At 42.9% G+C, this 120019-nt stretch overlaps 9 protein-coding genes across 9 annotated transcripts; 5 read left to right on the top strand and 4 right to left on the bottom strand.

Moving 5' to 3' along the window:
- Positions 1 to 12003: 12003 nt before the first annotated feature.
- foxd2 (forkhead box D2) lies at positions 12004 to 13226 on the bottom strand. Its single transcript, XM_069680450.1, has one exon. It carries the CDS (start codon positions 13099 to 13101, stop codon positions 12004 to 12006), a length of 1098 nt encoding a protein of 365 aa, XP_069536551.1. The 5' UTR covers positions 13102 to 13226.
- A 6957-nt stretch (positions 13227 to 20183) lies between these two features.
- On the bottom strand, positions 20184 to 21431 carry foxe3 (forkhead box E3). Its single transcript, XM_069680460.1, has one exon. It carries the CDS (start codon positions 21429 to 21431, stop codon positions 20184 to 20186), a length of 1248 nt encoding a protein of 415 aa, XP_069536561.1.
- Positions 21432 to 29873: 8442 nt separating this feature from the next.
- Positions 29874 to 34133, top strand: haus8 (HAUS augmin like complex subunit 8). Its single transcript, XM_069680536.1, has 10 exons — positions 29874 to 29953; positions 30351 to 30415; positions 31352 to 31413; positions 31559 to 31685; positions 32034 to 32144; positions 32240 to 32340; positions 32555 to 32713; positions 32893 to 33034; positions 33405 to 33546; positions 33850 to 34133. The coding sequence occupies exons 1-10, from the start codon at positions 29889 to 29891 to the stop codon at positions 33974 to 33976; spliced, it is 1101 nt and encodes a 366-aa protein (XP_069536637.1). The 5' UTR covers positions 29874 to 29888; the 3' UTR covers positions 33977 to 34133.
- Positions 34134 to 34499: 366 nt separating this feature from the next.
- On the top strand, positions 34500 to 37230 carry sac3d1 (SAC3 domain containing 1). Its single transcript, XM_069680401.1, has 4 exons — positions 34500 to 34585; positions 35318 to 35738; positions 36165 to 36447; positions 36728 to 37230. The coding sequence occupies exons 1-4, from the start codon at positions 34557 to 34559 to the stop codon at positions 37192 to 37194; spliced, it is 1200 nt and encodes a 399-aa protein (XP_069536502.1). The 5' UTR covers positions 34500 to 34556; the 3' UTR covers positions 37195 to 37230.
- Positions 37231 to 39900: 2670 nt separating this feature from the next.
- cpamd8 (C3 and PZP like alpha-2-macroglobulin domain containing 8) lies at positions 39901 to 81760 on the top strand. Its single transcript, XM_069680640.1, has 45 exons — positions 39901 to 39929; positions 40451 to 40522; positions 40959 to 41110; positions 41587 to 41609; positions 42236 to 42401; positions 42755 to 42807; positions 43220 to 43237; positions 43772 to 43826; positions 44090 to 44203; positions 44473 to 44557; positions 44740 to 44848; positions 45110 to 45337; positions 45484 to 45654; positions 45735 to 45863; positions 46012 to 46210; positions 46470 to 46645; positions 47770 to 47919; positions 48143 to 48304; positions 48414 to 48556; positions 49212 to 49274; positions 50285 to 50516; positions 52603 to 52756; positions 54201 to 54331; positions 54518 to 54569; positions 54723 to 55021; positions 55857 to 55925; positions 56013 to 56169; positions 56310 to 56486; positions 58239 to 58320; positions 62880 to 63036; positions 63447 to 63521; positions 66242 to 66407; positions 66975 to 67061; positions 67232 to 67368; positions 67520 to 67675; positions 68442 to 68504; positions 70687 to 70952; positions 71046 to 71133; positions 74532 to 74606; positions 74800 to 74905; positions 75108 to 75218; positions 75299 to 75511; positions 77485 to 77559; positions 80240 to 80441; positions 80709 to 81760. Coding segments are annotated over exons 1-45 (5628 nt in total). The 3' UTR covers positions 80710 to 81760.
- Positions 81761 to 83372: 1612 nt separating this feature from the next.
- cimap1d (CIMAP1 family member D) lies at positions 83373 to 85189 on the top strand. Its single transcript, XM_069680459.1, has 4 exons — positions 83373 to 83412; positions 83931 to 84041; positions 84324 to 84437; positions 84702 to 85189. Exons 1-4 carry the CDS (start codon positions 83373 to 83375, stop codon positions 85187 to 85189), a joined length of 753 nt encoding a protein of 250 aa, XP_069536560.1.
- Positions 85190 to 85402: 213 nt separating this feature from the next.
- On the bottom strand, positions 85403 to 87165 carry cks2 (CDC28 protein kinase regulatory subunit 2). The gene is made up of 3 exons (XM_069680354.1): positions 87025 to 87165; positions 86464 to 86591; positions 85403 to 85803 (listed from the first exon to the last, which is right to left on the bottom strand). The coding sequence occupies exons 1-3, from the start codon at positions 87081 to 87083 to the stop codon at positions 85760 to 85762; spliced, it is 231 nt and encodes a 76-aa protein (XP_069536455.1). The 5' UTR covers positions 87084 to 87165; the 3' UTR covers positions 85403 to 85759.
- Positions 87166 to 90290: 3125 nt separating this feature from the next.
- Positions 90291 to 103848, top strand: shc2 (SHC (Src homology 2 domain containing) transforming protein 2). The gene is made up of 13 exons (XM_069679886.1): positions 90291 to 91108; positions 95495 to 95565; positions 97715 to 97775; positions 97991 to 98110; positions 98393 to 98446; positions 98643 to 98694; positions 98876 to 99002; positions 99640 to 99823; positions 100398 to 100491; positions 101306 to 101485; positions 101578 to 101879; positions 101992 to 102142; positions 102362 to 103848. Exons 1-12 carry the CDS (start codon positions 90341 to 90343, stop codon positions 102118 to 102120), a joined length of 2142 nt encoding a protein of 713 aa, XP_069535987.1. The 5' UTR covers positions 90291 to 90340; the 3' UTR covers positions 102121 to 102142; positions 102362 to 103848.
- A 360-nt stretch (positions 103849 to 104208) lies between these two features.
- Positions 104209 to 114974, bottom strand: ankrd24 (ankyrin repeat domain 24). Its single transcript, XM_069680387.1, has 21 exons — positions 114903 to 114974; positions 114493 to 114623; positions 114183 to 114271; positions 114013 to 114077; positions 113873 to 113930; positions 113596 to 113666; positions 113376 to 113482; positions 112639 to 112811; positions 112026 to 112048; positions 111165 to 111287; positions 110938 to 111057; positions 110663 to 110792; positions 110332 to 110510; positions 109353 to 109516; positions 108160 to 108947; positions 107746 to 108062; positions 107209 to 107442; positions 106167 to 106343; positions 105919 to 106086; positions 105770 to 105835; positions 104209 to 104581 (listed from the first exon to the last, which is right to left on the bottom strand). The coding sequence occupies exons 1-21, from the start codon at positions 114972 to 114974 to the stop codon at positions 104519 to 104521; spliced, it is 3318 nt and encodes a 1105-aa protein (XP_069536488.1). The 3' UTR covers positions 104209 to 104518.
- Positions 114975 to 120019: the final 5045 nt, after the last annotated feature.

Consider the following 120019-nt stretch of genomic DNA (forward strand, 5'->3'; position numbering starts at 1 on the left):
TTGTTGTGTTTCTGGAGAACTTCAGCCAATCATTTATTTCACTTGAAGAGGAAAGAAGGAAAAAGGAGAAGAAAGAGAAGGAGGGGTGTCTAAAAGGCGAACATGATAGAGAAAGAGATATGGAGGAAAGTGAGGGAGTTAAACGGTGAATAAGGAAGGATTGATATAGGGGAGAAGTGATATCCCTCACCCAGGCGTGACCCCTCTCAGCCCCAGCGAGCGGCTCCCTCCGAGGGAGGCAGACGGCCCGGAGAGGGAGAGCGAGACGAGGTCCATCCAGAGGTTGCAAATCAGACGCAGCACTAAAAACACAGCAAACTGGGAGCACGAGAGACAGAAGAGAAGAGGGGGGGAAAGACTAAAGAAGAAGAGACGAAAAAAGTGAAGACGGATTTAATGGAGGGAGGAAGGAGGTCAGAGAATCAAAAGAAAGGCAGAGGGCAAAATTGTTGAATGAAGACAGGAGCCAGTCAGGCCAAGAAAAGCATGTAGAATTGAATTAGGGGAGGGAGAGCCACCGAGCAAACCAACGGGAGAGGAAAAGCAGGGGTGCAAGGAGGAAGAGGAGGACCATTACCCTTCGTACATCAGCCGTTACATCCCTTGGCGGCTGGAGAGGAGGGAAAAAAGGGAACATTGGAGAGTGGATGGAGGGATTAGGATAATTGGAGAGGAGTAGACGAAGGAGAGCAGATTCAGCGGAAAGAGAGGTTAAGACCAGACTTTATTTGTTTGTTTTAAGCTTTTTGGAGTAGCAGGTGGGCGGAGTCAGGAGTGCTGCTGGGGGAAGGGGGGAGGGAGTGATTTAAGGGGACTAGGAAATAGATACTATAGGTAGTACGTGTGATGGAGCTGCTGTTCAGCTCTTGTCAGGGTGCCCACATTCTGTAATGGTGGCCCTGGGTGGGGTTTGTCATGTAATCCGTGCAGAAAGGATTCACCATAGGAATCCCTTTCTCTGCACATGACATCATCACAGCTGCAATTCTGTGGTATAGATATTTTTAAGACAGTATTAATTATCTGCTCTTTCTCAAACTGTATACGTGCTAGCTTTTTATAATGATCGAGCCCACGTCTCATTCTAATCTATTGTTTTCATTGGATGTACTTAAAATTGTGCCTCTCATCTCTACCTGCAATTTGATTTTGCTTCCTCCTCTGCCTCCCGTCTCCTCTTCCTGTTCCTGTTTCCCAGCAGCCCTTTAGTCATCCTGTTGCTGCACCTCATCAATCCCGCACTGCCACAATGGTCTGTGACAGCAGCCATGACAGGCCCACGACAGGCCTGCCACCCGGACAGCCTGTCCCTGCCAACCAGCCCACAATTCACAAGAAGACAAACAGACACGAGCGACTCACTTCCCTCCTCCCCAAAGTTTGTTGGCGCCTGGCTGTGTGGCCCCGCCCTCTCCACCCATAGAGACCATTTCTCCCAGGAACAGCTACTACGGACACATATAAGCCCTTTTTACACTGCCAGTTCAAGGCGGGACAATTACGCCTCTGTTACGTCCCGTCTTTTATGTAGAACACACGGAGGCGGAATGGTGGGGCGAAGTCGTTCCGCCTCTGAGCCGGCATCGGAGGTTGTAACAGAGGTGAAACTGCGTCTGTGTAAACTGCAGAGCCGACAGGGGGGAACAGCGCTGTGTGTGTGTATTTGAAGCACGCACTGTTTGTTTACACCTTGTGCACGTTTTTCTTGGTCCAATGTAGAATGGCAAATGTGGTATGAGGACGGAGCTTCGTTACGCGCTGAGGTTTTAGTCATTGTCCCCACAGGATAAAGCCTGCTGCCTTCACATTTCCTCTTTTGCCACAGTGAGGTTTATACTTGTTGTTTTGAGTTTAAAAATGTTAACGCCTTATTGGCACCAAGTTTCTTACAGGCTTTAATGTCACCCTCAGAATAAATTTTAATATCTTTTATCTTCTTACTTTCCCAGAAACATCATTATCAGTTCCAAACTTTATTTTATGACCAAAAATGTTTTCAATCGCATTCCCATCATCCTCAGCTCGACTCTCGTATACAGCAAATGTTAGCATGCAAACATGCTAAACTAACTTTTAAAAATATCCCCTCCTATACATCAGGATTTTAGCTTTTAGTTTGATTATGTTTACTATCGCCTTTAGCATTTAGCTAAATCTGCTAAAGGCTGGCCCACACTAAAAGATTTAAAAAATCTTAACAGATGTTGAAACTTTGAGAGAGCCCACACATGACAACAAATGATGATAGATTTAACAGTTTTGTTCCCATAGTGTGTGGAGAGAAACGATATGAACAAAACAGCACACCACACACGCGGTAAAGCGCGACTTAGTTACCAAACATGACAGACGACGGCAGGAAGAAGTGGCGGTGATAGTTTTGGGACTTACTTACTTACTTTTCTTACTTAAAATTCACAAAGAAAAAAGAAAAACTATGGATGAAGTCGTGGAGACAACGTGAACATGGGCTGTGAATGTTATTTTATGCTTTGCGTTTGCTTTTGCAGCCATGGCTGCATAGTCCCCATCGTTTCGCTCCACATGACAATCCACAGACTGCGTGCCCGGCTGTCCTCAGGGTTCCCCCCACACAACAGGATATCGGATTGTAAATATTGAACATGTTTAATAGTAATAAGTGGGGCCACAAAGTTCTTCCGAGCTGATCGTGGGCAGTAAAATCCCTCTCAAACATACCTCACACCACGGGAACATCTGGCCAGATAATCTTTAGAACCTTACTTTTGTCAGAAGGCGGGAATCAGGCCCAAATCGGCCTGATTATCTCCCAGTGTGAACCCGCCTTAGTCAGCACAAGAGAGCTAATAGCTGAGCTGTCAACTCTTCATGCAGGTATCGTGTCATTGTAATAAGTGGTCTCATGAAATTGCTTTGGTTTTGATCAGGTTCGCATGTGGATGTTAACTTGTATAATATTGCATTTTTGTAATAAGCTATATTTGCCTTCATCTCTAATAGCTTTGGCTCACAGTTCATACCCATAGCCTTTCTACTGTTAGAAGAAGAAGAAGACAAACTTTATTAATCCCCAAGGCAAACATGCTACACACACAAAGGCCCGAAATACAGACATGCACAAACAGGACCCTATGGACATGCTAATGTGGAGATGTCAGAGTGAGGGGGCTGCATATGGACATACGCCCATGCCTCAGTGATGCCCAAGAGAGGAACAGGCACCTCTCCAGCTACCAGCCCCAATTCCATGCATGCGACTTGAACCAGCTACCCTTCGGTTCTCAAGCCAAGTCCCTACAGACTGAGCTACTGTCTCCCACCAAGTTAGTTAACCTTTAATTTTTAGTGAAGGGTTTGAAATGTCACGCCAAACCGTAAAGCAACTATAAAGTTGTCATTGTAAACATTACTTTAACCTTTAATCTGACTTTTTGGTTCCTACTGGACATAAAATTAAAGCTCTAGAAAACAATACACAGATATTGCGAAACAGTATGATTGGTAAAAAAAACATTTGGCAGAATTGTGTCCTCGTACTTTAACATGTACGGGCTCAGAACTTTTGAATTTATTAAGATCTGTCCTGAATACTGTATTTACACTACACGTCATGGTGGCACTCTGAAATATAACAAGTCTGTAACTGCTTTTCCTTCCTCTCTCTCTCTCTACACACACATACACACACTCCGACTCTTGATCTGCTTAGATCTGCAACATCTAACTGCCACTTAACCTCACTTTCTCTACTTACCCATCTGCTCGCCCCTTCAGCTTCCAATCCATCATGCAGCCGCGCCTCTGGCCCTTTGAAATGACTCTACTAGTCATGAACAACATTAACCTCCCCCCATCCAAATACACACACGCACACACGTACACACATACATGTGATCAGATGCCCCTTTACCTCTACTCAGAGTGCAATCTCAGGCTACTTCACCCCGGCATCAGCCTCTCAGTGTGCAGGCTGTTGTTTCTCTGCTGTGCTTCCTTTCTGTGTGACATCGCTCTTCCACAAGGAGCCTCAGAGTGCTCCTATCATCTTTGGCCTTTTTATTCAGGTCGCCTTTGAACCCGGGCGTCCTGTCAACTCTCTTACTCTCGTAAACAGTCTCACACAAATGTAGAAAGACACTCCAATTATGATATATCAGTATTAATTGGATATTAAACCCTAAGATGGCACATTATTTCACATGAATAGACCTGGATTAATATGAAATAAATCCAGTTTCTAACAGGGGTTGGTGTATGTGAGTCTGGGTCAGCATGTGTGTGGTATTTGCAGAGCAGTTCTTTGTGGAGGAAACGTGCAGCGGCTGCTTTTCATAAGACTTTTATTATGTTTTGTCTACCTGCATTTATGCACGGTTACACTTTAACGCACAAAAGCTGAGCAATTCCAACATGAACTGATATGAAAGAGAATGAATTAAAACCTGCTGACGCACACATCAGCGGCTTTATATGGGTGGAATAGCATTGTGTGTTTGCATATACACTGTGCTCAAACAATCTGTACGGGACCTCCCTGCAATGATCACCTTCGCAGTGTCCTTGCAGATGCAGGGGAAAAAAAGGTCTCAGGAAATAATTATTTTCTTTACAACATAATCTACAGTATAATAATAATAAGAAGAAGAATATAGTCCTATAGCAATAACAAAGCGGGTTTTACCTGCATCCCTCCCTCCCTGTTTCCTCCCCCCCGACTCTTCCTGTACACTCTGCCTCTCCAGTGAAGTGGCTGCTCGCAGGCTGTGATGCTGCTGACTCCATAACTGCTGTTGTGGCTCCTCAGGGCTCTTATGTGCTGAAGAATCATATGGGGCTATATTGTGTGCAATTGTACAGGCACTTTCGGTCAATAACTCGCATAGAGGAAGGCGTCAATCTTCTGGAGACCGAAGATTTTCAGGTCGGTGCTGTGACCAAGTTTGATCAAAAGAACCGTTATTATTAGATCACAAGTCAAATAAGTGTTTTTACACAGCTTGTGTAGTTTTTTGTAAATGTTAAAAACAGGAGGAAAATGTGCAGGATGAAATGACGTCAAAGCCAATGTTTATCTTTAAAAATGGCGTCATTTTTAACCCTAGCACACTGAATTAGGACCACACAAAATTATGTATAACCGTGACTGAATGTTAAATTGATTTTTTTTTAGTATTGTCTCGCACATTATCTCATTCTATATTAAAAATTAAATTGTCTACAGGCGACAAAATCAGGCTAATGCTCCCTAATCCTTCAGAAAATGTCCGTGAAGAAGTTTCACACTGTGATTAACGCTGTCACTTGACAGCAGGTCCGGGGCCTCCACGCTCTCCTGTGTGTACGCATGTGCTTTCCTCTGGGTAAACTGTGTGCACAGTGCGCATGCTCACTGCCTGTGTTGCAGTCTTGTCCAGTCTCAGATCGACGTTGGTGGCGGGGCGTGAGCTGCCCAGAGGAGGAGAAAGTGAGGTGTTGGAGGAGGAGGTGGGGGGGTTAGAGAGGAGAGATGGTAAAGATAGAAATGGACGGCGCGCGGACACAATGTCTAATGGCAGATCCAGCTGAGAAAACAAAAATACCCGAGGAACACTAAAACCTGAGGGGTGAAAAATATGCGGCTCTGGCGGGAGGTCAGATTCCCCACCGTATCTAATTCAATTTTACAAACTGTAGGAAAACACGCTGCTGCTCGGCGAGCACTGGGAAAACGCGCTGCAAATGTGTCCGTTTTTACACTTAGCGATGAAACCTTTTTTCTTCGGGAGGCTTAATGCTTATTTTTCTCGATTATTTGGAAAGTTTGATAAGAAATATTTTTTATTGTGTCAGGATTGCAAAAATCAGATTGAGAGATCAATGCATTATTTTTTGTTTTTAATGACTATAAATCGCAGCTCTGTATCAGAAAACCTATGAAAGCTTAATATCAGATACGAAAGTCATCCGGTTGCAAAAATAGGAAAGGATTCTGGGTATTTTTTGCTTTTCTTTTTTTTCATTATACATTTTTGTATGTTTTAAAATGTATTTGAATGTTGAGTTATTGGGACACTACGGTATCTTGCAGTGAATGTAGCCTAGCTTAAACAGGCTGCAGGGATGTGCATGTAATCGTGCTGGTGGTCTGCTCAGGCCTGCTAAAGACATTAGTGATGCATTCTGGGAGAACGGGGAGTCCCATAGACAGCGCTCACTTCTCTAAATAAACATTAGTCTTAAAAAGTTTGGCCCCACGACCTCAGCGTGATCGCATTTCACTCTGGATAGTAAACTTCAATTTTATCGCGAGGTTTCTCCTACTTTTGGAAAACACACTTTCACGCTGGAAAAGATTAGATCAACAAAGTTTCATTTCCACCTTTTCTGAAGCACAAGAGGCTGCAGTGTCCTCTTTTTTCTTATATCACACCCAGAGCTGACTTTAGTTTAACTTCAATGATTTAACCCCACGTGACGTTTGAAGTATAATCATTACACTGTCGATAGCCTACCAATGCCCAAGATAGTTTAAAATTATATTATATTGTTAAATTGATTGCACTATATGACACAGCGTTCGTGTTGATGTTTTCCTTTTTAAACTATTTATTTAAAGAATTTATGTCAGAGTAAAATTAAAGGTTTATTGTGAAACCGCCTGATATCACCTTCTTTTGTCATGCAGAGCCTTACTTTAATCTATACTGGCGTGTTAATACAAAACACTGGAGAAAATCGTCTAAATCAGCAATAATTATGGAGTATCATAGATTTGTTTCACTGCTGCCGTTGGTCGCAGTGGATGCTGGCTGTGAGGCATCAAAGGTTAAATGGAAGAAGACAGAGAGAGCCCACATGTAGAGAGTGTGTGAGGGCGACCAAACAGCAGCTGCGTCTCCCTGCCAAAGAGAGAAGTGCTGCACACTCGCCTTTACTTATGTGCGTCCTGGTAAGGCCAGGACTCATGTTACCAAACATGAAGTCCGTGGACCACCAGGGGGACGTTGAAAGGCGGTCAGTAGGTCCTCATTGAGGAAAATAAAATGTTTTTTGAAATTTAGTTTTTGGATTAAATGGATCAATAGTCGCTGCTGATTTTACCTCACATCAAAGACCACCTGAGATCCAATCCATTCAATATGTGCGGGGTTATTTTATTTTTTTTAATGTATGTGTTTGATGAGAAAATTCTAATGACAAATGTAATCAAAGTACAAAGTTGGAAGTTTCCACAAAAATACACTTTATGTATGGCATCTGTTATTGTAGAGGCATTTAAACTGTGCTCAGTGGTTACTTTAAGTCTCTATTGTTTCTTTTGAATCTCATAGTGTACATGTGCGCGCGCACCTGACTTTAAATCATCTGCTTGCATTTGCATATCATATCACTTAATTGATCAAGACATGCATTGTATGTTTTGTGCGGCTTCAGATCAGGTGGCTGATCATCTCGTGCAACTTGTGTGACGCAGACGCACGAAGAAGATGAAAGCGTACGTGAATGTTTTCATTGGCATGTATTATGTTCACGCACGGTAAATGACTGTTGCGTGTCTTAAGGGAGGGTGCCTTTTTCTTGCATCAATTATACATCCTGTTTACCAGATTTGCGCGTGCACCATCACTCCTCTGTTAACCACAGCAGCCTCCGTCTTAATGTGAACACTGCCCCCAACCAAAATAATCATTTTAAACGTTATAGATATAAATATTTTAGGTACAACATTCTGATCAAAACGTCTAAATGAAACACTGGTTGTGGTCAGGGAGCCTGATTGAATTCTTATAACACCTACCAGACTTTACAGTCAACACTCTTTCTAAAACAGGCCTGAATGACGGGTATCACCTGCTATCATATTCTGGTGATCTGTGCAGGCTAATATCTGCAGTCATTAATACCCCTGCACCGAAACACTGTGTGTGTGTGTGTGGCTGTGCGTCTGTGTGTGAGTGCACGCGCGCCCTCTCCGTCTTCCCCTGCAGCAGGTGTTCGTTTAGTGTGTCAGAGTCGGCGGGGCGAAGATCTTCCAAAGTTAATATTGTGTTTCCAGAGATGATGGGGAGTTCACTGTCCTCGCTTTATTTACACATTCTAAATTAATTAAGCGCAGGATTCCTCTGTCTGTTGTGAAAACACGGAGGCTGGAGGGAGACCGGGAGCAGCGAAGGGGAGGCTGTGATTTATAGCGGCTGTGCTGCCACAGAGGGCCGCGGCTCGACGCTCCTCCAGGCCGGCCGGGGAGCCGCGGACCCGGCCAACATTCCTCCTCTGTGGGGGCGAGCAGGCTCGTCTGCCTGACGCGCCACACACATACAGGGAGGAAGCGAGAGGAGGGGGGTGTATGGGGATGAGATGTTTCATAAAGGACAAGTGTATCTGATATGAGGATGACCCAAAAATAAAATCTGACTGCTTTCTCAGAATAAGCTGCAGCAAACAAAACCACAACTGGACTCAAATGAGAGGCATGTATCTCTATTCAGAGACAGTTCTTCCTGTGGAACAAAGTTTAGGCGACTTCCGGCTCGGATGAGATTTCGAAATTTGAAAACTGATTTGTGTCCCCTGAAGAGATAAACAGAAAATATAACTCCAAGTTGTACATCAGCTGTGTGTGTGTTTAGTTAAAGATGGCATTGCACCTGCCCCCTCCGTGCGTCTTCATTGTTCTACCCAGCAACAGCTTATATTTGGATAAATATCAGACTGTTCAGCAAGTCTCCGTTATGTGTCCATGTTTATTATATTATATTATATTATATTATATTATATTATATTATAATTAACACACACACACACACGGTTTCCTCGTGGTGTCAGCACTGCCTCTGTCCTCGTGCCCTTCAAGACGCAGCCGTTCAAGAAGCATCGATCAGTGAGCGTAACGTTATTGGCAGGGCAGACAAAGATTTAACAAAACGATTTCATGTAATCCCCGGCTGTCACGCTGACAAGATGACAACTTGACACCCTGTTGAAATTCTGATATGAAATATAAATATAATAATACAAATTTAAAGTATCTTAATAATACCAACAACACTTTCACTCTTTATTCCCTCCCTGTAATTTCTAAGACTTTCCCCGAGAAAAAAAGGAGAAAACATTATAGAGAAAATAAGAGATCAATCTAAATATATGTTGACATCTAAGTCTATAAATACATTATGACTGCGCAGAACTCGGGTTTACTTTGTGCTTACGCCCAAACGGAGCATATGGGAGCGCTTAGAAAGAGATGGGAATTGCCTTTAAATTTATGAATGTGTTTTTGGGACGGCTGAGTCATTCGGCTGTCACTCCACACATCACTCACTACTTATTTCGTTGAGAAAACGTCGCAGAAAATGACGAATGTCGTCGTGGTGCCTAAATAAAGACACCCTCTCTGCTGCTGGGAGTGTGGGTGGTCTGAAAGTGACAACCAGCGCGGAAGCGAGGATCTGACTACAGTTTGAACGTGTCGAAATAAAAAGCGATTATGATGTCCCTTTAGGAGTAAAAAAAATAATAATAAAGGGCGTTTGAGAGATGCGCATTAGATGTCTGATGCGTTCAGTGTTTGTTGTGGTTTTAGGAAGAGCTAGTTGCAGGTCTATTCTAGTCACGAGCCTGTAATCTGCAGCAGAGCTGGATGCTGTTTGTGCGCATTTGAGCTGAAAAATCCATAAAAATGGGTTCAGTTTCAAATCGTCCATTTTCAAACCCGGTGCCTTTTGGCTGAACCTCCCCTGATCCTGTGTGTGTGTGTGTGTGTGTGTGTGTGTGTGTGTGTGTGTGTGTGTGCGTGTGTGTGTGTGTGTGTGTGTGTGTGTGTGTGTGTGTACGTGTGTGTCTGCTGATTTTTATTGGCTTAGTTTTCGTTCCTGCCGTTATTTCAATGGCTTTTTTAACCACCTCTGCAAACGCTTCATGTGGATTTTAATGGACTGATGCGGTGCGTAATGACTCCCTGTCAGGCCGAGTGCGCACAGAAAACTTTCAGAGTCTGCTAATGTTTTTTTCCACCTCATTTACTCTGCAAATTACATAAGCAGGATATCAATTAACATCATGGATACAGCGAGGGGAGGAGGGGAGGGGGGAGCTCTAATCAAAACGATTCCCCAGATCATTACGCGAAATTTATCAATTGTCCAATTTGCGCTCGCAGGGAGAAAGAGAGAAAGAAAGGCTGGCTGTGGATAAAGAGAGTAGTCATGTGTTGGTTTTCGTTTCAAAGACTTTCAGTGAGCTGTGCTGAGGGAAAACAGAGGAGTCAGCCCTCCCACCCTTCATCCTTAATAATCATCTGTCAAAACAGCCACAAACTAATTGAAGCGTTTGCACACAGATCGGGTAAATAAAGGAGGCTTCACACCCCCTTCTGTCTGGAAACATGTGCTCCAACAACTCTGAAAAAGACCAATGGGCCTGTTTTCTGTAGCAGGACGGGTCCCACTGCTTCTTTTTATACGTTTCCCGAGACAACACAGGCGACATGAAAGCGGAGCAAAGCGAGGTTCCTTTAGAGAAGATTGCTTTTCAGGCTCCAAATGTGTGTGGCGGGTCTCACAGGGGACCGCTCGCTGCGCGCACATTCACTCCCCTGGGCCAGGGGTCCACACTGACAACATCAACAAACGGCCAGAAAGCCGCATTATGGTGGATTAGGAGCCTGATGAAAAATGCTGCTACAAATTAGCAACGAAAACCCCAAAAGAGCGCGGGTATATCCTTGTTCACTTTCAATTACAGCGCGCCGAGGCCTGCTCACGTCCCCATTCATTTAGGGCCTTTAGAAACTGGTCCTTTTACAAGCGAGCAGGAGCCACACAAGAGGAACACTTGCGCACTGTTGCGTGATTTCATGACTGTTATACACAGCAAGTCGTGTTTAAATTATTTCAACGCAACTCTGCGCGTTTTTCACAGCTTAAAAGAGGCTTAATTAACTGCTTTAACAAGGGACTATTTTTCTGCTCCGCCTGTTTTTATTGGTCAGTTATTAATTATATTTACAAGCTGCGTGATTAGAACAAAAATGAATTTAAAGGTTTGACCTTCATGTGCAAACAAAAGTATAAAAGTCGTATTTTAGGGGAGCGAAAAGTTTCAAAATAAAAGAAATCCTGCAACATGCATGAAAGGGGATGTGAGCCCTTTCAAAATAATCTGCAGTTTAAAAAAACCCGCATTTATAAAGTCTGATTTGATCGTGTACTGCTGTTTAGTCTACTTTTTTTGTCAATCAAAAAATGCCACAAAAATAATTAACGATGTTTTTTTTTGTTTTGTTTTTTTCAAATTCACAAACATTTATTATTCTTGTCATTACAACAAAAAAGAATGACCTATGAACATTTAGGTGTCTCTCTCTATTGGCAACACATGACAGACTGTATGTTTCACAGGTTCAGTCGTGAAATCCATCAGAACGAACAACAATTAAAAAGGTTGAGAGAGGTAATGCGCTCTTTTATACCAAAAAAAACCCACAAAGCCTACGTGTCCACGGACGACATGAAATGATATTGTCACAAATTCACCATGTAGAGGAGCTTCAGGGGGGTGTGGGTGAGAGTGGGAGATCTCTGTGTCAGACACCCCCCCCCTTTTGTCTCCATGTGCTTTCTAAGTAAAACCTGAGTTTGCCGTCTCTGTCAGCCTATGTCAACAACAACAGTGCCAGTTTCTCACGACGCACAGATTAAAAACAATATAAATCATAATAAAAATTCTCAATTATATATATATATTTTAAAATCGAGGGACACTTTTCAGGATCTTTTTTTTTCTGTTTTCTCCCACTGACAAGTGAAGGCCACATCGTGCCAGACAGCAGGCCAAAAAGATCCCACTCAGAGTTTAGTCTCTCAATATTATTCACATATTTACAAAGCATAAATAAACATCTTCCTCCTCTTACATTGTTAGGAAATTTGGAGAGCCAAAACACTCTTATTCCACCGAGAATGTACAGCCTACCTTCACATGGGACGACGCCACAATTGGCTTTTTAATAAAACATTTTCAGCGCCATTTTTTTTTTGTTATCTAGAAAGGACAAGTGTTCAGGTTGGGGGTTTTGCTGGTAAAAGTCTGACTCTGCGGTGCTAATATACTGTCCTGTGAAAGGTTCAAATGGGTGGAAGCGGAGGCCAGAGCCGGGGTCAACATGGCCAGGATCTGCGCCTGGCTGCTCGGCTGCGCGCTGTAGGAGGAGGCGCTGGAGTTCGACGCTCCGATGATATTGTCAATGGAGAAAGAAGGCCGGCTCGGGGTGCTGGAGTCCGCTTTGAGAGGGGGTAAAGACGGGCTAAGTGTAGGGTAAAAAGGCTTTCTTAAATCGGCCCCTAAAAGAGCAGGTAGGGGATGTGGCGCAGGGAATATGGAGGCCGATGCGGGCAAGGTGCAGGGGGCGTTTGGAAACGGGAATGAGCCACCTGCGTGATGCGGGTGATACGGGTTGTGGGCTGCGTGGAAGTTCTGCAGCTGAAGTCCATAGTTGTATCCGTATGGTCCGTATCCAAACCCGGGCAGAAAGCCACCGGAGTCCCTGAGGATTTCATTCGCCTGGTGCCTCTTGAAGCGCTTCCTCCTGCGCAAGAAGCTCCCGTTGTCGAACATGTCAGCGGAATCCGGGTCAAGGGTCCAGTAGTTGCCCTTTCCTGGGTTGCCAGGCTCTCGTGGGATCTTCACGAAGCAGTCGTTCAGGGAAAGATTGTGGCGAATGGAGTTCTGCCACGCGGGGAATTTCTCCCGGTAGTAAGGGAATCTGTTGCTGATGAACTCGCAGATCTCGCTCAGAGTGAGACGCTTCTTGGGGCTCTGCAGGATGGCCATGGTGATCAGAGCGATGTAAGAGTACGGAGGCTTCACAAGTGCACTTTTTCTGGCTTTCTCCCCCATCCCGGAGCCCACCTCTGCGCTGGAGCCCATCTGGTCTGACGGGCAGTCGGAGCTGCTGAGCCCGGGGGAGGAACCCCTCTCGGCCGCGTTCTGGGAGTAATTATCGTCCGAGTCATTGTCCAAGTTGAACTCGTGGTGAATGTATTTCCCGTCCTTTCCGACGGATATGTCCCCCCCAACCACGTCGATGTCCACATCTTCGGACAATGCAGAGCTGTCGGACATATCCGTCCCTAAAGTCATCCTTGGAGACGCCGCTTCTCTTCCTCCTCTCCCCAGATTTCCTCCTCCTCTTCTGGTCCGGTGAGGCTACAGAGCGAGAGCGCGCGCACACTCTCCCGCACCCCCTCAAAGCCACACCAGACTTCTGCTGCAGTTTTAACTCCAATCACTGAATGCACACATGGCTAGAATCTATTGAAAAGGTAAATAACTCTTTGACCTGAGGATTGGGAGGCTCCTGGTCATCCGACGCTGGTCGGGCAGGTCCGTGCAAGGTTTCTCAGCGAGCAGCAAACTTCTAGTTTCAGGCGTAAAAAAGAGCAGCCGAAGATCATCGATCTTTAACCAACCTGGACTTTTGTTTTCTTCAGATGTCACTGTTTCCGGCTGCGATCAGTTAATGCTGAAGGTCATTGAAAAGGCTACGGTTGGGTATCCGAGTGTCCAAAATATCTTTTACGCACGGGGTTGGGGAGGTATCCAGCCAGACTATCACACTATCCTGCTTAGCTCTCAAAAGGTATTTATAGGAGCACGCTGATCACGTGGTCTTTGAGTCACTGTTACCAGGAACTGGGAGAAATTACTCTGCAAAAAGTCAGACACGGATCTGCTTCTGAATCTTAAAATCATACTTTGTTAAAAAAAAAAAAAACATAAAAAGGGAACCGTGTAAAACATCAGTTGTTGCTATGCAAATCAGTTTCACTCTTTATGTTTAGCCATCTAGTTTGAGTTCTCCCTGTTTCCTATTTCAATTTTTTTAAATCAGAAAAATACAAATAAAAAGAAAAATATTTTTCAATTTTAAAAAAAGTGTAATTATCAACCCAACGATTAAAATTCAGATTGAATCTTTTTAAAAATACGATTTTATTTATTTTTTTAACCTGAAGTGTCATGACTCAGTTTAATGGCCCTTTTTCTTTCTTTTGCAGTGTAGGTGAGAGAACTGTAAGGTGTACTCTGACGTAAGTGACAGGGATCTTTATGTAGCCTAGCAGCCTACACACACACAAGAAAAACATATCTGTTTATTTTTTATTTATCGAATCAAATCAAATGATCAAATCTTTATTTTTAATGTGGTTGAAAATTAGATGAAATATCTGGTAAATATCTGCACTAAAAGCTTAGAATTGGCATCGAAGAAAAAGATAATAAGAGCTCAGAAAGCTAATTATTATTATCATCATTATTATTATTATTGTTGTTGTTTATTTAAAATTTTTTTTATATCCGTTCCTTTTAAAACGCAATGTGAGTTTCTCGACTTCAGAACTCAAACACAACATTTGCGCTTATTAACCTTAAAATGAAAATTAACCTTATAAAAAAAAAAAGTCTATTACCACTCATTTCCATTGACCATTATACTAATCAATGACAGTTATCTACCCACTATTCACGGTGTTAAATGAATCGACAAACGCAGCTTTTCTCTTCTCTAATAAATTGGCGGATCAGTCGGGTTGGATTCCCCCCCTTTAAACGTTTTTGGCCTGCAGCCTAATGTCCCCGATCGCGTCTCACGTTTGTGTTTTCTTTGCCAAGAAGTCACAACAGTATCCATCTGCATTTTTGTGCATAATTCACAAGGGACCAGACAATAAGACCTGCTCCAATCCGTCTGCGTCAGGAGTGAAAGGCAGCAGATGATGTGTGTGTGATGTTCATCTCACTGCAGAAACATTACTTATTGAGTTTTTGTGATGCGTTTACGTCAGCACCCCATTTTTCTTATTCTGGGTCTAACAACATCCGGGTTGTCATATTTTTGTGTTCAATTTATTTGTTTATTTTAATCAAGAAGTTAAGATGGTTTAATGTTATCTCGACTGTTTTTCGTCTTGATTTATGACGTCAGTATTGGTGTGATTTTTCCTTATTGAAGGAGACGGCTGTTCCTCTGAGCGATCAAGTGCAGGTCAAGCATGCGCCTTGTTAAATCCCCCGCAGAAGCTCTGACCGATCCGTGCGTCCTCCTCTCCGACCTGTCACTCACGAGCCTTTAAAATGCGAAACAGACGCACACAGACCTGTCTGACGCACGTGCCGCATTACTCTCTCCAGGTCTCACCAGCAGGCTTTGTCATAAAATATTTAACATTTTAATCACGTCAGTTTTATATTTTTTTGGTAGGCACGTTTTTACACATTTTATTTAGTGATGAATTAATTTACGGCCAACGTATTTATTTGACCTGTCGCACTGACGCAGACTTTTTTTGAATTACTTCGTTGAAGTAAAATTAAACATCAAACAGTCTGTTACAATTAATAAATAAAATAATATGACTAAAAAAACACTAAAAATATATTTTGTAATGCTTCTAAATGATTGGCCTCTTTTCATGTACAACTTTTCTCACCATCAAGCCTCCAGCGTTTCTGCACGTATTAAATTATCAGGACATCATTTTATCGATTTTTAAATTTAATTTATTTTCTTCGAATAAGTAAAATTCAACGACCTACAATAAGGTCACTGTAGAGTATTTTAGGTTCATCAAATTTCCAAATGTACAAATGGGGTTTTGGTTCTTCTGGTCCCTGCATGGAGACGGTCTCTATCGTTGCCGTTTGTGGTGTTGAAGCGCCCTCTGCTGTTGGTAAAGTGAACATAATCCTAGCAGTAAAAGTTGCCAAGTGCCAAGTAGTTACGCTTAATTAAATATCATAGAAATGTTAGGTAATAATTACATAATAAGAAATAGATTGAGGAGCTTGAAATATGTCAAATTGTTAATAATAATTTCCTGTTGATCGAGGACTATATGAGGATTTAACACAGACTAACAAACTAAGATCCTGTGTAATCCGGTCATTAGGGGATGTTTAGCTCATGATTATCTGTAAGTCATTCATACTCTCTTTCTTCATGTTCCTGATTAACTCTAAACCAGGCGCTGTATGACACAAAACTAGTAACTACTCATTACTGCTTACACAAGGGTTCTTGTGAACCTCCAGTAATTAAAAGCTGCATACTGAGTTGTTACGTAAGTTTGTTAGTTCATCATTATTGTACTTTTTGTGTCCCTTAAATCAAATGGTGCATCATACTGCGTAGAATTATCTGTCCGTTATTATAAGGCCTACTCAGCACCCATTTATTAAACATAAAAACCCTTTCTGCCATTTCTGTCCATCTACATGTGAATAATATTTAGATCTCATTATTTGAACCCTGTGATGTTTGTAAGTATCCCGCGATGCACACTGCGCACGCAAGATGATATCTTATGAGACCTCTAATAAGACTTCTGACCTCTGACCTCTCCCGCTCAGGAAAGGATCATCTTAAGTACTTATCCACCCTTTTTTCTAAATATGGTCACTTCTTGTTCCTGAACAACACAATATGGTGGCCAACATGCCAAAGTGAAGCTTTCAGTGGGTGACGTCAACGTGGCTACGTCTATTACTTAGAGTGTAGGAAGTGACCTCAACATCAAGCACTGGTTTGTAGACTCAGCATTCTTGGTCATCACCATGTTGATGTTTTGGAGGATGAGGTGACCGTACTTGGCTGAAAAGGGAGCGGTTGGCAAACTTATCAAAGCTATACAGTCAATACTCACGGCTAATTCATTAACTTGTAAATTGAGCTAGCTTACCAACGTGTTCCCCACAGACTGATCAGCAAACTCCACACATGAAACGTCAGCGTTTTATGGCTGCTTGCTTACCCACATGTCCAGTGACATGAATTTGGTGATGCATTAGAACCGGTCTCCTCATTACTTCGACCCCTGCGGAAAATAGAACAGCAATCCAGACTCACATGCACAAAATTACAGAAATAAATCAATGTAAGACAAAGTGTTGATATAGGCATTTAGCCTAGCTTCCGTGCTGGCCCTCCGGCCGGTTTCTAAACACAGGGGCCGTGCTGACCTGCATCCACTGTATGTAGTAGACTTACTATTGATAAGTATCTCATACAACCCCACTTCCAACAAACTAAACAAACAAACTATCCATTTAATATTGGTTCTAATGAGGATTGACTCACATTTGGAGCCAGCCTCAAGTGGCCACTCGAGGAACTGCAGTTTCTTGGCACATCCTCATCTGCTTCATTTATCAGGCTCTGAGGTTGCTGCTTTCGGGGCGTGCAATGTAAAATTCTGCTTATATAATGACACAACAGGTGCCCATTCATTCCAGAGTTGTAGCTAACTTTCACAGTATTACATTTCAATCAAGAAACAGCAGGTTAATGTTAGCTTGTAGGCTAATGACTTTTTGAAATACAGATGTGGGCACATGCAGAGAATGTTTGGTTTTCATCATGATTCAATAACTTTTAACTTATCCACCATTCATGTTTTTTTGTGTGTTTGTTTTGCCTATCATTGCTGTTCAGATAATAAGATAAGACAACAGTACTTTATTAATCCTGAAGGAAATTGCCGTGCCAGATAGCTCCAAAAATGAGAGAAATACAAAACAGGCTGAATATAAAACCAGACCGGATCATCTCCAACACAACCAGTTGTGTTGCATAAACAATCTCAGCTGTTAACAATTTTGACAGTGACTTTGCATTTCCCAATAAACTCACCCATTCTTGGGAAATGAAAAAAATAGGAATTCAGAGAAGGGCGGAAATCACAACATGAATTATGAGCAGATGATGCAAAACACCAAAAATGTATCTCAGTACAAAATACTTCAAATTAATCTGATCGTGCTCCATCTGACTTCCAGCCAACCTGCTTGTTGATGCATGATAACATTTCTAATAACTAAAACATCTTCTGCTTATTTAACATTGGCCTCAGTGCTGACTGTTGACCAGAGCTACTGTAATGAATCATAATCACAACAAACCCTCCGCCTGCAAAGAAACCCACAGGCTGAATGTCGAGCTTTTGCTGCCACCTAGTGGTAGAAACTTTTAAACTCCGTAGCCCCCACAATCAGACGCTGCCCAACCCGGGCCTTCTGAAAAGCAGCTGTTGTATTAATCAGGACGAGTCATGAGGAGTGAGGCTGCTTTCACTTTCAATGACTGAAATGACTGATTTCAAATATCTGTAAAGCTGCAGGTCATGAAATATGTGGATGAAAGGTTTGTGTTGTCCAGATGCTATCCCAGTTATCACTGTCTTCCAATCAAACCTGTCCTGTAACTTTTTTTTCTCTTTATGTTCTAATATAAGTCAGACCAACCAGCAGCCCTGAGGCAAACACATACTGCGTTTCTCACTGCACAAGGCTGAAGGAGCAGTAGCTCGGACTCAGAGTTAGAGTACTCTACATACACTAGGACTGATTATTTTCAGGCCTCACCAGAAATGGAAAAATGTGCATAAGTATAGCTGTAGATGCACATGCCGAAAAATAAGTAACAGGCGGCTGTAAGGTTAATATAAGATACCCCTACTGTAATCTGTGACCTGTTACAGGCCTACATGGAGAGCCGTATTGATAGCTGTTATTTCATATTGTTCTATTTGGATGTTAATATTTATGTCTTTGTCTCTTCTTTGAATCCCTTTTGTAAGTTGTGTTTTTGGAAATAATTTAATAAGAATCATCAACAGAAACCAAATGATCTCTCATCGACAAAAGAACAAAGTATAAATAGCTTTTTATTGTTTCCAGTGTCAGAAAACAACCTCTAATAAACCTTTTCCGTCTACATTGACATTTCAACATGAATTGGATAGTTACTACTTTGTTTGTTGATCATGAGTTTTGACCAATTATTAACATTATTATTACACTTTCTTAACTAGTAATTCATGTCTAGTTTAGATTTTCATTTTCAACAGAAGCCTAACGAGGAAAATCAAACTTAAATAAAAAATGTGCAGATATAGTTTGTTAAAACACAATGTTTTAGGTGCTCAGAATAATAGAAAACAAGTTAAATCAAAGTAGTTTGAAAAAGTTATATAAATGAAAACATTGTGGAATTTATTATCATGTTACTGATGTTAAAATGTAACACACTCGTACCAAATCCCTGCCGTCTCTGTTTGACAAGAAGATCTGTGGTGCAAATTTTAAATCAAGCTGCAGCAGAATCTGTGAACATGTTTCATCGTCTTAGACTGGTTGTGATTGGCTCAGTGTTTGATTTATATGTGTATCCATGATTTCCTGTCATTTTGATTTAAGTTGCTTTCTGTTCTCATAATACATGTGTGTTTTTATTTTTAGGTAGCCTACTTGTGATTAATGTATCAGTGTATATTGTTTCTACTTATACGTTTGTTATTAAGAGACATTTAAAAATCACTTTATGCTTTTATGTAATGAAATTGATGCTGCTTATTATTTATTCACTTAAGAATTGTTGGTTAACTTTATGAAGTATGATTAAACTATAAATCACTCAAAGTCCAAACAAAAATTGATAGCAAAATTAAAATTGCTATCAAACTTATTAAGCATCTTCTTTCCTACAAGTTAAAAGTGGAAATTGATGACCTGAACATCTTCAAATAATAATAATACAACATGCTCTAAATGAAGACACACTGAAATGTGTTAATGGATGAATACAAGTACCGGTATTGTTTCTAAACATAAGCCATCGTTTTTCACTGATAAGTTCTCGTCACAAATAAAGACCACGTTTATTTTACTGTAAAAATGCATTTATTTCAGGCGACCTTTCGTCAGCAATGATAACACTCTTAAAGATTTTACACATCAACAAACTATTTACATGGAAGTCGGCAGACTTGTATGACAAAAAACAACAACATGTAAACTTATAAACACTAAAACACAGGAAAATATGAACGAAATTTAACGCAATAAAACACAAAAGAAACTCTGAGAAACAGTCATGGAATGTGTCAAACGGATTAAAATGGCTTTAAACCTTGAAATAGGAATGTTTTATTATAGGGCTCGGTATTTAGAGTCATGTTTTTTTGTAATTTCAAATTTTCTAATAAGGGCTTCTATTTTGTAATGAGTCGGTGTTGACTTAATAAAAGGTCATTTGCGGCATTTTGGTACACAGGCCTTTTAGAATAACCCATTAATATGCTGATAGGGACTTCATCAGGGATCAATAGGGGAATATTCCTTTATTGTGGGGCTACTTAATAATTAGGATTTAGGCGAATAATGTCTCACATGTAGCGCTCTAACCCTGACGCAAAGTTGGCCTGCCTCATGTAGCTGTTGTTGTACGAGTTCATGGGCCCGGAGAGGCCCAGCAGCTGCTCCGTGTGATCGGCGCACGAGCCCGGGCGAAGCGCCGGCAGGGGCAGCCTGTTCCCGGAGCAGTACACCTGAGAGCTCTGGGGGGAGAACCCGGACTGTGTCATGGCGGGTAAGGTTGGAGGAGATGCCGAAGAGGAGTATGGGTACCCAGCTCCCAGGTTGGATGAAAGGTTCCCGGTGTTTCTGCTCAGCATATTCGCTGAGGGGTTGACTGTCTGGGTTTGGAAGCACGCGGAGGGGTCGGTGCCTGTGACGGAGCAGCTGGAGGTCATGGTGCCGAGGTCACCTCCGCCGTGCAGCCCCAGTGCTTGTGAGTTTAGATCTCCACCCTGCACCACCGTCTGCTGGCTGATGATGTTGTCGATGCTGAACATGCGCGGCTGAGCTTGTCCGGAGGTCTGGTAGTGATGCAGCATGGCCGGATGCGGGGATGTAGCAGTCAGCTGGGAGCCGTACCCTGACCCTATCCCTGCGTACAGGGTGTTGGGGTATGTCGGCCTGCCCATTGGTGTCGGCGTGAACGCGCTGGAACTCTGCATGTACCCCGGGTAGGTGCTCACATCTGTGCGCTTGAACCTCTTCCTCCTCCTCAGAAAGCTCCCGTTATCAAACATGTCCTCCGCTGCTGGGTCTAACGTCCAGTAGTTCCCTTTCCCTGGTCTCCCTGGCTCGCGCGGGATCTTCACGAAGCAGTCATTGAGGGTGAGGTTGTGGCGGATGGAGTTCTGCCACTTCTTGGAGTTCTCCCTGTAGAAAGGAAACCGCTCCATAATGAACTTATAAATACCCCCCAGGGTGAGCTTCCTCTCGGGGGAGTTGGCGATGGCCATGGCGATGAGGGCGATGTAGCTGTAGGGAGGTTTCCCCCTCTGCACGGGCCTCTTCCTGCGACGGCTCCCTCCGGTGGGCAGGTGCTCCTCGGTCTGCCCCAGAGCGGCTCCATCCTCCGTGTTGGGGCTGCTCCCCCGAGGCTCAGACTTGATCAAGATGTTGTCCTTTGAGCGGGCCTGCAGCATGAGAGGCGGCGGAGGCAGCGGGGAGTCCAGGCTCACGTTAGGAGACATGACGACAGGACTGGCCTCAGCGGGCGAGTGCTGCGTCTCAGCGGTCATGTTGCACATGCCAGAGAAGTAAGAATAACTTGCCAGATTCATAAAAGAATCAATCAGTTTATCTCCTTTTGCAAAAAAAAAAAAAAAAGTTCGGCTGGGTAAGAATGTCCTTTAGAGATAAAAGTTCACCAGTGACGGGTCCCTGCTCTGGACAAAAATAGCCCCTGCGTGTCCTGCACTGGTGTTTGGGTGCTGTGTGTCAGTCCAGGTGAGAGGGAGGCGTTGACAGTTTTATAAAGCAGGGCAGGAATGACGTCACTGGCGAGAGGCTGGAGGACAAAACCCAAAAGAACATTTTAATAGCCCCCTGACCCACGATACCATATATGAAAACAAAATCACGCGATCTTTGTGGAGTTTGGGGAATTTTTCTACCTCAGTGAAATGTAAGTTTTGAAATGTAATGTGATTATGAAAAGGCTTGTATGGGGTTTTGATACAGCCTATACACAGCAAAGTTATTACCCATAATTCCTGACTTAGTGATGTGTTCACTGCCAAACTTGAACATTAGTAAAAAGACACTCACAAAGATTCAACGATGACCCCTTCATCCCTCTCTCCGTATCTCTCTCCCTCTGTTCTCTCTCTGCTTTCACTGACAGCTCTGTGTATATCCAGGGCAGAAACAACACTCGCAGAGCTGCTCTGCGCTACTCCAAACCCAACAGCCAATCCACCAATTGAAAAATAATAACAAGCCACTGAAAACAAGCAATTGAGCTATCAAAGCTTTTGGTGGAAGAAAAGTAAATATCCCTTCATTTCATTTTCATTTTTGGAAAGTGATAATCAAACAGCCTGCTGGCCTGAGAGGAGACGTGTTATCTTATGGATTTTTAAGTACAAACACACTTCTGCACACAATTGCTAGGAGGACAAAACCCTTTAAACACAAGGATGTGATAGTGCTTTTAATTGATTATTTAGGCAGATAGAGGGTTAGAGGTAATTACAGAAGGTACACACGGAGGTGATGACTTTAAACAACAAGGGGAGAGGTGTTGGGAGCTGATGTGAATGTCTGGCAAGGCAGACTGATAATATTTCAACTTGTTGCATGCACCAATAACCTGAGGGCGCACAGATGGGTGACGCCTTTAAGGGAAAACCTGAATAAAGGCATGGTAGCGTTATGTTTAATAAGTATAAGAATGAACATCCTCATAATGTAGATTTAGATCTCATATTTAGGATGATTTTCGATTCACTTTTTTCACCAAATAAGGGGATATATGTTGGAAAAATTGGTGCAGGCAGTTTCTGGAATGCACCTTAGCCTTTCTGCTCAATAAATATAAAACGTTCCTTTTATTTATCACCCATATTCATTTATTTAGAGGGACGAAGACGGGACCGAGAGAGAATTGAAGACGACAATATTTAGTCCAGCATGGCTAAATGTCTCTCTCACAGGCCCAGAATAAAAAAAATATGATGGCCATAATCAAACCAAAGTCATTAATCATAACCGCCCACTATTTCCCCGACGCCCTCACTCCGCCAACACAAAGTAGCTGCCTACCCCCCCACAGATGGTTGGACCCCTCCCGACCCAGCCGCAGCCCAGACACCACTAAGCCCAGCTAGCTACTCACAGCCAGTGGCTAACAGCTTCAGACAGGCGTGGGAGCGGGGCTGTATCCAAGCAGGATCTGCCCCCAGAGCTGCCAGGTCAGGCAGGACAAACAGGGGCTCAGGCCAGGAAACAGGCCCTCTGCCTCAGGGCCTGCGGCCTCTTGCTAATCCCCTTTCCTCCTAAACCAGCCCAGCAGAGCCTCCCTGTACCTCTCTGCACCTCTGCGCTCCCTGCACACTTGTCCTGGTCTGTGGTCAGTTTATGTATTAATGATTTTAGACACTGCACATCCATGTACCAACATGCAAAGCATGCATTTATTGTGTAGAAGACCTTGCTTCAGTTCTACCCTGTGCAACAGTGATTAGAAAATGGCAGGTTTGCTCCCACCACCCAAAGCAAGGATGATGCGGCTGACCTGCAGCACTGAAAACCCCATTAGCATCTATAAAATGATCAATGCCATGTTTCTGCTATTCCACTGTAAAATCTGGGCCGGATCAGCATCATATCAAGCAACAGCTAAGAGAAAGCTTGATACCAAAAAATCACTGTTCGAGAAATGCAACTGATCTTCTTAACTATAATTAGAAGAATTACAGTAAAAAATCTTGCAATATTATTTTATGAGGAACACATACATACAAAAACATTAACAAACATATAACAAACAATCAACAAAGGGAAAGTCATGTATTGTAAAGCGTTATTTTAATGATGGATGGTTATTAATATGGTGACACAGAGTCAGAAGGGAGATGAATCCCTCAAGTTTAGGCAGGGGCTGAAGTTCCATAGCGTCCGTGTCATATTGAGAAGAAATGCCTGAAACACACTTTAAAGATATAATCTATAAGTTCTCAGTTTCGTTCTATTTGGTGGCACCTAATGGGGAAAAACGGCAATTATGGGTGCATGAGTCCAAGATAACCAGACATCCACGGTTGGCTCCGGGTTGTAACTCTTGATTTTCCTCGCTTCGGTCGCTTTCCTTTTTAGACTGTTTGCCTTCATCTGAGCGTTGAATTTATTTCTTTTTCTTTGGATTTTCACTTATTTTTAAAATTGTATCTGTAGTCATCGATCTTTTCTTTGTCTGTTCAGCTGTAACGTTTACTCGCACCACTTGCAGAGACCAGAAAAGCAGCCGCTAAGCTCCGCCTACCCTCTCTGGCTAGAACATATAGAATATAAAACATTTGATAATACCTTCACTTTTCCTACCTTCACTAATTAGCTTGAATATTAGTTATAAGTATTAGTAAGTTATACATTTGTGTTACAGAGCAAGGGCAAGTTTCTTCTCTTTTAAATCACATCTAACAAAAAATAATATGGGATATTTAAAAAGACAATGGTTGGATGTATGTGTGTCAAAATGTCAAACAACTGCTGTGTTTGTGAGACGCTCACCATAAGATGTGTGGGTGTGTTTTCAAACATGCAGAGCGAGTAGAATACATATGTACAACTGCAGGTATGAGGATTGCATCCTCTTAAATATTGTCTAAAAGTCTGTCACCTTCCTCTTTTTGATGAAATCCTGAGAAATATACGGGAACAGAGTTGCTGAGTAAACACTTGGAATCCATTCAGTCGCAAAGTGGCTCCAGGGAACAGCGAGGGGGGTGTGCATGAGAAAAAGAGGGGGAATAAAAGAGTGAGAGACAGAGACAGAAAGAGAGGGAGACAGAGAGAGAGGGAGACACACACACATACACACACGAGAGAGCGCAACCTTTTTCTTGCTCAAGCTCATCAAGTACGGGCCAGGGCTCCTGAAAACGCAGGGATTACCAGGGTGCTGGGGCTGTCCTGGCCTGGGCTGCCTCTGCTCACTCCTGCACTGCACGCTACACTGCCCTGCTAAAGCATCGCACATGGTTCTCACACACACACACACACACACACACACACACACACACACACACACACACACACACACACACACACACACACACACACACACACACACACACACACGCACACAAACGCACACACACACAACCAGTCATGCTCGCTGTACACTGCTCATCTCTCTTTTGTAAAAAGGTTCACATGGATGCTTAACACATACAGTAGATACATAAACACACATGTACACACACATAGTCTTTTCCAACTATGTGTGACCACTACATTCTGTAATGTTGTATACATAACGTTAAGCACCACATACAGGTATCTAACATTTAATTTTTTTGCCTCATTTTTATGATGACTTCTAAAATCAACCATGGAAAAACTGACTCATCTTGGTATTAAATATACACGTATTCCTGCAATTCTGTACATTTGTTTTGGCTATTGAACATTTGACCTGTAAACATGTAATTGAGGATCAACTGTTCTTAAAGTTTCTGCCTGAATCAACACCCCAATACCCCCAAGACACCTATAGGAAATCCCCCAGCCTCCAGCACTGCAGCCAGGGATGCTGCAAGGCTCATCCACACCAGCGAACTCCAAGCTGAGGTCACATCCTGTGAGGATAAGCACTGTAATTTAACAATTAGGGGGTGAGCGACACATGAAGGATGTGGCTTCAGGTCATTTGATGGAGTCTGTGGATGCTTTGATACCATGCTGTTCATCATTCTCCAAGTTTCTATGGAGGACTGCTATCTCAGCTTTAGTCCACCCTAACATCTGAAATAAAGGTGAACCGAATGGCAATAACTGGCAACAACATCAAATGAATAGTAAGAAATATTGGTAAATACACTTAAAACACTTGAGTTAAATGAGAAGATTGATCAAGCTACAGTCGAGAGATGGTTAGCTTAGACTGAGCAGAAGGAAACAAATAGCCTTGCTCTGCCCAAAGGATTAAGCATCTCTACATGTCTCTACTGTAACACATAATATCTACCTTTGTAAAGAGCGTTGCTAGCTAGAGCAGTGAGACAGTATGCTAAGCATAATGACTTGCAACAGGGTATAAATAGCTAGCCTGGCTCTGCCTAAAGGATTACGCACCTCTATATCTCACTAATGTAATATGGAAAATATCTATATACAGACAAAGCCAGGCTAGCTATTCCCCCTTGATGCTAGTCATTATGCTAAGCTAGGCTAACTTTCTCATTGCTACATCTAGCCTGTTTCCTTAAGCTACATATAATGTGTTAAATTCGTGAGATTTAGAAGACTTTATTATGTGTATTTTTCAAAATAACCAGGCTTGATGTTTGATGTTGTTGCTTATCATTGCCATTCTCTTGGCCTTTTGTAAGGATGTCACAAAGTCTGTTAAAAAAGTTGTATTCCATAATAACCACCTCACTTATGTAATATCATATGGAACATCTATCTTAGGACAAAGTCAAGCTAGCTGTTGCCCTCTGATGCAAGTCATTATGCTAGGCTAAGCTAACTGTCTCTAACTCCAGCTTCATGCCTTAAAGAAAGATACAAATAAAAAATGCCCAGTCTTGTCCTTTTGTTCTCAGATACAAAGCAAATAAGCGTACTTCCAAAAATGTCATTCTCCTACCAAATATCTTCTTACACAGCTAATTTTCCAGTGTTGCTAACAGTTGTTGGTGCATCAATATTGTGACTTTATTTGGCTCAAAATGACCAATAGAGCCGCCCAGGTAATATGAAGGTAAGAAGTTAACACTCCCCCCATACTCAACTGCTTACCATGGTCAGCCAACAGAGAGAGGATTATCTACTTTATGCTGGGATCTACTGCCTAACTGGTTAGCTCCTTTCTGTAACAAGGGCCACAAAGACAAGAGCAAACAGTAGAAATCAAACACCTGTCTGCTCTGGAGAGGTGAGGTAGCCACTAATAAGGTCTGTCTGTCTCAGGATGGGAAGAAAATGGCCTTAATCAGAAAAAATATGAGCTGAATATGATCACTAATATAACACAACTCTGTGAAATCAGTTCTTGGAGTGCTATTATCATTTTTAAAGCAGTGTGATTTAGTCCAGATATCCATCTAAAAGCTGAAAATAGTGCCTGTTGGCTTTACTGTATAAGGCACTGTGTATTTGAGGCATTCCTGTAAGGCTATGTGGACCAGACCGGCAGACTGGGCTGTGATGAGTAACAGCTTACCGCAAAGGGAAGAAGGGCTGGTGAGTGGGCTGCACGGATTCGTTGTCTCTGTGTGTGTAATCACGTGTACACGCATGTGTTAGAAGAGCTGACAACAATTTGCCTTTCACTTCAGTCAGAACATGAATTAAAGCTGTTTCATCCTGCATTTTTATGGTCCCAAAATGTCGTCAAGTGGCCCAGCAGAGTATCAGTGAGGTCACAGTGACATAGGCAGAGTCCTTCGTTAGACGTCAGAGTTTCGGAGCAGAGAGAAACGCAAGAGAGGTGGGCTCCGAAAAGAGACAAGGACTTTCATTCAGCGACTCCATGTGTCCTTATGTTGCTGTCTTTCAACATGCACTTCTTAAAATTTCACTTCTGCTCCTCGGCTTTTGACTGATCTCTTCCTTTACTCCAGAGAAAAACAAAAAGAAAGCACCTTACCCGTGATGCATTTGTTTTATTTTATCAAAAGTGTTAATGATTGAATCCAAAGAGTCAATACCGCACACATCACCATCATCAACTTCACTTCTTGTCCACCTCAAAGCAGCTCTTGGCGCTGGCATTGCTTGGTGCTGAGAGATGGACAGCCAGTATGCGGACACACAGCAGCCGGCCTCAAGGCTTTATTACACTGAGAGGGAGAGAGGAGAGCAATGATAAGACCCGGCCTTTACAAGGACTGATAGTAGGACACACACACGTTCAAAAACAGACATGTGTTTGTGAGAGATTTGTTTTAGTGCCAAGCCCAAATGTTCAACCTTTATCATGAAAATTCATTAAAGCAGAAAGGTCGGAATAAAACTGCCTTGATGTTACCCAGCATACACTCTGTTAACGTTGAACAATTATATATTACATAGCATTATGAGAAACCAGGATAAGGAGTCAAATTTACATTAAAGCCATATTAAACTCAGCGCTGAATTGCTTTTATTTAGAAGTTTTGGATGCCGACCCACAAGCCAAAAGTAATCTGTCTGTCCCTACACCCGGTGGTTTATCCATCCATGTCTGTAGAAGTGACTTAGAACCCAAGTTGCTGACCAGTGTTTACCTCCCGGTCCCACACCCGCTCTGTCTCCATTGTCCCTCCCGTCAGCCAAGTCCAGCTCAGACAGGTGGGATCAGCACCCATTATGTTCTTTAAGACTCGTGTACACAAACAGCGTCTAAACTGCAGGTAAAAGAACTTCCTAAGCAGAAACCTTTGCATAAGAGATGCACACACGCATTACGGAGAATTCCCAAATGGCTTACAACAGCAAATATATAGATTTAAGTTGACATGTTCTCCTATGTGTCTCTGTGAGTGTTTTGAGTAAATGTGTTTTACAGATATGCAACTTTGGTGGACTGGGTGTTATCCCTACATGTGTAGTCTATTTACCTGCTCCGTGTTTACACAGCCTACAAGCCAAGTATTGTTGGCTGGGATTGGCCCCCAACCAACACTTATAAGAGCATAAATGGTAAACAGTTTAAATAGATACATACATTGATATTGATTTTATATTCAATTGACACATGATGGGAAATGTTTGTCTAATGTGTGATTATACTGGTAATGAATGCAGACCCTTACACCCATCTAGTGGTTACTTGAAAAACTAAAGCTCTTGGCATCCCCTGAATTGCATGTAAAGCACATATTGCATTTTCTAACGCATTTTCTTACGCTTATGAAGTTTCCAACCGGACAAATATCTTAGCCCCCCGACCACATGTAGCTACGAGCTTCTGTACAAATGAAACAATTGATGGATTTAATGGAGATATGTAGGTATATTACACCTTTATAATATAATGCAACATTCATTTATACATTACTCAACTAATTTTGGGCTGAGATTTAAGATCGCATGGGCTTCTATAGTTACAATTTCCATCCATCATCTATACCGCGTATCCTGTTCAGGGTCACGGGGGGCTGGAGCCAATCCCAGCTGTCATTAGGTACTGTCCAGCTGTCCAGGTACACCCTGGACTGGTCACCAGTCAGTCACAGGGCTGACACACAGAGACAGACAACTCAAACCCACACCTACGGGCAATTTTAGAATCACCAATTAACCTAACAAGCATGTCTTTGGACTGTGGGAGGGCGCCGGAGACCCAGGAGAGAACCCACGCATGCACAGGGAGAACATGCAAACTCCGCTCAGAAAGGCCAACTTTGCTCAAACTGGGGTTTGAACCAATGACCTTCTAGCTGTGTGAGCACTAGCCCCTGCACCACCGTGCAGCCCTAATTACACTTTATGAGAAAGAAAACTGCAGAAAGCAAGTGAGGTAATCTGATGAACAAAGGTAAAGGATATACAGTAGTATATTAGGAGTCAGAAACAGCATGTAGAAGAGTGTAGGATTTAAAGAGATCATTGTCACAAAGAGAGGTGGAAAATCCACCATCAATCAAAAATTTTGCTTATCAAATCAATTTGTATGGTTAAGTATTGTATCTTCAAATTGAAACATTAACTGAAAATAAGCACATAAACCTTTAAAATGTTGCTAAGTCGTGGAAAATGAATTTTTTCAGTTTTAATACATTTCTATCTCTAATAAATCCTGTTTTTCTTAATACACCTTCCTGTGTGGTTAATCTCATCTTTCCACTGACACATGAACCAGACTGGGTAAAAAGGTGGTGGCAGCATAACACCTTTAAAATCTAATCAAATGTGGTACCATAACAGTAACCCTAAACCTTCCACTACAGTAGATGTCAGCAAAGGCTTGCCTTGCTTTGCAGTCCGCAAAAAAAAACATACACGAAGAAGAACTGCGGAACCAAGTATCACTTAATGTTTCTGCCGGGTTACAAAACTGGCGTACAGGCGGTTTACTTCAAAACATTATGGCGTCGAGAAGAACAACAGTCGGGCCAAGTACTTTAAAACATGTCTCCAGCGACGCCAAAAGGTATCTTTCTTGTTGTGATAAGCGAGTTTAATGTATTCTGCAGATTTGTAGACAGTCTGATATAAGGCAAATGTGATATAACGTTTAGAAAGACCTAGCTAGGTACTTCCGTTTTAGTTACCATGATATAACGTTATATTCTTGAGATGGCAGTAACCAGCTTCTTCACACTGCGTGTCAAAACATGCGGCTTATAATTACTGTATAAAAGTAAGTTTATCAGTACTTATACATGTACTTTTAAATTGTAAGAATAAGGTACCACCACGGTGGCTAAGCTAGCATTATACCTTAGCTTTTGAGTTAAGCCTTTTTCTAAACAGAAACAAGCTTTTTTGTTTAATTTGTGCTTTCATTTCTATGTTGTCAAATTTGACAATAACTTTGTTATTTTCAGCTCGAAAACTGGTAGCACTGCTGCTAAAGCCAACAATAGTGGAACTGGGAAGAAAAGTGTTAAATGTAAGTATCACAAACCACAAACCTGAGTCTGCGGACGTATAGTTATTAGTTTCAGTAGTCAGTTATTATTCAGTTATTACTTTCAGTTATTGCATTATGCCTACATGACTTTTACTCCTGTTCGTTTTTAAAATAATCTATCAAAAGTTCTCCTACAATGATTGTTTGTTTGACAGTGACACAGTGATTCATTTGATAATAATATATTCCATTGGTAAGAAGTTGTCACACCAACACTTAAAATTTTAATTTAAACAGAGAGTTTAAACTAGTCAGATCCAGAATCGGGGTTTATTGCCAAGTAGGTTTTCACATACTAGGAATTTATTTTGGTGTTTTGGTGCAGAACAATTAGAACAGAACTAGAATAAAGATAAGTGAAATACTTAAATAGAACAAAATAAAAAATAATAGGCAATAAGAATACAAATATAAAAAACAATACATATAATACAAAATATGTACAAGAGGTGTAATTAAAAACTGTACATATGTGCAAGATATTGGTGACTGCAAAAAACTTACAGTATCAAATTAAAAATAGTGCAATGTACAGACAAAATAAAAGTCCAGTGTGAGTGCGAGTCTGATTTAGAATCTTAACATTCATGAACTTGATGACAGTCCGTGTCAAGTGGGCTAGTGGGGTGGAGCACTGTTGATGAGGCTGGCAGCAGAGGGGGAGACACTGTTCTTGTGGCAGGAGGTTTTGGTCCTGAGGGCCTAGTCTTGTAACTTAATGTACTTCATATTACAAAACTGATATTAACTACTTTGTGCTGTCATACTAAAAGCTTTTTTTGGCTTTAAGCTATATAAGCTTAATATTTTATATGACAAATGCCTTTGCAAGATACTTGTATGTGGTTCAACTGGCAAGAGTCAAGCTTTATTTTCCTCTTTCTTTGATACACTTTTTTTTTTATCAATCTTTAGCGAGTGGGACTATTGTCAAGTCTCGATATATGCAGGCTGCTGAGAAGACATCTCTTTCAAAGGTATGGTTTTTCTTTTTTCCCCCATGTATCATATGTGTTTTACTCGTTTTAATGCAGCCAGATTCAGTATTGTTACTTAATGCATGTAAAAGCATATACGATGAAAAATAATCAAATCTCTATGTACAACTGTAACTGTTAACAGAGTAACTCGCTGACAAACGAGTCAATTGCTGTGCCACCGAGGCCTTCCTCACCTAAACCCAGTGGTGTCAAACCAAGGGTGGGCACTCCACCAAGACACTCAATGGCTCCCCAGGCTCTAGCAACAAGTAAGTACTTCCTATGGTGATTCATGTTAAAGTCTCTTCACACAGTTGTTTAGATAGCTGAGTAGATTTCTAATTTTGATAACGTGAAAACATGAAGAGTATTCAAACTGTAGTGTGTCCTAGCAACCCTTACCCTAACCCAGCAATGATTTTAACTACCAAGTACTCTGACTTTTTCAAAGAGGGTCTTTGGTTTGAAGTGTAAATGTTTAGTTGTGGTTTCCTGAATTGTGTGATGATACATTTAACCAGCAGTCAAACAATTCATTATTTCCGCTGAGTTCTTGTTAAGACCAGAGCATTTTCAAAATGAGAACATTGCATATCTTTCTGTTATCTTACTTACAGCAATGATGTCACGTGAATCTGAGCCATCACTCCTGGGGAGAAGTATTCTGCAGTCCACTTTTGCAGATGGACACTGCTTTCGACCAGATTTTGATATGTCAGTCATTAAAGGTAAATTGATTTAAACCCCTAACCTGCTTTAAGTTATTTACAAATGGAAGTGTTCTGTTACACTCTAACACACACACACAATCTTTCTCTGTCAGAGAAAACAGTTATTGAAGGTGCGGAGCCTGAGAGAAATCCAGAAAATGAGAAGAGGCTCGTTGAATTGCAGACATTCCTACTGGCCTACCTCACTGCTAAGGCAAGTCAGACTCAGATTTGAGTCAATCTGCTCGGCTGGAAACTCCTATCATTGTGTATAATTTGATAAATCAATGTGCAATTACGTTTAAGATAAAACACTGTCAATCTCGTTGTTATTGGTGTCTTCTCCACTGTTTTCATGGGGAATAAATATCTGCTAAAGCCTCATATTGTTAACAATCTGACATAATCTCTGTGATGTCCGACTTAAGATGGAGACTAATACAGCAAAGTTCAAGGCAGAAGCAGAAGCAAGGATCCTGCAGGAGATGGAGGAAGTAGAGGCGCTGCATAAGGAGGTCCATGAGAAGAAGCGCCAGTACCTACTGATGGAGAAGGAAAGGCTTGTAAATGAGCTGCTGGATTTGCAGGTCAGGATACTAATTCCTTTGTGCTGACCTTAAGTGGTCTGTTTTATTAAATTGTTATTGAATGTTGAGATAGCTAAGAAAAGGAAGTTTTTAGAATAGTATTCTCAAATTGTGTGTTTATGTAAGGGTCAGTATGAGTACACTGTTCTCATCTTCCTAACATAATCATTTGTCATCAGATTGCTGCATTGACTCCTGTGGCAGAAGCTGCCAAGCAGTTCACAAAGGACTACAACACTTTTGCCAAAGCTGTTGACACCACCCGACATGAGCTGCCTGTCAAGAATTTCTACATCGATGGCGACAGAAAGGAATTCCTAGGTTGTTTTTGTTTTTCAAACTTCTTTTTAAAAAGGTTTAATTTACACAGAGTAACAATATAAATTAATTAATTACTGAAAGAAAACTCAAAAATATCTGTGTGTGGAAAGGTATCTTTCACATGGTCCCTGGCAGCATAAGACTGTGACTTAAAAACTGAAATCTTGATCAATTTCAAATTGTAGCATGGTAATATCTAATGCTACCTTACTCGAACATGGTTGTAGTAAAAAGTTAATTTAGTCACTTTTAGAATTATTCTATGCATTGTAACCATTATGTGACCTTGTAAATACCCATTATCATATGTTTTTAGTATTTAAGGATGAATGGTATGATAATGTTATCCATGTGTATCCACTAATTTCAGTGAAAGCAGAGGCCTGCCTGAAGGAGAGTGAGAAGTTGCTTGTGGAGTGCACAGATGGAGATCACAAAGACAACAGCACTTCTTTAGAGTGCCTCAGGGACATGAAAATGACATCGAAGGACATCAGTCAGCAGCTAAGAGGGTACACACATACTATATATAGAGAAGTTCTCTCTTGGAACCTGATAATGCTGTGAATACATGGTCTGCTTTGTGTCTTTTTTTATTCCTCTTTTGTTCCTTCCTTTAGTGTTTCACTATACTATACAATTGCCTCAAAGTTTTCTATGAAGAGCTATACATTTTGTATATGTTTGGCTTAAATATGATTTACTATATTCTTTAAGAATTGAAACCTGGTAAGTACCTAAGAGCACCAGAAATGTATCTGTTTTTTTACCAGGTAGAACATGTATTCAAACATTGGTGTCGTCTTTTTTTCTAGAGCATTCTCAGAGTTGCTGGAGCTGTCATCATTGGTCTCCCGCCATACAATCCATGTCCAGCAGGCCACAGAGGAAGAGCAGCTTGGTGCTGCAAGAACCAAGGAGCTCTACTGCCCTAAACAGTGAACTACATCACAGCATGGGAAACACAGTACATGCACTTTGGATAACTCTTTCCACCTGATTTTCCCTGGCTATATGTTTATATATTTGTACCGTTTGTGTCTTTTTCATGTAGAGTCTGATTTCCTTGTAGAACGTAAAACGTAAAAATCTAATAAAAGTATAAATGAACATGGGCATTTCAGGAAGCAAACATATGCAAGTTGCAAAAGTTTGAAGGCATGGGCAAGTTTAAAGTGATGTCACTTTAATGCATGCCTGATAACGGTAAACATTCAAAAGAAATTTTTAATGATCTAACTTAGAAATAGTGTAAAGTCCAGTTATGACCATTTTGTCATGTCCTCAGGTTTCCCTCTTGTGTGAGACTTCTTTTACACACCATAAGATTTTTTTTTAAAACAATGCCAGGCTTCATGAAATCAAATGATACTGCCTTGAACTGTAAATATTCTAAAACAACAAAAAAAGTAAAGTAGCGCGTCCAATTCCGGATGTGACGTCAAATCAAAACAACAGTTGCTCATTTCTATTGGATGACGCTGGAAAGTGACGACCGGTGATTGCTGTGAGACTGAGTCAAATGAACCGTAGGAGAGCGCCTCGACGCATGTGAGTAAAATAGTTTTATTTTGAACGTATTTTGCACTTCGTAGAAACTGGCATCTAAAGCCAAGTCTTCAATGGTTTATTTACCGTGTACTTAGCTTATGTTACGTATTGTTTGTACGTAGAAACGCTATTCGCGCGTTGTCTTTTGGTAGCTAGCCAACTGAGCTAGCTGGCTAACTCGATGAGTAACGTTAGACATTAGCTTCGTAGTAGTCACTTTAACTGGTAGCTGCGTATAGTACAATTCAATAGTCGTTACTATCACCTAGCAACTGTAAAATGTTGTTAGTGTGTCATTTGTTGCAAATCTTAAGTGCAAAGAACTCAGTTTAAGAGTTTGGATACTGTTGATGTGTTCACTGTTTCAGATGTAGGTTATCAAAGCATGTGAAACATAGACTGTAGTCATTGGTATGACCTAACTTAAAGTTAACGTCAAGTTTGGGAAAAAATAAATGCAATTACATGCATGAAAAAGTTGTCTTGTGTCAATGAATTCAAAATACTGACTGATAAGGAGGTTAAGGAAAAGTAAGTTGACATTTTAATCAAATAGGAGGCCACACCAAGTCAGAATAATAAAGCAAAAATGAGTATTTCACAGCTGGTATGTTTATTTTGGTACAGGTTGACAAGTGTGAAGTTGGCCATCACACGTGAGAATTTATTTTGTATGTATGATTCTTATCAGACTACATTTCAGCTAATAACCAACCTGATTCCCTCAACCAGCTCTCACTCTCAGAGGAGGGATGCACCAGCAGGAAGAGAATGGAGACAGAGTAAAGACGACCAATGGAGAGGAAGAGGCAAAGCCAAGGTGAGAGAGGTGGTGGTGGAGGATGAGAGACATGAGCAGCAGGTAAAAGAAACGGTGCCCAGGGGAACATGCCAGACCATGTGCCCTTCTCGTGAGATGTGGAACCGCGAGGCGCAGAACCGCCTCCATCGTTTTGAGATGTTAGCTGGCTCAGAAAGAGATCAACGACCAAAGGGAGACCCTTCGCGTGCTGTTAAAGAGTATTCCAGACCGGCGGCTGGGAAAGATTCAACGAACCCCACTGACCTGCGTCCACCTGCTGTGTTGCTGAAAACTGTTTGTTACCTTATTGATGAGATTGCGGCCTCCTCAGATCTGCATCCTTGGACTGACGTTAGTAGTATTTATTTTCTCCACTTTTTGCCAATGTTTATTAGTTTGATCAAGAAAACCTTTAACTTGCATATTAAGGGAGTTCAGTAAGAGTTTAAACCTTTGGCATTATTGACACGCTGTAAATGATAGTTGACAACCACAGTTGTTTTCTCAAATCGTCAGCAGTAACCTATTTTCAGCGTGCCAAAATGACCCAATGGCAATGAGTAAATTTTAGGCTTTTTGCTACAAAGCTGGACAATGTCACTGTGCATCCAGAGTTATTGTGGCTAAAAAACTGACAAAGCTTTTGAATTATTTTAGTACAATTGTCAGTGATAGTTTATTACTAGCCCAGTTAGGACACTGTTATAATGAAGTTGCATTCATGAGTGCATAAAATACCTTTTAAACTCTGTAAATAAATTCTTCCTTGATTTGTAGGCGTACAGCTTTGTCTTTGATCGTCTACGAAGTGTGAAGCAGGACATGATTATTCAGAGGGTGTCTGGGATTGACTGCGTGGCCATTTTAGAGCGGACCGTGCGTTTCCTCATCTACGCCTCTTATCAGCTTTGTGGTGAGCCCCTGCGGCTTTACGACCCTCGCATTAACGACACGCACCTGCAGGAAAATCTGAGCTGGCTCTTGGATTGCTACAAAACTGGAACAGGGCCGCATCCCAACCAGGAGGAGTTCCAGGCTCTTGGTCTGCTGTACAACTTGGGTGGGTTACCATTTTTAATGGCTTAACACATGTTTTATTCCCTATGTGTTTGCATGCATGTCTTGATGTCATATAATTAATAGAAACATATTAGTCCCTAAATAAGCAACAAAGCATATATTTTGTTAACATCTTACTCAGTGACCGAATTACTAACGTCAGAGGTTTATTGCTCTTCCTGCTCTGAACATAAATATAATCCTGTTTTAAAATATATTTGACGGGTTTGTTATCAGTTTAATTTCTTCATGCATGCTTTCTTTTTCTTAATCTCCCCCAGGTTCAGCTCGTGTCGCGCAGCACATCATGGAGCTCCCTGAGCGGCTGCGCAGCTCTCCGACCATCGCGCTTGCTCTTTCCATCAACCGAGCTTTCCTGGAGCGAAACCCTGTACGCTTGCTCCGATTGGCTCAGAGGTTGAACTTTCTGCAGAGCTGTGCTCTGCACCGTCACCTGGTGTTGTGTCGCAGAGATTTACTTCTCATATACAGTCATGGACACAGCAGCCGCAACTGCTGCTTTCCTCTCAACAGAGCGGCTCAGCTCTTGTCTTTGGATTTGTCACTCACATCTCAACTCTGTCAAACGTACAGAGTCAAGGTTAACCAGGACAGCCAAGTGGTTTTCTCCAAGGCTGCTTTCACTGAGCCGGAACAAGGAACACTACACTGCAAACTGTATCACAACATAGTGGCTGAGAAACAGAGAGACCTCACCATTGGGAGGATCATTCACGGTTGCTCCTGAGACAAAATCAGTAACACAACCAACGTATACTTTTATATGTATTCATAGAGAAATTGTCTGTTTGCTTTCGTCCCTCCGCAGTGAGATCTTGCTTCAGGACACGTCAGCAGTGCAGCTTTGTGTTTTAATTTTATTGGATTGGAGCCTTGGGGCTTCCTTGAAGGATGCCCAATGCTAGTATGTTTTATGAATAAAATGCGTTGGATTATAAATGTTCAACATAAGCATCCGGCTTGATGTTGATCAAAGTATCTGTCTTACTGTAACTGAGAGAGGTTTTGGTCCTTTTTCATCCTCATCATACTGTTGGTGCCTGAATTACTTCAAGATGTGAATAACTTATTTTGTTACAGATTTTTTTGTGTTTAAATGTTTATTCCATATTGTGTGTTTGTGAAACATTTCAGAAAGCCTGCTAGAAGGTCTGTTCAACAAGCTTCATATTTGCTCATCAATGCAGTATCTTAAAAGTATTTGAATAAATTGTGTTAAAATAAAAGAATAGCCTTGATCCTTTATTTGAACTGAGACTGAGCTGCGTTTAAGCTCGTAAACCACATGAGGGCAGCAGATATCTGTGCACGGCATCAACGCACTCCAACCAGGACCAAACTGAGAGACTAGAATTGAGATAATCCTGCTTAAAATGTTTGTTTTCTGTTCTTTCATGTTGTGTTTTCCATCTTGGCGATCTTGTGATGGTTTCCAGCGCAAAAAAAATGAAATAGTTGTAACTGGTGTAACTGTAGAGATGTCAACTGAAGCCAAAGTATTTGAACTGTGCAGGTAATTTATGATGGTTTCAGCGAGACACTGGGGTTAGTCATGCTCTCGCAGCACAGAAGTGAGAGGAGGTATTGACGTGAATGAAGCGCAGCCTGACGCCGATCGCCTCCTGATTCGCTGCCGTAGAAGCGGAAAAAGAGATCCGCCGACTTGAAAGAGATCACCAGCAACAATCGGGGGAAGCAAGACTTGCACGGATTTTAAATGTCAAACATTGCTTTACGGTGACATTTCAGCTCGCTGAAGTGGGAGGACGCTTACAATTTGTAATGCTGAAATATGAGAGAACGGAACCGGGGCGGGTGAAGGCACATGGGAGAGGACTGTCCGTGTACTCTGGGCTCTAAGAGGAGGAAAAAAACACACGATTTGCTTGGAACTGGATTTGGCGAAGTGGGATGATTACAAAAAGTTGATCTTAGGCTCCGGACGAAGCTCTGCACACCTACCACGCCAACCAACCTCAATGGATAGATAGACGTAGTGGGCTGTAGAGACAGACTGTTGAAGTTTCATTTAACTTTTCATCAGAGTTGGAGGATCCGACCTCCTCCTGAGGGGAGAGCCGATATCCAGCAGTATGTCGGCTACTGTGGCCAAAATGTTGCGGTTGTCTCTGACAGCTTTGAGTCTTTCATGGACTTTGTTCATCTGCAACGTGAGCAGAACTAATGCACAAGAAAGACAGTAAGTAGCTTCTGCTTGCATGCGTTTTCTTTGAAGGGCAGTGCAGTGCTTTAAACTCGCGAGAAGCACTTCCGATACTCTTTAACTGGAGTTGCAATTCATGAACAGCAAACTCAGCCTAAGCGTGTCAAATAAAGTGGGTAAAGACATTAATTAATCAGTGTATGTAGCAACATTAGCCTTTTAACGTATATTTCAGCAATACGCATCTTGATCATTAATTTGTGTTTCCTAAATGTACACAGTTTGTGAATTTGTAGGACTTCTTGTCATTAACTCATAACACCTTCCCATTCATGTTTTTAAGGAGTTCACACACAGGTCATTGGATCCGTAAGCACCTACAAAAAGTGATATTTTGAGAGGTAGCCTGCACTGCTGATTTTGTTGTGAAAAACATATGCCATGGGCTGGGATATGTGCTGCTTTTGGAGAGGTTTTTCTCATGCCAATTAAGATAATGATAGATATTTAGGGTTAATTTGTGTGTACGGCAGCAGGCTATTTCATTCAGTTAGTCTCTCCACACCCAGAGGCAAAAGAGGTTAGATTAACTTTTGGCTCTTTGGTGCCATCAGTCAGGCTGCTGTCAGCTGATTGGGAGCTTAATCCTGACCTGTGAGTTGTGATAAAAGTAAAACTGTAAACAATTCTTCCAGGCAGTCAAGGCAGGAAAAATGTTGCCTTGACTCACAAAAGAGTGCTAAATAATTTGTTAAATGTTAAACAGCCCAGCTGAGGAAAAGGCTAAGAACATAAAACCATGTGACTTAACTAAAAAGAACTGACAAAAGAGAACACAAATCCCTCTCAGGCTCCGACCAGCTCTTAGCTGAGGACAAAAGTTGGCTAAAAAACAATGAGAACTTGAGTACATCAAGCCATGTGACTGAAATAAGCATGGTCTCCACCACCTGATCCGTGCTCATCCAAGAGCTGGTTAAACTCACTGTAGATCAAACGCACAAAGTCAATTTCCTCGTATTATCTTCCTTCTCCCGAAGCCTTATTTTCCAGGGGATTTTCTCATGACTTTCTCTCTCAGGAACTGAAGTTGCCTCCGGCTGAAATGCTGTAGTGCTTTAATGCCAACCACCTGATCCTTCTCTCAGGCATGCAATTGGGTTTGTGCTCAAGGCTTTGCTCAATTCTAATTTGTGTGATCTTCAGTTAAGTGTTCAGGGGGTGAGCAGGCCAATTCGCCTTAGAAATAAGAGTTGGAATGACTTGGTCATGACTGGAGCAGTCAAGCAGATAGGCAGGTCTGCATTGTATCAGGTACACATGTGAGGGATGCAATGATGAATGTTTTCCCAAATCAACACATTCCAACATATCATATACTGGTATGTAACTCTTATCAATCAATCAATTCATTTATTCATAAAGTGCCAAACTCATGACCCAATATTCGCCTACAATGAGAAAGCACTTGGCAAAAGTGGCAAGGAAAAACTTCCATTAAACAGGCAGAAACCTCCTGCAGAACCAGACTCCCTGGAGAACAGCCATCTGCCTTGACCAACTCTACCGACGTAGTTCTACAGGATCATGCCAACAACAGCACCCATTGTTCCTTCTTTGCTACCTGAGAGACGTAGCCTCCCTGCACTAGATGATATATTCTTTCATCCAAATAAAACTTAAATTGGGCTCTTTTCTCCAGACCTTTGATAAGCATCAAAGAATGACCTTTGCTCTGTGACCTCAGTGACAGGCCCCCTCCCTCAATTAAATGTCAGAGTGACTGTGTGGAATCTCAGTCGTTATTTTTCAAAAACAGACGCCAAGGTTCTGTCAGAGGTGCCAGACCACCCAAAGAGAACGCTCGAGCGGAAAGCTCATTGGCCAACAGGTACTGTGTCCCTGGTAACCATTGCAATTAAACCTGATCCTGCTACATAAATCCATGTGGAATGTCTCTGTTTGTATGTGTGTTTTGTTGTGTGTGTGCGTGCGTGCAGGTCAGGGAGAAAGTGAGAAACTGCAAGTGATATATATGTGAATTTCACCTGTATGATCTCCTGCAAAACACTAATTATATTCACATAGAATTAGTAATACACCTTAACACAAAGTAGTAATGCAATTTGGTTATGTCATGCATTTGTTCTCTGACCTCTGACCTCTTCTTTATCTCCCGCTACAACCCCAACTTCAACCACTTCTACTTTCCCTCCCTCCCTCCGCATTCTCTTATGTCCTCTACGTCAATCTCAACCCCCTCTCTCCCTCCCCCTTGCTTTCCCCTCTTCTTTATCTCCCCCTTCTCCACCTTTCTCACCTCTCAGGGGTTATCTGGTCGCTGCACCCTCTGTGTTTCGAGCTGGCGTGGAGGAGAGCGTGAGCGTAACCATCTTCAATGCGAAAGCAGAAACACGTGTCCAGGTGCAGCTGGCGGTGAAGGGGCAGGCGGTCGCCCACAGCCATGGCTCAGTGCTCGGTGAGAACGAATTCTGCATCTAAGGTTACACTGGCACAATTCGTCACTTTTGGGGGAAGAAAACTTGCACTAACAAGTTGAGCTATGAGATACCCCTCTTTAGTGTGATTAATTCAAAGGATGTTAAGATAACATAGACAGGCATACCTGGCAAAAACATAGATGGAAGAACTCCCACAACGTGCGCCTAAGTCACCTCTGACCTTCTGACCAGCTTGATTAAAGGCATCAGTTCAGCCCGTCTCAACTACCACTTAGCGTATACAGTGTGTGATTTGTTTGACATCACCATTAAAAGTTGGTGCTAGCTCTTCCTCAGAGTGGCATAGAGACAGGCTGCAGCTGGATTTCCTGCTCACCCTTGGTGAACACCTCCAGGAAAGCTCAGCTACAGACTAATAGCTCCCAAAACCATGGCATACTATTATACAAACCTGTGATAAGAATAAAAACATATCTCATTGTTTCTTTTCCAGACAAAGGCACCATCAAACTAAAGGTGAGTCTAACTGTGTGTTGTTTTCTCAGTAGTGTCCTCCAGTGCTTTCCAGAGATGTTTAGAGTGCATGGCACTGTTAAACCGTGACAGCTGCACAGTAGTGAGAGCCCTCTTGACCGTTGTGTGCGCATTCCTCAGGCAACATGCAAATCAACACTAACATTATTTGTAATGCAACATCTGTCTCTGCTCATTCATTGGGAATAAGGTAACAGCCTCAATATAATATGCAACAGCTGTTGACGTGCATGTATGGTCCGCCGCCCCGAAGGCTGGAATAGATCAATCTAGTATACACAACTCGATTCTTCCCCTCTGTCTCTCTCTTCCCTCTTTCCCCTCCCTGTAACCTCCGCCCTCATTCTCGTGAAATACAGTAATGTGTAGTGTGCTGTGTTATGGCTTGGCATCTTTCTCTGGTGTTTGAATGTTGTTCTTTCCTCGTGCTGTAGCTTTCTCTCCGTGAAAAATGTATGAAAATTATAAATCAAGGTGAATTATTGTGTACAGCAGCCGAAAATAAACATGTCAATCCTTCCTGCTTCCTTCTTGTGGTGAAGCCAGCCCTGATCCTCTTTGTGCTTTCTTTTGCGTGTGTTTATGTGTGTGTGTATGTGTGCCACTAGGTTCCCTCTGGTTTAAGAGGCCAGGCCCATCTGAAGGTGTGGGGGAACCGTCACCTCACAGAGGGAGGCTACATCTTCCACAACTTCACCACCGTCACAGTGGAGAGCAAGGGCACGGCTGTCTTCATCCAGACCGACAAGCCCGTCTACAAACCCAAACATAAAGGTTCCCTCATTGTGCACCTGGTAGTTTATCTGTATATCACTGCACAGAAATGCAGATAACGTGGCTTTAAAGAATAAAACTGAGTGAAAGTCAGCCAGAGGTGCTGGGCTCAAAGAAGCAGCCCTTTAAGAACAAAGATGTAAATAAATGATCCTGGTATTCTGGGGTTTTCCAAATGTTAATTAATCAAATTCATTCAGATGGTCAGTATATCAGAGTTAGATCTGTGAATGGCCAGAGATTCTTTGATTTGAACAGGGCATTCAACATACAAAATAATGTCTGTATGTGTTAAGCAGATGCTATATTTGCTGCTGCATTTCACAATATTGTATTCCTCTTTCTGCCTTTAGTTCTCATCAATGTTTACACCGTCACCCCCAACCTGAGGCCAGTGAATGACAAGGTGATTCAAACTTTTATGTCTCTTTTTTCGATCACTTCGGCACTACTTTTCCGTGTGTAATTCTGCTGGAATTAAGAGGAGAAACCGAGTCCGCCTCGAGTGCAGCAAAATGTACAGTTACCTATTTACAGGAGCCAAGCAAGAGTCATTCCTCCTGGAATGTCAGCAATGGCTCCAAATATACTGTGCAACTGTGCAGACAGACGGTTTATTGATGTTTGCAGTTATAAACGTCTGCTGCCGGTGAAGTGCAATGCTCACTTTCACAGATGGATGATTGTTGCATAAGGAAGGAGTGGTGAGAAACCTTGGAAAGAGGCTCAGGATCCTCTCCAGGCTTTACAGTTTGCATCAGAAACACAACATCTTGTCCTTGTCTAACTCTGCTGTTTTTTTCCTAATTATTTTGCAGATCGAGGCGTATGTTCTGGTGAGTGGAAGCTGGCAGGACCACCCAGGGAACAGTGGCAATTTTAGTTCCCAGCCTGGTTGGAGATTACAGAGCAGAAGTCAGGGCAGCTCACCTAGATAACAGGGTGCTCTTTGGAACAGTACGAGGATAAACAACATGAAAGGAACCTCGTCTCTTCTCTTGGTTTTGTCTTTATCAGTGCCCTACAAACCCACACACACTGTGTGTCCCTCCCTCACAGTTACCGTCCTTCCTTCCTACCGTTCATTTATTGCCCCTTATGAGATCTTGAAACGTTTGTAGGGCAAAAAACAAGCTTCCTAAGAAGCAGAGGGAAGTCCATGTATGACTGATATCTAGCGCCAAGCACATCAGTGTAGCCTGTGTTTTACCTGAGGGAAAGATGTATGAGTGTTTTGACAGGTGCCAGGTCTCAGGGTCAAGTTCAGTTCACGGACTGTTAAACCTGTGTCATGACAATATGCAAATGAACAACTAACATAAATGTGTCTTCTTAACACTGATCTATAAACTTGTAATGATCTCTCGTAGGATCCAAGAGGATCCAGGATGGTCCAGTGGAAAGGACTAAAATCTATCTGCTGTGGTGAGCCACATCTTCTACACTATGTTTGCACTATCAATGTGCTGTTGCAGTGTTTAAGTAACATTTGCACTGAAGTAATATAGTTTCTACGTCCTCTCATTTCATTCACTATAAAAGATTTAAAAGGACACCATGCACTTTGTTCTGTGCTGCTCTAATTGTTTTATATTTTATTAGGAGTGTTTATAGTTTATACATTATTAAGCAATTCCAAGCACAGAATACAGGCATCTAAGGTGTTAACTATAATCCTTGTCCTACAGGCGTTGTGAACATGAGTTTCCCTCTGTCTGACCAGCCTGTGCTTGGAGAGTGGTTTATCTTTGTGGAGGTGCAGGGCCACACCTATAACAAGTCGTTTGAAGTGCAGAAATATGGTGAGTGACTGTGTGTACAAGAAAGAAAAATAGACTAATTTACATTTAAAACTATTTGAATTGTCCTTGGTTAATTGAGTGTGTGTAATTTTCTTGTGTGCAACACAATCAATATAATTTTTAGAAATGTTAGAATGTGTGTTATTGTAGAGTAATATTATATTGCCAGTATAGAGCCATAAAAAGGATGACGAAACATAATGCAGCAAAAAATGCACTATGAAACTAGAATATGTAACTGAAGCAACAATGTGTCCCCTCCCTCACAGTGATGCCCAAGTTTGAGTTGGTGATTGATCCACCTCAATACATCAGCGATCTGAACTTATGCCAGCAGGCGTCTGTCAGGGCCAGGTAAGTGTCCAAAAACACATCTCTGAATAAATCAAACAAGAGTCCCCTTTGTGTTTTTTTTCGTGGAGGACTTGGCTCACCATTCATTACATTTCTGACATTTATCTTTTCCATTGCTTCTGAAGGAACTTACCTTTACTGCCTTTGTGAATGTAGACGTCTGATATGTCAATGTTTCATAGGTATACCTTTGGGAAACCAGTTGCAGGGAAGTTGACGGTGAATATGACGGTGAATGGAGTTGGCTACTACCGTCATGAGATGGGCCATCCTGTGATCAAAACCATGGAGGTCAGTTTATGTTTTCTGAGGTCACAACACACATCCTGCCTGTTAATGAATTTAGTAGCAAATTCAAGTCTGTTTTTCCACATTAGATTGTTGATTGGTTGTCTGAGTTGTTAGTTGTAGCTGATTTCTGCCAACCCACAAAACACTATTATTATCACACAACATCACACATAATTATTATTATGTGTGATACAAACCCTGGCACTAGAATTATGTTCCACACACACACAGTGTAACAGATCACTCCTCTCTTGTTCTCAGATCAAAGGCTCTGCAAATTTCAGCCTGTGCGTCAAGGACATGATGCCCTTGGATGTAGCTGATCACTTCAGGGGCACTGTGAACATATGGGCGTCCGTAACCAGCGTAGATGGAAGCAGGCAAACCACATTTGACGACTCAACGCCCGTCCACAAACAGCTCATCGACATCAAGTACTCGAAGGACACTCGCAAGCAGTTCAAGCCTGGTCTGCCTTACAAAGGAAAGGTGAGGCTTTTGACACTGCAGGCACACAAACACAAAAGCAAACATTAATATTGACCAGCTGATAGCTGTGGATAAATAACGGCTGTTTTTGCTTAATATTTACCTGTTAACTGCTTTCATGCTGTTTGTTAACCTTATCCTTGTAGATTGAGGTGACGTACCCCGATGGGAGCCCTGCGGATGGGGTGAGGGTGCGAGTCAAGGCAGAGCTGACCCCCAAAGACAACGTCTATACCAGCGAATTGATCTCCAAGGACGGCCAGGCCATCTTTGAGATTCCGTCCATCCCAACTGCAGCCCAGTATGTCTGGCTAGAGGTCAGTGGCGGTAGTGGTAGTAGTTATTTCTTAGCTCATCCTATTGAATTTATAACATTTCATTTGTTTGTTTGGCACAGACCAAAGTGACATCTATTGATGGCAAGACTGTAGGAGACCAGTACCTGCCCAGCTACCTGTCAATCAGTAGCTGGTACTCTCCCAGCAGGTGTCACATCCAGATTCAGAGCCCCAGCGCTCCACTTAAGGTAAGTTCTGCTACATTCAGCATCGATGTTGTACCTTTGGATTCATGCGTCTGTTTTCTCTAAAAACAACATTATAATACGTTTTAACGCTGTGCTTCCATCAGTAACGTTTCAGTGTCAGTGCATTTGCATCTTTCTGTGCGCTTAGGTCGGCCAAGAAGCAGAGGTTGCTCTCAAATCCACCTGTCCCTGTAACTTCACCCTACACTATGAGGTGACATCCAGGGGGAACATCATCCTGTCAGGCCAACAAGCGGCCAACATGACGGCGTCGCACCGAGGAAAAAGAGCTACTGTCATCTTTGACAAGAATATTCACGCCACCCTCCTGCCTCCTTCTGCCTCGGGTAAGTCATTTAAATAGAGATTCACTATAAGGATGTCTGATATTTTTTTAATGTTCAGCACCATATGCAAGAAGTTAAAATATTTCCGCAATATGCTCTTAAGAGGTTTTCTTTTTTTCATTATAGTAGCAGTCAGAAGAGCAGCACTTATTAAAGCATCACAGAGGCCCTTATTACCTGCAATCGTCCTCTTTGTTCTTTTCCACGAGTCTGATAGTGACCCAGCCTGTGTCACCTCCTTTTGCTCCCACTCTTCCAGGTGCTGCAGGCTCCTCCTCTCAGGCCGAGATGGACAGCTGTGTGTCCTACCTACGGTTCCCAGTTAGCCACAGCATGGCTCCCCTCAGCCGTCTGCTGGTCTACTATGTCAGGGAAAACGGAGAAGGCGTCACCGACAGTCTTCAAGTCCCTATCCAGCCTGTCTTTGAGAACCAGGTTTGCATCGTGTTGCAACATACAGGCTTCAGTACAGTGTATAAATAGTATAAGGCCTTATACCCTGCTTCCTCCTGCTTAACTATGGTATTAACATGGTGACAACAAAATCTATAAAATCCTCTTTATGAGCATTTTTATCTATGATACCCTTTATTACCCTATAATAACAGACAATAAATAACACATGTATGATAACCAGGGCTAAGTTCCTTGGCCAAATATTTATGTTGGATGAAAATGTGTTATTACAAAAATTGCTTTTTAATATAGTAATTAATAAAATCTCGGTGCAGTGTGTGTATACGTTTTGGAGGTGAGCCCAAGTATCCATGCACCAGCTCTGTCCACAGTGTAACGTCTGTAAACAAACAGCTGTGTTGGCCTGGGAGAGCTCCCCAGTTCCTGCCTGCATTAGGTGGAGTTAACTCCCTGAAGTATTTACAGCTCCCTGGTATGCCATTACAACACTCTGTGTGTGTGTATGTGAGCTTGTGTTACTTTGTGCGTGTTAGTGTGTGTGTGTGTGTGTGTGTGTGTGTGTTTGGAGGAGGGGGTTGTGAGGGCATGATTAGACAGAGGCCACGCAGGCCGCAGGCAGATGAGTGGGGTCGTGACAGGAGAGGATGACAGGTTACGGAGTGGTGAAAGGAGGGCAGCGGAACCTATTAACAGGGCTAATTTGTGACTGTGCGCTGTTGAAAAACACTTCTGATGTGTGTGTAAGTTTACGGCCAACTCTCACCATCCCTCCTCCTTTCTGAGAACGTAGTTTTCCACTGTGTCCTAAAGTTCCCCGACACATCTCACTATTTAGATCTACAGGATGGATGTTCTTCTACTGTATACATATGATAGCAAATTACTACTGAAGAACTATCAGGCAACACTGCCAACTAGTGCCGAAACATTACGCTGATGATTTCATTATTAGATATAATAACTTGATTCATTGACTTTTATCATTTATCAGGAACAAGATATAAACACTGGTTCGATTTTTGCTTTTTTTCTAGAATATTCTAGACTGAATTAAAATAATTTAACCTAAATATGAAGGTCATACAGAGGTTTATTGCACTATATTGCTGCACAGCATATTGACTTTTGGATTGTGTCTTCAGGTGTCAATCACTCAGTCAACCAACGAGTCCATGCCAGGTGAGCCCATCACCCTACACGTCCGGGGAGAAAAAGGCTCCTGTGTGTGTGTGGCTACTGTGGATAAGAGCCTCTATCTATTGAAACCTGACTTCCAGCTCAGTCCTGACAAGGTTGGTCGCAAGTTTCCAGTGATATTTCATGCTCATTGTGTTCCTGTGCATCTGGTGACTGGTGTAGTTTCTTTTGAAATATACATGTTAAAGCAGTCAAGCTAAAGGCCGGTGTCAAAGCTTTCGGTTTTACTAATAACCTGTGAAGACATATGTCACTCTGAGCTGTGTTTGTTTGTATAACAGCGTTTGTGTGCTCTATAAATGTTTCCCCTCTGCGCAGGTGTTCAAAGAGCTTGCAGATTTTGACGTCTCGGATGCCTTCGGGGTTCCCAAAGATGACGGACACTTCTGGTGGCCGGGGCTGTCGTCAAAGAGACGCAGGCGCTCCTCCGTGTTCCCCTGGCACTGGGACATCACCAAGGACGCCCGCTTTGCTTTCACAGTGAGAACACACACTTGGATAAAAACCCCACAGTGATGGTATGGGGATAAAAAACTAGTAATCTTAGTGTAAGAGTGTATGTTTTTACTTCTCTGTATGTTTAACTCAGGAAACAGGGCTGGTTGTGATGACAGATATGGTGAGTTTAAACCACCGGCAGAGCGGAGGCATGTACACGGACGAGGCCGTTCCAGCCTTCCAGCCGCACTCCTCCACCTTAGTGGCTGCCATGCACGCTCGCCCCACAGCCAGGTAAAGGACCTTTTACGAAGAGTCGCAGGCTGTCTCACAAGTTTTAGCCAATTCTGTTGTTTGAAAAGCTTTCTTAACTGATGTCAAAGCTTAGAAAGTGTCTCATTTACTGTTAGGAGGAACCTAAAGGTGTTAGGAAGATCACTGTAATAACTAAGGGTAACTGCCTGTTCATGTTTCACTTAAATAACCCTGTCACTTGTTCACTTGTTTGCAGACAACACTTTATTAAGGGAAATGTACTGTAATTGGACCACACACAGTTACATAGGGAGGCACTCTTCTGAAAACAATGTGTTTGAAAACAAACCCATGAGAGAGCAGTAATTACCTAATGCTCCCGGGAATCGTATTCTGGTAATGCACATTTCAGTGTTTGTCATGCTTGGGTTGAACAAGGTCTCCGAAATGACTAATGGACAAGCAGAGAAAAACATGACAAAAGAAATTATCTTTGTTGGTTTGTACATGTTTTAGATCTGCATTCCTTAATGCCACGAATACCTCTCTCACTCTAGTGATAAACATTAAACACATGACGTGACTCACAGATTGTCAGTGTGGAATTCAGAATAATACATTTTCCAATTATGTTGTTGTTTTATTGTGAACAGCTGAAGCCTTTTATTGATGTCAGCTTGTGTTTTGGTTGCAGAGCAGAGAAGCGTAGGCGCACATTTTTCCCAGAGACTTGGGTGTGGCACTGCCTCAATGTCAGGTATTTTAATTTTTGTATAAATATTTTTCTTATGTGTGTGCGTGTGTGTGTGTGCATGATACAGGCCTGAAGCTAGACATATCAGGTACAACAGATTGACTATAATTACATGGGATTTAACCATTATCTAAAGTATTTAGGAGAAGAGAAAAATATAGAGGAGAGGAGAAGAGATGGGAGGAAAGTTGAACACCCCTGAAACCAGGAAAACATTTGAATGTAAGAATGTTAGAATAAGAAGAGGAAAGGAATTGTGAAGAGAATAATCCAAATAACCAGAAAAAGAAAGGTAGATGTGAGGTAACGATATAAACGTGATCTGAAAAGTGATGAGAGATGCGAGAGAGAGGAAAGGAAAGATGCGTGTGGAGCCTGTATGTGAGAGGACCGATCCATCACTCCAGCAGCGTCCAGCCTCCCCCCCTCTGGGTGTGAATGTGCCTCATTTAACTTGGGCGATCTTGGAACGTTTGTCACTTTCTCAACAGCTCCCTGCATTCATTTTCAGCCAATATAAATGAACTGCCCATAGATTTCCATATGCTTGATTCCCTTGGATGGGACTTCAGCTCTGCCTAATTTCCTGTCAAGTGCAAAGCTCTGATTTCCCTTAAAAGTCTATTAAAGCAGATTTTGGGCAACTTTGATCAAAAGGCAGGGCGTACATGGAGTTCCTCAAGTTTATTATGCCCCGTGACAGTTTGCCAAGACCAACACTTAATATGTGTTGCCAATAATGATCTCAGTTTGAATCAAGAGATCAGGTCAACACCTGACTGTCCCTCCTGCCTGTCCGTTTTAAAGTGTTTGCTGTAGTTTCATTAGTGCAGGTGTTGCTGTTGACACAGGTGTTACGAGCATAAAAGTAATCTACAGTGATTCATCAAGCCTGTCCTTGTAGTCTGGGCCTTTTTTATTGCATGTGTGTGTGTGAAACCATGAAAGGATGCTGAAATCTTTTTATTAAACTGTCCAATTAAAGTTGTCTGTCCATAATGTGTCGCTTTCAGCTCTGAGACCGGGGAAGCCGAGCTGCGATTGGATGTGCCGGATTCAATCACCACATGGGTGACAGAAGCTTTTGGCGTGTCAGAGGAAAAGGGGCTGGGCTTAGCAAAGAGGGCGGAGCTTCGTACCTTTAAGCCCTTCTTTGTTGACTTCACGTTGCCCTACAGCTTAATCAGAGGAGAGCAAACCAAAGTTCCCCTCACTGTCTACAACTACCTGCCAACCTGTGCCGAGGTAAGATGATGATGATAAGGGCGTGATATCCCATATCATATGTGTGTACTGAGTGAATTGACTGAAAGGGAACGAAATGTTATGATTATGGCTTCTGTTCCCTGAAGGAAACGAACGATGTACAACACATATAATATGGGATATCATGGGTGAGTGAATCTACTGAAAGGGAACACACACTATCAGCAAAGCACAGGATGCAACTTACTCTACGGTTGGGACACTATGGCCTAGAATGATTCATCATGTTTTAATACTACCCACCAGTGTAGAGAAATACATCCTTATAATTTCATTAAATTAACTTGATCTGAACCGCTGACAAAACAATAGGTGGCAGAAAGTTAAAGGTTAATCTTCCACCATCTCAACCCTCAACACAGACTGACAGGACTTAACCTGAGCCCACCAACATCACTCCAGTGAGACTCATCGCTCATTGCCAGATGGCTTGACCAACTGTTCTTGTTCCCAACATCATATATGTGTGATCAGGCTCTTTCATCCTGTGTTTAACATGAACACAAGACAAGAAACTGCCTGCCACGTTAGCTGCACTGTGAAAAAGGAACTTGCTTCCCAAAACAACACCCGGGTCGGCACACAAATTTCCCCTTTCCCCTTCTTGTCATCTCACCTACAAATTCCACCCGTCTCCGACCAAGCGGCGCTCGAACATCGTTCGAAATTTGTTGGCGCTGAGTTTGATAAACAGACTGAATGAGTAATAGATACAATAAAGACTTAACCACTGTAACATCTTCACTGTTAAAAAACCCTGTTTCCAGCGTGTTTGTGATGGCAGAGGGTGGCGCTGCAGAAAAGAGACCGAAAGTAGTATACTTCACTGGCAATGGGAAAAGAGACAATCGGCATTTATTAGCGTGTCTTCCCGGGTCAGAGAAACTCAACGCCCTAATTTCAGTGGGAAAGGGTATATATGTGTTGTACCTGCTTCCTCTCCTTCAGGCAACAGAAAGTCCAGTCATAACATTTCGTTTTACAAAGTAATTGAGCGTTAATGGCCAAGCTCCTTACTGACAAGTGAAGGTCGCTGGCAACTGGATATGTTATCACAAGAAACACATTGCAAGTCTGCATCCTTCACAGACTAAAGCTGGCGTAAGCATCAACGAGAAAAGGGCATAGGCAAAAATAATAGAGTTAAACTGTTAAAAACATCAAGTATCAGCAGAAAAATGTGGTCTAATATGCTGGACCCTACTCAAGCAGGTGTAATATTTCTGTAAATACATGAGAGGATAACAGAGGTGGTCTGTAGTAGAAGTTATTTTATTCCGCCAGATATTACAAACGTCTGCCAGGGGGCTTTACGATCTGAACAGTATACCACACATAGTGCCTTACATGTGATGGGATAAAGCATGCAAACCACTGTGATGGTTCTTGGTTTCTATTTCTGTCTGATATCAAAGCAATGTGATAAATGAAAAAAAAGGCTCGTCATGCAGTAACTGTCGGTAGTCAGGCCGAGGGGTTTTCAGGGATTGGAAGCGGTGCCCAAAGGAAGCAAAGGTTTGTAATGTGGAGATTAGCCCAGAAGTATGTTTCAGAGCTCACTTTGAAAAGCCCTCTAAACTCTGTCTTCGCTTTAAATGGGTCCATCCTGCGCTCCACACAGATGACATCATGATGTTTGCAGATGAGCCTGTTAAATGGCCTGTGCGTGTGTTGCCCTGATGTCATGTTAGGTGAACATGCAAACCAGCGTAGCCCTTCCTTTGATGTCCACCCCGGCAACATGTGATTCCTATATTTTCTGTTCAGTTATTTACGACTTGTGGCGTGTGGATAAAGAACAGTTAAAAGCGCCCTCCACATCACCGAGCCCTCTGTGAAAATTGGACGATGAGTAGAACTTAATCCTTCGGGGAGCTCGAGAAGCATGAGTCAGACAGCATGGAAAATTCACAATGTGATTTAAAAATTCTCCCTCGCTTTGAGAGCTTTGAGGAGAACACGCTATATGAGGGAGGGGCGTGCCGGCAAGAAATGATGTCATTGTGGCCTGTCAGAGGAGATCAATTGCCTCTGATTTGTCTCTTCCTCTCCTCTCCTTTCTCAGGTTCATGTGAAAGTCTCAGTTCCGAAAGGCATCAAATTTATTGGCCACCCTGGAAAGCACCACCTTACCAGGAAGAAGTGTGTTGCTCCTGGAGAGGCTACACCTACGTCCATTGTACTGTCTTTCACAGAGCTGGGGTTCGCGAACATCACAGGTAACAAAAAATCTATCAGATTAATACAAATTACTGTATCCATCATTAACGTGGATTCATGATTTCTCTAAAAACTAGGAGTATTCCATATTTTAAATACTTTCACAGGCAGGTTTTAATATGTCATTAAGATAAATGCACATTTTCTCATAACATGGCGCTACCATGGCAGTAGCATCACCATTTAGAACACATTTATTAATGTATTTTCTTAATGCATATATTACCACTGCATGCACAGTTGTATCAACACAGAAAAATGGCAACTATATACTTACTTACCATACTTACTTAATAATACATTAATATAATGCAAGTATAATAATATAGGAACAGCTGTTTTTATGTCCCACAATTCCTGGCACTTGATCAGAAAGAAGGCCGCCTCAGAGTTCAGGGTTTTGACTTTTATGTAAACAATACAGACACGGTTCTGCTGGATTATGAGGGATGGCATTATTTACATTCTTCAATGGCACTGCATTTAAACAATATAGCAGCCTTTCACGGGACGTTGGTGCCCCCAGTGTGACGCCTTACAAAAAGGCAAGCTGTTGACTTGAGAGAGCTCTGCCGGCCAAGGAGCTGAGCTGTGTGTGATCTGGTCACTCACTCAGAGTTACAAACAGTCCCCTCCAGAGCGCATGTGAGAACAAAGCAGGCCAGCAGTGGGGGAGCAACCAGAGCTGTGCTGTGACACTCAGTGGCATGTTGATGAGTTTGCAGGTCACTGGCGGTCAATGGGCCCCCCATGGCCCCACTCCTAGTCCCCTGGCCCCTTGCGTTTCCCTCTCAGTACACACGCACAAAGAGACGCCACTGGCACAGGGCCACATTTCCAATGTGCTCCACAGCAAGAGAACTGGGAGTCCTCGGACAGACATGTTTGTCCTGTGTAATGTATGTTCATGTCTATGAAGGACACTAAAGATAAGGACTTATCCAGGTGTGGTGATATTTGACCTCACAAAGACTTTTTGATGTATTACGCAAATCGCTCTATGATTTTTATGAACATTATGACGATATATACTATGATTATTTTTTATTTAAGTCTTCTATAAAGGTTGATAATTATAGGATGAGACTAGATTGGCTGAAGTCAAACAATATCATGTAGCATTCTTGATTTGCAAGTATTCTGAGAAGGACTGAATGATAATTATATACAAATTGAAGCGTCACATTTACGAGCCCCCGTGCTCGCAGCCCTATTTCCATTCAGTTTAATAACACATAATGCACCTGGACATGGACAATAACTCAAACATTATTTGGGTAAGTAAAACCGCAAACCTATTGTGGCTTTGAAGCGCTTGTGCCATCTTTGCATGTTCTTAGGGACCTAGCAACTGGCATGGGGCAATTCTAAACAACCAAAAGGGATGACACAGTGACATTATTGAAGCAGCAAAGCTGATTCTGTTCTCTGTTGCTCCGATAGCCCGAGCTATCGCCTACAGTGAACCAAGCTGCTGTTCAGATGGACTCCCGACAGGCAAAACCAGCAATGACGTTGATGAAAGAAGGACCCCAATCGGCCTGGACTATGTCCGCAGGACTGTCCAAGTGGAAGTAAGAGAGCTGATATTTATCTTTGTCACATGATAGCAAAGACTGCGCTATATGTTTTATTCGACATAATGTCAGAATTTTGTTGAGATGATCTGCCTGCACATTTTATTTTAAACTTTTATCCCCCTTTTTTCTTTCTTTGTCTGTCCTGTGGCTGTCTGTCTCTTTCTCTCACTCTCATTATAGCCAGAAGGTCTGCCCAGAGAATACACCTACAGCGTCTTCTTCTGTCCAAACGGTCAGTGTGTAAATGTATCTATATTACATCAATATGAAAGATAGTTTTCCTTTTGTAGCTTTTATATCTTAATACTCTGAAAATTGCAAATATACTGTGAAGACTGTCAGTTTAATTTATCCTTATTGCCAAAGTTTATGTTTCCATTCTCAGAGAGAATCCACATTTCCACCCCCAATAAGTACGAGTATCAGTATGTGAAAAAGCCAGCCAAGATGAACCAGTTCCAGGTGGCGGTGAAGACCCACAACGATGCCCATTTCGCCCTCTCTGCCAGCCCCCATGACAGCGCAGAGATGCTGGAGATCGTACTGGGGGGGAGGCAAAACACTCGCTCCTGGATCTCTGTGGGCAAGATGGGCGATCCCCTGGTGAGTGCCTCCACACCGGGCATCCTCTCCTGGGACGAGTTCCGCAGCTTCTGGATCAGTTGGAAGGGAGGTGTCGTACAGGTAAGGAGACAAAGAATAGAAGTTGTTCTTATACATCTGAAGAAAACATTACAAGCTTTGGCTATAAGACTTCCATCACAACTACTGTCGCTCCTGTAGAGGTTTAGTGTGATAGATTGTCACCATTGATTGACTGTTTAACAGATGAGCACAAAGAATGTTCAAATATCTTACAACAGATTTTGTTCAGATCAATTGTGGATGCTCCGATACAAGGAGAGTAAAAGAGCCTCCACAGGCCATGGGGTCTCTACGTTAGGAGGACTGGCGCCACTTTTACTGGCATGCCTTCCTTTAAGGTCACGCTTAACGGGTTTGATGTTACTGAGGACACTCAGTGATCCATGGCCTTTTTCTTGCATGGCACTCTCCGGCTGGCACACTGCTCCCCCTCCCCAGCATTAGCATCACACCATTCACCGAAAACAGCAGCTAAAGACTAAAAATTGCAATCCACTAGAGTACATTTATTTTTAAGGTGGATGATTGAATTTTGTGTTGGATGAGCTGTTGAGCTCAGCTTTGGTTTATTGTGATTATGCAGTGAAACTGTAGTAGCAAAGAGGAAATGGGCTCTACATGGGTCTGTTTGTGTCCGTGACTGTGTGTGGGAGGTGAGGGAATCACACTGGCATCACCAACACTTCGCAGGACGCTGTTAGTGCTTAGCATGGTAGAGTCCAAAAAAAGCAACAGCTGCTTTCTCAAGTGGTTTCACAGTTTGAGGTGTTTACTTCCATCTTTTTGTGTTGTATTTGTCAGAGGGAAAGGGGCAGTGTTTGTGTGAGCAAACAACCAAATAAAAAGCTTTCCTAACACTTTCCCATCTCTCAAGGTGGGCCATGGTTTACATCCATCCAATGAATCAGTGATCCTCCAGTGGTCTGGCCAGTTCCCCGGACAGGTTTGACTGTTTTTATGACATAGTTCACGAGTTTCAATACTTTAATATTAAGAGATCATTTAAAAAAGGCTTAATTCGTCCTTCCAGGTGCGTCACATCGGCTTCTCAACCGGCTGGGGCTCAGTCGGGGAGTTTAAGATCTGGAGGAAAGAAGACTCTGATGAGAACCACAACGAGGCCTTCACTCTTGGCGTCCCGCACAACATGGTGCCTGGATCTGAGAGGGCCACTGTGTTTATGATTGGTAAACCTTTTATGTGGGCATGCATATACATGTTTTTATTGTGTTAGAAACATTAATATTCATTTTCTATGTCCATTTTAATCATATGTATATCCTTAACCTATCCTATGTGTGTGTTTGTTTGTGTGTTCTTGTATCAGGGGATGTGATGGGGCCAACTCTTAATAACCTGGACAAGTTGTTGCGGCTCCCCTTTGGATGTGGGGAGCAGAACATGATCCACTTTGCCCCCAACGTCTTTGTTCTCAAGTACCTGCAGAAGACGAGGCAGCTCAGCTCTGAGGTTGAGAATGAAGCTACTGACTACCTTCTGCAAGGTAAAGAAACTGTAACTGGATGACATGCTAGTTGCACTCATAGACCAAACTTTGAATGCAAACGTATCCCAGTGGGTTAAAGATGGCCTCCTTAGTAAGCTTTAAATATACTGTCTATTTTGGTCTTTACAGCCTATCCCATGTCTTTTCCCAAAAAAATCCCTGAATCAATAATCGAATATTAAACACTCAAACGATCCCTTTCGGGACCACTGAATCACACATATGTGCGACTGGGCAGATACCTCATGACTTGTTTATCCAAAGATGTGCTGCATTAACGAAATGTTGCTGACTTGCCTCTAATTAGCAAGCAGCTGTCTAAGCAGAGGAAAGCAAAGCGTCAATTATGCTCTCAGAGTGTGCCCTGAATCTCAACAAGTCAAATCCCTCCTGGCCTGACTGTGCACAAAGTGACTTAATGCTGAGCGGAAGGAATGTTTCCTAGCTGTTGGCAAGTTGTACGTTGTTGTTGGGTTTTCTGGAAACTATTCGAATGAAGTTTACCTTGGATAACAGATTTTGTTTGTGGAACCGTGGAGCCTTGGCCCGGCTGGCAGCTAAGACTTTGGATCACAGATTGGAACATGGATGTTGTTTTTCAGAGTTACCCAGACCAATCTTTTCTCCATCTCCTCTGTTTTCTCCACATACGCTCAGAAAGACTGATTTACCACCAGTGACTCATAACAGACTTTTTCTAGCTCTACCAGCGATAGGCTATCCTGCAATGGCAAAGATCAAGTGTTATTTTTACCATCCTGACAATGAAAGCGGACTTAAAGCTAACAGAATAACCTGCTCCCTTGTCAGAAAAGGCTTCTTTGCACTCAGACAGCTGCTAAGATGTGTAACAAGGCTCAGGATGTTAGAAGAACTCAAGTGTGTTATAGAGGAAGAGGTGGATTTCACTAATAGGTTTACACTCCTATCTAAGCAACATAAATGCTCTATTTTATTGTAATGGCGCAATTGTGATGACCAATAAAAGCAGCTTTGTTGTAGCAGCAACAACAACTACCAACCACACTTGGTATTTTTGCAGGCGTAGCTTGCTTTGCTGAACATAGTGTTCCCCACGCATTACTAAGGCCATTAACGTCATCTTGTTCCTCTGGTGTCCAGCCTTAACTTCAAAGATCACATGATGAAAGTAGAGACTGGCTGAATGCATTATGTTTCCAGGTTTTCCATCGGTCCATCTGTTCATCCATACATATGTCACATTCTCCGGAAACTTTGGGCCAAATGTCCACTTGGACTGAGGCATGAACTGATCAGATTCTGGTGGTCAGTTGGTGAAATTCAAGGTTGTTGTGAGTTAACGTCCTTCCCATTCTCGTGGACATGATTTCTCTGGAACTCTGTGGAGGGAACATTTTTAAATCTGGCACAATTGTCTGCTGAGACTCAAGAATGAAGTGGTCAGAATTTGGTAGTGGAAGTTCAAGGTCACTGTGACCAAATGCCCATCACACACCCAGCAATCCCAGGAGGGGTTTTTATTTTGTCGATGTCCAGGAGAACTATACCAACCTTGATCAACTTCACTTGTTGGCATATCATCACCATGCAGTTATTCTTGTTTAAAACAACCTACAGATTCATCCTGTTTTCTCTTACTAATCACAATTTATCTATTATACTAATTACATTTATCCTATTACATTCAGTATGTAAAGAGCCTACAGATTGATCGCACCTTGCTGATGTTGCTCTCCCCATACATCTGCCATTCTTATTCTTACCCAGGCTACCAGAGGCAGCTGACCTACAAACGGCAGGATGGATCCTACAGCGCCTTCGGAGAGCGGGATTCTTCTGGCAGTATGTGGTAAGTCGTTGTAGGTGTAGCCGATAACGTTTGCACAACTCATACCAGCAAAACTATCCTGAGCTGTAGCCACATTCTTCAGCTTCAACCGGGACATAGAAGCAATAAAGTTTTTATCAGCATCTCAGCGTGCTGTGCTCAAATGAATCTATTCCTGTCGATTTGTTTGAATCACCGGTGGGTGTTTATTTCATGTTCACACTGTCTCGGGGCAGGGAGACGGACAGAACCATCTCGTGATATTTGTAAAAGTGAAATCAATGCTCTCGATGGGGAGCTCCGCTGCTCCTCTGCTGCTTGCGTTTTGAGGCCTAGTCCAATGTTCATACCTCTGCTTGATTTATGAGCCGAGGTGGGTATTATGATATTTAATGGAGCTAACACCGTGAAATAGCAGGTTATATAAACAGCAAAGAATCATAAACAAACTGCATAATTGGATCCCTGAGGTAGGCAAAGCAGTCAGGGTTTATTTGCAGTTAATCAGGGTTCATATCTGTGGCACAGGGGGGACCCATGCTGCTTTGGCCCCACAGAAGAACTCATGCCACTATTGGAGACAAGTCGCCTGGAACCACTTCACCAAATGGCTCTCTACCGTTTTCTGACATAGAACACAGCAGTGGAGCGTGCCTCTTACTGACTCACTACCTGGGTGTAATTGGTAACATTAAACTTTACTATAAACCAAACTAGCTGTGGAAACATTGGACTCTCCTCTACATGACTTTTAGAGGATATGATGTAACAAGCACTGTTTGGAGTTTTTCTTGGCGCCCGAGGCAACAAGTGTGGGCTGTGGGCACAACTTTGGCGGTGAACCTTCAGTACGTCTGCATCAGACACTTAATGAATCCATCAACAACATGTTTGCATCCAAAACAAGCGCAGCATTTGTTTTAGTTTCAGAGTTCATGAGAGGAGCAGTTGGTTTACTACCTGCTTAAAAGCACCGGTAATTCAGTGTTAATGTATTCCAGCTTGTAAAAATGTATCTGAGTGGAAATTGACAGGATCTAATAAATAGATTGAACATTATAACAAGGGCTGGCAGCGATGGTTTGCTTTTTCTGATGCCAAGGCTGTAAACGCTGCACAGAGTGAGCGAAAAGCTCAGTGACCTAAGGGCTAAATATGTAACATTTCCCAACAACATGTCTTAACTGACATATAAGATTATTCCCATAGTTTCCAACAATGTCCAAAACAAGATAAATCCTTACTTTTATTCAACCTCACAGTGCGTTTTTCGCTCACAGTTACTTGTGGATCTTTATTTAAATGATTAATAATACATTAATAATACTTCAATACTTGTCAGTGAACATGATTTATGTCTGAGTCATGTCTGATTTTCACCTGCAGGGGTGGTGTTTTAACAATAACAAGAAATTCTCTGATCCCACACGACTTCAAGAAGCCATCAAACTGTATTGTATTAAGTAAAAGACAGAAATTACATGTTGTATGTTTAATGTTTATGAGTATATTTTAACCCCTCCTTGGCTCCTTTTTATGTTCAATTCAATGATAACTACCTCCTATTCTACCTACGGCAATACAGAGTGATAGGGACATTGGTGCATTGGGTGCAATTGCCATGCTTGTGAGGACTTCTCATTGAATATATTCCCTTACCACTGACCACTAGCGTAGCCCTTTAAACTGCATGCCTTAATGTAAGACAAACTTTATTTCAACCAGAACCTTAATTCCAAGATGGATTTTGTATTGCCTTTTCATCCGTCTGTTATTAAGTAGTTAAAAAGACAAATTACTTCCCATTTCTACCATTTGAGCAAACAGACAAAGCTGATTTGTAGCTAGACTATAAAAATGCTTTTAACAAACAGGAGCTCCTGCCCTTAAAAGATATTTATAAAAGTGGGGCAGTCCTTTTTTTTTTTTTTTCCCTGACAGTCTCAGTCTTTGGTTCTACGTGTTGAGGCTGGCATGGCATTTGTGTCTGCCCAAAGACTGATCTGACAGCGTTAGCATGGTGCGGGAGGGGAGGGGGGGGGCTGAATACCAGAGATTAAAAGACCTGATATCTGCTGCTGTATTAAACTAATAGCTCTTTCCAGCGCTGTGCCAAACTGTCAAGCTAATGTTATTTTCTTACCTTTGCTTTAGCTTGGCTCAGGGGACATAAGCGAGGTTGGTAACTGTCGGAGAATGATAGCTCTGCAACAAGCCTGCATGACTTCACATTTGGTGACATGCACACTATAATTTATTTTTATGAAGTGCAAAAGAAAAGGTAGTAAAAATAGAATAGATAATATATGTATAAAATGTTCAGCCAAAAACTACTCTTAATATACTTGTGTCTTGATTTAATTTCCTAGTTTGGCTGCAATAGTAGCGGTAGTATGTAATCCATCATCGGCTTCAGAAGGCTAAAATAAGAAAAACCTTTTTCGTAATGTGTTACCTTAATCCAGTTTAATCTAGAAGGGAACACGGATAGCGCAGACCTGTGCCAAGGCTAAAAGTTCAGTCCCCTATACAAATGTGCAAGCACAACCACCATGTAGTCTGAACTATTTCAGAATACGGTTGGGCCTAGCTGAAGTATCATCTCTGCTTTAATGTACCTCTAAATTGGAAATATTTCACCTGCTTAACATCCATCCATCCATCCATCATCTATACCGGGTATCCTTTTCAGGGTTGCAGGAAGCTGGAGCCTATCCCAGCTGTCATTGGGTGAGAGGCGTGGAACACCCTGGACTGGTAGCCAGTCGATCACAGGGCTAACACATAGAGACAGACAACCTTATACACTCACACCTACGAGCAATATTAGAGTCACAAGTTAACCTATCGAGCATGTCTTTGGACTGTGGGAGGAAGCCGGAGTACCCGGAGGGAACCCACGCATGCACGGGGAGGACATGCAGACTCCACAACGAAAGGCCCACTGTGTCTGAACCTGTGTTTGAACTAGGAACCTTCTAGCTGTGAGGCGACGGTGCTTACCCCTGCAGCACCATGCAGCCCATAATTAACATGTATTTGTCAAATGCAGAAAACACCTGGTACAAATATATAATGAATCTGCTGCAATATTATTGCTTGTTAGTAAGTGAGATCCTGAGCCAGTTCCAAAGTGCTTGACTATAGTCCGATGCGGTACAAATTGAATGGGTTCCTCAAAGTTTCATGACGATCAGGCCAGTAGTTTTCCTATACTCCTGCTGACAAACGAACAGCACCAAAAACAGGCTAAATCACTTCAACAGGAGTGAGGAACAATTTCTTCAAGTCCAACTCATAACATTCCCCATGAATTGTCTTAAATAGAAACTTCAGATCTTCCCTTTGAAGCATCGGGCTGGATAGGAGCAGCTCAGAGACGGGATTTGGAAGTGGGAAGTCAGAAAACAGGAGAAAGAAAGAGGGGGGGGGGGGGGGGGGGGGGGGGGGGGGGAGAGAGAGAGAAGGGATCCGGAGGGGCTGACCCCTGCCAAGGGCCGAGTTGTGGAAGTCAGCTTGTCTAGTGCTTCCTTCCTTCCTCAAACTAAATCATAGTTACACTTTCCAGCACCTTTCCCCGGGGCCTGACATTTAAAGCCATTGACACAATATTACTTAACATTAAAAATTCCAGCAGGCTTGTGGCTACATCCCTAGTTTTGTCTCGGAGGGGAAATAACATCCAGGTTCCAGCCAGGGAAGATTTAATGTTTCACTTTATGAGAGCAAAGTTGTTTTTTTCTTACTCATCTCCCCTGGTGCTCTTTCTTGGATTCCGCTCTCTCTCTCTTACGAGCCGTGTTGAGAAACTAGAGCGCGACCTGTTTATTTATTTCTTCATTTCCATCTTGTGTTTCTTTCTTTTATGGTAAGCAGCTTGCCTCATCCTTTCAGTCAGTTGTGGTCAGGGGTGCTGTTATGGAATGCCTCGCTGTCACTGAGGAGTTGTTGGCCCGAGACTGCAGCTCTCGATCACTACCGGGAGGTCCGTTGTTTATGGATGAGTGTGTGTTTATTAGCTCAGCCGTGTCCCCCAGGGCTAACCTTGGCCTTTCTCTGTGGTTCCTCTGGTCCTTCTTCGCCATGGCCCACAAAACCACGGCTCATAAACTTTCAGTTGCACTCCCAGGCCAGCCAGAGGACCCAGGGACCCCTGTTTGTATTAGTTACAGCATGCTTTTGGGGAATCTCCAACATACATGCAGGAAGACACTTGATTAGCCTGTGTGAGATATCAGATTCACTATGGCACAGCTGGCGCATCCTGTAGCGATGATCAAACTGTGCTGCACCCATCTGCTCCCCTCCAGTCCCCGCATCCTCTCCTTTTTCCATTTCCTCAGATCTGTCCACATATGAGTCCTTTCTCACTCTATCTTTGACAAAAACAGCCCCCCCCACCCCCCTCTGTTGAAAGACTGCTTGTGGAAAACTTCTCACTCAGTTGAAAAACTCTTTATTGTTAAGTATTTTTGAGGGATTTGCCGCCACATGTTACCAAGGATCTTACATTTCTCCTCTCTCATCTCCTTCCCTTTTCCTTCCTCTCACCCCTCCAACCCCGTCTCTTCTTCCTCTAGGTTGACAGCATTTGTGCTGAAATCCTTTGCTCAGTCTCGAGGTTTCATCTTCATTGACCCTGAGGAGCTTCGTGCTGCCAAGTCCTGGCTCATCAAACATCAGCGAGATGATGGCTCCTTCCCCGCCATGGGACGTATCCTCAACAAAGACCTGCAGGTACATGCTTGTGTCTTCGTGGGTTAAGATATGTTCGTATGTCCCCGTTACATTAGACGTCTTGAAGGATCTCTGATTTCTCCCTTAGACGATGATGACGTGGTTTCTGTGATTCTATGATTCTTTAGTTTTTAGTGTATAAATGTGTCAGGTACAAGATGATTCAGACCACCCTCTAAGCAAGCTTAAGTAGATCTGGAGAAATGCATGCCTAAAGTTACCGGGATAACATCTTAAAGTCCTAAAATGTTTACACGAGAGGGCTTAAATCTTTGGTACTTAGATGTGCATTTCCAAAGGCAATGCCACCCCCATGGCTGCCACTGGATTTACTTAATTTCCATATTCTATAAAACAACATGAAATTAACTGAAAGCTGTGCTAAACGTGTGTTTATGTTTTGTCTACAGGGAGGAATCCATGGGAAGATCTCACTTACAGCTTACGTGGTAGCAGCTCTGTTGGAGACGGGGATAACCACAGAGGTAAGCAGTCTCCGTCACAGTCACAGCTCAGTGTTGAACTAAACAGTGTTTAAAGTGACGGTACTTTAAAGTTAAAATACTCCACTTTTCCTGATCTGTCACCTAAAACATTTGACTCATGTTGCCAACGTGTTTAAAGAAGCAACCTTTTTAATCGCCGAGAGAAAACATTGCGCACTTCCTGTCCCACTTGCTCCACTTGTAGCCCGTCCTTCCTACCAGCCTGCTGTGAATTAAAGCACAGGTCGTGTGTGGACATATCTCTGCATTCCTGATAGCTGTGAAGATGGATGTGCTGGCAGGCAGCCTACTCAGATTTGTTATGCCCCAGTGCTGCTAATCTAATACCTAATCATGTTTTGGACTACATGAAAAGATTTACTCTGACATGCAAAGACAATTAAGTACTGTGAAAGACAACTCGGTTGCATTCCTCCCTATCTCCTTTCTGTTTTGATCTGTGTTGCTCTAATTCTTTATCTTTTTTGGCTCAATGTTTCTTTATCTATCTAAAAGCCATAAATAATCAAACACTGGCATCATATTTGCTATTCAATCCGTAAAAGACACATGAAAAGGGGAAGTTAAACCATAAATCATCCTCTGCATGCAGTGCTTACTCTGGCAACATGACAGCCTCTAAACCTCTGATTGTTTTTGCCTTTGATCTCTCCCTTTGTCCACACGGTTGACTCTTTATTTAGCATTTCCTCTCTCTGGCTCCTCTCCATCCATCTGCCTCCCTTCTCTCCTCCGCTATCTATCCCAAAGGGCTTCTCTCTCCCAGTCTGTCCTTTTACTACTGATAAAAAGTGAAAAGGTATCCTTCACATCAAAGCTGAACCTTCAACCCCCCTCCAATTTCACTTAATTAAAAGATGACTGCTCCAATTACAGTGAGTGGCTCTGGAGGCCTATCATCTCATGGATGAGAGAGAAGGTCACATCTGCATGAGATGAAAGTCAACTCTCGACTTTTTGATGGACAAAATTAATGTTTATTCAACAACAACTGAAACTAGGCAGAGGAGACGGTTGAACACTGGAGGAGAGGATGGTGACGATGATAGTGTGCGTCTGTGTAAAGGCATGCCATAAGTCTAGTCATGTAAGAGGCGTATCTGCGGTTGCTGCAGGAGAATATACAGCATATACAGCTTGCAGCAGATGTAGCAAGTCCTTAAATAACTGACAAAACCACTGTGATGTCAAACACTGGTTTGTTGACAGACGTCATGAAGGCTTGAGTTAGCATTTTGACTGCCGCCATGTTGGTTTATTGAAACAGGAAGTGACCATACTTGGACTAGAGGGTGCTGCTGGAGAGGAGCGAGGGGTTACCCAATGAAAATGTATCATGGCCACACAGTCTTTGCCTGAGGCTAATTCACTAACTACCAAGTGAGCTAGTTACCCATTGTGTTTCCCACAGATTATATTAGCGGTGGTAAGTGACCACGCTTGTTTATTAATCAAACTAAAGAAGGTTAGAGAGCTTGTTGATTGCAGAAGAGTCTCAAGCAACGTGTGATCATTAGTTACTGAAAATGTACTTCTCATCACTACGGCCCGCTGTCTTTTCTGCCGGGAAAAGCCAACAATCCTGACTCCGATGTGCAAGCAAGCAATAAATCAGTGTATGAGAAACAGTAAATGAGCTAACAAGCGATGTGTAGTGAGCGTAGACATCGATACCTGCTAATTAGTTGTAACGTATGAATAAAATATTACTTGAATCCACTAACAATTACAAAACAGGAGCACAGACTTCTTATATAGCATGTTAGTAAAACAAACCGCCCAGTGGGGCTCTGGTTTAGCTCAGTTGTTAGAGCAGGCGACTCCGTCGCATTGATCTCAGGTTCGACTCCTGGTCTGCCGGTCATTTGGTGCATGTCATCCTCCACTCTCTCCTCTGAACATTTCCTGTCACTTTTCAGCATTTTCATAAGTAACACAAACATGGCCAAGAGGTTAAGTTCAATGAATGTAGTGAAGTGACACCAAGTAGGCAGCTAGCTTCAACTACCTGTCAATCAAACCAACCACGCCCCTCATTATTTAAGTTACGTTTTTTTTATAATTCTAACAGGTTACAATTTCATTTCATATAATTTATATAAGGTGACATATATAAAAAAAAATGTCCCCTTACATGAATGGAAAAACAGCTTTAGAGAACAAAAACTATTACAATATGTGAGGATGGGTATTATAATGTTTGTACTATAATACTGGTACTATTTTTACCAGGTTGTAAACATGTTAATTTCTGCTGTAGAGTTTGGCATTTTAATATGGGGCCTAATGGGCATTGACTTGCTCTCTCTTAAGTGGCCACTCGAGGAACTGCAGTTTTTAGCACTTTTTTCAGAGCCTATAATTTTCAGCCCAAGAGGATGCCGCCTGAGCGAATCAATGTACATTTTGCCTATTTTAAAGTTAAACAGTTCACAAATATTGGAAGAAAAAAGATTTTTAAAACATTTGTTTACTTTTAATGTATGTTCTGTAATCTGTCCGTAGAGCTAAGACACCACGATTCATAATTTTTATCTGCTTAGATTCACAACCTTATTTCACTCGTGTCCTTCCTTGCAGAACAGCTGCAACACTCAAATATCCAAAATAAAAATCATTCAGTATAGAATACAGATATTAAGCATGACCATTATCACATGTTACTTTGTGTTTCTCATGCGCTGTCCCATCTGCTCCAGGAAGAGAAGGTGGCAGTTGCCAAAGCCAAAGATTTCCTGGAGAGCAACACCTACTCTGCTGATGACCCGTACACCACGGCCCTGTCTGCATACGCCTTGGCTCTGCTACGCAGCCCTTATGCACCACTGGCCCTGCGCCGCCTCAACCACATGGCCATCACACAAGGTACTACCACGCTCATCACTGTGCCGATTGAGGTTCATTCATTAAAGCTTAAGAACCTGGACAACAGATGTTGCTACAGGTGATAATCAAAGACCAGATGTTGAATAAGTATTCTGTAACAACCAGACAAATGTATTTTTCTATGATTAGCTCTTTGCAACAGCACAACACCATCACAGATCTACAGTTAAAGCCTCCTGCCCTGAGGCTGCTTGCAGTTTAACAAGTAGTCAGGCACCAGTTACAGGACAGGAACGACTGTGAAAGGAGCTACTGTACTCCTCAGCAGTAGTTCAGTCCCCTCCTCCCCTTCCCCCTCTGTTTCTTATCTCACAGTCGGTTTCCTATGGCCGCTTCCTTCTCTTCCTTTATACTGAAACTTTCTGCAGATTTGACCGAGTTTACTCTATCGCATAAATCTTATCCCCAAGTGCAATGAAGGCACAGGGCTTGGTTGCATAGTTGCTGAAAGATTCACACAATTAAAATATTGATACAATGAGTCATATGACACACTGTCGCCCCTGCGCCCTCTCTGTCTGCACATCACTCTGTTTGTCTTTGCAGACGGACTCACCCACTGGAGTCTGACTGGCAGCACTATGACAGATGAGGACACTTTCATGGGCTTCAGCGATGGCCTCTCTCAGTCAGGTATACTGCACGATCATTGTATCTAATATAACCTACTTATTGGTAATATAGGAGGAGGCAGAATCGGCTTCCTGTCATCCTCTTGGCCAAACACACAGATCTGATATTGTGTTGATCCCCGAAATAAAATACAGAATCCAAATGGAGTCATCTTAATTATCTGTTCCCAGTGGTGTCAGCAGAGGTGGAGATGACCGCCTATGGTCTCCTGACATACACCCTCCTGGGGGATGTGGCGTCTGCCCTGCCTGTGGTCAAATGGCTCTCCCAGCAGAGGAATGCCTTGGGTGGCTTCTCATCCACACAGGTTGGCCTGTTTCTCTTCTGCTTCTCTTGTCTTTTGGTTCATCCACTAATAAAACAACTTTCTTTGTGTTTAAAAAAGTAATTAATAATCAAATAAATGACAATACAATTTAATTTTTTTCTTCTGTTTACTTTCTTACCACCCTGTGCAGGACACATGTGTAGCCCTGCAGGCTCTGTCGGAGTACGCCATCCTGTCCTATGTGGGCGGGGTCAACCTCACCATCTCACTGGCCTCCACCAACCTCGACTTCCAGGAGACCTTTGAACTCAACAAGGACAACAAGAAGCTCCTGCAGAGTGCCAAAGTAAAATATCTATGCAACCAATTATTAATAAGAATCATTCTTTAGTGTCAAGCAGCTCTTTAGAGTTTTGCGTGCAGACGAGGAAAGATGCTGCAATTGTTTGTCCAGCTTTATCAACATAAATTGTCACTTTCACTAATGATTACCAGTTCTTTTGGGAGGACATTTTATTAAAGAAAAACCCAGCTCTCTAAAGCAAATTAAAACATTTCCCTTTTTATTATAGTGATTTATGACTCCGGTATGCACCAGAGCCACACTCTGGCATTAAACATTAATCTCCGTGTTTCTATGTCCGGCTGTTTAGTAGCCAAGACCTTTTCACACTGCCAAACCAAACTAGGCTTAACTGGGCTGGATTTCCCAAAAGCACCTTGTTGGTCTGTTGATTTAATAACTGTGTTTTATAAGCCTGGTTGCCCACACATTACAAACTTGACAGTGTGGGCACGAACGACCTTGGCCAGGCCACTGTGGCGTCAGGTCAGCGCCGCTGTGCGAGTAAAAGTGCTCCAGCAGACAGCCAGAGTGGCTCAGGTGAGAGTGCAGTTCGCTCTCTCTGCCGGGCATGTTCCTCTGCTGTGATTAGTGGTGTCAGCTTAATTGGGGGCAATTAAGTCCTGCTGGTTGGTAGCCAGGGAAGCACCAGTGGCAGCGCAGCAGCCTACAGCATTCATTCACTTGATAAATGACTCATTCACCTCTCCCTGCCCCCTCTGACTCTCTTTGTTTCTCTTCTTTCTTTGGACTCTCTATTATTTCTCAGATCCCGAGTATCCCCACAGGCCTTTTTGTCAGCGCTAAAGGAGAAGGCTGCTGTCTCATGCAGGTATTGTATAACTCACACAAACAGGCATATTTGCAGTCTTGAACATTGCCCAAAAAGGAACTGTATTGCCTCGCTGTAAATTGGAGTAATCTGGTAGGATTTATCAAGTTGTTTTGGAATGTGTTGATTCCTCCGGTACCGCAGACAGGATGTTGTTTACTTCCTACCTCATCACAGACAAACAAAAACCCCTTATCATAAACAGTAGGAGTCATCTTTCCTCTTTGTTCAATGAAATTCTCTCTCTTCTTATCACACAAGTTTGCTTTAAAACCAAACAAATGAGTTCATGAAGAAGCAATCATGATCTAAGATGTTTACAGTCTTTTTTTTTTGTGAGATTTGACTTGAATTTGACTCAGGCAGTGCCAGCTACGACAACAGATGTGCAGTGCAGTGCTTTAAATGTCTTCCAACTCGTTCACCGCAGCAGGTTTCTCACACACAAACACACAATTTCTTTCCTCACACTTCTACCCCTCTCTACTTTCTCTCCATCCACACCTCTCTGTGCGTCAACACACCCCTTTGACAGCCCCTCGGGCCAGCAGCACCTGGGCTCTAATGAAATACAAGAGCGGGGCAATCAAAGAGACCTGCCTGAGTGTGTGTTGCAGACGTACTGTATGTGATGAGTATACGTCCTGTGCCTCAGGAATATTATTTAGTAGCTTTGCAAAGGTCTCAAATCAGACTGGATGATTTATTCAGAATGTGTACACTTCTGGGAATAATAATCTCCTGTGAAATTAAAAAGAGCATCAAAGCAGCGAGTTGTCCTCAGGCTGAAATAGTAGTCCTCTGAATGCGTGTCTTGTGGCCAGTGAATATGATTTGTGGTTTATGCTTTTAAGAGCTGCCTAAGACTTTTCTCCCCCCGACTTTCTAGTCTTTTCAAGGCCGGAGGTCTTAAATATTTACACTCGAAGTTGGATGTTGCCCATCGATGATTCCAACCATTATATATATATATATAAAAAAAAAATACAATTAAATATATACATGCATATATACATATATATATATATGTATATATGCATGTATATATTTAATTGTATTTTTTACAAATATCTGCCTCAAACCCCATACCAAATATTTCTCAAACCATTGTTTTGATGGAAGACATAATAACCAATAACTGACAGGGCCTCTGTTTGTTATTGCTCATTTCTTCATATGCAAAAGTAAAACTACAAACAAAACATATGGTGAATTGTAAATACCAGCTGACATCACAAAGGGTAAAAAGCAACTTGATAAGATGTGATTAGTTTTGAAGGCATACTTTAAAGACGCTCCCTTTGTTACGGTTGTAACTCTTGATTTTCCTCTTTAGACTGTTGGCCTTCATCTGAGCGTCCAATTTGTTTCTTTTTCTTTGGATTTTCACTTCTTTTTGAAGTTGTATCTGTAGTCATCCATCTTTTCTTTGTTTGTTCAGCAATAGTAGATTACTGTTTACTCGCAACACTGGAAGAGACCGGAAGAGCAGCTGCTTAGCTCCGCCTAACCTCTCTGGCAGACCAACCACTGCTGGGTGATGGGAAACGCGTCACTAACTGGGCACCGCTTGTGATTTTATCCATGAAAGTTGCACAAGACACCCAGTCTGTAATACTGCAAATGCAAAGGCTTTCATCAGTGGGCCATAGTCTCAATCACCATTGTGTTACCTCATTTGGCGATAGATAGTGACTTAATAGACATTTATTTAAATGAAAATCTTCAAGATTATTCCTTTAAAGAACTATAAAACAAGAGATTTGACCTAATGATAGCTTTAGATTAAAGTTTTTTTGTAATTGATCCTAAGGAGGACATGAATGTATGCACCAATGTATTTATGGCAATTCATTAATTAGTTGCCGAGACATCAAAACTAAAGATTTACACCTCATGCTAGCTCTTGTGGAAATCCTAGAGAATCATTATATCTAGGCTGATTCATCCTCTGGGGATCACGAATGTCCGTACAAAATTTTGGGACAATCCCTCTTTTGGATGTTGTGATAAACCAGAGAATTAGTTACAACTTCTACCTTCTATAGGACAACTAAGGTGATTATGAAAGATATCAAGATTCATCTTCAGGGAACCATGAATGTCTGCACAAAATGTTATTGAAATCCAACCTTCTTCCTTCTTTAACAATACCCTCCAACTTCTCCCTGTGTGTCCATAGATCGATGTGTCCTACAACCTACCTGACCCGGTATCCAAGCCAGCCTTCCAGCTCAAGGTGGACCTGAAAGAGCCTTTTCAGGAGCGACACCAGCAGCCTCCGTCCTCCTCTTCATCATCGCCTCGTCATCCGTCCTTGCGCTCCCGAAGCCGCGCTGACAACCGCTCTGAGCTTAACCGGAAGCGGCGGGCACCGATCGACGATGACGACCCAGCTGCTTACCAGGACAAAATGGACTTCCACATTTCTTTAGAAGTCTGTGCCAGGTAGAAGACACACTACTGACAAGTCAAGAATGTACCATGTCACATGTGCAAAGCTTTGCTTTTAACAATCACCCATTTTCAATCTCTGTCTAGGTGGCTCCATTCCGGCTCGTCCAACATGGCCGTCATAGAAGTTCCGATGATTTCTGGTTTCCGAGCAGATGTTGAAAGTCTAGAGAGGGTATGCAATCACATTAAGACACATGCACACACTTCTCCAAAGGTTTAGAGACATCATCCTTAATATATACAAACCCATGGACACCCATATTGTTGGCTGACAGATTGCTAACCAGGCAGGACAAGTAGTCAAGTAAGTGGTCAAATGCAAAGGCAGGTACAAAGAGAGACAGATGGGTTCACATCTGGAGGCAATTTGACAAAAGCAGTATGTCACGGAATTCACCAGACTCCTGTTTCCTTTGCAAACCCTTAATTTCACATGTACACATTCACACCCACAAGTATGCATCCCCTTACTATTGGCATAAACAAACACTCAGCAGTCATTCTTTCCACTGAAGTTGTTGGACAGCACAGATCCTGAATGCTTCCTTCAAGTGGGACATGCCTTCTAAAGCGCTGTATGTTACACACATGTGCCGTGTGAAAGTATTTCATGTGTGTCTTGGTCACGGGAATGGTCATTAAGGTGAGGGTCCTTTTTATGGTGTTTTTTTAAGGTATGATAGGAGAAAGACCAGCCAGCTCAGAGCCTGTGAAGTTACAATGTCTCAGGGTCAGAGGCAGTTTGACCTCTCCGGGCCAACAAGACCAAACACACACACACACCTCATTGCGCCACATGAGGCACCTTTGCTGAAAGTAGTGTTTTTAAAGGACAACGGGAACAGACAGATGGACTCAAATGAACAGTAGACAGGACAAAGGAGAAGCAAGAGCAGGATGGACGGCCGATTTAAAGACTTATTGTGAATGAGAGAGTGATGTTAAACTTAAGGGCTGGATCCAGGTCAGCTCCCCAGCCACCCATCAGAAGCCTGTCTCTCATTACGAGACAATTATGGGGCTTCAGACTGCAGTCTTCCACCTTTTTATAAGAGCCACCTCTCTGGCTACCTGGGGAGATGTTAAACACATGCACACACATACATACACACATACGCTCCTGCGAGTGTGTTGGTGGAGGCTGACCTGAGTTGCAGTGGCTAACAAGCTCAGTTTACACCCCTGCTGGCCTCCCTTGGAGTTTTACTGCTGCCTGCCCGACTGCCACTTGCATTCCTCAATTTATGGTGGCAAGCTTGGCTTCTGCAGTCATGTCTAGTTGCTTTCATGGAAGCTGTAGTCATGAATGATTAGTCCGATGACTGACTGGGAGTTACCACAGCCTCTTATCACCCCATATAATGAGCTTTATTTAACAGCTGAGAACACACTGCACATATAATTTTTGAGCTATGGGAGTTCATTGGCAATGTTTTGTTGCTCGATAGACAAACAATGCTTTTGTAAACAGAGGGACAACTAGTGTGTGCGTGCGTGTGTTTATGTGTGTGTTTGTCTCGGTGGCGCCAGCTCAGGCTGAGCACCTCATAAACCCCTGCTGTCCAAAGGCTGCCACCTTTGACAGAATGAGAAATCCCCCCGTGGGTGGAATTAACTCTGCTGGCTCTCTATGAACACTCTCAAATTTGCAGTAAACAACTTCCTCATTACTCATTCATAAAGTCATATTTACAAGATATGGGCAGGCACGTCTGACCCAGCTATACATTTGTGCTCAAGGTACATAAAGTACCACTCTTAGCATAAATCACTGATCAGGTGATCCCTTTTTTATTTCAACGTATACAGGCCTAGCCCAGGCCATGATTGGTGCTGCACATGTTCCTCCCCAGCCATCATGTCAGGGTAGAGTGCATATGGTTTTCATTCTAGTATGTGGCCCACAGTGCACATGCAAATGTAAGACCATACAGACTCTGTGAGAGGGGTGATAAGGCTACTGTACAAGAGGTGTAAGAGACACCTTTCTGATTACAAATACTCCTTATAGTTCAGTTTAAAGATCAGAGTCACCGAGCATGCAGTCGGTTGTATGCATTAAATTCAGAACATAAAACAGTAAGTGAACACATCACCATTTATCCCATCACGATGTTCAGGACTGACTTCAGTATAGTAAGTAAGTTCTGTCTGTTTGAGTACTGTTATACAGTTATTAGCTGGCCTGTATGTATTGGTGACATTCATCACATGATTGTGGATTTTATTGTTTATTCACAAGCTTTTAACACCGCAAACACACTGTGTGTATCACAGCTGAAAGTGTTCAATCATTCATTCATTCAAACCTTTATTCAAGCCTCAAAAATCATTGAGGTTTCCCTCATTTGCCATGATGTCGAAATACAGAAAACGACACAATTAAAACAACCAAAAACAGAGTAATTAATAAAAACATTCACAAGCTGAGGTGAAGTGGTTTGAGATCGTCGCCTTCATTTGTCCGAGAGAAATTAGAGTGTCAATCCTGAGAGTGTGTTGTAAGTAATTCCACATGTTTGGAGCACAAAAACTAAAGGCGGATTTCCCAAGTTCAGAGTAAACGTGAGGGGCTTGAAGCATAAGACAGTCAGTAGAGCGAGTTTTGTAGGTTCCAGTATTCCAGTTCAGCTTGGATGATATGCACGGCGGTGAATGTCCACTAAGGGATTTATAGATAAAAAGATACAAGTATGTATCACGCCTCTGTGTCAGAGAAGACCAACCGTCTTTGTTGTACAGAATACAATGATGAGTGTTGTAGGGATCCAGTAACGAATCTAAGAGCAGAGTGATAAACTGAGTCTAGGGATGTATAAAGATGCTCTCTCTACGCAGTCAAGTTCACAGCTACTGAATCAGTCAGTGACAGTCGTGATTCAGTATCGTCACTTTGAAGTTCCTATGTTGAAGATACTTTCATACAACACTGGCTGAACAACAAAGCAGCTTTAAAAAGGCATGAACTATACCTGAAGGCAAAAAGTTGTGCCCAGGTTACAATGATTTATAACAGCTCATATTCAGGACTATTCACTATCAACATGTCAAAATGACAAAAGCTGGAACTGTCCAGTCGACTGTGGTGCTGATCATTATTTATGTCCATTTCCATGTTCATGACTTCTAGGTATCAATTAATGTTTAATTCAAATGTAAAACAAGCTTATACATGTACATTTTCTACATATGCATTGAGTCTTAGATTAATTTTGGCATTGTCAGCTGTAGTTTTTAGTATTTGCTATATTATGTAATATAATGGATTAGTGAGAGATATGTGTAGATACATTTTTGATTTCTATAAAAAAAAAATGTTGCCTGGTTGAACTTGTTGTTGTTAGAAAAGCTGTAGCATGTGCTAGTTTTAACAGGGTAATGCCAGAAAATACCAGTATAGTGCTTCACTAAGGACATAAACAACACACTAACACACACATATAACCTGCAAACTTTCAGCACTAAGCCAGGTCAAAATCTTTTTAACTCTGCATCTGCTCAGATTTGCTTGAGTCCTGCTTGTTGTGTGTTTTTCTTCACGCTGAGATTTTCTCTCGTCGTTCTGAGCAGCTGCTGATGGACAAGCGAGTGGGTCTGAAGAGATACGAGCTGAGTGGGAGAAAAGTGTTGTTCTACTTTGATGAGGTGAGTTCAATTAAAGTTCCCCTGCGCTTTGCTCATGTGGAAAAGAATACTTTATATGTGTGAAAAGACAGAGTTTACACAGGGTTAGGGAGAATAAAAATATATTTGCATGCGTCGTTCCATTTCTCTACATCTGTCTGTGCTTCTGAATGTTTTTGTCCATATATCTTCTGTGTTTGTCACCACCTCTTAGATCCCCAGCCAGTGTATGACGTGTGTGGCCTTCCAAGCTGTCAGGGAATACATTGTGGGCAAGACAGCGCCTGTTCCGGTCAAGATCTATGACTACTACGAACCAGGTGTGCCTCTGATGTATATTTTAAGTACTACTGTTTAAAGAGTTGCAGAGTAGGAAAACTGTCTAACTCACCGTGATTTATGAAGTGGCTTATTTTTTTGTGGAAATGGGGGAAGTTATGACCTAGTTATGGTGAGCGTCATCATTGTTTTGTGTGTGTGGATGTGTGAACGTGCCGGTGTGGGTCTGTGCTTGTCATGCAGCCTTCGAGGCCACCCGGTTCTACAACGTTAGCGAGAGCAGTCCGCTGGCACGGGAGCTGTGTGACGGGCCCACTTGCAACGAGGTGGAAAGTTCAACCAATCAGTGGATAGGTGAGACTGATGCTATGCCCTTAATGAATCACAGATGCCCCACTTCTATCAGTCTCTTAAAAAACATGTTTTTTCTGCAGGTTTTGTGCAGGCGAATCAGTGCAACAATGTGTTTGGCTGCTTGGAGGAGGAGCAGTTTGAGCGCTGCACTTGCTACAGGGACTGCGGTTATGACGGGGAGCCTGTTTGTGGGTCCAACGGGCAGATCTACCAGAACCAGTGTCAGATGGAGGTGTTTGCCTGTCGAAACGGGACACGGCTCAAGCAGGTTCCGATGTCCCAGTGTCCTCAGAGTAAGAGCTCTCGCTTTGCACACACAAGTAGGGCTTCTCACTCACTCGTGCTGCTGCTTGCACTATTAAATTGCATCTACTGAAATAGTAAAGAAACAGCCTAGCTGAATAAGTCAAAAACGTTGGGTAAGTGTTGCAGCAATTGGAAGTTTTACTGGCCGGACTTGTAAGTAATTTGCTACTGATAGGTGGGGCCAAACGAAACAAGAGATTGGCTGACATGAACCCACTGTCTGGCTGAATGACACATATCATGTGAAAGCTCTAGATTTGTAAGGAAACCCTTTTTACATTTCAATTCCCCCTCAGCGCCGTAACAAATCTCCGGCGTCAGGCCGCCTTTGCCATTCTACATTGGACCAAGCAACGCCAGCGTAAAGCTGCCCCAGTATGTGTGTTTTTACACAGCGTTCCGGCATTGCCGAAGCAAAACTTGCGCGAGGTGTAAACAAACAGCGCGTGCTTCAAAAACACCCACACACCGCTTTTCCGCCCTGCTGGCTGCGCTGTTCACACTGACGCCGTTTCGCCTCTGTTACGCCTCTGTTACTACCTCGGCTCAGAGGCGGAACAACTTCACCCCACCATTCCGCCTCCATGCGTTCTACATAGAAGACGAAGCGTAACAGAGGCGTAATAATCCCACCTTGAACTGGCAGTGTATAAGGGGCTCATATATCTCCATGTATTTGAAAAGACATAATCTCATACTACTGCTTACCACATCTACCTCCATGAAGAAGAAGAAGAAGATATACTTTATTAATCCCCGAGGGGAAATTCAAAGAGATGTCAGAGTAAGGGGGCTGCACACAGACATGCGCCCCGAGCAGTGGGGGGGATTTGGTGCCTTGCTCAAGGGCACAGTGCCCAGGAAACGAACTGGCACCTCTCCAGCTACCAGCCCCAGTTCTGGGGCTTGAACTGACCACCCTCTGGTTCCCAAGCCAAGTCCCTACAGACTGAGCTACCGTCTACCCCCACCTTTTATTCACAGACATTTAGATAATTAGGTCTAGAGTGGGAAGCTGTCTAGAAAGTCTTTTTAAGCTAATACCAACTGTATAACTGTAACTTACAGACATTAAAATCTATCTCTGAACTTTTTCTCCCTTCGAGTAAACAAGTCTGTGTCTGTAAGACTGTGTGTTCTGAGGAGCTCTTGTGATCTTGTGTATTTTATTACATACAGTCAGGTGGCTTTGATGTATTACAATGTGAGTGTGTAATTGTCCCCGTCTCCATTGTTCATGCGTCTGTATCAGTGTCCGTTTGCACGCACATGCACGTGCGTCCATGCCCATCAGTGTGCGCCCTGATCTGAGCAGCAGAAACAGCTGTTCAGGTGTTGAGCTGATTACTGGATGAGTTTTCTGAGGAGAGCAAACCGCCGCAGCCCCCCACCCCTCTCTCTGCGCTCTCTGCTGTATTACAGGGCTCTCTCCAAATGACAGAGTGCTTTTGTCCAGCCCTTTGAAATCCTTGTCACATTCCTTTCCGACGCAAAGCCCAACAACAAAGGAGCCTTCATGTTGTGGAGCAGATTGGGAAAAGGCATAGACAAAACTTTGGTGGGAAAAGACCTTAGTTTGTGCCAAGTGGTTCATGCTGTAGATTATCAAAGGAATCGTATTTTTGTTTCAAGCTCCCCGACCTTGTTTGTTTGTGTATGGTTGTGTGGGGGAGATTCCTGCCACCATTTTCCTGTTTTGAAAAGGAAAAAGATACAATTTGTTTCCACACACGGTCCCTCTGGCTGCTATTTTTGGACAGATTTCGATGCGGGCCTCTGTTGAGACTAAGTGTACATCATTATTCTGCCAAGAAGTGTTGCGCAGTGGGCTGGATAATGCTTCTGTGCTGTATTTAGATTATGCAACACTGAAACTCTGTTGAATTTGTTACTAGTTTTCTTAGGTGCTTTGGCAGCCCCAGAAATGCGAATAATCTAATGTGTGTGTTTTTATTTCCAGTGGAAACCACGGTGGAAGACCGGCAACCAATAGCGAGACAGGAAACCGAGCAGCCCTCAGTGCCTGTACACACAGGTAATTACAAGCACTGCACCTTTCCCTAATCATACACCCATCTAGCCCTTACTCTCACCTTGCAATTTTTCCATATTACCTCTCTCCTGCTCTCTAACTTTCCCTCCATCTGTCTGCTAAGGCCAGTGTTACCCAGCATCAGGGGCAGTAGCACTCTTTATGTCCTGATTAACTGCATGTTCTTAAAGAAAGCAGTGGATTGTTGGAGGAATCACTTGAGCTTCTGTGTCAGCTAAATGTATATCTAAAGAAATAAGACCTAAGGCCTGTCATAAGTCATTTGCATGAAGTATTTTCAGTAAATCATGTGGGTGTTTTCTTTTGTAATGTGGGTAATGGGAGTTCACAAGGGCGGGAAGAAAAAAGGAGTGTGAGACAAAGAGATGAAAGGGTGAATGGGGGGTGTAAAGCCTGAAAAAAAAGAAAGGGGAGAAAGAGAGTCGAAGAGGGATGAGCAGGAGAAAAGATGAAAGAGAGAGAAAAAAAAAGAACAGGGTAGAAAGAGAGAAAGGAAGAGAAGAGGAAAGCAGATACGAAGGTGGGGTGTGTGGCAGAACATTCCCCAGCCACCACATCATGTCTACAACCGGTGTGATAAATAGGTGGATAGGTTTCGCACTGCGGCTTGATTGTTGCTCTTCCATGAGCTTGGATCAGCTGCCACTTCCAGAGAGGCAGCCAGAGAATTCCTGATAGGATGTTTGGCTGCGTGCGGAGGGAGGATGTGGTTGTGTCACATTTGGCAACAAAGACATAAAAAAGCAGTGCAGTCACTGAGAGCTGCAGGAGCGTATATGTGTAGGATTGCATGTTGCAATATGTGAGCTGTTACTGATAAATAACATTAAGCTCTGCCTATGTGAATGTTTGAGTTTACAGGTGTGTGTATGTATGTATGTGTGTGTGTGTGTGTGTGTGTGTGTGTGTGTGTGTGTGATGTGGCATAGCCTGCACTGACTTGTCCGCAGCCTGCAGCTCCTAGTAGCTGCAGCTCACAAAGCTTCTCTCAGTCAAAGGTCTCCTTAGTACAAAGCTAACACTTCACACTAACCACAGGAATGCTGTTATGCTCTCTCTCTATCACACACATACACACACACACAAATGTTATATATCTTAATATGCACACACACTTACAAATATTGCATGCTCACACAGCCCGCCCGCCCACACTCAAACACACACACACACACATGCACACTCACCTACAATATGATAACCCTGGGATGATTAGATAGAATAAGTACTGTGAAAACACTGTCATTGTAAACCATTAGAATGTTGACGACATGCCCGCTAAGTGCACTCAGAGTGTAATAGGTGAAGGCGGGCTGTGCCAAGGAAATGACAGTTTCCACTGGAACAGTGGAGGAAGCTGAAGCTCTGGAATTAGCTTCCCTGTGCAGACTTGTCTTATTAGTGAACTCGCACAGGAGATCAACATACGGTGTAAGGGATACACAGGCTGTCAGAGTTTGAGATGATGATTTTCTCTTAATGCACAAGCGCTTTAGTCGTGTTAACTTTACATGTCCCACTTTAAAATGAATTGTTGAACATATTCTTGGTGTGTGTGTGTGGGGGACAGGGGAGTTTTGGCACTAGACTATAAGGACTATAAAAGCTCAATGTATATACCAAAATCTGTTTGTAGTGGACTCATAGTAGGTCCTCATAGTAACATTTAATAAAGATTTACATATATATTCATGAGAGTGACTTTGAAGAAGCGTGCTACACCAGATTACACCATTTTAAGCTGGGAGGGACCCCTACTGTCTGTAATGAGGTATTGCTACAAGAGCTACACATTTACATGAAATTAAAGGTGCAAATAAGTTTGGTTTACATTCAGTGTTTCTTACTGAAAAGTGTGTGTGTGGATCAAACGTGTTGAACGTGTTGAATGCATTCAGTTCGTCATAAAACATTTGAAAAGCCGTTTTTTCTTCCTCTTAAAGAGTTTTTAACTGGTTGAGAAACGTTCTCAATTTAACACTGATGAATCTTGAATTTATGACCTACCAAAGCAAACCAGACAGTCAGCAAGAAGACTGGCTATTTCTATATTGTTATTCTTAATGCCTTTAGTGCTGCAGGTCTGGTACTGATGATGGCACAATTAACCACATTATTCTTATATTACGCATGCATGTACCGGGATCAGGATCAGCAAAGACATAAAAGGCAAAAAAAAATTTAATAATGGAAAGAAAGCTGAAATGAATTGTGATAGAGCATTCATAAAACAGGTGTACACAGGTGTATTGTCCCTATTCCTCTTTGACAGGCATGAAGCACATTTCGATATGTGGCTGTTTAAAGGTCACGATGGACATTACTGTAAAACAACTGGCTGATAAATTAACATTCATGTTCTACTAAGCAATATCTCCAGGTATATGAAAGTTACTTAAACATTTTTTGTCATATTACAGTTATAAATCTTACATAGCCAAACATACAAACACAACCTCATTGTTATGCATCCTGTAAACTGCTGTTTAAAATATAAAATTATGCAGCATATTTCTTTCACTGGCTTCCAAAACAAATGCACATGCTAGCCAGATCATGACTCCAAAAATAGACCCAAAGTGGACCCATACTACCCATCTACCTACTCTCATTTAATTAAACGTGTCTCTGTTTTACTTTATCCCATCCCCAATGTCTCCAGGTGAAGAGGAGCAGGGCTCCATGGCAGAGGTGTCCTACTACTCCTATGAATACGATTCAGATTCGGAGCCTTTCCTAGCCGATGCAGACGGAGGGGACCATTTTGACCTTCCTGAAGGTGGGGGGGATGTACAGCAGAAGGTGGTCCTGCCAGCAGATACCCAGCTACCCTCACTGGACACAAAGAACACCCCTGAGCGATGGTATAAGCTGCTTTTTTTAATCTGACTTAGGGTTTCTAGATCTGTAGTAGGTTTAATCTTTTAACGGCTTTATCGTAGTATCAGATGTAGCTATTTACCAGCATTTTAGGTAATGATTTTCAGTTATGCGATGTATTAAATAAAACGTTTGCTGCTTAAATAACACCGTCCCTCCAAAGCTTCAGATTTCAGATTTCTAATGTTCAGTTAAAGAAGTTTAAGATGATCTCATAATGACAGAGTGTCCTGTTTTCTTGTCGTCCACAGAAACGCCAACAGACCGAAGCCATACCCACCTCCAAATTGTACATTATTTGTGAATATGCTAGTGAATGGAAAGAGAAGAGAGACTTGGGACTTGCCCTGCCTGAAAGGAAGAGATGGCGGAGTCTGGAGAAAAAGAGTGTGACTTTGTGTGTTTGTGTGTGTGGATGCATTTCTATGTGTATGTGCGTGGCTGGATGTTCCTCCGTATGACTGCTCTTTAGCTAGTGTCCTCCAGACTTTTAGTTTTCTTCCTCCAGACTCCAGGTCACCAATAGGCACCATAGCGTCTTTGTTATTCACTGTACTGCCTTTATAATCACTAGAAGAAATAATCAAGTATTTATGTTTGTAATTACACCTGACGTTAAGCAAAATATTTTGTTATATTTTCTATCTGTGGTATTTATTTGTAGCTAGAGGTCATATCATTTGTATTTTTTTGCCCGCTCATACAGTCTACTCTTTGCCCTCGTGGTTCTTTGAGTTCAAACAAAAGATACGTGCTGTCAAAGGCATTTTTTTCTTTCATAGCAAGCTTTAACCCAATCATTGAAATGTTTGATGAAATTCCTCTGCTGGTATCCTGCTGTATGAAGACATATGCTAACCATATGCTTTACAGAAACATAAGCTCAAATGTTTTTCATTGTTAAGATTTTTTGGGCTTGTTGCCTTAAATAGACGGCACAGCAGAGACCGACAGGAAGCAGGAGGAAAAGAAGAGGACTGATATGCAACAAAGGCCTCTGGCCGATTCAAACCACGAACCTTACAGTTACAAGATACGCGTTTGGACCAGTGGTCCACTAGGAAGCACCAACTCAAGTGTTTTTGGGGAATCATACCAAGACACCTACAACATCTACTCTCAAGTCACCTTTCACCTTACCTACCTTGAGATTTGATTGTACAGTATATAAGCTATTTTGTTCATGTTAAATTTTGATTCGTGAAGAAATCAACTGAAAAATCAAGAATGAAGTTTTGAATTAATGTAAATGTACCAAAATTGATTAAATGTAGTCCCTATTCATTTCAAATATTGTGCTTTTTAAAACAAACAAGAATAAAATTTGTATACAATCCAAGGTTTTGTTGCCTTTACACTCTCTGCTACCTCACGTCATCCTTCTGTTCTAGCTCCTGCAGAGGAATACCTAACCCTTGTTGCTCTTTAGATAAGATCTTTGCAGATGCAGCGCACTACGTGGATCTGCTCTGCTAACAGAAGTGCTGCATTGCAGTTGTTTTTCAAAGCTGTGTTGCTCCATTTCCTTTGAAAGGCTAGTTAGGTCTGGAGATAATTTCCTGTCAGCAGTGAGCTGTATTACAGCCCTGCTGCTTCAGAGGGCTCTCTGCTTTGATAGCTGACTCTCTGACCCTCTGGCGTGCTTCTGCATTACACACAAAAAGCCGGTACATGTGTGTATCAGTTTATACTTTTCTGCATACTGTAGATGTTGCACTGTTACTGCTGACAACAGATTGGTGTTACAGAAGCAGCAGCAGCAGGGAGAGAGTTAAAGTTTAATGTTTGTTTTCTGCACATGTCACTTGTCGACCCTCTCAGTTACTGTGGCCTCAGGCAGCTCAGGCTTTTAAATGAGTCATTAACATCCCAACTACAAATCATCGATGGGATTAGAGGAGATCAAAGACGGCTAAGCTAAGCACTTAGATAATCAGTTTGACCTTAAATTAAAGATGAGGAACAAAAGGGTCTGAATGCTGATGCTGGTAACTTTCTCAGGTGTGCTGCGTTGCATCTGGCCCTGCATCTGTGTATGAAACAGAATTAAAAATGTTAGTTAAAAGTTACAGAAGTTCACAAATACTCCCCGTGTCTGTGCTTGGAGTAGATGCGGCAGGATGTACCCCTCCACCCTGAATGGAAAAACTCTGCTCCTGTAGTGACAATAAGCCAGCAGCGTGGGGGACCTGCAGCAAACTGTCCACAGCAGTCTCTGTGGAAACCACATGCATGGCTGGAGAGTGATCTTGTGTCTCCACAGTGCAATGAGCAGAAAGAGTGAAAAGAGAGCGGAGGGAGAAGGGGATCTTGGTTTCATGGTGTGCACGGAGAGCTAGCATTACATGAGAGTGAATCGGAGTGATGACATTGTTCCTCAGTACCAGCTGAGTGCACCTTTACATCCACCTCTGTGGAGGAAGGGCCATTCATCGCTCTGAGCCCCCACAGGTGGAGCATTTGGACAAAGGGACAAACAGGGACATAGATAAAGCCCTGTCCAGTGAAGAGCCTGCTCTGCTGCTGACACTGTGATGTGTATTATAAGTCTCAGGTTTCCTGATTGTTTGAGAGGAAATTGGGGATTGATTCTGGATCATCCAGGGATCTGGGTTTCACTGTCATCCAGAGCATGTGTGATGTTGGAGCCAGGAGCACCAATACTGTGAAATCTGAGGAAAACAAGATGCACATGGATTAAGATGCTCCTCTGATGACTGAGTTTCCAAGTATGCTGCCTGCCTGGAGGAAAGGGGGAATCACCTGTGGAAAGGTGCAAACGTTGTTTTAAATTGGCCTTGATCACTTTTTCTTTTGCCAGCTTCTTGTCATGATTAACAGCTGTGTGAACATTTCAGCAGCACTCCTGCTGTTAAAGGATTCCTTCAGTATCCAACGCTTCTATAAAGAGTAAAATGGAGAAGAAATACCCAGTAATCGCAGGAAGAGAAAGAGGTATGTCCATCTTTTTAAATATGTTTTCAGAAAAAGATCCATAAGTGTATAAAACTGTATACCCTGTGTGAAGGCATGAATATCACTGCCTCTCTTGGTCACTGTCAGTCGTTTTCATTATTTCAAAGGTGAAAGGCTGACGAGAGCAGAGTGGAGGACTTGTCAGCGTGCAGACCTGCTGGGACTCGTTGTTTTCTGTGAAATATGCTCCCACTCGCTCTGCTTGTGCTTAGATCCCCTGAACACTTGTATGCTGATGTAATGTTCTGCCTTAGGTTGTGTGCTGTTTGTCCCAGCCAGTGAACATGACAGATCACAATCAGATGCAGTATACAAATTACCCGACATACTTGTTCCTCAGTGACTGGTGTTGATTAATTACACAAGCCATGATTTACAGAAAAAACGTGTCCTTACCGCACGTTTTTATTATTGGTACTCTTGATATGTATTTTACTGCATATTATATATTCATGTGTTGAGGTCATCCATCTGTGTGATGTTTCCCCCGACTCCAGGGCCAGGACCCGGGCGCTATGGGCTTCCTCCAACCATTGGATTTATAGGCCACGACTTCACCAAGCCAACCAGCCCTGCTTATTCTTTCCATGGCAGGATGAGCGACAATAGTGGGTCATTCATCTCTTTCTATAACATTTAGATTATCACATAGCTACAAAGCTACAGAGAAAACAAATGAGCCCAAATACATCACATTAGCTGAATCATTGAGTGGTATACATCCTAAGTGGTGTACTTTTAGATCAAAGCCAGCAGGGGGAGACAACACCTCATAATTAGTCATTTCTTGCCTCATCACGTTTAACCTGTCAGGTTATTTCAGGACCATTATGGGGTAAAATGAAACTGACAAAGGAAACATATTGATTTTTATTATACTCTCCTTGCAGTGTATTGTGTCGACTCAAGTCCTGGACCTCAGTATCATGTTGATGCAAAAATGACTCGTTTTGGAAGGGACGGCACGCCTGCGTACTCTATGTTAGGGAGGATGAAAGCTCAGAGTAAGTTCTTATAGAAAATTAGCTGTCGTTGTTCATGCACAATTTGTGTAACAGATTTATTTACATGTTGATATGAGGATGTGATGGTTTAAAGTAAGACCAAACAAATAGCTCCAAAATTGTGCACACAGACATTTGTTTTTGACGCTACTTCTAGAGCCTGTGTCAGCTGTTACAACTGAAAATCTGAACCCTCATTCAGAACAGGCTCTCTGCCATATGTCGTTGATGGTTTATATTATTCTGCTGTTTTCTGTTCACTAGAGGAGATGCTCCAGACACCTGGACCAGGGGCATACAGCCCAGAGAAGGCCCCACCATGCAACCTCCAGCGCAGACCTCCATCCTACACAATAAGCTCCCGTACTCACTACCGGAGTGTCGACTCGGTGCCGGCTCCTAACAAGTACTCTCTTCCTCCACTCATGGGCCCTCAAGTCCCGAACAAGCCAGCCAGCGCAAGCTACACAATGTCAGGTAGTTACGCCACAGGGGGGCCGTCAGTGGATTTAGCAAAGACGCCGGGGCCCTGCAGATACAACAGCACAGACCCAAGCGTTTATCTATCTCGACAGCCAGCGTTTTCCATGCTGGGGCGTCACAGCCTACCCAGAGATGCTACCAAGAAACCGGGACCAGGAACCTATAGTCCAGAGAAAGTGATAGTTCACAAAGCCAGGGCTCCAGCCTACTCCCTGGGCATCAGACACTCTGAATTTGTTACTCCACTGGTTGTCCATATCTCTGACTGAACATCATCCATTACAAATACTTACAGGAACACAATTCTGTGAACTGGTATAAAAAAAAAAAACCTGAGCAAACGTGAAGAAATACATTTAATGTTGTTCTTTCAGCAACAAAGAACTGGTTGAATCAACCATGACTCACTTTCAAAATGTATAATATCTACAAATAATATGTACATAACACAAACACAAGTTAAAGAACAGGAAATATTCAAAACACAGAAAGCTCTTATGGGAAAATTGTGGGCTTGAGAAAAATAAAACAATATGCTTGCATGACCAATCAGTAAATAAATCAATCATAACAAAATGGCATCAGAAGAAATAATACAATAATGTTTGAAATTGTACATTTGACAGGCTAACTTTCACCTTCATATTGTGTGTAAGGTTATCATTCACAGTGGAATCAAGCCATTTGCCTCTCATTACCTCTAAAAATTGAGGGAGATGTAAAAGCAAAACAAAATAAAACAAGGTTTTCTAAATAATACATAGAACATATGTAGAGATGTTTGTGGGAGAGATATGATTTCCAAAAACGATAGCAGGTGTTTTATAGAAGGTTCCCATTCAATCCTTTGGGAGAGGTCTTCTGAAAAGCAGTATGTGTGGCTCTGCAGAGTAAAGAAAAGAAGAAGAATCTGTCAGCATCACGTACAGTACAGCAGTTTCACCATACAGTGTACAGTGATTTAACAGAGCTGATGTCAATTTGCTTTGAACTTTAACCACTTTTTAACAGGCACATGAAAGGAGCTGTTAAAGGAAGGGTTCAAATATTTTTCATGTTTAACTTCAATCGTTACTGGTCACTGTGATAATTTCTCTTCTCCATAAGGGTCGAGGAGTGAACCCTTTGTGCCAGACGACTACTGTATGTTAAAAAAGGTGTACAAAAATGTATTTTAAGTCTATAAAGCATTGCAAGTTAAAATGTTTCCTCAGCAACCTGATCAGCAGTGGCTTGAAAGTATCACAAAGGTGAATTTTATTCTTGAAATGCTGTAACTATGGAAATACCATTTTGATTTCCATAATTAAGATTAATGAAACCCTATATTTGCTTTGGCTGAGCATAACAATGTATTTTTTGCAAAAGATGTGGACTTTAGATTTTATCCCCTCATCACTTTTAGACATGATAAAAAATGTGTTCTTTATAATCAGTATGGATGGACATACTGATTACAATGATCAATAGCTCTGTCAATGTACATTTGGACTGGTGTGCACTGTTTTAAGACAGCCTATCCTTCAAATGCATAATTACTCACCTGGTTTGTGGATCATGTAGTGAATCCAGCCCTGGCTCTGTTGCACCCCCAGTCCCCTCCATTCGTCTTCTGTCATCAGGTGGGAGGAGGGCACCAGTTTAGACAGCTGCTTTGGAAGCACCACATGTCTGTATGAGGATAAATAAAACCAAATCACACATTAAGTCAAACAGTAACTTAAGTTTAGATAGTATTTAATGTAACCGTAAGAAACTCTAAGCTTTAATTTATGACACTATTATTGTATCTGAGGTCTGTCAATAAGGATATAAAATAAGTGTTAACAAGGATAGCTGATAAGTGGCCCAGTTAGCTTAGTTGTTTTGACTGAGTTCTGTTAGCTTATGCTAGCTTCAAAAAGTAACGATGAACTAAACTACACACCGATGAACATACCCAAGATAAGTTCCCAGCGGACGTTAACATTAATATACCATCGAGCTACGAAGCAATCAATCTAACCTTTATCAATCTAACCGTTTTATTAAGTTAAACTAGCGAACGTTAACGTTACACATAACAACGGTTTTTCTAAAACGTTGATGTTAGCTTTAATCGTACCTGTACTCGAACTCCTCGTCATTGTACTTGTCAGAGTAAAAAATCTGTTTCTTCGACATTTTTAGTTTGACGATAAAAATCAAAGCCGACGTCCAGAAAGCTTGTTCTGTGTGAAGTGAAGGGGCTAGCTCACTAACTTAATGATAATACTTGTGAGCGCAACAAGCTGCTGCTGTCATCTGCCGCTGTTTTCAGGGGATAATTCAAACACCAACGGCTCCCCGCTTGCCCCGGATTGGTCGACACAGCAGCACGCGGACTTCCCATCTAGAAAGATCGTCTATGTTTGGGAAGAGGAAGCACTCGGCTGCTAAACACAACGCTTCAACGAGGTACCACGGTTTGCAACAGAAGTTGTATATGTCCCTGTACATTCATAAAAACATACATTTCAGATATATCAGGAGTTTTAGTTTGTGCCATTTAGTTTTAATACGCCTCAGGTGTTTGAACGGAGGATATCTGATGTATTAGAAAAAGTTTCTGATCCTTCGACAGTTTTTTTTTTAAAGAGAAAGGCTCTTCACCGCTTTATTCCCTCCGCAGCTACACATAAGGAGGCGTTGGCAAAATACTATACCAGAAGTGAGTGAGGGGCAAAAAGCACCCATTAGGGAGAATTCAACTGCGTAAATATCGATGATGCTGGGGCATGTAAGTGTTTTCGCTGATATGCTGACAGTTCAGGCATATGTATGCATATGTAAGGTCTGACAACAAAACATTTAATATAGACTCCATCAGTGATAGAGGGCCTAAAAAGCTATAACTAACAGAACGGAGGGCCTACAACTCTACAGAATGCATCTATGCCTACATTACAACAATATACACATTATTGAGCTTTCAAGTTATGGTCCAACATATGAAGTTGAAATTCAATTTTACCCAAAGGACAAATACAGCAGGTCCATAGATATATGGATATAAACATATGTTGTTTTAATAGCCTCCACCTTTCACGTTGCTGTCACTGTATTAATAGTGCAGTTGCATTTTTTATTTTCCTGTTGTGACAGCATAATAGGCTATACCTAGAGAAGAGATTTTTTCCTCTTGGCTTTACACGAATATATAACTTTTCTCAGCCAATGATTAACATAAAAAATAAACACTCTGTACATGTTAACCAAACAATAGGGTGTATAGTAAGAGGTATCTGTGTTGCAACAACCTATGCTGTTGTTCTTAGCTGTAATCACTGTTGTCAGGGTAATGGCTGCTAATGAGTGGTGTTGTATTCACAGCATGATTTGTTCCACTTGTACATGCAAACTACCACAGTCAGGAGGCAATTGTTAACTCTTCACATACGGAAAAACATAGTATAGTTGAGTGAATAAAACTATTGAGTCACATCAGATGCAATAACTAATATTTCTACAGCATCTTTTTTCTTAACAAATACTTTTATTTAATTTGATTTGAAGTAATAATAGCCCCATACCTGCTTTGCACTTGTGTATTGTGCTGTCAGAGTAATTATTTGTTTTTTGACAGAAAAGGGGGACGGTACGTACAGTGGATGGTCAGCCGCTTGTGCATCTGTCAACATGCATTGATCCCATCTGGTTTATCAGTAACTTCTTTCACTCTGTGTGAAACAAACAAGAAGTGATTGGCTGCTTGGAGGAAGGTGGGATGGCAGTGGCAGTCGTGTCATTACGTTTCCGATGGTGGTTTGTGTGTGATTTGGATATTCTCATGTTGTCTGCAGACTAGTGAAAAGATAATAGTTTTCATAGTCCTCCTTATGGACAGCTCTTTTGTACTATTATAGTTGCCTGTATTGCTTTTTTCTGATAAAAGTCATTGGACGTTCACTGGACTGGATCCTATTATCATCCTTTTTCTCTTCACAGCCTGATACATAGGTAAGCTTCCTGTCTATGATTCCTTGGGGATTCATAGTTGAACATACTTGAGAGTGTTTGTTTTTGTTTGTTTACTCTTTTGTTCAACATGATCGCCCACTTTCCAAAGTGATAATGAGACTGAACAAACTGTAATGACTTTCTTGGTAGAATTGAAGCGACTGACCTCTCTCTGTCTGTGTAGGTGATATTGTTTGGTCAGTAGATTAGTCCTCGTTTTGCGTAACAGATGGCCCTGACTTTTGTTAACCACTAAGACTGGTCTGTTCTTTAACCATTTGATGTCACTTTTCTATTTCTGTGTGTTGTGTTGGATGATTCCTGATGTGATGCTATCATTAGCTTTCTCTTTAAATACCTTGCATCTGCTCCAACCTGTGTGAAGGAATCCTTGCATCTAAAGCAAACCTTACAATAACGTTTGTGTAAGATAGGAAAATACGATTGTGAGTAAAAAATGAAAAACTTACAGAACAGAATGGGACAGATTTGACGTGGAATAAGGTAAAAAGCCTGAGGTTATGATGCAAAGTGAGGAGCTAAAAGCACGGTGCTGAAATGGCTGATTGCTCTCTGGGGAGGCAGACGGGAGGGAAGTTGGGAAGAGAATTCAGACAGATGGGATAGGGTGGATGTTTTCAGACGTGTAGTCCCTCATGAGTGTGGCTGCATTGTTTCCTTTGTTGGCGTTTTGTCTATTGCAAAGACAAATGGAATTACTCACTTACTCAATCACACGAATCGAAGGCACATTAACTAATTGGATGTGACTCATGCCTGTTATTACTCACATTGTTATTTCTATTTTGTGTGTGTCCATTTAACCGTTTCATCCAAGAAATGTTCGCCTTATTTTCAGGTTCCTTGTCTTGATTTAAAAAAGAGCAAGAGGAAATAATTACTGTGTCTTTTAAATGCCAAATGCAGTATTTATTATTTATACAGAGAGAAAAGAGTGTTTACGCTTCAGGTCAGCAATATCAATTTGTAGATCTGTACGTCCTTGAGAGTAAAAGTGTTTCTGTGCGTGTGTGTGTTTGAATCAGGGTGGTTCAGGCAGATGTGTTTTAGCTAATACAGTCTGAGAGCAGCTGGGCAGGGCAGGGCTAATAGACCCAATGACATCATCCAAAGAGAGAGAGAGAGAGATAGGGAGCAGAAGAGCGAGCGAGCCTCAGGCAGTAAAAGGAAGCAGGCCGGCTCAGACAGAGAAGAGCGTGGCATGAGTGTGGGACAGTGTGTGTGCGTGTGTGTGAACGGGAGAGGAGCATTCACTTGATAAGGATATAGGACTCCACCTGAAAGATTTTCTCTCTAGTTTTCTCCCCTCCTTCCATTACACCTCTCCCCCTTCCCTCCCCTTCCCCCTTTCCCCTTTCCCCTCCTCATCCTCTGGCAGTTATCCCCCCTCTCAGCTCCTGCTTCCAGCGGCTCCTCCGGGCATGCTCCTTAAGCCAAAGTATGGCCGCTTTCGCAACGAGTCTGTGACCTCCTCCGACGACCTGATGCAGAGCTTAGCCATGAGCGGCAAAGTCGTGGCCACGCCGGTGGTCCCCTCCTCCACCCCGAGCCTTCCTCTGCCTCCTCTGCCTCCTCTGGATCACAGTGCAAGATCCTCCTCCTCCGCCGGGGCTGCAGCGCTGGCCGACTCCCCCTGCCTGGACGGGGAACAGGATGCCACCACTACCTTTTGCATGCTCATCCCTAAGATGCCCCAGTGGAAGTTCTCCAACTCGCTGCTCAGCAGGAGCCCGTCCAACTCCAGCTCCAGCTCCAGCTCTAGCAAAGACTCGGGGAAGGCGGCAGCAGCTCCTTCCCAGAGCTCTGTCTCCCTTTCATCATCATCACACAGGCCCAGCGGTGTGACCTCAGCCAGTGGCCCCGTGGCAAGTCTCGCAGCGGTGCTTAACTCCTGTGACCCTGTGTGTGTCACCCCCTGTTCTTTGCAGGCCATCCGGGGGCAGAGAGCAGTAGCAGCAGCAAGCTCTGCCAATCCAGGGGGGCACGGATTCGGGGCCACAGAGGCCATGGCGAGCCCTGGGGTTTCCAGCAGCTCCAGGTCAGGACTGAACCGCAGGACAAGGGTGGAGGGCATGTGGCTCGGGGGAGAGGACTTCACCCAGAAGGGCAGCTTCATCCACAAACCCTCCCAAGGCTGGCTGCACGCGGACAAGAAGATTGCAGGACCAGGAGCCTCTTATATAGTCAGGGTGAGTCAGTGGGAACCTGTTTGACATTCACTTGATCATCCAAGATTTGTTTTGAAAGTAACTATTGATTTTCTGTTGCAGTTATTAATAAAAAAACCCACAAGAATATGCAAACTACTTATTATTAATGACACCATTTCGAGGTTTCTGTATCTGTGTGGAAAACAAAAGGACAGCACAGTGCCAGGGCGGTTTGTTATGCTGCTCATGTGGCGATGGGCTGGGGAATACATAATGTAATCCAGATAGATGGCTTGGTGTGGCTGGCAGGGAGACTGCGTCAGGATAACAAACAGGCGTCAGGGTGGTGAAAGACAAACAAGAAAATGATGTGCACAGGGCTGTAGTGGGGATCATTATTAGCGGCACTGTTTACCTTAGGCTCCATAATATACTACACTTATAATACAGTCACCATTGGTAATAATAGAGCATGTAATCTATGTTTGATGGTGAGCGCTCACTGTGAGCTTGTGGGAGTGGTCATCTTTGTGTTGTATCGGGTTTGTTTACAATAAGAGTTTATCCATACAATGCGATTTAATGAGTGCTAATCTTAATTATAGTTAGTATCAGTATGTGTATATAACATTTTTAACTTGTTGTTTTATTACAAACAAGAGAAAGCTACATAAAGAAATGTATAGTAAGCTGTCCCACCAGAACAAGCAGCAGCAAAGAAAGGTGATGTTGAACCCTGCAGCGACATCTTTATCAGTGTGTACTTGTGCATTGTGTTTACAAAGGGTTACCATCTCATGCAGACGTCAATGTCAATGATCTCCCTTTCGCAATCCCCTGCGCATGTTCACCTCCGCCCCCCCACCCCTCCAACTAAGGACATGGCTCTTGATTAGCCCAGTCTGGAAACCAATGGCATTATACAGGCACCATTCATTCCTATATTCAATTACATTTAATCACAGTCATTTGCATCATGTGATGTGGAGGAGGACGGCTGCATCAGTATGGGAGAGGTGCCACGATCTCCCTCGCCATCATGCAGGGCCTGTTCCTAGAGTCATAACAAATGCTGCTCTAAAATGTGATTGATATCTCAGTCGGGTAATTAGCGGAGCAAGCTTTTATCGAGTTATGCTTTCGTCTGAAGGTGTTCTGCAATCATGTGAGGAGTACATTTTACTACATGTGCGATTCAAAGGTGAATCTATGCACGGAGGGGTACTTGCTGCATGTATTAGTGTCAAAGTGACAGTAGATTTCTGCTGCGCTGTGCCATTTTTAATCAGCATAGCCACCAGAGTGCACAGCTCTCTCTCTCTATTTCTGTTCCAGTGACTCTCTCTCTCGCTCACTCTTTCACAGACACACCCACAGGCCGTCTATCCTGTGCTGGGAAAGATACAAATATGATTCTGAGGACTGCTCTCCTCCTGTACACTTCCTCTTTGTCAGGCTCCGTGTCTGGCCTGCATCTGCCATCTCTGACAGCCAGGACACTGCAGCAAGCTTTAAACAAAGCACTGCAGCTGCCAAAGAGGCTATCGTTCAAACCAGACTGTTATATAGTGTTTTATAGTGTTCCTTTACAATCTGGTTATTTATTAAACGATAAATATCTGTAATGTCATTTCTATTGATGCATTTTCCAGAAAGGGTGTCTCATTTAGTGGTTGCATGCTTGAAAATCAGTGCACAAAAGTATGAAACTGGTTGGCATTTAATTGTCCACAACGTAAGGAAAATACGTCACCACCCTCACCATGACGTAGACTGGACCGTACTGAACTCAGTGCTATCCAGATCCTGTTTAATAACATTCAGCTGTTTTCAGTATCCGCCCTATATCACCTGCCAATCCATCCTTACACAACTTCTAGTTTTATTAAATTTCTGTGCAGCGCTTCCTTGAAAGTCAGTGCCCCTTTAGTCCTGGGAATTGTGCTTTTGAGACTTGGCCAAAGCGATAGAAGAGGGGATGCGTTGTATCAGCAGAACAGTGTGTCACAATGGAGGCATTGCCAGAAAGAGGGGAAGAAAAAAGAGAGACAATTTCCCTGATGGAAGACTTCCCCGTCTCTCCAAATCTGGTTAGAAAGCTCATTAAGCTCTCAGGCTCAAGGGTTGCTCTCTCTCCCTCCCTCTCTCTCTGTGGACGTACGGCTGCCGTGTTTTCTGTCTGCTGTCTGTTGCAGTCACTAACAATCCTGCAAACGGCACTAAATTTGACATTGACTGAGCCAAAGCGCTGTAGGAGAGGATGTGAATTATGTGGCGCCAAATTAGTTTCACAAGAGCTCATAAATCACACAAGCTGATATCTGGCTAAAGAGTTTTATATCAAAGATTTAAGAGGAGTTTTTGTATGAGCAGACTTTTTAACAAGGGATAGAATCAACAGTCACAGTCATGAAATTATAACAGTGCGATTCTGTTAATTAATGTGTTTATGTTTACGTTTATTTGAACACATTCAGTCGTCCCTGGACAGATGTTCATTATGTCATGATACTATATAGATATCTTCTGATAATGGCAGGTACAGAAACGTGAGCTGCCCAACCGTCCTTTCATAGAAACTCACAGTAATGCAGGTAATACGCGCACTGATAGTGAACACAAACACACTCACACCCTCAGCATCCCCCAGAGGCCTAAGAAGCTGCAGTTTGTCCGTGAATTGGAGCTCTTAGTGCTGCTAATCCAGTCAAGGTGCCATTAGCACCCCAACCTGACAGCTATTAGGAAGCTGCTCAGCTGGCTGGAGTACTCTGTAATGGTCTGTGTGTGGATTTGAGTCAGATTATGATGCAAGGTTGGACATAGTCATGCTTATCAATAGAGGATTACATGTTATGTACTTGTGAGGTGTCTTTTTGCAGTGCAACCTACAATACATACGGATGTGAGTTAAAGGGGTCATATCTGATGAGTGGATATTCTCATGTTGTGCATGAGTTTCACATTTGTGGGTGTTTATTGTTCACAGAGAAAAAGTGAAAACTGCAGAATGCCGTGTGTTTCCAGAATGACATGTTTAAAAAGGTCGCCTTTGAAATGGGCCGTTCAGAACAGCTGCAGGTTTCTACACAGAACCTTGCTTTGGCTGAAATCGACCAATCGTCATTCACCATCTTTCACCTCAGGCTGCCAACTCCTCGGTTGCTGCACTTGCACTGGTGTATCATCTTCCCACTCAGGGTCCGATTCTGGCTCGTACACGTAGGATCGCACACGTGTGGGGAGGGGCTACGCAGTCACTCCAAATACTGTAAGCCAATCGTGGCGAAGGTCTAACCTTTGAATGGCAAAATGGAAGCTGGCAGCGTTTTAGATTGTGTATTAACACACTTTCTACTGCAACTACAACACTTCATATTACATGTAGTGGTATCCTGGGAAGCTCAGGGTTACTCACGATACAATACAGTACGGGATACGTGGCCCACAATAACGATAATATCACAATTCTGCGATAATTGATATATTGCAAGACAATGATAAAATGATACATGACCATATCTGATTATCTTCTTCTTTGCCCAAGTAATTTCCATTTAAGTTTATTCAAGTCATAGTAAAGTAGTGACATGGTGAGTCAAAATCTGTTTAGAGCGACATACATGTGTAAATGAAAACATCGATACTTGGCACCAGCCGGTTGATAATTGTATTGCACGAGTCAGGACGACGATATATTGCCATATCGATATTTTGTCCTGCCCCTAATTACATGTTCATTATTATATGGCAAGGAGCATCTAAGTTCTACCTAAATCTGCCCACCAATCAGAATTTTATTAAAGTCGAGGTGAAATGAAAAATGTAATTTTAATCCTTTTAGATCACATCCTCGGTAATATTGTGCATCTATTTGACAATATAGGCCAAAAAAATACAGAAAATCCATTTCTTCGTATTCTTATATCAAAATTCGATCATTTTTTCTTCCTGTAAAAAAATATCCCATGTGCTTACGTAAGCTAGAACCAACCAATTTCAACCAATCAATCTGCAACATTTAGCCGCAGAGCACCAAGAACGCTCGGTCAGTTAGCTAGCTACTGCGCTGTGGAGAACGTCTGTCTACGCCCACTTCTCAACGATCAAATCAAATCCCTCTAATGATATGACCCGCCTGCACGTCCTGTTTCACTCGGAAATACGTCACGATACGGAAGCTAGATACTCTCGAAATGCCGTTTCAGTTCGACTTTAAACCATTTCCAACATTTCGTTGTATTTAATGTTGGTTTAATTTTTTTTTAGGCTTTCAAAATTGTATCTGTTGTCAATTTTTGTTCCTTTGTTTCTGTCTGTTTCTTCCTTCAGTATGTGAAGCACATAGGGCTGCGTGTTTGTGTGAAAGGTGTTGTATAAATAAAGTTGAGTTGATTTTTATGTTTGTTTTGTTTCTATCTGCAGTACATGGGCTGCATTGAAGTACTGAAGTCAATGCGCTCCCTGGACTTCAACACGCGGACTCAGGTGACAAGGTAAGCTTGTAACCATCTCTACTGATGCTGATGAGTCAGGAGAATTTGATCCAGATGTACAGGATTAATTATCAACCTCTATGATATCAAATGGCTATCAGCAGTGTGTCAGTTTAGACGTATTTTTTGGCCTAAAACAGCTTTATTGGAGAAACTTGATCTTGTTTGATCTTGCGCTAAACAAGTTGCCATGGAAATGTAAAGCCAATGCACGTATAAAATGATATAAACCAGAACTTAAGTAACAAGGTTTTGCACAATGGCAATGCTAAAGTGCTAAACCTGCTGTATATGTTTAGTTGCATGACATGAGAACAATACCTCAGGGTCTTTGTATGTCTGTGTCCATGTGTTGTTTTACCCTCCATGTGATGTTATTGTTATAAAAGCAGGGTTCCTCTCCTCCTGGGAGAAGCGCTCTCCCTCTCTGTTTCTCACCCTCCTCCCTCTCTCCTCCACAATCGATCGGCAGTAATCGGAGCCCGCCGTGCATGCAGGGCTTAAGTGCAGGGGGGAGGAGGCAGCAGAGATGGAGTGATAGAGAGAGGGAGATCTATTATTGATGTTTGCTAATGAGTGTGGAAAGCTGCAGTGGACCCCATGAACGCGCCCTGCTGGATAATGTCTGCGGTTGTAACTTCTTTAGGAGGAGGAGGAGGAGAGAGGGAGGAGAGTTCAAAACAAAACAGCAGAACATAACTTGAGTGAAGGGAGGAACCATACGGAGCATACTTGAGCTGACTGATTGCATTACATAATTTGAGTCGTTCTTTTTTTTGTGCATTGCTGATTCATTTGTTTTGGTTTTGCATCCTTGCAGTTGTTGACCTTATAGTTGAAGCGACTGCACTATTTTCTATTCAGCAGAGTGAGTGACGCAGTTTATCATCGCCTTCTTTTTAACTGACTTTAAAATGTCAGGCGTCTCTGAGTCCTTGGGGCGCATGGGACGAACCATCTGTCCCACACGGCCAAAAATCAATGATAGATTGTCTTAATCAATATCAAACTTTATGTAAATTAATTCTGGATGCAACCCAAGGGCAGCAGAGCCTTCGTTTTCTTCTTGCTGACTTGTAATAAAAGTGAATCCAGTCCGAGGAAACGACAACCAAAAATTCAGCTGCTGTTAGAATTTCAAAAATGTTATTCAGCTCGTCGATTGAAAGAAATGCATCCTCCCAACACAACAGTCCTCTCTGTGTCAGGGTGTTAAACAGCAGCAGCAGTGCTAATGAGGCCCAGAGTTTTATTGCGGGGAAGATAGCGAGGCTGCAGAAGAAAACAACAACAGCTCATCTCTCTCCTCCTCCTCCTCCTCCTCCTCCCTCTGCCCTCGCGTTAGCATGAGTCATTGTGATGTTTTTCAAAAATCCCTGAGAAGACCTTTACTCGAGACAGGGGCCCGGGGACACTGCTTTTTAAATATTTACGAGACACTTGATAGGGGCAGCTGGCTTCTTAACTGCTGTCCCCGCTGTCCCCTGGCAGTGAGAGTGTGAGCTCCAGCCCCAAATTCACATTACGTCCCGCTCCCGCCATCAGACACACAGGGGACAGGAGCTTTAAACACCCATTAAGCGGCCATTCCCAGGAGTTATAGCAGCTCCACTGCAAAGTGGTAACAAATCTGCAGAGAGGAGTGCACGGAGGAAAACAAATGTGAATAATGATGCACTAAAGAAGCCATTGCACAGAGCCTAGATACTCTATTTGAGCTTAAATAAGAGAGTTCTTTCCTCCTTAATTCAACATGAATCTCATATACAGTCAGTGCAGATGATTCTCTCTGAGATCTTTCAACATCACTGCTCAGACCTAGTTACGTACTTGTTATCAGACATGCTGGAAACCTTTTCTTGGCCTTTGAACTGTGATGGGTCTGTGACCTCTGACCTCGGCCAGAGGGAGAGAACACAGAGCTTCTGTTCATGTTTAACCTCAGGTTTGTGCATCATTGTGATGCAGCAGTTTTTTGCAGTCCTGACAGCTTTCAATCTCAATTATACTCAATTATACTATTCACATTTGCTCGGACAGGAATCCACTTGATTTTTAGATGATTAATGTGTCCCTGTGCCTTTATGATCAGTGACACGTGTGCCTCGGTACAGGCTGACCTTTGACCTTTCATCATCCCCCTAATTAGGGAAGCCATCAACAGGCTGTGTGACGCTGTGCCAGGCGGAAAGGGAGCATGGAGGAAGAAGGTTAGTAGGAACTTTAATCTGACTGTGCATGTCTGATTGTTATCCTGGCTGGAGAAGTAGATGGGCTGAAATAACCACACAGGGACGATCGAAAGTTATTAGACTGTGAACTGTCTATAAATTAATTTTGTCATAATAAAAGTCGAGTGCAGTAAATACAGCATAATAATTTCTTATCTTTAAATTCTGACTGACTGTATTTCTTCACCTTGCAGGTACTGAACAAAGCTCTCCAGTCTGTAATGGGGAAGAGTAACCTGCGTTTTGCAAGCATGAGTATAGCAGTAAATATATCGATAGATGGCCTTGGTCTGCTTGTCCCAACCACACGACAGGTACGATGCTTCACTATGCATTCGTTCATAATAAGGCTGTTACAAAGTTTCTCCCTGGCTGCAAATAAATAGAAAGTTTCCTTAAAATCTGCTTTTTATCCTTTAATTTTGTTACCAGTATGTATTATTTATCCCCAAGTATCTTTAACTCTTGTCTGTTCTACATTGAAACCTTTTTTTTTTTTTAAGTCTTTCATCCACATCCAGATGAATTAATGATGAAATGCTTTAGTAGGATCTTGTCAAACCTCTGCCTCAGTTTCATCCCCTCGTCTCTTCCAGGTGATCGCACATCACCCCATGCAGTCCATCTCCTTTGCCTCAGGGGGAGACACGGTGAGTGCAGCGTCTCTCTCCCTCTGCTCTCCTTCGTGTTGTTGACATTTTGGAAGGCTGCACAGACATTTGGCAGACTGACTAGATTCCATTTTATTGGTTTCCAATCTCATGACCCAATAATCAATGAAGGCTTTAATTTAGTTATAAAGGTAAGGTCTAATTTATTTTGTCTAACTGAATTTTTCTGTTGCAGGACACGCCTGATTATGTTGCATATGTGGCCAAAGACCCGGTGAATCAGAGAGGTACGTCTTAAAGGGCGGCTTTTTCAGTCATTTTTAAGCAAAATAATTCTTCCATTAAATTATTATTGAGATTAAAAGTAGACCATACTATGACATTTCCTACAGGCCCTAAAAAATAAGATATCACCCTATTAAAAAGCCAAAAATCTGAATAACAATATTTGTGTTCTCTCCCCTTCAGCGTGTCACATCCTCGAGTGCTCAGACGGGTTAGCGCAGAGTGTCATCAGCACCATCGGCCAAGCCTTCGAGCTGCAGTTCAAACAGTACCTACACAGTCCTCCCAAAACCATGGCGTCTATGGACAGGTGACATGCCAAAATTATGACTTCTATTAGAATATGAAAAGCCTTTAAAGAAATGTTGTCCTTATCCTCCGAAAATGTGGCATCTGAGAAGTGGTGACACTGAAGAAAAACATTGATTAGCAGCATATTTCTAACAGCATGATGTTAGAAAGGACTTTATAAAGTTTCTCTCTTCAGCAAAATTCTTACAAACAGTAATATTTCAACTACAAGCAGACAAAGTAGACAAAGTAAATTAAATTTGACAATACTTAATGATGTTGTGATGATGCCACCGCAGACACAGGAGGAACTTCAGACTGTTTAGTCTTTTCTATTCTGGTTTGCTTCCTGCTGCCAGCAGCAGCAGCAGCAGCTCTGGTGGTCTATATAAATCTCTGGAAGATTAATGTAGATCACTTTCGGATGAGGCGATGTCATTTGATCAGACCGCATCCATTTGAGAACCCAGATTTCCTTCTCATCATTATCATCTCTATTTATAACTTCATATAAAGTCATGATAAAACTATTAATATCGACTTAAATATTGAGATTAAAGAGGTTGTTGTGTTGTAGTTATGCTGCTAATTTTACTGTGTTTATATATACTTTTGGATCTGCATAAAATGTGTATGTTCACATATGTCCTTCTCAGGTCTGTCAGGACAGAGGAGACGATGTGGGGGGAGGAAGAGGACTCCTCTGAGCATGATTACTACAACAGCATCCCAGGGAAGGAGCCTCCTGTAGGAGGGGTGGTGGACTCCAGGCTCCGGCCCAGTGGATCCATGCTGGGTCACATCCACACCCAACCACAGGCAAGCAAGACTGCAGCACAGGTGAATCTCCAGGTGTGATTTTATGGCTCTAAAATCAAGTCCTGTTAGGTTCTGGATGCTGGCCTTGTAGTCGTAGCTGTGCAGGTTATTTTAGTAAAACACTGCCAAATATGTAAGCATTAGATGCAATCATGCCATCTAATGTTATCACAGAGGTAATATTAGCTCCGTCTGGTCATTATCAAGTAGTGCATGAATAACCTTTAGCAGCCATGACAGCCAGGCTAAAGCTAACCTCCCTGTCATCCTCATAATGCACTCATGACTTGACTGATATGTTTCTCCTGTTTCTTCTCTGCATTATTCACATGAAATTAAACAGCTGAAGTACAGAATGTATTCGATATCAGCCCTCCTGATGAGCCATATGATTAGATAAAAGCTCAGCTCCACTGCTGCCAATCCTGAGGGAGAAATCCGCGCTCTCTTCCTGCAGCTTGTTCAAAATATGGTGACATGCAGTAGCTAATGTTTCAGAGTGCTTCAAAACTGCATTATGTAGAGACAAGAGAGGAGAGAGTTGTTCACTCACGTGTGAAGATTTAAATGTATGTGTTCTTGTGTGTGTTTGCAGATGGGGTCCCCAGCCAGGAGAGAGCACGGATCTTATCCTCCTGGTCAGCTGTGTTATGAACTTCACTGGGACACAGAGACGAGCAGCGGCTCAGGTGAGACACCGTGTGGTGGGAGACTGGTATAACATCTAAGGAATGTTTTGCTCACCAGGCACTTTTCTTGATATGGATATTAGCAAAACAAAAGGCTTTCATAAAGGACAAACTCAAAGTTTTTGGATGGACTACCTTTAACCCTGAAAGTGGCGGAAGTTTCTGCAACCAATTTGTTGGTAAAAGTCTATCTGTGCGCTTTGAGCCCTCAATGATATTCACTTACCATCCAGCACTAACAGAAAGTACTGTACTGTAAAGAACTTATAAGATACAACTGTAGCACGCGGTAGTGCGTAGTTCTAAATCTGACGTTTGACAAAACCAAGATGATTTCATTCTCAGAGGCATCGAGCCGGCAAATACAATTATACATAAGGTTTCATAAAACAGCTTGGAAAGTATTGACTCTTTCTTTTTAAAGAATTTTTTGGGACATTTTCTATTTTATTACACAGTCACTAGTAAAGACAGGTTAAAGAAACAAGGGTAGAGTGAATCAAACGATGGCGATTACGGTTATGTAGCAGCTACTCGGGCCCTCCACAAGCTGTTGGTCTATCATTATAAAATCAGCATTACACATCAACTTTAGTACTGTGTAAATAGTCTTATTTTATGCATAAAAATACGCTGTACATGTTCTGTTGTGTCCAACTAAACAATATACTTACAATTGAGATTTCAACCACTAGAGGGGGCCAAAAAATCAGATACATCAGAGTGTTTCAGAAACAACACACACACGCACACACACACGTCGATATGTCCTTCCAGAGGTCAGAACGGTATTGATAGCCCTCGTCTTTTTCAGGTCTGACATCAGATGGTTACCTGTGTGCAGACGGACAGCCACCAGGCAGTAGAGATTATGAGGAGCATCAGTACGTTAACACTCAGAGTCTGGAGAACCTGGATTCACTGGCACAGGGGCACGACGGGCGCAGAGGGAGCAGGGCACCAGACAGTCCCAAAAAGGACCTCTTTGACATGAGTGAGTCCTGTCAAGTTACTGTAAAACATTCTGAACATTAAAGATCCTCTTTTATTTAAAAAACATTTGATTTATATCGTTTTTTCCTTTAGGGCCCTTTGAGGACGCCCTGAAGCTCCACGAGGCCTGTGGCGGAGGGTCCGGCGTCCGGGTGCTGGAGGACCAGTGGCCCAGCCCTCCACGCCGTCGGGCGCCCGTGGCCCCAAATGAGGAACAGCTGCGCAGGGAGACGTGGTACCACAGCCGCATGAGCAGGCGAGACGCAGAGAGACTCCTGGTTCGAGACGGAGATTTCCTGGTCCGGGAGAGCACCACCAACCCAGGACAGTATGTGCTGACCGGCATGCACTGTGGCCTCCCCAAACACCTGCTGCTGGTGGACCCAGAGGGAGTGGTGAGTCCGGCAACTAGTGAAATGAATTATAACTGCACTGTTCATCATCGCAAAGTCGTATTCTTTCAAGCCTGTAAAGGGTTGGTGCTGTCTTCCACTGTCCTCCATACAGGTCCGGACCAAAGACATGTTATTTGAGAGCATAAGCCACCTCATCTCCTACCATCTGCAGAATGAGCTGCCTATTGTAGCAGCAGAGAGCGAGCTCCACCTCAAACAGGTGGTCAGGAGGAAACAGTGATGCAGATGGACAGCATGGGACGGTGAGCATGGAGTCTTCTTTGTGTTTACAAGATGCCTCAAATGATTGAGGATTAAAAATTGAGATAGCAGGGAGGTAGCGGAGAGTAAACCTTAATTTTTATTTACAAAGTACTGTATTTTACTAGATTGGAAAAGGAGGAAAAAGGCATCTTTTAAAGAACAGATATCTGCAATAGCTGTTACAACTGATGCTTCATATTTTTTATTCTTCATTTCAGAGCTGGATTTCTGCATTTCTCATGCAAAACAAACAAACAAAAAACATATGGACATCATTTATCCCTGATGGATGTTTATCTGGAACCCAGGATTTCACTGATTCTTTATTTCCATGAACAATTCTTGTAATCGGAGAGGGGGGCGTCTGACATCTCCCTGTACTTCCTCTGCCTCTTGCCCACCAGGAACAACCAAAAACTGTCCCACAATTGTCATGAACTTCTTAGCATGCAGCTATTAAGCTAACAAACATACCTGATTAATTTTGAGGAAAAATGTCAAACCACGACAAAAATGAAACTGTCTGAAGACGGACCAGACTTCAGGAAATCAGGATGCGCACAGAAGTGATGTCCTACAAAAGCCTGTAAGAGTGAAGTGCTTCCAGGGAACCATGGCCACGAAACAAATAATGGACAAGATAAAAAAATATGGTGTCGACACAGAATATGTCTCTGAGATTCATGTGTGTATAAATGCAGGAAATCGGAGAGACTGTTTGTTGTTACATGTTCACAGGTCTTCAGTATCTGACTCTAAGATGGCACAATGGAGACACTGAACATGATTCAGTGCTGGATTTATAAAAGCCACACCTTCCTTCGCCTTTCTTTGTCTCCATGCTAACAAATCACCAAACTCACTGTCTTATATAGACACCAAGTGGACATGCAGTACATTGCCCCGAACGTGGGAACTTTTATCACATTTACCATAAACATGAGTCGTTTGTGTCGTGATTGTAAGGGCTGTTCATAATTTGTGTGTGTTGTATAAGCCTATGAACCCGTTATTGTTCAATCTGCACTCAAATGATGGTTAAAACAAATATACAAACTCAGTATATCCATGCCTGTGTCCACAGCCCCTCCAACTTCAGTGCCTTAATAACTACAGGGACAGGCGTCTGTGTCGGTGTATATAATGTGCATCTATGCTCCTAATGCAAAACACTAGTTTTCTTGCCATGCCAATGAATGACTGAACAAACTTCAGGATGATTAAGCTCTTATACATGTAAACAGTGACCTAAGCTGCTCTTGTTTTCAGTGTTTAATACTGTCTCATGTGTCGTTGTCTGCAGAACAGTCCATTCAGTTAGAGTCAAGCCACAGACAGCTCTGGTCTACAGTGATGGATGATTAAGACAGGGGATTTGGACCCTATGTCAAATCCGTTATTTGTCCCGACTCAGGGGAACACATCACTTTATTGATTGTCTTTACACGTCTGTGATTTGCTTCTGCATTTCCTAATCTATTTTGCCAATCGAATACTTTGAAATCTCACTCGAGGTACGTCACATGATGTTTGCGTTTCTCTTTGTGTCTTCAGCAACATATCTTTAATCCGGCCCTCCGCTGTTCCGAGCTGCAGCCTCATGAATGCACAGAGAGATGAGGTGAGGCTTTTGGTGAGGTCCAAATGATTATTGGAATTATTTCAGATCTCCTTTTTTTTGCTTTCTCAGGAATTTTTCTTGGATCTTTACCTCTTTGATTAACTGTAATGGCCGTTTGTCAATAAAACTTATTAAAAAAAGCGTATTCTTTTCTCATCTCTGATTCCTCTGAAGCAGCTCCACAGTTAAGCCAGCTGTCCGACTTCCCGTGCACACGTGCTGCAGCCAAATTAAGACTTGAGATTGCCATCACCCAGAAATAGATGTGAGGGAGAGAGTAGAAGCTGTGGAGACCCAGTTTGTTCAATCGACACAGTATCTGTGCAGAAATCAAATAAAGAGCAGGATCCACATCTTGCGATTTGTTTTTCTTTTTTATTATAACAATATGATATAAAACAAGAAGCTTATCACACAATCAATTCTATCTCTTAAATATCAACTCTTCATATTCACCTCCTGCCACCATAATCCCCTGACTCATAGGCTGCTGTCATTTAAGTCATCCAGCTATAAAGGCACTCTTAAGCTCTATTTTTTCACTGGTTGGTTATCAGTCAAGCCTTAAGGCTGTTTTTTAACATACTGTATTGTATACATGCAGCTACATCTGAACACAGACCAGATGTATTTGGCTTTCTAGACAAGGTTTCAGGATATTTGTCCTGCAGGAGGCTGTGCTGGAGCTGCTTGACACCGACCTGAACAGGGACTGGATGTGGAGAAAGGGTTGCAAATGTTGTAAAGTTCAGTGTCACGGCTGTGACATCCTCAGGATTTGGAGGAGCAGGCCCTGCACCTCTTCATCCATTCGACCCTGTAAGGCAACCCAAACAAATTTAGGAAAATTAAAGGGGGGGTATTGTGCTAATTTCAGGCTTCATTTTTCACTCTGTGATACCTGTGGAGTAGCTTAGCATCATTTACAGTTAAAAAAACGCATCATGTTTCTCACTGGTGCTCTGTGCAGGCCCTCATACAGCCTCTGCCTGAAACGACTCAGTCAGCTCTGCCCTTTAAGAAACCCTGCCCCTTCAAGTCTACTTTCTTCTGATTGGTAAGCTCTCCGAAGCTGTGATGTCACAAAGTGCAGCATGTAGAAAAAACAGTGTGAAACCTGGCGTTTACAGCAGCCTGCAGACTGAGCTGAGGAGCCTGGGGATTACGCCAACATACTTTGATTGATTTGAAACTTCACCCACGTTTAGTCTGGACATCCAACATTGTAACATTATATAAATGTCTTAAAATGTGAAACAGCACAATACCCCCTCTTTAAGTTTAACACACGTCTTTTCAAATGATCAGATTGCATAGATGTACTGTTGCTCGACTGTAATGCTATAGGCCTCTTCCTGGGTGAAAACTAGGACCCCTTAAGGAAGTTATGTGCCAATGTTTACTCTGAACGTGCTGGTACAGACACTTTTTTATGTGTCAAGCTGAGAAGAATTAAGAGACACACAGTGACCAAAAACCTCTGACCTTTCCTTGCACACCATGATCAATCGCACCGCACAGCCAACCCAATAGTCCACCCTGCTCCAAATCAAAGAAAGGCTTGGAAGGTTCAAGAACAAAACACATACAGATGTAAAGACCAGATGATCACCTCGTGTCTGGTGTGAAAGAAACCCAAGTAAACCTTGTCCTGCCAAAATCACGCAGAGGAAGCAACTATGTTGCCAAAAGTTTTCTAAAAGGTCACCGACACCTGAGCGATCTCTCATTACGACCAGCACGACAAAAAGAAAAAGCTGTTGTGTACGACTTAGTTATGATGAAAGTGATCCCCCTTTCCCCTGCACCTCTTCTGAAATTTCATCCACCTTGTCTGGTAAGCAGAGATGGAGGACAGATCCTTTTCACTCTTTATTGTCTGCACCACAAAGGGGGGCAAACTCAAATCCAGAATGCATACGTACAAGAAAATCCACATTAAAACTTAGGTCTCATATCAAAGTCTTACTTTGTGCACTGATGTGTTTGTGTGCATTTAACTGACCTGTACAGCTGCCAGTAAATGGGACCTGTATATAGCCACCACCTGTTTGTGCTTTCTCTCCCAGTCCTGCAAATAGAAAAGGTAACTGTCATGTGAAGCTCAGGAGATAGAGATGATTCTTTTACATCCCTAATGTCACACAGTCTCACCTGGAGCTGCTGGGTGAGAATGCCGATCCTGTTCTGCAGCGCCACTTGCTGCCCGGGGTTACCATGATGTGTAGATGATGATGATGATGAGGAGGTGATACCCAGGGGAGGTGACAGAGCTCCCAGGGCCTCCTTTAGCCGAAACACCTCTTTAGACAGCTCTGTTATCTGCAGACACACAGACACATCAGTGAGACAAACTCAGAGGCGCTTCAGCAGCTGCTGTTTGAGTGACTCTGAACTCTCACCTTGCGGTCTTTCTCCTTGACCAGGCCCTGGGACTCCTGGATGTCCTTGTGGAGCTCCTGGATGTGGCTGGATTTGGCCTGTAACTCGGCTAGCTGCTGCTGCGCCGTGGCGAGCTGGGACTCTGCGACCTGCCGCTCACTCTTGTTAAAGAGAGCCTCCCTCTGCACCTGGAACACCTAGACCAGTAAAACCACCAGTGGCACCTGTCACTACAGCAAGGGCGTCTACGTTTGTCCCGACTCCTGTTAAGATGCGCTCGGCTTATATAGAAGAGGACGCTGACCCAGGAGCGCTTACAGGTGTAGATATTTCAACATAATATCGACAGGTTCATGCAGACAAACTTAACAGCTGATGCTATACTTTGTCTTGTTTCTAGATAAAGTGGATGCTAATATCCTTCTAATACCTGCTTTAATGCTGTTTCTATTTTGTCAGTATTCTAACTAAGTCTAATTTTTGCTCACAGGTATTTCAACTGTACCTTTGATGCACACTAGTGCAAATAAATACAGAATACGAAGCTCCTCTAACTTTGTGTGTAATGTTCAGCTGTGTTTTTGTGTTAGGTAAGTGTGTAATAATACTGCCTCCAACACAACACACAACACAGATTTACATAATAGCGTGTGAGGCCAAACCGCCCATGGTTTTAAAACTACTTTTAGCTCAGTAGGACTCAATTTATGAGGCACATAAAGGCCATTGTAAGATATCACACCCAATTATCAATACGTTGGGGAAGGCAGTTACCCAGGCATTTTATATCTGATTGTCAGTTTGCAAGTGGAAGAGACATGCATTTTAAAAGGAGCCTATAGAGCACATACAACACGACTTCAGTGCACCAGAAAGCACATGCACTATATAGAGGGATCAATGAAGCAGAGGGAGGTAAAGAGAGAAAGTAATACACATATGAATAATGTAAGGCAGGAAAGAGGCCTTCATGGAACACAGCTCACTTTGTGGCAGACACAATAACATCTAATGCGGCTTCAGAAAGGATTGGAGAACACACACACACACACATACACGTACCTCAGTGCACGTCTTCTCATGTTTGCGAGTGAGATCATTGAAGCGGGCCGTGATGGCGTTGATCTCCGCCTGCAGGGAGAGCCGTTGGGCCTCGTGGTCCTCCTTGGAGATCAGACCCTGTTCTGCAGCCTTCTGGGACTTCAGCTCTCGCAGCTCCATCTCCTTCTCGCTGAGAGCCTCCTGAGCTGCTGCTGCACTGCTCTCACTGGCCTGCAGGGAGCGCTGGAGCTCTGCCTAAGGGGAGGGAAGCACATGGATTACCCAATTGCCTCTCTTAAAACAGACTGTATATGTTACCATAGTAATGCTATGATCAACCTAGGGCTGAGAAAACCTTCTATAATCCTATTATATCCAATAAATGATCATAAATATGCATTGTTTCAAAGCACAAAAATGTGCTTCACTTTTGAAACCAGATGCTACGTCCACTTTCATCGTCTATTAACAACTGTAACATCACTTTTTCAAAACACTTCGGCTCAACTGATACTCTTGATCGGTCTTGTCATGATACCTAAGAATCCCCTTGCTGACCTTGACTTTCTCGTGCTCCTCTTTGGGTACCGCGTCCTGCATGGCCTGCAGTTTGGCCTCTTGACCGGACGCCTGCTCCTCAGCCTGACCACGAAGGGTCTTCTCCTCCTGGAGCTCCTGCAGCGTCTGAGCCAGCTGTTCTGACACAGCAGACAACGCCTCCTTATGTTTCGAGAAAGGCACCGCGTCTTTCAGCTGCAGGGCGTCCTGAGCCCGGCCCTCCCGCTCAGCACACAGACAGTCCAGGGCCTGGGAGGCCTCCTGCCGCGCCACCTCCAGTTCCTCTCTCACTGCTGCCAGGGAGCGTCGGGAGTGATCTGATTGGACAGAGACATGATCAAGTGACAAGAAAAGATCAGTAATATTTACTCTACGCTATCTCAAAACGTATTAAAGTAGAAACACACTGCACACCTGTCATGACTGAGCGCTCTGAGCTCTCTGAATGCTCCTCCTCTTCCTCCTCCTCTTCCTCCTCTCCGCGTAGAGGAGGCCTGAGTCTCTCCAGGTCCAGGAGAGCATCGTTGAGCCTTCTCGCCACGTCCGCCCTCTCCCTGGCCAGCTGCTCACACTGGAGCCCCAGAGACACCTGCACCTCCTCCAACTCGGAGCGGGGCACACTCTTTCTCAGCTGCCCCTCCAGCTCTCCCAAATGCTCCTGCAGACGACGGACCTGATCTCCATCTCCTGCTGCTCCTCTCTTTCCTGATGGGCTGCTCTCTGCCAGCGTTGCCTCCAAGTCGGCCACTTTCGCACGGAGCAACTTCACTGTTTCACCTTCTTCTCCTACGCTGACTTTCTCCTCTTTCTGTTTTGTAGACACTTTCAGAGAAGCACGGAGTTCCTCTACTTTCTCCCTCAGCTGTTTGATTGTGTCACTGTCCTGGCTGCTCTGACCCGCTGCCTCGCCCCGTCTCTCAGCTAGCTCCTCCTCTAGCTCTGTCACCCTCGCTTTCAGCTGCTGCGCCTCTTGGCTGGGACCCTTCCCTGCAGCCTCAGACGCGCCTTCGGTCCCACCACCTGCTGCAGCAGTATCCCCTTCACCACACTCCACAGAAAGCACCCCAAGGCGCATCTGCTCCTTCAGCTCCTCCAGCTCGGACTGGGAGGAGGCCAACTGCTCCATCAGGCCTCGCAGCTTCTCCTTCAGCGCCTCCATACTCTCTGAATCTGCACCTTCTCCCTGAGACTTCTCGTCACCACTACAGAACAAGTCAAAGGGTTATCTTTCAAGCTCAAACAATAAAATCATCATACTTATAAGAAAATAAAACAATAAAGGGTTTTTATCCCTCCTTAGTTTAGCAGATAAGCAACAGAGATGTTTGAAAAACAAGAAATATCAACTAATAGGAGAAAGGACACCCTTATGGATCTTGTGCACCTAAGCCAGCTCAACCTCCTGCATGCTGCAGAAAAAATGTAAATGCTCAGCACTTTATAAAAATGGCCCTGATAGAGGCCCTGAGCGTGTACTGCTGATACTATGAAACTGATATTAGCAAAGGTGTGCAACACTAAGAGTGAAAGCCTGATCTAATACAGTAGAGTTCAAACGAATGTGACCTGCGGTGGCTTGTGTGCCTGAAAGTATGAACCAGTCTTACCGCTCCTCTGCCATGCTGGAGGCCTCGTCTGACGCCTGGGCCTGAGAGAGGCGCTCCTGAACGGCTTCAAACTCCTTCCTCAGGGTCTCATACTGGACGAGGGGCACAAAGTCCGAGCTGGAGGTCTGCATGTCTGTGTCATCCTTCTCAAACATCTCCAGCATCTGTACACCACACACACACACAGAGGAACACAGTTCGCACTGAAGGGTTTCTCTCGTAAATAAATCATATATTTAAAAATGAAAGACCTTGCAGACAAAACCCTGGTGACATCATCCCATGCTGATGTGTCAGACTTGATAAAGCTCCTCCAAAGATACAGAAGACACAACTTAAAAAGAACTGTCGGTTTAACTGAAGTCAAATGCCACCATGTCTACATCTGTTCTATTTATACCAGTATGAACACAGCCTTAGTGCATTAGTGTAGCAGAGTACAGTGTCATAAGTGGTCATGACTGATGCTTGAGTCAGGAGCCCCTTTTACACAGCCTGTTCAAGACGGGCCTGCTTTGCCTCTGTTAGGCCTCACCGTCCGTGTAAAAGTCACGGAGGTGGAATGGTGGGGCGAAGTCATTCCACCACTGAGCAAGCATCGGAGGTAGTGACAGAGATGAAACACCGTCTGTGTTAATGGCAGGGCCATCGGGATGGAACAGTGAACTGTGTGTGTATGTGAAGCTTGCGATGTTTGTTTACACTTACGCCTTAATGCTGTGTGAAATCACACACTGGGGCACCAATAATTCGCTGTTGTGTGGTTCACTGTTAAAGTTTAAAGGCGGCATAACAGCGGAGCTTCGTTACAGCTCTGTGGCCGACTCTCTGTGTAAAAAGGGCTACTCCTGAACCAGTGTCTTCATATTCTCCTGGGAAACATTTAACATTAACTTTCCTATCAATTTATCCTCCTTTGTGTGTAGTGTGTCCCTACATTAGGTCTGTATTTGCACACGTATAGTCTCTCTGACCTTACCTGCACTTTAAGAACCAGCTCAGAGTTCTGTGAGGTAAGTTCCTCAATTTGTTTTTGCAGCTCAGCAACAGCTCCTGGGTCTGCAGGGGCAGGAGAGGGGTGGGCCGAGTCAGTGTCCGCTTGACAAGTGGCCTCATCCGGGGGAGGGGAGGCTCTGGAGCGCTTGGAAAGCAGCTTCTCTAGAGGGAAAGTTCAAGAGCAACCAAAACAAAAATAAATCTATGTACTTCCTGACGGGATAGACACACAGCCAAGTCCACACACATGCATGGAAATGCTTGCATGCTCCCTGTCAGGGCCTGGGAAGTACATGTTCATATAGATTGCATACCTGGGAAGTCCAACATTTCATCCATGTCCTCAGAGTCACTGGCCCCGATGCCATGGCCTCCCCTCAGCTCCTCAAGCAGCTTGTCTCTCTCTGCCTCTGCCTCCTCCAGACGCTGCTTTAGTTGGGTCAACTACAGAGCACATGTAAAATCTGTTATAGCAAGCAATGCTTGTGTTCATAAATATTTGGCCCTGGTACACACAGGGGTCTAACTTATAGGTTACATAAAACTTGCATAGGCAGAGGCTTGCATAAGAAGGGCCTGTTTGCAGTACCTCCTCCAAGGCAGAGAGGGCGCTCTGTTGCTGCTGCTCCAAGGCTTTGATCTTCTGTAGCAGACGGCCTCTTTCCAGACGCAGCCGTCGAATTTCCTCAAACACCTCCTCATCCTCTGGCTTACACAGACAACCACATAAAGTGTAAAAATCTAGTACATGTTGAATTTAACATCATATGGCAAATGACCAGCAAGAAATGCAAAGCAAAAATGTACAGTGCTAACCTGGGCTGGTTGCTGTGTTTCTGGAGGCTGGGGAGAGGGAGATGGAGACTGGGACTGGGGCTCAGGGGACTGGGTAGGTGGAGGGACATTCCGGGGCCGTGGAGAGGGTGGCAAACCCGGGATCTTTTTGACAGGAGAACAGATAAAAAAGAATCTATTAAGACACAGAGTTATAACCAAAGGGGTTAATGTTAAATTGACATTAATATGGACATGAATGAATCTTGATTTCTCTTTCGCAGTACCATGTTGGTCAACTGTTTTGAAACCAGAAGTGGCAAAATAAATTAAAATAAATTAAGTTAACTAAACAATCTGATCATGAAAAATCATATGGTTCCACTGTTCACAACTCACAGACAGGCTGTATGCAACTAGGGGTGTAGTAGCAGCCATAGCCACACGCTAAAAGGTTGGGAACCAATGATAAAGGTAAAAGGACACTGCACAGTCGGCGTCGACTTGTAATAAAACAAAATTAGTTTTCCATTCACTGAGAGGTTTTTCATGGTACCTGCAGAGGAGAGCGGGGTGGTGGAGGAGCTTTCCGTTTGCGGGGGGTAGTGCCCCCTTGCACTGATGAGGCGCCTGAGGGCACTTGGGGGGGCTGCGTGGAGGTGAGAGGGAGGGTCACAGACAAGCAGAGGTCAAGCACAACTTAAAACGGGAACACAAAGGGAACTAAGATAAGACACACGATCTGCAACGAAGGGGAACGAACGTAAGCCAACAAAAAGAGTGGAAGTGGAACACAGAAACAATGACCTCATATTGGAAAACATGCACAATATGATCGGCCAAAGGAGGCCATGATCTCATGTGATGGAGAGAGTGATCCATCACACGGCTATGCAACATTACCTCCTCGCCTGCACCCTCAGGAGCTACGTATGCAGGAGGAAAGAGACACAGCGAGACACTTTAACCTCTAAAGCAATGCAAAAATACACTCTTACTTCCCGTCACTTTTATAACATGAATTAATATTAGTAGCATCTGTGTGTGTGCTTATAGAATAAAAACAACTGTGGTCAGGCCTCATGTTCACACTAAATCCTCTCCTTCATCTCCTTTTTAAACCAGACACCCATCTGTTTTTCATATATCAGCAGTGTCTTTGTAGGGAGATAAAAGTGGAACAAGCCTTTTGAAAAAAAAAGACTTTACAATCACACCCAGCTGTCCTCCTGATCCACTTCCTTCTATTACAGTAGTTTCCTGGGGGAGCAGAGACACCGCCAGGATCCAGAGCAGCACAGATACACACAGAAGCTGAACGCTAGGGTTGATAGTCTATTAGATGTAACTGCCACATGTCATATGGAAAAGCCACTTTATATAAAACTAAACTAACATGGCTTGAATTACAATAACACAACAATATAGACGGTTGTTCATCAAAAGAGCTGCATCTGGTTGGGAAGGACTTGTGACGACCAAACTGAAAAAAAAGACTGTGGGCCTCCTTCTGTACCTGGTGGTGCTCCGTTCTCCAACATATGCATGATGGCTTGGTTGCCTGTGGTTACGCTGTAGTCGGTGGCTGTGTGTCCAAGCGCATCAGCCAGCTGTGTGTCAGCCCCGCCTCTCAGGAGAGCTTCTACCGTCTCGACGCTGTCACTCTCACACGCCATCATCAATGCAGTCCTGTGATGCCAAACAAAATACCATAGTACAAACAGGGTTTCAGCATTAATGATCAAACTGACAATGCAATGGAACCACACACATCATGTTTAGACCTTAACTCTGAAAAAACTGTTTGCTTAAACCTACAGAATCACATTTTTCTATTTTGTGTCCTAATGCAGCCTGGAAAAATATTAATAACCAGAGGGAAATACTTTAATCATCCTCTCCAAGGAGATGTTGAAAGCCAGGAGAGACTTTCTATGGAAATTCTCACAGCAATCTGACCCAGACAACCCAACTGCTGTGAGAGTAATCCTGTGTTTTTGTGCTGTGTTTTTTTGGTTCTAGCTTAGCGAAGAAAGCTGTTTTATGCCCCAGTCTGTCCCAGCAGGTCTCCCTGCTGTCTCTGTCCATCTGTCAAAGCTTCAGCAATAACTACAAGAGAGCAGCCAGTGAGATAACTGGAGGAAAGCACAGTGGCCTCGCTGCCGCTACGAGCCAAACTCTGACTGCGACACGGGAGTGGAGTAGAAAAGCTCTCCTCAAACCATGTGGAGGTTTTGATTAGCGGTCCTGTACCTGCCCTCGGTGTCTTGTATGTTTGCGTTGGCACCTCGACCCAACAGAAAGACACACAGCTCCACTCTGCTCATCTGGGCTGCTAGGATCAAAGGGGTGGCACCATCCTGACAGAGAGATACACATGATTATTCAAACGTAAGTATCAAGGTAACTTGATAATGTTTTGTAATGTACAGACATCAAGATTTATATACTGTTAATAAGCTCTTCAGACTACCTCATCTTGGACATCCAGACTGGCTTTAAAGTCCCACAAGGTCTCAGTGCAGGACAAGCAGCCACTGACCGCTGAAGAAGAATCATTATTATGTTATGTTATGTTAAATATCATTTACATTCAGTGTCGCACTTAGACATCCAACTGAAACCTTTTAGATTTGGATGGTAGATTAAAGATTTTAGTTAAGTTACTGAAAAAACATTAACTGGGACCTACGAGCAAGCAGATTAACTGTAAAGTAACCAAGCTGGTGTTGTAGTTCTGTAACTGTTACCTGCATGATGAAGAGATGTCCTACCAATGCTGTCAGTGCAATCAACTGCTAACCTCTCCTGTTGGGGGGAAAAAAAAACTGCAAACCACTCACAAAGATAAACCATTTGTAATTAGTGCATTCTGTTGTTCTTTATTCACCTGTAAGAGTCTCTTTACACAATGAGGTTGGCCGTTTTTGGCTGCGAGGTGCAGAGCGCTGAAGCCTGGAATCAGTTGTAAACAGACATTTATAAACAATCCTTCACACGTGTGATTCAGTGGCCTTGGCTTGTGAGATAAAACTTTGAATGGAAAATAAAATACCCTACCGGCACCGTCAGTGACGTTTACGTCTGCTCCTTGAGCGATGATGACCTCCAGACAGTCTAGCCGACCTCGGGATGCACAGAGGTGGAACCTGGCAGGCAGAGGAAGGACAAAACATGTCACAAGTGTTAAGAAATGAGAATGAGGATTGGTTTCAGCTTAACTCCAAATCGAAGTTTTCTGTTTCATAAACGGTTTCAGTTCTTAAATAAACAGTTATACTAATGAGTAGAATTGAAAGGAATAAAAACTTCTACTGAATCCTTCCAGTGACTAAGAGGTTAGGTAAAAAAAATGAGGTGCCCAACTTACGCTGACTTGCCCTCAGCATCCAGCTTTGTAGGACAGAGACCTTTCTTGGCGATGAGAGCCATAACTTTGTCCGGTTCATTCTGCTCCACCGCCTGAAGGAGCCTCTCATCACTCTTACTCCAGTCCTGACTCTGAGGGGGCAAGGTAGAGGGCAGGTCACCACCCCGAGCTGCCCCAATGGAAGCTGATACCACAGTGCATCTTTCATATCACACAAAAAAACAAATATCCTACACACATATAAGCCAATTAGGGTGTCCATTTTTGCCTGATATAATTTTTAAAAGTTACTACTTTACTTTAAAGTAAACTACTTCAAAGACAGAAATATTAGTAAAACAACAGGAATACACCTAATCAAACTCTGCTCATTGTCCTATGATTAGTGGATTGAGATAGATGATACCTACAGGCAGTGGCAGCAGGCTGAGGCAAGGACAGAACCGCTTCATCAGGCTAAAAACAGGCTGCTGAGGATCCATACCGGCTAGCAGGGTATCACACACACACAACTAAATACAGCTATAGAGCACCTACCCTCCGCTGTGTGTCCTGCCTTACAATACACACTGCCAAATGGCTACATGATAAATACACAGATGTATAGTTACCGTGGAAAACTCTGCTACCCGTAAGTTTCAACATACATACCCGTTAGAGGTCAAAACAGCGTCACAGTAAAGATCTACATACCAGTGAATTTATGATCCTCTACTGAACTGATTAGCTCGACACATTAAAACACTGACACACACACTGTCCTCACAACATCTCCCATTGCAGAGCACCCTGTCCGCATCCAAAACGCCTTCCTATCATCCTGCTTCGGCTGCTAGCAGGGACACAGCTCAGGGACAGGCTCCAGCACCCTGCACCTCACACACACACTGCCACCTCCTTCCTCCCCTCACTGTCCTCCTTTCTCTAACCTACTAATTTCTTTGCAGCCTTCTTCCTCGGAGCAGTCTTTTTCCTTCTCGTCATTCTTATGTTTTTGTCAGGTCCTGCACGGTTACCCCCCTGTCAGAGTCGCACTGTACTGTGGATCTGTTTCTCTGCAGTTACAGAGCGGGCCTGTGGGAGGTGAGGACTCAGCAAAAAGAGGGGGAACTGAGCTGGCTGGATTGTAATTTACAGGGGAGAGGGAACACAATGAGGCAAACAAACAAGCTCAAATCTAAAATTGCCCCTAAGGCAATGGAGCAAAATGTTTCTCTTATGTAAGAAGGAAACCCTTGTGTATATATGCAGGATATTAATCTGTCACTGCAGCTTTCCAGTCTGTATGACCATTAGATAGATTAATGCTAATATAAGACAGAACTGCTAGTAAGTGGAACTACTAATCAGCCTCAGATCATCCTTGCCACCATTGTTGTTGTGCTAAGTGGCAATGGAGAGGTAGAATTTCTCAAGGCGACAGACAGTAACAGGCTGTCATGTTGCTACATGCATCATCAGGATCCAAATACTCAGACCACATTGTAGAGCCAGCGACTGCTAGTTTATCTGCTTATACCACTGCCACAGTGCTACAAGGGTGCAAGGTCACTGACACCAGCATGCAACAAGCCTCTGTTACAGGGAGCAGGAGAAAAGTTGACTGGAAAACAGGACTAACCCCCCACATTACAAAGTCTTTAAGAGTAACATGGGGTTTCATGGGGGTGACATCAGGAAAGTAGGGATTCTTTCATTGTGTTTGTGTGTATGTGTGTGTGCTTACGTGTGAATAATTAAAGGCTACCTGAGATCTCTGGTTATAGCAGCAGTCTGGAGACAGCCCTGCTCTCCTGCTGCTCAGTGACACTGAAACCCACTGCCCCCCGTACACACACACACACACAAGAAAACTGGTATCTTTATTAATAAGTACTAAATGTAGAGCAGCTGGAAACTGTAATATTAGGTCATTACACAGCTTGTATGACTTATACCCTAAATAGCTTGTACAAATAGCAAACAGGTGTGCTAATTTGAAATACACACAACTGTAAAGCCCCTCGTGTCATAAAACAGATGCCTCTTACCTCATTCTTTTTAAACTTTGCCTTTAGACTCTTCATAATGTTTTATAGCCTCGGTCTCAACAGGAACTCTGCAATGAAAAAGGTAGGTAGGTTAAAATAACAAATATTGTGTTCCTCAAAGGGGTTTTTATTTAATAACCCATGACTCATTCACTAACAGTAGTCATATGCCAACATGTGGTTGTATCAACATTTTTTAAAGTGCATGAGGACTGGGCCAACTAACAACATGCTAACAACTCTAATGCAGTTTTAAAGCTATAAACACAGCTATAAAGTGAGCTGCTAAAACATGCAGCCTACCTGTGGAGGACAGTCCTGGTCCAGGTGAGTGTTTCGTCTGTCCCATCAGCTGCTCACGAAAAATACTGAAGTCACTGCTGCCTGGAGGAAAACAGGAATGAGCCCGCCCTCATCGTAAATCAACCAATCAGCAATGCGCAAAACGCCGGATCAACGTTTGATTGGCGATGATGAATGGTATTTATTGTCCGTCGCGTACAGCACATACGGCACATTGTGGAGCATGTTAAAAGCGTGTGTCGAAGTGCGGAACTGTTCATTTGTGTCTTACAGGCTGCTGTAAACTAAGAAAGTTGCATTTCTTCATTTAAAACTTGTAATATTGTCGAAGTAATCCGATATAGCAGTGCCTCTAGCTAACAATTTAGCACAGGGGGTTGTGGGAAAGTTCCTTATTTTGGACATTTTTGCTCGGCCAATCACAGAAACCTCAAAGTGAACTCAACCAATGGTTACAAAGGAAAAGCTGAACCCGGAAGTTCAGACTTTGGTTCTGCGATGAAGGAGAGGTGAGTGAAAAAAAACACAGTAAGGTGTAGGTCTAACTTTATTAACGTTATATATGTTTATGTTCTAGGTGCTATTGAGATTTTTTCTTTATTCTATTTGATATTTTACATATTGGGCCTTTGTTTTTGTCCTACCGAGTTGTTGGTCATGAATGCAGGCGACACATTCATGAACTATGAAGTTTAATATGAGACCTGCCTGTGTTGGCATTTCTGAAGGGTTACTTGCATTACACACAAACCACCAAATGAGGGCAGTAAATCCAAGGCAGAGAAAAAATATGACAATTCCTTCACTACAATTCTGCGGAGCCCTTTTCCTGCCCCAAAATTCGCCTGAAAGACTCATGAACATATTATAATTAAATGCATGGTTTTGAAAGAGAGCCGCCGTTGATGTGCGTCAGGCTGCTCATGACTGCCTACAGCCACAAATGCTCTACAGCATGTTTGTGAATCTTTCAGACTCATAAATGATGCTTTTCAGCTGGAAAAGAGCATCAACTGCGAGCAGAAGTTCAGAGGGAATGTCACATCCATATTTAGCACCTTATAATGAGGGAGTCTTATTAATTTTGAAATGATCCACAGCGCCTTGTTGTTTCTGTTTGATTCAATTAAATCTTTGGCTCCTATGCAACAGTGTTTATTTTGCATGCAAAAACACAATGACTTTTTCCCCAATATCTTTCTGTCTGTTTGAGATTATCTCTCACTGTGATGTATCCTGATTTTCCATTTCTGTTCTTTCTCCCCCCCCCTGTGCTCCACATGTGTCCTCCTCTTGCTGAGTCTGACAGCTCACCCTTACCTCTGTCTCTGATTTTTCATCTCTTGCTCAGTTTCAATCTTCCGCATAGTCCTGGCTCTCACCTTGGCCAGGAGGGGGAAAAAAACTAAATGTATGCTCAATATGTTCCTGGGTTGTGGGGGGTTAGAGGGGGTGTTTAGACTGAGCAGGTTGTGCAGATGAAAAGGGGAAATGTATACCTGAGAGGAGGAAGATGATTGGTACATTCAAAGATGGAACAAGACATGAAAATGCAAATGAAGGGAAAGAATGGGCGAGGAGGATGGGGAGGAAAGGTACAAGGTCCCCGGGAAAAAATATGGTAATACTTTTATATGTGGAAGAAGCTCTCAAGATCCTTTGTTTTGCTGACAATATCTGAATCAACTAACTGAACTAATTGATCTCATCCTCATAAGATAAGACCTCTTGCACAACATATTGATCCTGTTACCACATGATAACGACTGATTCTTGCAATATACGAATCTTGTTCTCATGAGATTGTGTTGTTTCCATGATCGTGTTCTGGTATCATTTAAAAAGCAATCTTTTGGGGTAACAATAAGTGCAGCTGGACGGAGACATTTAACAGGAGTTTCGGGGTCTTCAACCCTGGAGAACTTCTTTCCCACAGAAACAAATCTGACAGGCCTTTGGCTACAGGCTGAAATTGATCCTGTCCTCAAGTGATGTGAATTGGTCTGCAGGGACCTGCAACATGGTTCCAATCACACAAACCCTCAGATTCCCCTCACAAACACTTTGGGGTTTGTTTTGATCCCGATGACCAGTGCTTGGTGAACACTTGAGCAGACAGGAAGATGTGACTGGCTTGATGGGATAATGCCGATGGTTGTGGTGAAAGCGGTGGGGGTGGATTCTAGCTCGATGACCTCATCCAGTCTCCCGCCCCTGAGAGAAAGTGAGCTCATGAGTCCCGTAAAGAAAGAGGCATTTACGGTCTTTTAACAGACTTAGATGGCCTTACCCACTGTAGCACACAATCCAATTTACAGCTTGGACCTTGGATAATGGGACATCTGTGAGGGGATGAAACCCGTTCAGGGAGGAGGATGAAACAAAAGGAGGAGAGCACACACTCAACAAAATTGTTTATTTTTCCATCAGGGTGGACAGGCTTCAGTGCTTTTTGTCATCTGGTTTTTGTGTCGACACCTCTGTTTAAACTTCACTACAACCCTGTTCATGTGGCCCAAAGGATGATGGGATTCCCTGATTTGCCACCAAACCCCTCTATGAGGAAGCAGACAGCAGTTTGTTCACCCTCCAGGCTTTTGTAGTTACAGAAAAGTGCAAAATACTTGTTAAAAAAAACTTCAGTGAAGCTAAAGCAGTAAAATTCTCCAGTGATGTCACTCCAATAAATAATGCACATCATATGCGTGCGAGCTGGGTTTTTCTCTCTCCTCTGTTTCGGTTCCTCATTTGTTCCCCCTGCAGTTGTTCTGATTTTAAAGAGGATGTGTACCTCTTGTTGCAGCCGGTATGATGTGCAGATATTTCAATGAATGAACAGTCGGCTGACTGCGAAAGGGAATAGGAGGATATTCCTCTGGGAATGAAGCACCTCCCCTTTAATCGCTCGGCTGAGTTTGTCTCGGAGCTGTAGTCGCTCTCTTCACTCGCACGTTTGCCGTCAGTCGTTAAGAGGAGCTCCGGCGCATATAAGCTTTCTTGTTTTGTTTCGGAGAAGCGGCTCTTTTTCTTTTGTTTCCTGTCCTTTTGTTGGAATAAAAAGAGCGAGCAGTGGCAGGTTTTGTCACTTGTGATCGACATGAAGAAACGCGGAATAAAGCGTCCAAAGTGGCTGAAGGACTGAAAAGGGTTGGTGAGTAATGTGCCTTCGCAGCGCAGCGCTCTCTGGTATTTAA

This window comes from Semicossyphus pulcher, unplaced genomic scaffold (genome assembly GCF_022749685.1).
Source record: "Semicossyphus pulcher isolate SPU_LCO1_2020_fin unplaced genomic scaffold, fSemPul1.0.p SCAF_4, whole genome shotgun sequence".
NCBI lineage: Eukaryota > Metazoa > Chordata > Actinopteri > Labriformes > Labridae > Semicossyphus > Semicossyphus pulcher.

Coding starts and splice junctions, on each gene's coding strand:
- sac3d1 (XM_069680401.1), top strand. CDS start 34,557: ATGAACCGTAGGAGAGCGCCTCGACGCAT. Junction 34,586..35,317: donor AGGAGAGCGCCTCGACGCAT/GTGAGTAAAATA, acceptor TCCCTCAACCAG/CTCTCACTCTCAGAGGAGGG. Junction 36,448..36,727: donor TGGTCTGCTGTACAACTTGG/GTGGGTTACCAT, acceptor AATCTCCCCCAG/GTTCAGCTCGTGTCGCGCAG.
- cimap1d (XM_069680459.1), top strand. CDS start 83,373: ATGGAGAAGAAATACCCAGTAATCGCAGGAAGAGAAAGAG. Junction 83,413..83,930: donor AATCGCAGGAAGAGAAAGAG/GTATGTCCATCT, acceptor CCCCGACTCCAG/GGCCAGGACCCGGGCGCTAT. Junction 84,042..84,323: donor TGGCAGGATGAGCGACAATA/GTGGGTCATTCA, acceptor CTCTCCTTGCAG/TGTATTGTGTCGACTCAAGT.
- ankrd24 (XM_069680387.1), bottom strand. CDS start 114,974: ATGGATCCTCAGCAGCCTGTTTTTAGCCTGATGAAGCGGTTCTGTCCT. Junction 113,483..113,595: donor GTCTGGATGTCCAAGATGAG/GTAGTCTGAAGA, acceptor TCTCTCTGTCAG/GATGGTGCCACCCCTTTGAT. Junction 110,511..110,662: donor TGAAATGTTGGACTTCCCAG/GTATGCAATCTA, acceptor CTTTCCCTCTAG/AGAAGCTGCTTTCCAAGCGC.
- cks2 (XM_069680354.1), bottom strand. CDS start 87,083: ATGTCGAAGAAACAGATTTTTTACTCTGACAAGTACAATGACGAGGAG. Junction 86,592..87,024: donor GACGAGGAGTTCGAGTACAG/GTACGATTAAAG, acceptor ATCCTCATACAG/ACATGTGGTGCTTCCAAAGC. Junction 85,804..86,463: donor CTACATGATCCACAAACCAG/GTGAGTAATTAT, acceptor TTTACTCTGCAG/AGCCACACATACTGCTTTTC.
- foxe3 (XM_069680460.1), bottom strand. CDS start 21,431: ATGAATCTGGCAAGTTATTCTTACTTCTCTGGCATGTGCAACATGACC.
- foxd2 (XM_069680450.1), bottom strand. CDS start 13,101: ATGACTTTAGGGACGGATATGTCCGACAGCTCTGCATTGTCCGAAGAT.
- cpamd8 (XM_069680640.1), top strand. CDS start 39,901: ATGACTGGAGCAGTCAAGCAGATAGGCAG. Junction 39,930..40,450: donor GCAGTCAAGCAGATAGGCAG/GTCTGCATTGTA, acceptor TTTCAAAAACAG/ACGCCAAGGTTCTGTCAGAG. Junction 70,953..71,045: donor TCTTTAGAAGTCTGTGCCAG/GTAGAAGACACA, acceptor ATCTCTGTCTAG/GTGGCTCCATTCCGGCTCGT.
- haus8 (XM_069680536.1), top strand. CDS start 29,889: ATGGCGTCGAGAAGAACAACAGTCGGGCCAAGTACTTTAAAACATGTC. Junction 29,954..30,350: donor GTCTCCAGCGACGCCAAAAG/GTATCTTTCTTG, acceptor TGTTATTTTCAG/CTCGAAAACTGGTAGCACTG. Junction 32,145..32,239: donor TGATATGTCAGTCATTAAAG/GTAAATTGATTT, acceptor TTTCTCTGTCAG/AGAAAACAGTTATTGAAGGT.
- shc2 (XM_069679886.1), top strand. CDS start 90,341: ATGCTCCTTAAGCCAAAGTATGGCCGCTTTCGCAACGAGTCTGTGACC. Junction 99,003..99,639: donor ACCATGGCGTCTATGGACAG/GTGACATGCCAA, acceptor TGTCCTTCTCAG/GTCTGTCAGGACAGAGGAGA. Junction 101,486..101,577: donor AAAGGACCTCTTTGACATGA/GTGAGTCCTGTC, acceptor TTTTTCCTTTAG/GGCCCTTTGAGGACGCCCTG.